General features: G+C 47.4%; 4 protein-coding genes across 4 annotated transcripts; all 4 read left to right on the forward strand.

Annotated features, from left to right (window-relative positions):
• Nucleotides 1-4470: 4470 nt before the first annotated feature.
• Nucleotides 4471-7556, forward strand: LOC136611057 (tripartite motif-containing protein 14-like). Its single transcript, XM_066590305.1, has one exon. It carries the CDS (start codon nt 4490-4492, stop codon nt 5945-5947), a length of 1458 nt encoding a protein of 485 aa, XP_066446402.1. The 5' UTR covers nt 4471-4489; the 3' UTR covers nt 5948-7556.
• A 38153-nt stretch (nt 7557-45709) lies between these two features.
• LOC136611060 (E3 ubiquitin/ISG15 ligase TRIM25-like) lies at nt 45710-52774 on the forward strand. The gene has a single exon (XM_066590307.1). The coding sequence runs from the start codon at nt 45716-45718 to the stop codon at nt 47480-47482; it is 1767 nt and encodes a 588-aa protein (XP_066446404.1). The 5' UTR covers nt 45710-45715; the 3' UTR covers nt 47483-52774.
• An 18739-nt stretch (nt 52775-71513) lies between these two features.
• LOC136611059 (cyclic AMP-responsive element-binding protein 3-like protein 2) lies at nt 71514-101106 on the forward strand. The gene is made up of 12 exons (XM_066590306.1): nt 71514-72848; nt 82525-82741; nt 85948-86123; nt 86699-86786; nt 86866-87053; nt 89913-90059; nt 94209-94267; nt 94708-94776; nt 94974-95073; nt 99069-99198; nt 99278-99491; nt 100198-101106. Exons 1-12 carry the CDS (start codon nt 71526-71528, stop codon nt 100271-100273), a joined length of 2787 nt encoding a protein of 928 aa, XP_066446403.1. The 5' UTR covers nt 71514-71525; the 3' UTR covers nt 100274-101106.
• A 10455-nt stretch (nt 101107-111561) lies between these two features.
• On the forward strand, nt 111562-113250 carry LOC136611062 (E3 ubiquitin-protein ligase TRIM11-like). Its single transcript, XM_066590309.1, has one exon. The coding sequence runs from the start codon at nt 111565-111567 to the stop codon at nt 113179-113181; it is 1617 nt and encodes a 538-aa protein (XP_066446406.1). The 5' UTR covers nt 111562-111564; the 3' UTR covers nt 113182-113250.
• The last annotated feature ends 30929 nt before the right edge of the window (nt 113251-144179 follow it).

Below are 144179 nucleotides of genomic sequence, written 5' to 3' on the forward strand. Positions count from 1 at the left end.
CCTTGAGATACCCTTGCCCACACTTGTTGAATGTAATCAGATACCATCCAATAGGGGAGAGATCCCTACACCAGAGGCCGCTTTCCATCATCCCCACCTAAGGGCTATAGCTAACGAAATACCAGCCCTTGACAAGAGCGCAGAGATTCTACTTCTGCTGGGTAGAGACATTCTTAGGGTGCACAAAATACGTCAGCAAATTAATGGACCTCATGATGCACCATTTGCCCAGCGCCTTGACTTAGGATGGGTCATCATAGGCAATGTCTGTATAGACAAGATGAAAAAGCCAACCAAGATTTCCTCATTTAAAACACACATCTTGCCAAATGGTCGCGGTACTTATTTTCATCCATGCCCACACCATTATCGGGTGAAGGAGAAACTGACTAACAGTAAGTGGCACCACGACCAACAAGACAGTACAAACACTTTCCTCTGGGATGACAGTCTTGGATCAACAGTGTTCAATACAACAAGTGACGATAACAAGTTGGCACCTGCTAGAGAAGACATTGAATTTCTCAAGGTCATGGAAAGGGAATTCACCCAAGATGACTCCAATAGCTGGGTAGCTCCCTTACCCTTCCGTTCTCCAAGAGTAAAGCTACCTAACAATAGGCAGCAAGCTACCACTAGATTCTCCTCTCTGAAACGCACTCTTGAGAGAAAACCAGTAATGAAAAAACATTTCGTAGACTTCATGCAGAAGGTATTCGATAGAGACCATGCAGAACCTGCGCCACCGGTAAGGGAAGGAGAAGAATGCTGGTACCTTCCGTCCTTTGGCGTGTATCACCCCCGCAAGCCTGAACAAATCAGAGTTGTGTTTGATTCCAGTGCTCAGCATGAAGGTGTCTCTCTCAACAACCTTCTCCTCACAGGCCCTAACCTAAACAACAGCCTCATGGGCGTTCTAATTCGCTTCAGACAAGAACCCGTTGCGGTTATGGCTGACATCCAGCAGATGTTCCATTGCTTCATCGTTAAGGAAGATGACAGAAACTATCTCAGGTTTCTATGGCACAAGGACAATGATGTCAGCAAAGAGGTCATAGATTACCGGATGAAGGTACATGTCTTTGGCAACAGTCCATCACCTGCTGTAGCAATCTATGGACTGAGGAGGACAGCCCAAGAAGGTGAGAAGGAGCACGGATCGGATGCTCGGCAATTCGTCGAGAAGAACTTCTACGTAGACGACGGACTTAAATCCTTACCCACAAGCGCAGAGGCGATTGATCTCCTCACCAGAACCAAGGAAATGCTGTCTGCCGCAAACCTTAGGCTTCACAAGATTACCTCCAACAGCAAGGAAGTAATGAAGGCCTTTCCATCTGACGATCATGCAATCAACTTGCGGGACCTTGACCTCAGCTCTGAGGTTCTTCCTATACAACGCAGCCTAGGATTGCTCTGGAATATCGAACAAGATACATTTATATTTCAAGTATTAGCTTGCAACAAACCTTTCACCAAGCGTGGAGTTTTATCGGTCGTGAACAGTTTTTATGATCCTCTCGAATTCATAGCCCCCATCACTATTCAGGGCAAGATACTTCTGAGACAGCTTACTACTGAGAATATGGATTGGGACGCTCCCTTACCTGTTGAGAAACAACAAAGGTGGGAAAAATGGAAAAGGTCCTTGAAAGTATTAGAACAACTCCAAGTACCGCGCTGTTATGCTCCCAGTTCTCTTTCAGCTGCTGTCAAAAGGGAAATACACATCTTCTCTGATGCATCAATGGAAGCCATAGCCGCAGTGGCCTATCTGAAGATCTCAGGAGCCAACAATGAGCTACACTGTGGATTCGTACTAGGTAAGGCCAAACTAACCCCAAAACCTGCGCATTCCATACCAAGACTTGAACTCTGTGCAGCCGTGCTAGCAGTAGAGATCGCCGAAGTGATAAGGGATGAAATGGACGTCGCATTTGATTCATTCACCTTTTACACAGACAGTAAGGTTGTTCTCGGTTATATACACAACCAAACAAAACAATTCTACGTGTATGTAGGACACCGAGTAGAAAGGATCAGAAGTTTCTCCACCCCTAACCAGTGGCATTACATCCCTACAGAACTTAATCCAGCCGACCGGGGAACAAGAGCCGCACCAACATCAGATCTGCTAGACCACATATGGTCTTCACCTCCAAGTTTTCTATACGAAGATCCTTGTTTGTTACCTACCAATGCCATCTATGATCTGGTGGACCCTGCGTCTGACAAGGAAATCAGAGCCCTAAGTTCTACACTTTACACTTCTGTAACTTCTAAGGTGAAGCTGAAGTCACATCGCTTTGAACGTTTCTCGACATGGAGATCTCTCGTGCAAGCTATTGGCAGACTAACTCACATTGCTCAGTGTTTTGCAAAGAACGCATCGTCAAAGTGTAGTGGTTGGCATATGTGTAAAGCACACCCTACAGTCACAGAATTTGAACTTGCTGAACAAATCATCATCCAGTGTACACAGCAAGAGGTGTATCACTCAGAGATAGACAATATCTCGAAGGGCATCAGTCCGCCCAAGAGCAGCGCACTCTATAAACTCAACCCAGTAGTTGACCACCACAAATTGCTCAGAGTGGGTGGTCGGATAGAGAAATCCGATCTATGCAATAAAGAACAGAACCCCATCATCATACCAGGTGGACATTATATCGCTACCTTGCTAATCCGACACCACCATGATCAAGTGCATCACCAAGGCAGACAGTTCACTGAAGGTGCCATCAGGTCAGCCGGTTTATGGATCGTAGGAATGAAGAGAAGCATTTCCTCCGTACTCCATAAATGTGTCAAGTGTCACAAGCTAAGGGGAAGACAACAACAACAGCAAATGGCGAACTTACCAGCAGATCGGTTAAGTACCGATCCCCCTTTTACTTACGTTGGTGTGGATGTCTTTGGTCCATGGTCCGTAGTCACACGAAGGACGCGTGGTGGCGCCGCAAATAGCAAAAGATGGGCTGTGCTGTTCACCTGTCTTAGCATTCGTGCAGTACATATTGAAGTGATTGAGTCTATGGATTCTTCCTGTTTCATCAATGCTCTTAGAAGATTCTTCTCCATTCGTGGACCAGTCAAACAGCTGAGGTCCGACTGTGGGACTAACTTCGTAGGAGCCTGCAAGGAACTACAACTAGGCAACTTCTTGCTCAACAATGGATGTACCTGGGTATTTAACCCTCCGCATTCATCTCATATGGGAGGAGCTTGGGAGCGCATGATTGGCGTTACAAGAAGAATACTTGATTCAATGTTAATGGATCACAAGTCGTCGATACTCACTCATGAAACATTGGTCACCCTTTTTGCTGAGGTTTCTGCTATCATCAACGCAAGACCACTAGTTCCGGTATCTTCAGACCCTGATTCTCCATTTATTCTTACTCCAGCCACGCTCCTCACCCAGAAAATTGGGACTGCTACTATTCCTCCAGGCAACTTTGACTGTAGTGACATTTACAGACGTCAGTGGAAACAAGTTCAACATCTCTCCAATGTGTTCTGGCACCGTTGGAAGATGGAGTATCTACACACCCTTCAAAGTCGTCAGAAGTGGCAGACTCCAAAACCCAATCTCCAGGTTGGTGATCTTGTTCTTCTGAAAGACAAAGAGGTTCACCGGAACGAATGGCCCATGGGTCTCGTCACCAAGGTCATCCCTAACGACGATGGGAAAATTCGAAAAGTGGAAGTCAAAGTGACAAAAGGAGGCACTGTAAGAGTTTTCTTCCGTCCAATCAGTGAACTAGTACTTCTTCTTCCAAGGCAGGAAGTCACCTAAGGAAGCTTGATTATACTACACAGCTCATGGCGGGGAGCATATCACCGCAGACTGCAACCGAGAGAATCTGAAGAAGTCCACCTGTGGATTACCTTTGCCACAACAGTTGATTTGTTCATTTATTATTGCTGTTGCATTTGTTTATTCGTTTTTAGGTTAAACAAGAATTTCTGGACTTTGAAGGACATTATGTCAAAACAGTATTCAGTGAAATCTAAAGATTTCAGACGGGGAGTGTCATGTCTCATCTACCTGACTCTATTCATTGACATGTATAACCTGTACTGTATCTGTAAGTGCTTGCCTTCTTTAGTTTGTCCCTCCTGGTTCTCTGTACCCCCCTGTGTTGCATAACCCCTCCCTTTCCTCCTGCTAGGGAGTTTCCTGTCTATAGCCTATGTCTTAGGTCTCTACTCTGTGCTCTGGCTAACCATCACTCTTTTTACCTACTGCTGAATGTGCATTATACAAGATTTCTACCTAAATAAACCCTGGAATCTTCTCACATGCCTCTGCAGTCGAGTTGGATGCTGTCTGACAACATATACCTGGTGTGAGTACTGGTCCATAACTACAAGAGAAGTTACTTCAGCCGATACGCTTACAGCCATGTTATTGAGTCAGAATAACGAGGCTGGAGTTTATTCCTGTCCTGAATGCAGAGAGGAGTCTCAGGAGCGTCCGGCACTGATGAGATGCTTAGCTCTGTGTAACATCATGGAGAACTTCCTGATTACTCCTCCGACACAGACGGAAGTCGAGATCTTCTGCACTTACTGTGTGGACTCTCCTGTAACGGCAACTAAATCCTGTCTGCTGTGTGAAGCTTCTCTGTGCGAGAAACACCTGAGAGTTCACAGCAAGTCAGCAGAACACGTCTTATGTGAGCCCAGAGCCAACCTGGGGAGCAGGAAATGTTCTGTCCATAAGAAGATCCTGGAATATTACTGCACTGAGGACGCCGCTTGTATCTGTGTGACCTGCAGTCTGGCTGGAGAACATCGGGGTCATCGGGTGGAGATGTTGGATGAGGCCTCTGAGAAGAAGAAGGAGAGACTGAGAAATGTTCTCCAGAAACTGACCACAAGGAGGAAGGAGACTGAGGAAAGAGTTCGAAGTCTGGAGGAACGCAGGAGGAAAGCTCAACAAAAAGCATCTGGAGAAGCGGAGAGAGTCACTGCCCTGTGTAGAGACATCAGGAGACGGCTGGACGACCTGGAGAAGAGGGTCCTGAGCGAGATCTCCAGGCAGGAGAAGGAAGAGTCACTCTCACTCTCTGCTGTGATGAAGAAGCTGGAAATACAGAAGGACGAGCTGTCCAGGAAGATGAGACACATGGAGGAGCTGTGTAACATGACTGATCCACTGACTGTCTTACAGGAACCAGACACCGGGGACTTGTGTGATCCTGAGGACACGGTGGGACATGATGGAGGTGATGGGGACACGGGAGGACATGATGGAGGTGATGGGGACACGGGGGGACATGGTGAACCGCTCCATGATGTAGATGGTCCGGATGTGGCTGTGATCTCAGACACATTACACACATTATGTGACATAATAAGAGATATAAGGAGGGGGATCTATGTGGGGGATCCTGCAGACATATTACTGGATGTAAACACAGCTGGTAATAATATCCGTATATCAGATGTCCTGAAAACTGCAACCAGCACACTACAGAACCAGAACCGTCCAGAAACAGCAGAGAGATTCCAGTATGATCAGGTGATGAGCAGGAGGGGATTCTCCTCAGGACGACATTACTGGGATGTGGATATCAGTAGATCAGGGGTGTGGAGGGTGGGGATGTGTTACCCCAGTATAGACATGAGGGGACAGCAGTCATACATTGGATATAATAACAAGTCCTGGTGTTTGTGGAGGTCTTATAGTAAGTACTCAGTGATACATGACAGTAAAGAGATCCAGTTCCCTCACATTACATCCTGTAATAGAGTCAGGATCTGTCTGGATTATGAGGCCGGGCGGCTGTCCTTCTATGAGCTGTGTGACCCCATCAGACACTTACACACCTTCACTGCCTCCTTCACCGAGCCGCTTCATGCTGTATTACATGTATATGGTGGTTCAATAACAATATTGGGAGAAGCAACAACTGGGAGAAACCATAATAGAAACTGACCAGAGACAGGACTGAAAGACAAACTGATTGGTAGATCAGACAGCCAATGGGATGAATGAGGTGGGGCTGCAGGTGATTATAACCAAAGCCAGGCCCACTTGACCATTTTCCCGGGGTAGGGGACTGCGTATCCCTGCGTATTGTCATGTTCTTACACGGTTATGCCTGCACATGTATAGGTATTTTACTCGCGCTGTCCTGCGCCGGCTGGCTGGTTTCTTCTTTTTTTCACTTTCCTTCTCCTGTCTCCTGGCAACATAAAACCGCCATACATATGTAATGTAATTGTGTAAGCGCTGTGTTGTGACCGCACCCATAGAGAACAATAGGGCTGTTATGTGCATTATATGCGGTAAAATAGAACATGCTGCGCTCTTTATTACGCACATAACATACGCAATAAAATATAGGCAAGCGTGAGCGGAACAGTGAAAGCAATGTCCTTTCATTGACACCTTTTGCGCGTATTATATGCGTGCGCTGTTAGTGCGATGGAATGCTACAGCTATATTCTTGTGCTCCGAATCCAGCGGGGTTCAGTTCGAGCTGCTTGAAGGATCATAGACTCGGTCACACAGCATTCTGTGTAATCAGCTGATTCTCCCTTTATTAGAAAAAAATAGAAATATTTATACGTTTTTTTAGACTCAGACATTGAAAACGAGCCGAACAACAGCCCTTATTTATAGAGAGCGAAGGGCAGGATGGCGCAGGAGAGACCATTGGGACTTCTCTCACAGTACATTGCGTGTGTTATACCCAATGCACATATGTTGGTGCCCGGCCTATCTGACCGCTGTCCTTATGACTAGATCACATGTGGGGGATCCGCTGTGATTGTATTCTGGGTGTGATCCCTGTGTCTCCTTATGGATAATCCTCCGTGTGTCATTGCTGTTTATCCCAATGATGTCTGATCTACTACATCACATGAACCAGCAGTCCCATTATACCAGGATTGTCCCCCAAAAGAGAGCGCTAATTGGGTGAAGTCCATGAAAATCTGAACGAGGCGGCCGGTGAGTGTCAAACACAACTTCCCGGACTCCCCGTTCTCTCACCTTCGAGCCCCGCAATGTAGTTTATAAGGCTGACAGGTGGTGAGCGGTTCCCTTTAACCCGACTGTGGGGCCAGAATATTACCGCAGATCCATCCCGTTTAGAACGCTGCCGGCCCGTCATACCAGGAGACTTAGTGTAACTCTACTTTCTAGCGATCGGTGGGGATCTCAGCAGTTGTACCTCCAGCAATCCAAACTTTTGACATGTCCTTATGTAAGGTGACCAGATTTTTCCAGGGTCAAAGCGGGACAGGGGTGTGGCCAGGGGCGGGGCTTATCACAACGTTTGATTTTACCTCCATCGTTATAAAATGTACAGGGCGGTTCAAAAAAAGAGACAAGGAGCAAAGTCCGCAGCATTTCTGCACCAGAGTCTGTACCATTTGTGTGGATTTTGACTGGAAATCAGCTGCGTATCCGTAGCTGATGTCACACTATTTGGCGCTCCCCCTCACTTCCTCCGAAGGCTTCCCACTGTCAGCGCTCCCCGGCTTCCGGTTCCCAGCGGACCTGTGGTGCCACACCTGACCAGGCCGCCGGGAACCGGAAGCTAGGGAGCGCTGACAGTGGGAAGCCTACGTAGGAGGTGAGGGGGAGCGCCGCTGCGTATCTCCAGCTGATTTCTGGTCAAAATCTGTACCAATGGTACAGACTCTGGCCTCGGTCAGGCAGGCTTTTTTTGCGCAATTTGAGAGTCGCATAAAGGAGGCGCATCTGCAAATCTCGTGACCGGGGCCGACAATTCGCTGAAAAATCAGCACCTAGCAGCGTTTTCAGCAAACGGGCCCAATCAAAGGAGCGCTGTCCGTTGTTCGCCCATTGAATTCAATGGAGATGGCAATACAGCTGGCTCCATTGAAAGCAATGGGCTGCCGGCGAGCGCGGGATGAATTTTCGGGAAGGGCTTAAAAATATAAGCCCTTCCCTGAAAAACAAATCTGAAATGTATAAAAATAAAAAAAAAAGTATACTCCCCCTTTTTCTGCAGCCGGAGTTCAGCCGCGGCCGGCCGGCAGCTCTCCTGAACAGCTCTGTGTAGTATTCAGCAGGCGGGGATTTCAATAAATATATTACTAATCAGAATGTCAGTAAATAGAACCCATTCTGTGAATTACCCGTAATCTGGTGTCTGATAATCCAGAGATTCTGATAATCCGGCCCTTGTTTCCAGCACAGAACCAGAAGACGGAGCATTATGTGACAGCAGCAGATTATGTATGAGCATTTCATCTTCCTTCAGCTTCTCTGCCAGAAAGTTTTATAAAGTTTTTTGCCAGTTCAGTAACTCAGAACATCTGATAATCCGGCATCAGAGCCTGTTAATGTCGGACTAAGGAAATGTAATTCTATATATTACTTTAATCTCCAGCAGTTTGGGTTTTAGGTTAATTTCCGCTTGTTCCTTGCTTACTATTGTTATAATGACCCAATCACATGAAATGCGCCTTATTTTTTCTCCACTTTGCATTATTTTGGGGTCACCAGATCTGTGTAGGTAACTGCTCCCACACTGTCCTCACATAGTGCTCCCACATAGTGCCCCCAAATAATACACCTACATAGTGCCCACACATAGTGCTCCCACAGTGCCCCCGCATTACATAGTGCCCCTACACAGTGCCCCCCCATGGGGCATCTACATAGTGTCCCCACATGATACTCCCACAGTGCCCCCAACTGACCCCACATAACACAGTGCCCCCACATAGTGCTCCTACATAGTGCTCTCACATAGTGCCCCCTCATGGTACTCCCACAATGCCCTCCCCCAGTGACTCCCCATAACATTGTGCTCCCACATAACAACATGCCCCCACATGGTACTGTGAGGGGTTAATTCTAGCCTTTCTCCTAGAACAAATTAAATAGAAGAGAATAAGCTTAATTTGTAATTGCAGCTGGTACTTTAATCGGACTTTCTCTATGTATATGACCCTGAGTTTGTTCCCGTGTATCTTATCAGTTCTTTCCCATGTCTTCCTGACGAGAAACTTATTTCTGAGAAGCTTATCCAAGGACATATTATGCTTTGATGCAGTTGTCACCGAGCGTTGATGTATTGTTCTTGTTTGAAATGTCTTTGAAAGAAGTATTACTAATTACAAAATCCAGCTGTCCAGCGCCCTTGGACATACACAGTAACTAAATCCTACGCAAGCAACCTTCTTCTATAAGATTCTCCACTCTGCAAATAATAAAACACGTCGCTATTGACAATCCCATGTTGCATGTGGCCGTCCATTCGCGTCGTCTGAGTACTCATATCTAAGACTAATTTGGAGGCAGACAGCATCAGCTGAACGGTCCGCCTGGACCCCCCTAACAGTACTCCCACAGTGCCCCCTCAGTTCCCCCACATAACGTAGTGCTCCCACATAACACAGTTCCTCCACATGGTGCTCCCACATTCCCTAACATTGTGCTCCCACATAGTGCACCTACATAGTGCTTCCACATACTGTCCCCTCCAGTGACCCCACATAACATAGTGATCCCACATAACACAGTGCCCCCACATAATATAGTGTCCCCACATGGTGCTCCCACAGTGCCGCCATATAACATAGTGCCCCCACATGGTGCTCTAACAGTGCCCACATAGTGCTCACACACACTGCCCCCACATAACATGGTGCTCCCACTTGCTGCCCCCACAGTGCGACCACACATAACATAGTGCGCCCCCATATAACATAGTGCCGCCACAGTGCCTCCTGAGTGCGCACACATAGTGACCACACAGACTGCTCCCACATGGTACTCCCACATGGCACTCCCACAGTGACAGCACATAACATAGTACACCCACATAACATAATGCCCACACATGGTGCTACCACAGTGTTCCCATATAACATAGTGCCCCACATAGCACGGTGCTCTGACATAGTGCCCCGACAGTGTGCCCCCACATAACATAGTGCTCCCACGTAACATAGTGCCCCCACAATAGTAGCCACAGCAGTAATCGTGCCCCCACAATAGTAGCCACAGCAGCATCAGTGCCCCAACAATTATAGCCACCGCAGCATCAGTGCTCCAACAATAATAGCTGCACCAGCAATAGTAGCCACAACAGTAATAGTGCCCCCACAATAGTTGCCCCAGCAGCATCAGTGCCCCAACAATTATAGCCGCACCAGCAATAGTGCCCCCACAATAGTAGCCCCAGCAGTAATAGTGCCCCCCACAATAGTAGCCTCAGCAGTAATAGTGCCCCCCACAATAGTAGCCTCAGCAGCATCAGTGCCCCAACAATTATAGCCACCGCAGCATCAGTGCCCCAACAATTATAGCCACCGCAGCATCAGTGCCCCAACAATTATAGCTACAGCAGTAATAGTGCCACAGCAGTGATAGTGCCCCCCACAATTATAGTCACAGCAGAAATAGTGACCCCCAGTAATTGCCCCAGCAGTGGTAGGAACCCTCAATAATTGCCCCAGCAGTGATAAATATTGGGAATCACTATCACTGCTGGGGCAGTTACCCTCTACAATTGCCGCAGTAGAAATAGTGCCCCCATTAGCTATGATACAGACGAGAAAGATGTTTGGCGAATTCTCTTAAAGAAGGTGGACACTGAAGTTCCAGTTTGGTCGGGTTCAGGTCGGACTCTGTGCAGCCGGTTCAATCGTGGAACATCCATATCCTCAAACCAACATAAAACAACGTTGGATTTGTGACAAGATTTTCCTCAGTGGTCCTCGTACAATCTCTGGAGCAAAGAAATGCCCCAGCTTGGCAAGGGTGACACCGTTGTGCAGACTCTCCTCCAGCTCCATATGGGGCCACAGCTCCTCATTGAGGCAGGACTCCATCCAGCTGCAGGGAAACCAGGAGTCACCATGATTACACAAGAGAACAGAGGAGACTCCAACCATCAGCCGTAGTCACATCTTCCTCACTGCATCTTTTGACAAAGTGGGGTCTCCTAGGAGGGGACCTCCAAAAGAAGTGCTTGTATAGAAAATTGAAAATATCTACATATATATATTTTACACTTCATCCTTATAAGGAGCGCGGGACTACTAGTTTTTTTCTGTCCCAGCAGTACTAGTAACCCCCAATAGTGGCCCCAGTGGTAATAGTGACATCAGCCGCCACCCTCCCTTTCCCTTGACACTGCCCCCAGTCGTGATAATGACACCCCTTTCCCTGCACGACAAGTACAATGACAGCACCCCCATCCCTCCCCACCCCCTGACAATTACGGTAGCACCCTCAACCTAGCCCTTCCAGGATAAGTACACTGACAGCAACCCCAACCCCCCCAGCGCCACAAGTGCCATGACAGCCCCCCCCCGACAAGTACACTAACAGCCCCCCCTCTGACAAGTACACTAACAACTCCCCCCCTGACAAGTACACTAACAGCTCCCCCCCGACAAGTACACTGACAGCACCCCACACGGTGCAACAAGTACACTAGCAACACTCCCATCAACCTCCCCACAAGTACAGTAACAGCAGCCCCCATCCACAAGTACTCTGACCTGACAGCACCCCTTCCCCCCCACAAGTAGACTTACAGCACCCCCAACTCACCCGACAAGTTCACCAACAGCACCCCTTACCTCCCTCCCCCCCCTGGCACGACAAGTACACTGACAGACTCCCCGCCCCCCCCCCCCCCGACAAGTACATTGATAGTACCCTCCCCCATGGTGCGATAAGTACACTGACAGCACCCCTTCCCCCCCACAAGTAGACTGACAGCACCCCCAACTCACCCGACAAGATCACCAAAAGCACCCCTTACCTCCCTCCCCCCCCTGGCACGACAAGTACACTGACAGACTCCCCCCCCCCCCCCCCCCGACAAGTACATTGACAGTACCCTCCCCCATGGTGCGATAAGTACAACGACAGCACTCTTCCCCCCCCCCTCCGGCAAATACACTGTCAGCACACCTTCCCCCCTCCCTCCCAGTATCAGTTACCATCTGCTGCTTGATAGTCCCCGCTGGACGCTTCTGATCCTCACCGCGGCTGTCCAGGAAAGAAGCACGATCACGGCCTGACAGCAGCTACTGTGCATTTGCAAACTGTACCAGGCTCGTCCACAGGCTTACAATCTCTACTGCACATGCCCGATGAGGGGAGGAGCCGGCTGCAGGAATTAGTTGGATCTAGGGACGGTGAGATCATCAACATGGGGGGGGGCACTCCTGTAGGTAAGTATATAGCTTTTGTATGGCTCATATTCAATGCACAAAGTATGATTCAAAGTGCATTGTAAGGCCCATACGGACAACCCCTTTAATTCATGAACCTCTCAGATGTCTGATTTCTTCATGAATTTGGATCTTGGTGAATCTCTTCTCTTATCTCTGCTGTAAACTCTTTATTTTCAGTAGATTTCTATTGAATTTCTTTTTAAAAAAGAGGAATAACAGAGGAATTTACTGCAAGTAACAACCCAACGCTTTATATGTGACCACAATGTAGGCCCCAAATATACAGCAGAAAGGATCTACCTCGTTTTCCCAAAAATAAGGCCTACTCTGAAAATAAGCCCTACCTAGGCCTAGGACATGGAGCAGTAGGACTTGCCTGCACAGAGCTCCCGCTGGACCCCGGCTAAAAAGACACTCTCATCGCTTCCACGGATGCAGCAAAGATCCCATGGGCCGTATAAAGAAGCAGGGAGACCGGGGGACTCCCGAAAACGAAGACACGGGACCGCTGGACGCATATTTGGCTCACCTGGCGAGACGGCCGCCCTGCACGGAGGAATCCAAGATGGCGCCGCCGCCCAGAGAAGGGGGGGGAGCCACACCACCGCTCGCAGCCGGATCCACACAGACCGCTCCCAGGTACTCACCAGCGGCGCTGAGCAGTCACATAAGCCCCCCAGACACCAAAGTGCAGAAGACTGCTTCCCCACAGCCCCAGAGGCAGCCCAGACAGGCCAAGAGCCTTCCGTGGCAGGCTCCGCCCACTATGTCCGGCGCCATCCCAAAGAAGGGGTCAGCAGCCCGGGCCCATAGAGGCTGATTCCCCAGACCCTCCAGCATGCAGAGACCCCGGAAAGGGGGAGAAAAGAAGCTCTTCCGCAGCACGCCGGTCCCAGGGAATGCAAACGCTGACCAGAGACACACAGAGCAGAGTGAGTAGGAGCCCAGGCTCCCATAGGGGGGAGGGGAGAACCAGCACATCCCTGACCTCAATAAGAGCAAGCCCTGCAACCCCCCCCCAGAACGCGGCGTCCCAGACAAGCAGCCCTATGGAGACCCGGGAAGCTCCCCCCTTCAGCCTCCGCATCACCAGTAAATGATGGAACCAGGCATCGGGTACACCCTAAACCCACCCTGCAGACAGACACGGATGACGACGACGCTGCCAGCGACAATGAATGGGACTGGAAAGCCCACCTAAAAAGCATCCGCACAAGAAATGAAGTGGATGCCCTACTGAAAATGGCGACTAGCTCACAAATGCAAGCCAATAAAGCTCTGCAAGCCGACATAAAACATATTGGCCACAGAGTTGCCGAATCAGAAGAGGTGCAAATCCAGCTGCAGTCACAACTCATCGAACACCACAGAATCTTGCAAGACCACTCCTCGCAAATCGCCAACATCCTAACCCACCTCGACGATATGGAGAACCGCAACATAAGAAATAACATCCGTATTAGAGGCTTAAGAGAGGAGGTAGAACCAGCTCAACTGGAGAACTGGGCATTAAAGAGCATCGGCGACATCCTCAACAGACCCGAAGATAACCCAATAGAGATCGACAGGATTCACAGAGCCTTGGGGCCTAAAAGCACTGACCCAGCAAGACCCTGAGATGTCATCTGCAGAATTCACTTCTACAGAGAAAAAGAAGAGCTCCTCAGAAGAATCCGGGAAACAGGTCCCCTAACTTACAAGGACATTAACCTGCTAGTGTTGCCGGACCTATCAAGGAGAACCCTCCAGCTCTGTAGAGCCCTGAAGCCCATCCTGACGGCGTTAAAAGAAAGAAACATCCCTTATCGCTGGGGATTTCCCTTCCAGCTGCATGCCGGAAGAGATGGGCGTTCAGCTACATTCAGGGGCCTAGGCGACCTTCCGAGATTCCTGGCCAAACTCGAACTTCCGATGATTGCTATCCCCAAATGGCCTAAAGTTGACGCGCCAGACCCGCTACCTCCGAGAGAAGAGTGGCATTTGGTTAGCTCAAACCGGAAGCGCTAGCTTGAAGAAGCAAGACACCCCCTTTCTTGCCCCCTTACTCCTGCTGCCTGGGCTTGTAGGCTATAGTCGGAGAACACCTTGTTAAAGTCTGTGGATGTCCTGAAACACACCCCCATGTGGATTCAACGTTGGACGCCGGGGTGTGGGGGGAACCGAAGCTTGGTGTCTGGGCTTAACTTCCCCCACTCTAGGCCAGCAGCACGAGTTGCTGCAACTTAGTTAAAAACTCTTTCTGCAGCCCTACCAGCTGCGTGCAACCATTGCCTGGGGGCGGGGTCTTCCCTGGCCTAAGACCTCATCTCAATATGTTTACTGTTCAATTTGTTTCCTCCCTCCCTCCTTTTCCCTCCCTTCCCTGGCTTCTCCCCTCTCTTAAACATTCACTCCCAAAGGTCCTGCACCAAACAACCACGAGGCTACCACCTCACCATTACAGGTGATGTCCCCAAGGAGGTAAGCAATGGCAACCGTGACAATAAGCTCATATAATGCGAGGGGCCTTAACAGCCCTGGAAAAAGGAATCAGATTTTATATAGCCTCCACAAAAAGAAAATCATGATTGCCTTCTTCCAAGAAACCCATTACACTACCTCAAGCATACCTGCATGCCAGAATAGATACTACCCGTATTGGTTTCATGCTCCCCACCCCAACCGCAAAGCTGGAGGAGTCTCCATAGCCTTCCACAAATCTCTTAAACCACAGATTTTAGCGGCAGAAAAAGAGGAAGAGGGGAGATATCTATTCCTGAAACTTAAGCTGTTAAATGAAACATATACCCTGGTTAACTTTTATTTCCCTAACAAGGGCCAGGTCCTATTTGGCTCCAGAGCTCTCCGGAAACTATCAGAGTTCGCTGGCAACACGACCATCATCGTCGTCGGCGACTTCAACATGGTTATGGACCCATACCTGGACGCTTCCTTGGGGCGCTCCTCGATCTCGTTCTCGGCCATACACAAACTCAAGAAATTACTGGTGAGTCTACACTTGGTCGACCTGTGAAGATCACTCCATCCGGACGTCAAGGACTATAGCTGCCACTCAAGACCACACAATGCGTACAGCAGAATCGACTATATTTTCATCTCCCACAAGTTGTTAGATGAGGACCCTAAATGTAGTATGGGGAACTTCCTATGGTCCGACCATGCCCCAGTACTAGGAGAGCTCAACCCGATAAAGCAGGACTATAGAAGATTTAACTGGAAATTAAACGACAATTTACTTAAAGACCCCACCTGCATGGCTGAGATAACTAAGACGATAACCACCTTCCTGGAGGCCCACACAGCCGACACAACCCCAGCGCCACTCAAATGGGAGGCATTAAAATGCACCCTGAGAGGAGTGTTCATCTCACATGGCTCCAGACTTAAAAAGGAACGTACATGTAGGCTTAAACAGCTGTTCCAGGATCTGGAGTCACGTGAGACAGCCAACAAGGCTCAGAGATCAGAGGCCCTACTAATGGAAATCACCAACATTAGACACGAGATTCTGGCCATACTTGACCAGAAAACCCTGAATATAAGGGATAGATTCTGAGCGGGGTACTACGAGTACGGCAATAAGAGCGGAAGGTGGCTGGCTAGGGCACTACGCCCCCAAACCTCACAAACGAACATCATGTCCATCTGCGACCAATCTGGGGCTGAGGTTCACGCTCCAAACGAGATCCTAGAAGCCTTTAGGGCTTACTATTCCAAACTCTATAATATACCCTGCCGGGAGAAGCCAGAAGAACCTATCCAGAGTGAGCTCACAGCCCAGTACCTGCTACAATATATACACAACACCATCTCGGGAGCTGACTCTGAAGCCCTAGAGAGCGATTTATCGCCCTCGGAATTCTCCCAGGTTTTGCGGGACCTGAAACTGGGGAAAAGTCCCGGCCCAGATGGGTTCACACCAAGGTTCTATAAATTGCTCGGTGATCAGTTATCAGAGCCTATGCTGGCCGCCTTTAACGCCGTCACTAAGGGATGCCCATTTCCTCCCCAGGCACTGCAGGCCAACATAGCGGTGATCCTGAAGCCCGGAGGGGACCCTCTCTGATGCAAAAGCTATAGATCTATCTCCCTCATCAATAGCGACCTGAAAATATTCTCAAAAATGTTTCCCAACAGACTAAACCCCCTTATCCCATCTCTTATCCACATCGACCAAGTTGGGTTTGTCCCGGGGAGGGAGGCCAGAGAAAATATGATCAAAACAATATCACTGATCAATAAAGCTCGTAGCACACACACTCCCCTATGCCTTCTCGCAGTCGACGCCAAGAAGGCCTTGGACAGGGTGAGATGGTCTTTCCTAGAGCAGATGATGAGGGAGGTAGGTCTAGGCTCGAGAGCCCTTTCTTGGATCATGGCCCTGTATAGCAACCCCTCTGTGCATATTAGAGTGAATGGCCTCCTATCAGAGCCCTTCCAGATACGGAATGGGACTAGACAGGGCTGCCCGCGCTCCTCGCTATTATATATCCTAGCGATGGAACCGCTGGCAGCAGCCCTGAGGGGAAACCCCGACATCCGGGGGTTGCCGGGCAGAGGAGGAGAACAAAAAAATTCTATCTTTGCAGATGACCTACTGCTCTATGTCACGAACCCCAACACGTCCCTCCCGGCAATCTTAGAGGGATTAACTAGCTATGGGAGACTCAACAATTTCAAGATAAACCCCCAAAAATCCGAAATACTCAACGTTTCTATACCAACAACGGAGGCCAACTTGTTAAGCAAGACCCTCCCCTTTATATGGAGAAAGGACTCCTTAAAATATTTAGGTATAAATATCCCAGCAAACCCGGGCGACAGCTTCGACCTTAACTTCAAACCCCTACTCTCCATATTCGAATCAGAATTGACAAGATGATCCAACCTCCAACTTTCATGGTTCGGTCGGATCAACTCCCTTAAAATGAATATCCTGCCCAGAATCCTCTACGTCTTTCAGACTGTACCACTAGATATCCCTAAGAGTTTCTTCACCCTTCTACAGAAGGCGCTGATGAGATTCGTATGGAGAAACTCCTCACCGAGAATTAGCTACAGGACCCTTACCCGACCGAGGTCAGCGGGTGGGGTAGACTTGCCAGACCTTGAACTCTACCACAAGGCAGCAATAGGGAAATGCATCTTAGACCTATACCACTACCCGGACAAGAAAACATGGGTGACATTAGAAACCCACCAGAATAACCTAAACCTGAGAGGCGCATTTTGAGTCCCGGTAAGGGTGGACTGGAGAGGGCAGGGGGCCTTCCCCCTCGCCTTAACCCTTCTGGGAGCTTGGAGCTGAGTAGTCAAGAGTAGAAAGCTAATAAATGTACTGGGCCCATTAACACCTCTCTCCGGAAACCCCCAACTCCCAGCCACTCTAACAGCAACAGAATTATCTATCCTACCAGACATATCAAAGCCACGAGCCCGGGTGGTCTGAGGACCAAGCGGTATGCGCCCACTATGCGAATTAGTAGGAGCCCGCAGAGCAAAACCGGGCGCCTGGATGCAATACTTCCAGGTGAGGGACTACCTAAGAGCGTTTGGCGACCCCGGACCACTGAGCTCAGAGCTTACCCCATTCGAGAGGCTCTGCGTCAGTCCTGACTCGCCCCTCACGCAATATCTCTGCTGTACGGATTGCTGGTCGAAGCGAGGTTGGGAACGTCACGTTTGCCATGGGAGACGAGATGGGAGGAAGCGCTGGGCAGGCAGATTCCCGGAGAGCTCTGGAGCAAATCATACCAGCTAACCCACAAATTGTCCATTTCAACAAGAGCCCAGGAACTCAACTACAAAATCATCACACAGTGGTACAGAACTCCGGACAGACTCCACAGAATCTTTCCGGAAGTCCCAAATGAATGCTGGAGATGCGGCTCTGAGGTAGGAGACATGCTACACATCTGGTGGTCATGCCCGCTAATTGCGCCCCTTTGGGGAGACATCGCCAAGGTCTATGAAAAGACCTGTAGGTCCTCGGTGTCCCTGAACCCCGAAATTGCCCTCCTTTCTATGCTCCCAGGCCCTATTTCTAGGACAAAAAAAAGCCTACTAAGTTATTTTATCATGGCCATGCACCACATCATCTCCTAACATTGAAGGCGAGGGGGAGGGATTCCGAGGACTACATGGGTGGAAGCAGTTGAAAACATCAAGTATATGGAGGATTTTCGGAATAGCGAGGCCACACCAAACCCTTCAATAGCTGACACACGGGACGTCTGGACGCCCTGGATAGATTTTAAAGGCTCCCCATTCTTTCCCAAATGGCTGGTTGACGGGTCCCTATAGATAACAATGAAAAACCCGCCTGTGTACTGACACGGCCTCTTCCCCAGCTGGCCCCACAATATCCCCCATCCCATTAACAACAGCTGCCTCACGAGATGAGGAGATAGCCAAATCCCCCCACCCCCTTTCCTTGCCCTTCTTCGCCTACTCTCCCCCCCCCCCCCCCCTCCTTCTTCTACCCCTAATGTTCCTTTTGTTGTACCCTGTTTTTCCTACTGTTCTAGATAGAAAATAGGTCTGCAATGCACAGTATTCAGTCTTTCGGGGAGAATGGAAACTCTACAGCTGTGAATTTTGTGGCGCGGGTGCATCCCCCTGGGGAGGGCCTTACCCGCATCTGCCCACAGCATTAGAAAATGCTCCCCCGCATGTTCAAATAACTACACACTTTTAATTCAATGTTTTGTTGCTGACTTGAAAATTCAATAAACATATTTTGAAAGAAAATAAGCCCTACCCAGATTTTTTGGGAAGACTTGAAATATATCCTGAAAATAAACCCCAGCTGCATTACATTAAAAAAAATGGAATACTTACCTAGCAAGATCGATCCAGGTCCTCCTGCTGCCGCCTATAGCTCAGCTGTGCGTCCTGCAGTTCTCGTTCACACACAGAAGATCATTTCTTGGTTATGGGATACATAAATCCCACCTCCAGGAAGCGATGGCTCCTATTGGTTCTCGAGCACTGCTCAGCCAATCCATGCAGCGCTCGATGAATCAATCATAGCCATCGTGTTGTGGAGGGGGGATTTATGAATTGGCCAATCAATGCCACGGCTCAGCATGTTGTAGGTCCAGAGAGCAGCGGGAAAGACCTGAACTGAGCCTGGTAGGTAAGTATAATTAGACATCCCCCGAAAATAAGACCCAGTGCCTGTTTTGTGACAAAAGTTAATATAATACAGGGTCTTATTTTCAGGGAAACAAGGTATCATTATGACAACTGTCCATTAACGGGTTAATAGTGACTGATCTTGTGCCGTGCAGCCCCGCCCTGTAGTCAACAGAAAAAAACCCGCCCATGGGTCTATGACGGTCAGGAAGTAGTAGTTTCATTTCTCTCTTCCTCCGTCAGCCATGGCGTCTGCTGCTGTGAGAGACGAGCTGCTCTGCTCCATCTGTCTGAGCACTTATACAGATCCTGTAATGCTGAGATGTGGACACAACTTCTGCCGGGTCTGTATTCATCGTGTGCTGGATACACAGGACGAGGATGGAGTTTATTCCTGTCCTGAATGCAGAGATGAGTCTCAGGAGCGGCCGGCATTGATGAGATGCTTAGCTCTGTGTAACATCATGGAGAACTTTCTGAATACTCCTCCGACACAGACGGAAGCCGAGATCTTCTGCACTTACTGTGTGGACTCTCCTGTACCGGCTGCTAAATTCTGTCTGATGTGTGAAGCTTCTCTGTGCAAGAAACACCTGAAAGTTCACAGCAAGTCAGCAGAACACGTCTTATGTGAGCCCAGAGCCAACCTGGGGAGCAGGAAATGTTCTGTCCATAAGAAGATCCTGGAATATTACTGCACTGAGGACGCCGCTTGTATCTGTGTGACCTGCAGTCTGGCCGGAGAACATCTGGAAATACAGAAGGACGAGCTGTCCAGGAAGATGAGACACATGGAGGAGCTGTGTAACATGACTGATCCACTGACTGTCTTACAGGAACCAGACACTGGGGACTTGTGTGATCCTGAGGACACAGGGGGACATGATGGAGGTGATGAAGACACAGGAGGACATGATGGAGGTGATGGGGACACGCGGGGACATGGTGAACCGCTTCATGATGTAGATGGTCCGGATGTGGCGGTGATCTCAGACACATTACACACATTATGTGACATAATAACAGATATAAGGAGGGGGATCTATGTGGAGGGTCCTGCAGACATATTACTGGATGTAAACACTGCTGGTGATAATATCCATATATCAGATGACCTGAAAACGGCAACCTGCACAGTACAGAACCAGAACCATCCAGAAACAGAAGAGAGATTCAAGTATCATCAGGTGATGAGCAGGAGGGGATTCTCCTCAGGACGATATTACTGGGATGTGGAGGGCAGTAGATCAGGGGGGTGGATGGTGGGGATGTGTTACCCCAGTATAGACAGGAGGGGGCAGCAGTCATACATTGGCTATAATAACAAGTCCTGGTGTTTGTGGAGGTCTTATAGTAAGTACTCAGTGATACATGACAGTAAAGAGATCCTGTTACCTCACATTATATCCAGTGATAGATTCAGGATCTGTCTGGATTATGGGGCCGGGCGGCTGTCCTTTTATGCGCTGTGTGACCCCATCAGACACTTACACACCTTCACTGCCTCCTTCACCGAGCTGCTTCATGCTGCATTATGTCTATTTAATGATTCAATAACAATATTGGGAGAAGCAACAACTGGGAGAAACCATAATAGAAACTGACCAGAGACAGAACTGAAAAACAAACTGATTGGTAGATCAGACAGCCAATGGGATGAATGAGGTGGGGCTGCAGGTGATTATAACCAAAGCCAGGCCCACTTGACCATTTTCCCGGAGTAGGGGTCTGCGTATCCCTGCGTATTGTCATGTTCTTACACGGTTATGCCTGCACATGTACACGTATTTTACTCACGCTGTCCTGCGCCGGCTGGCTGGTTTCTTCTTTTTTTCACTTTCCTTCTCCTGTCTCCTGGCGACATAAAACCGCCATACATATGTAATGTAATTGTGTAAGCGCTGTGTTGTGAACGCACCCATAGAGAACAATAGGGCTGTTATGTGCATTATATGCGGTAAAATAGAACATGCTGCGCTCTTTATTACGCACATAACATACGCAATAACATACAGGCAAGCGTGAGCGGAACAGTGAAAGCAATGTCCTTTCATTGACACCTTTTGCGCGTATTATATGCGTGCGCTGTTAGTGCGATGGAATGCTACAGCTATATTCTTGTGCTCCGAATCCAGCGGGGTTCAGTTCGATCTGCTTGAAGGATCATAGACTCGGTCACACAGCATTCTGGGTAATCAGCTGATTCTCCATTTATTAGAAAAAAATAGAAATATTTATACGTTTTTTTAGACTCAGATATTGAAAACGAGCCGAACAACAGCCCTTATTTATAGAGAGCGAAGTGCAGGATGGCGCAGGAGAGACCATTGGGACTTCTCTCACAGTACATTGTGGGTGTTATACCCAATGCACATATGTTGGTGCCCGGCCTATCTGACCGCTGTCCTTATGACTAGATCACATGTGGGGGATCCGCTGTGATTGTATTCTGGGTGTGATCCCTGTGTCTCCTTATGGATAATCCTCCGTGTGTCATTGCTGTTTATCCCAATGATGTCTGATCTACTACATCACATGAACCAGCACTCCCATTTTACCAGGATTGTCCCCCAAAAGAGAGCGCTAAGTGGGTGAAGTCCATGAAAATCTGCATAAAGGTGGCATCCTGATATGTTTGTGGGGTTCCTGGGTAGATCAGGTCGGGACTGAAATCTCGTGGAATGACCGCACGGAAATACTGCGAGATTTCTGCGAAAGAAATGCAGCTGCAAATCCCATGGCCTTTTGTCGCGGGTTTAGGAGCGGCTTCACCGCCTGCATTCCGCTGCGGCCATCTCTCCATAGAGAGGAGAGAATCCACTGCGGAAGCGGGGAAATAATTGATATGCCACGTCTTTGAGTTCCGTGTGGCTTGTCAATCTCAGTGCGGCTCGGTCGCAGCGTATGGATGAGATTTTTGCAAATCTCCTGCACTTTGCTGGCTCCATAAACTACATTATTGGGCTCAAAGGTGAGAGAACGGGGAGTCCAGGGAGCGGTGTACAATACTCACCGGGTGCCCCGCTCCAGCGCTGCGTCCCCGCGCACACATAGTGTGACTCTACAGCCGACTCTGTGCTCACGCTCTCCCAGACAGAGCGGGCTGAAAAGGGTTACGGCTGACACCCACTCGCTTTTTTTCCCTTTTAGCGCTGCATTTTTTTCAATGGGACTTTGTAACGTTAAAATAGCATCACACAAAAATGACAGAAGCAAAAACTTGCGATTTTAACATTAGAAAGTCCCATTGAAAAAAACGCAAAAACCACTAGTGGTAGAAGCCCTAAAGACGCTTCCACATGACAGATTTTAAGTTCAGTATTTTGTGAGCCACAACCAGCAGCGGGTCCAAAATATGGAAGGACGGCACCTCTCCCCATTATACTGGCTCTCCACTCCGGGTTTTGGCTCACAAAAAGCTGAACATAAAAACTGTCATGTGATCGCGCCTTACTGTGTGCGCACGGACTTCACGGAGACACAGCGCCGGAACGAGGCGCCCGGTGAGTGTCAAACACAACTTCCCGGACTCCCCGTTCTCTCACCTTCGAGCCCCGTAATGTAGTTTATAAGGCTGACAGGTGGTGACCGGTTCCCTTTAACCCGCCTGCAGTTTGAGGTATGCTGCCACGTGCAGAGTGGCCTCACTAGTAATAGTGTCTCCTATACCAGCCTCAGCAATAATAGTAGCATTCTCTGAGCAGTATAAATAATGTATTAAAGTCATTCTACAGGCCGGTACGATTATGCCAATACCAAATTAAAATTGTTTTTTTCTTTTTCGCAACTTTACACAGTTTAAAAAAAAAAAAAGAAAAGTAATGAAGCTTTAAATCTCCTCCTTCTGCCATATCTATAATAAAAAAATGTAAATCATAAAAGAAAAATACATATTTGGTATCGCTGCGTCTGTAAAAGTCCGATCTATCAAAGTAGTGCATTATTTACCCCGCTAGGTGAACGTAGTCTGAAAAAAAAAATAAAGAACGCCAGAAATGCACTTTTTCAGTCACCCTGTCTCCCAGAAAAAATGCAATAAAAGTAATCAAAAAGTCGTATGTATTCTGAATTAGTACTAACGTAAACTACCGGACATCCTGCAAAAAATGAGCCCCTGCTCAAGTACGGTGATGAAAAAATAAAAAAGTTATTGCGCGCAGAAGATGCAGCAGAAAATTAAATGTCTTTGAAAAACAATACAAGTACTACAGCAAAAAAACTGTTTGGTATCGCAGTAATCGTACTGACTAGAGATGAGCGAACGTACTCGTTAAGGGCGATTTCGTACTCGAGCATCGCTTTTTTCGAGTACCTGGCTACTTGGGTGAAAAGATTCGTGGAGCGCCGGGGGGGGGGCGGTGGTGGAGCGGGGGGTAGTAGTGGGGAACAGGGGGGAGCTCTCTCTCTCTCCCCCCCCCCCCCCCCCCGCAACCCCCCGCTCACCCCCGGCGCCCCCAAATCTTTTCACCCAAAGTAGGCAGCTACTCGAAAATAGCGATGCTCGAGTACGAAATCACCCTTAACAAGTACGTTCGTTCATCTCTAGTACTGACCTTTAGAATAAAGTTATCAGGTCATTTTTGTTGCAGTTTGTGCCCCGTAGAAACAAGATGCACTAAAAGATGGCGGAATGTCATTTTTTTTTTCATTTTACTCCACATAGAATTTTGTAAATGTTTTTCAGTACATTATATGGTACTTTAAATAAATAAAGGAGTTATGATTTTTTAAATGGAGGGACAGCCAAGCACCAGCTCCCCCTGCCACAGAGACCTTCGGCTGTCTTCTGACAAGCCGATGGTCTCTATGGCAACCTGTGAGCAAAGCAGTGCAGGACTTTGAAAATAGAAGCAGGAGATTGCCGGCAGATCAGCAATATCTTCCTGCTTCTGTTTTTCGAAGTCCTGCACTGCTCTGTGTGGGTCTGTGCAGGCAAAGCACACTGCCACAGCTTATGGCAATGTGCTCTGCAGCTCCTATAGTGATACATAGGCCGGACATCTTCTGGGCTATATCGCTATGGGCAGTGGAGCTCGTCCCGGAAAATTTCCGGGTGTGCCACTCAAGGGGTTAATGGTGACTAGACGTCACCAGAGAGTGGGACAAATGCTTGTCCCACTGGGGTCCTGGTGGAAGTCAGGACACAGGGTCCCAAAGTGGGACTGTCCCGCCTAAATCAGGATATATGGTCACCTTACCTTATGGTATGTTAAAAGCTTTTAGAAAGCTCAGTTACACGTTAACCTTTACTATTATCTAAGTATGTTCGATATTAGGGCAGTAAATATATTACTAATCAGAATGTCAGTGAATAGAACCCATTCTGTGAATTACCCGTAATCTGGTGTCTGATAATCCAGAGATTCTGATAATCCGGCCCTTGTTTCCAGCACAGAACCAGAAGACGGAGCATTATGTGACAGCAGCAGATTATGTATGAGCATTTCATCTTCCTTCAGCTTCTCTGCCAGAAAGTTTTATAAAGTTTTTTGCCAGTTCAGTAACTCAGAACATCTGATAATCCGGCATCAGAGCCTGTTAATGTCGGACTAAGGAAATGCAATTCTATATATTACTTTCATCTTCAGCAGTTTGGGTTTTAGGTTAATTTCCGCTTGTTCCTTGCTTACTATTGTTATAATGACCCAATCACATGAAATGCGCCTTATTTTTTCCCCACTTTGCATTATTTTGGGGTCACCAGATCTGTGTAGGTAACTGCTGGGCATTGTAAGGGTTAATAAAGATGTACCTGCATATAACTGATGGACGCCGGTGTCTTTACTTTAGTTTTTACCTCACTGTCACATTTAGTATTTCCTTCTTCCCCCGCTCTGACTTTATATGGTGGTCCGGTGACCCCCCAGCCTTGCGGGGGCATCTTGAGTTCATTGATGGATGTTCATGCAGTTCTCACCTCAGGAATGGCGCCCCACTGAGCATGTTTTGGTAAACACATAGGGGGGTATTTACAGAAGCTTTTACACCAGAATTATGGCATAAGGCCTCCTTCACACAGGCGGGTTTGCATCGCGACATCCGGAGTGGGATTCCAGCCCATAGCATGCTATGGCAATCCGCGATTTCCTGCCCATGAGCGAAATCGATTTTCTACTCAGGGGTGAAAAAAATTGCAGCATGCTACGATTTTGTGCGGGATACACACGTGTGGCTTCCGTTGAAGGCAATACAAGCGGTCTGTCCCGCGGCACTTCGCAGTGAGCCCTGCAGAAGTATCGAGGGATACGCTTCACTGCAGAACTCTGGCGGCTTCTGCGCATGTAGGACGGAGCGCCACCCGGCACATCCGCAGCGCTGTACAGAAGCCACCGGACAAGAACGCAGGGGTCACCAGCCGGGTGCCGGTCAAACTCCGCTGGTGAAAATCCGTGTGAAGGTGGCCTAAATAAATGTACATTTTTGTGCAAGTCACAGAAATTTGTGACTTTTTAGCTTTTTTTTTGTCACAAAAGGCCTCATCATCCATGTAGTCTATTATATAGTTGTAATGATGGATGATGAGGATGTAGTTTATAATATAGTAGTAATGATGGATGATGAGGATGTACTATATTATATAGTTGTAATGATGGATGATGAGGATGTAGTTTATAATATAGTAGTAATGGTCTTGTGTGGTGCAGAGGGTTAAGGAAGCAGAATGCAGTCCTAAGCTCTCGCTCATGATCTGAAGGTTGTGGGTTCAACCTTGATCCGGCTACCCGCATGGTTCAGGCAGCCAGCACAAGGTTGGCTCAGCCTTCTATCCTTCTGAGGTCAGTAAAATGAGCACCCAGCTTACCTGAAAGTCCAGCATCCGCGGAACAGGCCCAGAGCCGAGGAGAGAGCGGGGTAGATTGATGCCTTTTCACAGAGCTCTACCATCTCCTCCCTTGGGGGTGGCACGGCACCCGAACAAATTACTGCCGGAGGAGTTTCACAGGGTAAGCCAGTACGCGGTTTACCTTAAGTCCTTTTTGTCACTTGTGACGCCAGCGTTCCGTCCTCTGTGGTGAATCCAGTAGATGAAAGTAACGTAGTCCACACACAGAGAAAATGTTATGAGCAAAACCCGGAATGGTTGGTAGAGCTCATTTACTTGTAATAACGATTAACAGTCCATCAACTTTACATCAGCCAGCATATCACCGATGCACACAGATTAGTGGTGTCAGGGGGGATTCACAGGAGGTCAGACGAGTCCACAGTCTCAGTTATCTGTGGGGTTCTGCTCCCGGCCACTCTCCATCGGTCAACACCCACGTTTAGGGATAGCACTCAGCGCTGCAGGGCGATTCCTCTTTCTTTCTTACAGTCCTCCATATTAATAGCAAGGAGGCCCGGGTGAATAGGGCCAGGGCACACATCAGGCCATCACTCAGCCTCTTCCATCATAGGGCTCCTCGTAGGACAAAGCACAAGTTCTCCCACTCACTAGAAGTCTCTCAGCTCTCCAGATTTCTGCTAGACTGCACACTGACTTAGATCTTGCAAGACTCAGGGCTGACACCCACTGGCGATATTTTGTTTCTTGTGCTGTGAGAGCACGTGAAAACTCTCGCCTCACAACGCAAGAAAGATGCCAAAATAAGACATATCGCCAGTCTTTTCAATGGGGCCAGCCGCAGCAGCGCTAGCCCCATTGCAGAGATGCAGCATGCTATCCCAGTGCTTTCAATGGGATCGGCGCTGCTGCTGGTCCCATTGAAAGCAGTGGTTTGTAGCAAACCCTGCAGTATGATTTTCAAGGAAGGGCTTGAAATATAAGCCCTTCCCTGAAAAGCATCAATAAGTGGTAAAAAATAATTTAAAAAATTACTCACCTCTCCGCCGCTAAGACGCGTCCTCCTGCTGGCTCACCAACACTGCTGTCCAGCACTTTCAGCAGGCGGGGATTTAAAAATCCCCACCTCCTGAAAGTGCTGTGCTGATTGGCTGAGCGCTCAGCCAATAGCAGCTAGTGCTTAGCTATTTGCTGAGTGCTCAGCAAATTACAGATAGTCACAGAGGTGAGGGAAAAAACAAAGACAATAATGTGGAGGAGCAGATTGTTCTTGGCAGGCTAATATGTAGTCACCCACTCAACCCAGCCCAGATTGGGGAGGAGTGACTGCATATACTGCTCCCCCACATTATTGTCTGGCTGACTGCATATCTCCAGGGCTTACGGCCATTGCGCCTGCCCTACGGCGATTGTGCCGGTGGCGATTGTGCCTGCCTTATGGCGATCGTGCCTATGGCGACCGTGTCTGCTTTGCAGACCTTCAGGTAGTGTATTTTTGGCTTTTTCTGTGAATAAAGCAAATTACAGATAGTGCTTAGCTATTCATTCATGAATAGCTAAGATAGTGCTATTCATGAATGAATAGCTAAGCACTATCTGTAATTGGCTGAGCGCTCAGCCAATTAGCTAAGCACTAGCTCAGTGTCGGTGAGCCAGCAGGAGGACGCATCTTAGCGGCGGAGAGGTGAGTAATTTTTTAAATTATTTTTTTACCACTTATTGATGCTTTTCAGGGAAGGGCTTATATTTCAAGCCCTTCCCCGAAAAGCATGCTGCAGGGTTTGCTACAAGCCACTGCTTTCAATGGGACTGGCAGTAGCGCCGATCCCATTGAAAGCAATGGGATAGCATGCTGCACTTCTGCCACAGCTGTCACAGCTGTGGCAGAAGTCCACGGCATTCTCCATATCTTTTCAATTGGGCTAGCGCTGCTGCCGCTGGCCCCATTGAAAAGACTTGCAATATCCCGGTGTGATCCTGTTTTTTTTTCTCGCTCTGCACTGCAAGAATTTTCACTTACTCTCGCAGCGCAGTGGAGAGAAAAACGCAAGTGGGTGTTCGCCCTTAGGCTCAGGCTAAGACTGACTTGCACAGCATCCTTGCAAAAACACATATACATAGCATGATCACTTGACATACAACAACCCATTCAGTGCTGCAGAGGTGCAATACACATCAAATTAACACACACAGAAGACACTAACAATACAAATGCACAAGACAAAAGCATTCATACTTATGGAGGGGCCCCGCTAGCTCTGGGCCCCTACAATAGCGCAGCAGAATAAGTTAGTGCTATACAAATAACAAGTCTCTTCCCCTAGTAATGATGGATAATGAGGAAGTAGTATGCAATCTAGTACTAATGATGAGGATGTAGTATATAATATAGTAGTAATGGTGACTATTGAGGACATAACATTTAATATAGCAGTGAGGATGAGGAGGGGAGCTGAAAGTACTCCATTTGGGGAGTTCTCCATCATTTTGGCCACTCAAGGGCTCTACAAGTGGGCAATGGGGCCTAAAAACCTTCAGGCAAAATTTCTGTTCTGAAAGCCACCGGCTGCTGCTTTTGGTTTGGGCCCCGTTGTGCATACAGATATAGGATTAGGGCCACAACGGGTATGTTTCTGAACAAAGAGGGGGATCCATTTTGGGGTACAAATCTTCTTTTTCATGTTTACTATACAGAAAAAAACAGTCTTCAAAATGACATATTTGCAAAAATCTGACATTTTATTTTTTCTCTTCTAAATTGCATTGACTCCTGAAAAGAAACTGTGGGGTCAAAATCCTCCTGACCCCCTCAGTGAATACATTAAAGGGGTTCTGTCACTAAAAAAGAAAAATGTGCTACTTATCTATTCCTCCCCCAACAGTCTACTTACCAGATCTTCACCTCCCTTATCTTCTCCTGTCTCCTGCATTCCAGGGGGGTCACTTCACCTCCAGCTGCCTGATTCTGCTCCTTCCTGTGAGGTTACGTACATTAGGTTGGCAGTCTGCCAATGTACCTTATGTCATAGCTCACAGGTCAGCAGGAGGACTGCCTATCTTCTTCAGAGATTGCTCATGTGAGCTGTCTCTGAAATAGATTACAATTCCTTCCCAGGCAGTGAAGCTACAGCACAGGGATGTGACCTTCACTGACCCAGCAGGAAGGAGTTTGTGATAAAGCAGCCTTCATAACAAGCTGGGCCCAGCCTGCAGTGAGCTGATCTGGGGCAGTGGAGAAGCTCAACCAGGAGAAGATGTGATAAGGAGACAGACAGGGAAGGGATAGGTAAGTTTAGATTTTTTTTTTAATGACAAAACCCCTTTAAGGAACCCATAGGTGTGGTCAGGAAGTTGGATATAAGGGTACATTCCTGCTACACCCAGAGAGATGTTGGCTGAGAGAGCAAGAGAGGACCAGTGCAGCAGAGCTGAGGTGCTGCAGGCTGGTGGCCTAGCAAAGGCCAGAGGTGGATAGAGGTGACCTGACCACCCTAATCTCAATATCATGTGGCTGTGACTCAGGCTAGAAAGGGGGGCGGTCTGCAGGCAAGTGTACCCCAACATGGAGGATGCGCTGGCACAAGTCGGAGTGACAGCCACACGCAAAGAGACAGCTCAGGAGCGGTGCATTTCTTTATCTGGCTCTTGCCACCCTTTATTTACAGTACAAGCAATGTAAACAGAGTCCATATACACACCCCACCTGGTGTTGAGGTTAGGGTGGTATATACAGTCTATTCCCCTTTCTATGTATACACGTGTATATGGGTATTTTATGCAACGTATACATCTGGTAATAATGGTTTGATTAGTAATCGTTTGATAAGTATAAAATGACTGAGGAAACCTTTTCAGCGCTGCCCAGCCTATAAGGAATTGATAGATTTCCCTATATGAATTAGGGCGCATTCAGGTATACATATATACGGCGATATACGGCGTCCCTCTCTGCGGGGGGAGGAAGCTGGAAGAGCCGGGAGCAGGAACTGAGCTCCCGCCCCCTCTCCGCCCCTCACCACTATTTACAGAGAGAGCTGACAGCGGGAAGAATTACAGAGCAGCTTGTCACACCGCCGGGGAAACCATCGCGGCTACCGGCTGCAAGGTGAGTATTGCTGTTTGTTTTTACCGAACTCACTCTATAAGCTGAGAGGGGGGGGGGGGGTTCAGCATAAAAACATGTGCTGAAAAAGTCGGCTTATACTCGAGTATATACGGTATATCCATCCAGTTCAGCCTATTGAAATACACCTCTACCCCACCCCCTACCCTCAATGGGGTAGAAACCAATTTTTTCTAATGTAAGGAGAAAAATTCTTTCCTGACTGTAATTTGGCATTCGGAATAATCCCCGGATCACCGACCCTTCTGAAGTAATCAGTGATATAACATGTAATAATGTAACACTCAATAAAGGCATCCAGGCCCCTCTTATACTTTTTTTTATCTCATTCGCCATTACCACGCCCTCAGGCAGAGTGTTCCATAGTCTCACTGCTCTTACAGTAAGGCCGCCTGCACACGAGCGTTCCGGATTCTGCTAGCGATATGACAGCGCTAAAATACCCACTAGTGGTAGAAGCCCTGAGGGCGCGATCACATGACAGTTTGTATGTTCAGTATTTTGTGAGCCAAAACCAGCAGCGGGTCCAAAATATGGAAGGACGGCACCTCTCCCCATTATACTGGCTCTCCACTTCTGGTTTTGGCTCACAAAAAACTGAACATAAACTGTCATGTGATCGCGCCTTACTGTGTGCGCACGGACTTCACGGAGACACAGCGCCGGAACGAGGCGCCCGGTGAGTGTCAAACACAACTTCCCGGACTCCCTGTTCTCTCACCTTCGAGCCCCGTAATGTAGTTTATAAGGCTGACAGGTGGTGAGCGGTTCCCTTTAACCCGACTGTGGGGGAAGATCAAGAAAGCCAGAATATTACCGCAGATCCATCCCGTTTAGAACGCTGCCGGCCCGTCATACCAGGAGACTTAGTGTAACTGTACTTCCTAGCGATCGGTGGGATCTCAGCAGTTGTACCTCCAGCCATCCAAACTTTTGACATGTCCTTATGTAAGGTGACCAGATTTTTCCAGGGTCAATGCGGGACAGGGGTGTGGCCAGGGGCGGGGCTTATCACAACGTATGATTTTACCTCCATCGTTATAAAATGTACACGGCCGGTTCAAAAAAAGAGACAAGGAGCGAAGTCCGCAGCATTTCTGCCTCCAGAAAACAGAGTCTGTACCATTTGTGTGGATTTTGACAGGAAATCAGCTGCGCATCCGCAGCTGATGTCACACTATTTGGCGCTCCCCCTCACTTCCTCCGAAGGCTTCCCACTCTCAGCGCTCCCCGGCTTCCGGTTCCCAGCGGACCTGTGGTGCCACACCTGACCAGGCCGCCGGGAACCGGAAGCTAGGGAGGGCTGACAGTGGGAAGCCTACGTAGGAGGTGAGGGGGAGCGCCGCTGCGTATCTCCAGCTGATTTCTGGTCAAAATCTGTACCAATGGTACAGACTCTGGCCTCGGTCAAGCAGGCGTTTTTTTGCGCAATTTGCGAATCGCATAACGGATGCGCATCTGCAAATCTCGTGACCGGGGCCGACAATTCGCTGAAAAATCTGCACCTAGCAGCGTTTTCAGCAAACGGGCCCAATCAAAGGAGCGCTGTCCGCTGTTCGCCCATTGAATTCAATGGAGACGGCAATACAGCTGGCTCCATTGAAAGCAATGGGCTGCCGGCGAGCGTGGGATGAATTTTCGGGAAGGGCTTAAAAATATAAGCCCTTCCCTGAAAAACAAACCTGAAATGTATAAAAATTAAAAAAAAAGTATACTCCCCTTTTTTCTGCAGCCGGAGTTCAGCCGCGGGCGGCCGGCAGCTCTCCTGAACTGCTCTGTGTAGTATTCAGCAGGCGGGGATTTCAATAAATATATTACTAATCAGAATGTCAGTGAATAGAACCCATTCTGTGAATTACCCGTAATCTGGTGTCTGATAACCCAGAGATTCTGATAATCCGGCCCTTGTTTCCAGCACAGAACCAGAAGACGGAGCATTATGTGACAGCAGCAGATTATGTATGAGCATTTCATCTTCCTTCAGCTTCTCTGCCAGAAAGTTTTATAAAGTTTTTTGCCAGTTCAGTAACTCAGAACATCTGATAATCCGGCATCAGAGCCTGTTAATGTCGGACTAAGGAAATGTAATTCTATATATTACTTTAATCTTCAGCAGTTTGGGTTTTAGGTTAATTTCCGCTTGTTCCTTGCTCACTATTGTTATAATGACCCAATCACATGAAATGCGCCTTACTTTTTCCCCACTTTGCATTATTTTGGGGTCTCCAGATCTGTGTAGGTAACTGCTCCCACACTGTCCTCACACAGTGCTCCCACATAGTGCCCCCAAATAATACACCTACATAGTGCCCACACATAGTGCTCCCACAGTGCCCCCGCATAACATAGTGCCCCTACATAGTGCCCCCACATGATACTCCCACAGTGCCCCCAACTGACCCCACATAACACAGTGCCCCCACATAGTGCTCCTACATAGTGCTCTCACATAGTGCCCCCTCATGGTACTCCCACAATGCCCTCCCCCAGTGACTCCCCATAACATTGTGCTCCCACATAACAACATGCCCCCACATGGTACTCCCACAGTGCCCCCTCAGTTCCCCCACATAACATAGTGCTCCCACATAACACAGTTACTCTACATGGTGCTCCCACATTCCCTAACATTGTGCTCCCACATAGTGCACCTACATAGTGCTTCCACATACTGCCCCCTCCAGTGACCCCACATAACATAGTGATCCCACATAACACAGTGACCCCACATAATATAGTTTCCCCACATGGTGCTCCCACAGTGCCGCCATATAACATAGTGCCCCTACATGGTGCTCTAACAGTGCCCACATAGTGCTCACACACACTGCCCCCACATAACATGGTACTCCCACTTGCTGCCCCCACAGTGCGACCACACATAACATAGTGCACACCCATATAACATAGTGCCGCCACAGTGCCTCCTGAGTGCGCGCACATAGTGCCCACACAGACTGCTCCCACATGGCACTCCCACAGTGACAGCAAATAACATAGTACACCCACATAACACAGTGCCTCCACATAACATAATGCCCACACATGGTGCTACCACAGTGTTCCCATATAACATAGTGCCCCACATAGCACGGTGCTCTGACATAGTGCCCCGACAGTGTGCCCCTACATAACATAGTGCTCCCACGTAACATAGTGCCCCCACAATAGTAGCCACAGCAGTAATCGTGCCCCCACAATAGTAGCCCCAGCAGCATCAGTGCCCCAACAATTATAGCCACCGCAGCATCAGTGCTCCAACAATAATAGCTGCACCAGCAATAGTAGCCACAGCAGTAATAGTGCCCCCACAATAGTTGCCCCAGCAGCATCAGTGCCCCAACAATTATAGCCGCACCAGCAATAGTGCCCCCACAATAGTAGCCCCAGCAGTAATAGTGCCCCCCACAATAGTAGCCTCAGCAGCATCAGTGCCCCAACAATTATAGCTACAGCAGTAATAGTGCCACAGCAGTGATAGTGCCCCCCACAATTATAGTCACAGCAGAAATAGTGACCCCCAGTAATTGCCCCAGCAGTGGTAGGAACCCTCAATAATTGCCCCAGCAGTGATAAATATTGGGAATCACTATCACTGCTGGGGCAGTTACCCTCTACAATTACCGCAGTAGAAATAGTGCCCCCATTAGCTATGACACAGACGAGAAAGATGTTTGGCGAATTCTCTTAAAGAAGATGGACACTGACGTTCCAGTTTGGTCGGGTTCAGGTCGGACTCTGTGCAGCCGGTTCAATCGTGGAACATCCATATCCTCAAACCAACATAAAACAACGTTGGATTTGTGACAAGATTTTCCTCAGTGGTCCTTGTACAATCTCTGGAGCTAAGAAATGCCCCAGCTTGGCAAGGGTGACACCGGTGTGCAGACTCTCCTCCAGCTCCGTATGGGGCCACAGCTCCTCATTGAGGCAGGACTCCATCCAGCTGCAGGGAAACCAAGAGTCACCATGATTACACAAGAGAACAGAGGAGACTCCAACCATCAGCCGTAGTCGCATCTTCCTCACCGCTTCGTCTCCTCCAGATGACACAGTGTCTGCCATCTTGAGGATCTGTGGCTCTGATATCCCACCGGTGGAGACTTCTTAAGGCTCATCTTTCGACAAAGTGGGGTCTCCTAGGAGGGGACCTCCAAAAGAAGTAAGTGCTTGTATAGAAAATTGAAAATACCTATATATATATATTTTACACTTCATCCCTATAACGAGCGCGGGACTACTAGTTTTTTGGAGGGGTTTTCTGTCCCAGCAGTACTAGTAACCCCCAATAGTTTCCCCAGTGGTAATAGTGACACCAGCCGCCACCCTCCCCTCCCCTTGACACTGCCCCCAGTCGTGATAATGACACCCCTTTCCCTGCACGACAAGTACGCTGACAGCACCCCCAACCCCCCCAGCGCCACAAGTGCCATGACAGCCCCCCCCCGACAAGTACACTAACAGCCCCCCCTGTGACAAGTACACTAACAACTCCCCCCCTGACAAGTACACTAACAGCTCCCCCCCGACAAGTACACTGACAGCACCCCACACGGTGCAACAAGTACACTAGCAACACTCCCATCAACCTCCCCACAAGTACAGTAACAGCAGCCCCCATCCACAAGTACTCTGACCTGACAGCACCCCTTCCCCCCCACAAGTAGACTTACAGCACCCCCAACTCACCCGACAAGTTCACCAACAGCACCCCTTACCTCCCTCCCCCCCCTGGCACGACAAGTACACTGACAGACTCCCCCCCCCCGACAAGTACATTGATAGTACCCTCCCCCATGGTGCGATAAGTACACTGACAGCACCCCTTCCCCCCCACAAGTAGACTGACAGCACCCCCAACTCACCCGACAAGATCACCAAAAGCACCCCTTACCTCCCTCCCCCCCCTGGCACGACAAGTACACTGACAGACTCCCCCCCCCCCCCCCCCCCCCGACAAGTACATTGACAGTACCCTCCCCCATGGTGCGATAAGTACAACGACAGCACTCTCCCCCCCCCCCTCCGGCAAATACACTGTCAGCACACCTTCCCCCCTCCCTCCCAGTATCAGTTACCATCTGCTGCTTGATAGTCCCCGCTGGACGCTTCTGATCCTCACCGCGGCTGTCCAGGAAAGAAGCACGATCACGGCCTGACAGCAGCTACTGTGCATTTGCAAACTGTACCAGGCTCGTCCACAGACTTACAATCTCTACTGCACATGCCCGATGAGGGGAGGAGCCGGCTGCAGGAATTAGTTGGATCTAGGGACGGTGAGATCATCAACATGGGGGGGGGGGGGGGGGGGCACTCCTGTAGGTAAGTATATAACTTTTGTATGGCTCATATTCAATGCACAAAGTATGATTCAAAGTGCATTGTAAGGCCCATACGGACAACCCCTTTAATTCATGAACCTCTCAGATGTCTGATTTCTTCATGAATTTGGATCTTGGTGAATCTCTTCTCTTATCTCTGCTGTAAACTCTTTATTTTCAGTAGATTTCTATTGAATTTCTTTTTAAAAAAGAGGAATAACAGAGGAATTTACTGCAAGTAACAACCCAACGCTTTATATGTGACCACAATGTAGGCCCCAAATATACAGCAGAAAGGATCTACCTCGTTTTCCCAAAAATAAGGCCTACTCTGAAAATAAGCCCTACCTAGGCCTAGGACATGGAGCAGTAGGACTTGCCTGCACAGAGCTCCCGCTGGACCCCGGCTAAAAAGACACTCACATCGCTTCCACGGATGCAGCAAAGATCCCATGGGCCGTATAAAGAAGCAGGGAGACCGGGGGACTCCCGAAAACGAAGACACGGGACCGCTGGACGCATATTTGGCTCACCTGGTGAGACGGCCGCCCTGCACGGAGGAATCCAAGATGGCGCCGCCGCCCAGAGAAGGGGGGGGAGCCACACCACCGCTCGCAGCCGGATCCACACAGACCGCTCCCAGGTACTCACCAGCGGCGCTGAGCAGTCACATAAGCCCCCCCAGACACCAAAGTGCAGAAGACTGCTTCCCCACAGCCCCAGAGGCAGCCCAGACAGGCCAAGAGCCTTCCGTGGCAGGCTCCGCCCACTATGTCCGGCGCCATCCCAAAGAAGGGGTCAGCAGCCCGGGCCCATAGAGGCTGATTCCCCAGACCCTCCAGCATGCAGAGACCCCGGAAAGGGGGAGAAAAGAAGCTCTTCCGCAGCACCACGGTCCCAGGGAATGCAAACGCTGACCAGAGACACACAGAGCAGAGTGAGTAGGAGCCCAGGCTCCCATAGGGGGGAGGGGAGAACCAGCACATCCCTGACCTCAATAAGAGCAAGCCCTGCAACCCCCCTCCAGAACGCGGCGTCCCAGACAAGCAGCCCTATGGAGACCCGGGAAGCTCCCCCCTTCAGCCTCCGCATCACCAGTAAATGGAACCAGGCATCGGGTACACCCTAAACCCACCCTGCAGACAGACACGGATGACGACGACGCTGCCAGCGGCAATGAATGGGACTGGAAAGCCCACCTAAAAAGCATCCCCACAAGAAATGAAGTGGATGCCCTACTGAAAATGGCGACTAGCTCACAAATGCAAGCCAATAAAGCTCTGCAAGCCGACATAAAACATATTGGCCACAAAGTTGCCGAATCAGAGGAAGCGCAAATCCAGCTGCAGTCACAACTCACCGAACACCACAGAATCTTGCAAGACCACTCCTCGCAAATCACCAACATCCTAATCCACCTCGACGATATGGAGAACCGCACCATAAGAAATAACATCCGTATTAGAGGCTTAAGAGAGGAGGTAGAACCAGCTCAACTGGAGAACTGGGCATTAAAGAGCATCGGCGACATCCTCAACAGACCCGAAGATAACCCAATAGAGATCGACAGGATTCACAGAGCCTTGGGGCCTAAAAGCACTGACCCAGCAAGACCCCGAGATGTCATCTGCAGAATCCACTTCTACAGAGAAAAAGAAGAGCTCCTCAGAAGAATCCGGGAAACAGGTCCCCTAACTTACAAGGACATTAACCTGCTAGTGTTGCCGGACCTGTCAAGGAGAACCCTCCAGCTCTGTAGAGCCCTGGAGCCCATCCTGACGGCATTAAAAGAAAGAAACATCCCTTACCGCTGGGGATTTCCCTTCCAGCTGCACGCCGGAATAGATGGGCGTTCAGCCACATTCAGGGGCCTAGGCGACCTTCCGAGATTCCTGGCCAAACTCGAACTTCCGATGATTGCTATCCCCGAATGGCCTAAAGTTGACGCGCCAGACCCGCTACGAGAGAAGAGTGGCATCTGGTTAGCCCAAACCGGAAGCGCTAGCTTGAAGAAGCAAGACACCCCCTTTCTTGCCCCCTTACTCCTGCTGCCTGCGCTTGTAGGCTATAGTCAAAGAACACCTTGTTAAAGTCTGTGGATGTCCTGAAACACACCCCCATGTGGGTTCAACGTTGGACGCCGGTGTGTGGGGGGAACCGAAGCTTGGTGTCTGGGCTTAACTTCCCCCACTCTAGGCCAGCAGCACGAGTTGCTGCAACTTAGTTAAAATCTCTTTCCGCAGCCCTACCAGCTGCGTGCAACCATTGCCTGGGGGCGGGGTCTTCCCTGGCCTAAGACCTCATCTCAATATGTTTACTGTTCAATTTGTTTCCTCCCTCCCTCCTTTTCCCTCCCTTCCCTGGCTTCTCCCCTCTCTTAAACATTCACTCCCAAAGGTCCTGCACCAAACAACCACGAGGCTACCACCTCACCATTACAGGCCATGTCCCCAAGGAGGTAAGCAATGGCAACCATGACAATAAGCTCATATAATGCGAGGGGCCTTAACAGCCCCGGAAAAAGGAATCAGATTTTATATAGCCTCCACAAAAAGAAAATCATGATTGCCTTCTTCCAAGAAACCCATTACACTACCTCAAGCATACCTGCATGCCAGAATAGATACTACCCGTATTGGTTTCATGCTCCCCACCCCAACCGCAAAGCTGGAGGAGTCTCCATAGCCTTCCACAAATCTCTTAAACCAGAGGTCCCCAACTCCGGTCCTCAGAGACCACCAACAGGTCATGTTTTCAGGATTTCCTCAGTGCTGCACAGGTGATGTAATTATTGTCGGTGCCTCAGACATTGCCACAGGTGTTCTTACCATAGGATATCCTGAAAACATGACCTGTTGGTGGTCCCTGAGGACTGGAGTTGGGGACCTCTGTCTTAAACCACAGATTTTAGTGGCAGAAAAAGAGGAGGAGGGGAGATATCTATTCCTGAAACTTAAGCTGTTAAATGAAACATATACCCTGGCTAACTTTTATTTCCCTAACCAGGGCCAGGTCCTCTTTGGCTCCAGAGCTCTCCGGAAACTATCAGAGTTCGCTGGCAACACGACCATCATCGTTGTCGGCGACTTCAACATGGTTATGGACCACTGGCGTACATATAGGAGTCGCTGGGGTCACGATCGCGACCCGGCCCTCAAGCCAGGAGGGCCCAGAGGGCGCCCCTTCCACTCGCTGACTGACTGCAGAGTTACTTTCACTTGGCGCTCTGCGGCTTCTCCTGCACACCGGCGCCTGCTCACGGACCTCCGCTCAGTCTCCTCCCCTGTCTTGTTCTCCTCCACGATCACCAGAGGGGAGGAGTCTTAGCGGAGGTCCGGGGGGAAGTGTCTGCGTGCAGGAGAAGCTCCCCGCGGTGCACAGAGGGCCTAGTGATAGGCAGACCGAGGGCTCTACATCGTGCAGCTCTCCCCCGACTCCTACAGTCATCCTCAGCCAGCAGGGGAATGGAGGTGGAGCGGCCGACACACAGCGGGAGCAGCCTGACAGAAAGTGTAAGTACTGACTGCACATGTCTGTCTCAGTGGGGGAGGGGGGTCAGAGCAGCAGGCAGTGTGGGAGGGGGAAGGGAATTCAGGTAGGGGCATCCTGTGTCAGAAGGGGCAGAGACAGCCATGAAGGGGCATTAGATGTACCATGCTAGGGCATCCTGTGTCAGAAGGGGCAGAGACAGCCATGAAGGGGCATGGGATGTACCATGCTAGGGCATCCTGTGTGATGGGAGAGCCATAAGCCCGTTCTCCCACTGGCGCTGATTACTGCGGCTCTTTGAACGCCGCGGTAATCGCAGTAAAACACTCCCATTGTTTTCCATGCAGCCTTGCAGACATTTGCTCGATTTCAAGCACTGTTTGCTCTATTTTGCCAGTTTTAGCGCCCCTCATCAGTGATGTTGTGCGCTACACCCAGTATGGACCAAAAACGAAAGTAAAATCCAGCAAAACACCGCAATCAAAATGTCATAGTTTTGCCGAGCGCCTGTGTGAGAGCGGCCTGAAGCCACGGGCACACACACCATCAGTAAAACGCTGCATTTCAAAAGACGCGATTTTGAGTGGTGTTTAACCCCTTCCCTCCCTATGACGTAAGGGTACGTCATGGGAGCGAGGTGCTTCCCGCAAAATGACGTACCCTTACGTAATAGGGATAGCGCGAGATCATGACTGATCTCACACTATCCCACAGCGGGAGGCGGCTGTCAGTCATAGCCGGCCTCCTGCTGCAGCAGCGGGGGTGCATCGGAGATGCGCTCCCCGCTATTAACACCTTCCCTGCCGCGATCTATGTAGATCGCGGCATGGGAAGGGTTCACAGAGGGAGCGCGCTGCCTCTGTGAAGTTGCCGGGCTCTCGCGATATAATTGCAGAGAGCCTGGCTGGTTGCCATGGCAACAGGACGCCAGAGCTTATGATCGCTCTATAAGCGATAAGGCATGGCAGGACAGAAGTCCTGCCATACCTAATCACAGCGATCATCAGTGCTGTGCTGTAAGTTCCTCGGAGGGACACAAGTTGTGTAAAAAAAAGAAAATATAAATGTGAAAAAAAGAAAAATGTTAAAAAGCACCTTTTGTTTTACGCTTTTTCTCATATTGGCATAAAAAAGGTAAAAAAATAAAATGGCACATATTTGGTATCGACGCGTCCGTAACGACTTGTACAATCAGTTAAACACACTTTTAATTCTGCATAGCAAAAAGCATTAAAAAAACGCTAAAAAACAGAGGCAAAATGCTAATTTTTAGCATTTTGCCTCCCAAAAAATGCAATAAACTTGATCAAAAAAGCCGTATATTCCCCAAAATGGTACCAATAGAAACCACAGCTCGTCTCGCAAAAAATAAGCCCTCATAGAGCTCCGTACATAAAAAAATAACAAAGTTACAGGACTTTGAATGCAGCGATTTAGAAAAAAAAAAGGGTTTTCATTGTAGAAAAGTGGAAAAACCTAAAAAAAATATAAGAATTTTGATATCGTTGTAATCGTACCGTCGTGAGAAAAAATGGATTGTCTCATTTATGCTGCATGATTAACGCTGTAAAAAAATAATCTATCGCAGAATTGATGCGTTTTTTCTCCCTGTTATAAAAAAAAAAATAATAAAAGTTTTACAACATAGCCTATGTACCCAAAAATGGCACCATCAAAAACTACAGCTCGCCGCGCAAAAAACAAGCCCTTATACGGCCGCGTCGACGGAAAAGTAAAAAAGTTATGGCTTTTAAAAAATGGAGATGAAAATCCGCCAAAAATCGTTGCGTCCTTAAGCCCAAAATATGCCACGTCAGTAAGGGGTTAAGAACACATTGTACAGCTCTACACTGCGATTTATACGCACCCCATCATTATAATGGGCGATGAGGTGTGTTAAAAAGTGCTTCAACACATGAAAATAGAGCAGGCAGCTCTCGAAAGTCGCGGTGTTAGAAACGCCTCATCCGAACGTTAGTCTGCCAAGTTCCATTGAAATCAATAGAGACATTGTACAGCGGTTACTGTAGTGTTTGAAACGCCGCGGTAAACGCTGTAAAAAAGCGTTGAGTGTGAGAGTGGCCACAAGTACATAAAATGGCACAGATTGTCCGCAGCGGACAATTCACACCAAGTTCTGCATCAAAACCACATCAGAAAAAAATGTTTGATGCAAAATTTTGTGCGGTTTGTCCGACTGAAACAAGAGCTGTTTTCCACTATTTGGGCACAGACCCCAAGACCAGTCTCACTCGAAAAACTGCAATATTGCTGCAATTTTGCGATCACCCTTGTAAATCTAGCCTAAGGGCATGGGGAGGGGGGCCCAAGCTAAACTTCTGCACCCGGGCCCATGAGCCTCTAGTTACGCCCCTGTTATTGACCCATACCTGGACGCTTCCTCGGGGCGCTCCTCGATCTCGTTCTCGGCCATACGCAAACTCATGAAATTACTGGTGAGTCTACACTTGGTCGACCTGTGGAGATCACTCCATCCGGCCGTCAAGGACTATAGCTGCCACTCAAGACCACACAATACGTACAGCAGAATCGACTATATTTTCGTCTCCCACAAGTTGTTAGATGAGGACCCTAAATGTAGTATGGGGAACTTCCTATGGTCCGACCATGCCCCAGTACTAGGAGAGCTCAACCCGATAAAGCAGGACTATAGAGGATTTAACTGGAAATTAAACGACAATTTACTTAAAGACCCCACCTGCATGGCTGAGATAACTAAGACGATAACCACCTTCCTGGAGGCCCACACAGCCGACACAACCCCAGCGCCACTCAAATGGGAGGCATTAAAATGCACCCTGAGAGGAGTGTTCATCTCACATGGCTCCAGACTTAAAAAGGAACGTACACGTAGGCTTAAACAGCTGTTCCAGGATCTGGAGTCACGTGAGACAGCCAACAAGGCTCAGAGATCACAGGCCCTACTAATAGAAATCACCAACATTAGACACGAGATTCTGGCCATACTTGACCAGAAAACCCTGAATATAAGGGATAGATTCTGAGCGGGGTACTACGAGTACGGCAATAAGAGCGGAAGGTGGCTGGCTAGGGCACTACGCCCCCAAACCTCACAAACGAACATCATGTCCATCTGTGACCAATCTGGGGCTGAGGTTCACGCTCTGAGCGAGATCCTAGAAGCCTTTAGGGCTTACTATTCCAAACTCTATAATATACCCTGCCGGGAGAAGCCAGAAGAACCTATCCAGAGTGAGTCCACAGCCCAGTACCTGCAACAATATATACACAACACCATCTCGGGAGCTGACTCTGAAGCCCTAGAGAGCGATTTATCGCCCTCGGAATTCTCCCAGGTTTTGCGGGACCTGAAACTGGGGAAAAGTCCCGGCCCAGATGGGTTCACACCAAGGTTCTATAAATTGCTCGGTGATCAGTTATCGGAGCCTATGCCGCCTTTAACGCCGTCACTAAGGGATGCCCATTTCCTCCCCAGGCACTGCAGGCCAACATAGCGGTGATCCTGAAGCCCGGAGGGGACCCTCTCTCATGCAAAAGCTATAGACCTATCTCCCTCATCAATAGCGACCTGAAAATATTCTCAAAAATGCTGGCCAACAGACTAAACCCCCTTATCCCATCTCTTATCCACATCGACCAAGTTGGGTTTGTCCCGGGGAGGGAGGCCAGAGAAAATACGATCAAAACAATATCACTGATCAACAAAGCTCGTAGCACACACACTCCCCTATGCCTTCTCGCAGTCGACGCCGAGAAGGCCTTCGACAGGGTGAGATGGTCTTTCCTAGAGCAGGTGATGAGGGAGGTAGGTCTAGGCTTGAGAGCCCTTTCTTGGATCATGGCCCTGTATAGCAACCCCTCTGTGCGTATTAGAGTGAATGGCCTCCTATCAGAGCCCTTCCAGATACGGAATGGGACTAGACAGGGCTGCCCGCTCTCCTTGCTATTATATATCCTAGCGATGGAACCGCTGGCAGCAGCCCTGAGGGGAAACCCCGACATCCGGGGGTTGCCGGGCAGAGGAGGAGAACAAAAAAATTCTATCTTTGCAGACGACCTACTGCTCTATGTCACGAACCCCAACACATCCCTCCCGGCAATCTTAGAGGGATTAACTAGCTATGGGAGACTCAACAATTTCAAGATAAACCCCCAAAAATCCGAAATACTCAACGTTTCTATACCAACAACGGAGGCCAACTTGTTAAGCAAGACCCTCCCCTTTATATGGAGAAAGGACTCCTTAAAATTGTTAGGTATAAATATCCCAGCAAACCCGGGCGACACCTTCGACCTTAACTTCAGACCCCTACTCTCCATATTCGAATCAGAATTGACAGGATGGTCCAACCTCCAACTTTCGTGGTTCGGTCGGATCAACTCCCTTAAAATGAATATCCTGCCCAGAATCCTCTATGTCTTTCAGACTGTACCACTAGATATCCCTAAGAGTTTCTTCTGGAGTTGGACTGGAGAGGGCAGGGGGCCTTCCCCCTCGCCTTAACCCTTCTGGGAGCTTGGAGCCGAGTAGTCAAGAGTAGAAAGCTAATAAATGTACCGGGCCCATTAACACCTCTCTCCGGAAACCCCCAACTCCCAGCCACTCTAACAGCAACAGAATTATCTATCCTACCAGACATATCAAAGCCACGAGCACGGGAGGTCTGGGGACCAAGCGGTATGCGCCCACTATGCGAATTAGTAGGAGCCCGCAGAGCAAAACCGGGCGCCTGGATGCAATACTTCCAGGTGAGGGACTACCTAAGAGCGTTTGGCGACCCCGGACCACTGAGCTCAGAGCTTACCCCATTCGAGAGGCTCTGCGTCAGTCCTGACTCCCCCCTCATGCAATATCTCTGCTGTACGGATTGCTGGTCGAAGCGAGGTTGGGAACGTCACGTTTGCCATGGGAGACGAGATGGGAGGAAGCGCTGGGCAGGCAGATTCCCGGAGAGCTCTGGAGCAAATCATACCAGCTAACCCACAAATTGTCCATTTCAACAAGAGCCCAGGAACTCAACTACAAAATCATCACACAGTGGTACAGAACTCCGGACAGACTCCACAAAATCTTTCCGGAAGTCCCAAATGAATGCTGGAGATGCGGCTCTGAGGTAGGAGACATGCTACACATCTGGTGGTCATGCCCGCTAATTGCGCCCCTTTGGGGAGACATCGCCAAGGTCTATGAAAAGACCTGTAGGTCCTCGGTGTCCCTGAACCCCGAAATTGCCCTCCTTTCTATGCTCCCAGGCCCTATTTCTAGGACCAAAAAAAGCCTACTAAGTTATTTTATCATGGCCATGCGCCACATCATCTCCTAACATTGAAGGCAAGGGGGAGGGATTCCGAGGACTACATGGGTGGAAGCAGTTAAAAACATCATGTATATGGAGGATTTTCGGAATAGCGAGGTCACACCAAACCCTTCAATAGCTGACACACGGGACGTCTGGACGCCCTGGATAGATTTTAAAGGCTCCCCATTCTTTCCCAAATGGCTGGTTGACGGGTCCCTATAGATAACAATGAAAAACCCGCCTGTGTACTGACACTGCCTCTTCCCCAGCTGGCCCCACAATATCCCCCATCCCATTAACAACAGCTGCCTCACGAGATGAGGAGATATACAAATCCCCCCACCCCCTTTCCTTGCCCTTCTTCGCCTACTCTCCCCCCCCCCCCTCCTTCTTCTACCCCTAAAGTTCCTTTTGTTGTACCCTGTTTTTCCTACTGTTCTAGATAGAAAATAGGTCTGCAATGCACAGTATTCAGTCTTTCGGGGAGAATGGAAACTCTACAGCTGTGAATTTTGTGGCGCGGGTGCATCCCCCTGGGGAGGGCCTTACCCGCATCTGCCCACAGCATTAGAAAATGCTCCCCCGCATGTTCAAATAACTACACACTTTTAATTCAATGTTGTGTTGCTGACTTGAAAATTCAATAAACATATTTTGAAAGAAAATAAGCCCTACCCAGATTTTTTGGGAAGACTTGAAATATAAGCCCTATCCTGAAAATAAGCCCCAGCTGCATTACATTTAAAAAAATGGAATACTTACCTAGCAGGATCGATCCAGGTCCTCCTGCTGCCGCCTATAGCTCAGCTGTGTGTTCTGCAGTTCTCGTTCACACACAGAAGATCATTTCTTGGTTATGGGATACATAAATCCCACCTCCAGGAAGCGATGGCTCCTATTGGTTCTGGAGCACTGCTCAGCCAATCCATGCAGCGCTCGATGAACTAATGCGATGGCTGTGATTGGTTCATCGACTGCTGTTCAGCCAATAAACGCAGCGCTCGATAAACCAATCATAGCCATCGTGTTGTGGAGGGGGGATTTATGAATTGGCCAATCAATGCCACGGCTCAGCATGTTGTAGGTCCAGAGAGCAGCGGGAAAGACCTGGACTGAGCCTGGTAGGTAAGTATAATTAGACATCCCCCGAAAAGAAGACCCAGTGCCTGTTTTGTGACAAAAGTTAATATAATACAGGGTCTTATTTTCAGGGAAACATGGTATCATTATGACAACTGTCCATTAACGGGTTAATAGTGACTGATCTTGTGCCGTGCAGCCCCGCCCTGTAGTCAACAGAAAAAAACCCGCCCATGGGTCTATGTGCATCAGGAAGTAGTAGTTTCATTTCTCTCTTCCTTTGTCAGCCATGGCGTCTGCTGCTGTGAGAGACGAGCTGCTCTGCTCCATCTGTCTGAGCACTTATACAGATCCTGTAATGCTGAGATGTGGACACAACTTCTGCCGGGTCTGTATTCATCGTGTGCTGGATACACAGGACGAGGCTGGAGTTTATTCCTGTCCTGAATGCAGAGTGGAGTCTCAGGAGCGGCCGGCACTGATGAGATGCTTAGCTCTGCGTAACATCATAGAGAACTTCCTGACTACTCCTCCGACACAAACGGAAGCCGAGATCTTCTGCACTTACTGTGTGGACTCTCCTGTAGCGGCTGCTAAATCCTGTCTGCTGTGTGAAGCTTCTCTGTGCGAGAAACACCTGAAAGTTCACAGCAAGTCAGCAGAACACGTCTTATGTGAGCCCAGCGCCAACCTGGGGAGCAGGAAATGTTCTGTCCATAAGAAGATCCTGGAATATTACTGCACTGAGGATGCCATCTGTATCTGTGTGACCTGCAGTCTGGCCGGAGAACATCGGGGTCATCAGGTGGAGATGCTGGATGAGGCCTCTGAGAAGAAGAAGAGACTGAGAAATGTTCTCCAGAAACTGATCACAAGGAGAGAGGAGACTGAGGAAAGAGTCCGGAGTCTGGAGGAACGCAGGAGGAAAGCTCAAGAAAAAGCAGCTGGAGAAGCGAAGACAGTCACTGCCCTGTGTAGAGACATCAGGAGACGGCTGGATGATCTGGAGAAGAGGGTCCTGAGCGAGATCTCCAGGCAGGAGAAGGAAGAGTCACTCTCACTGTCTGCTCTGATGAAGAAGCTGGAAATACAGAAGGACGAGCTGTCCAGGAAGATGAGACACATGGAGGAGCTGTGTAACATGACTGATCCACTGACTGTCTTACAGGAACCAGACACCGGGGACTTGTATGATCCCGAGGACACAGGGGGACATGATGGAGGTGATGGGGACACGGTGGGACATGATGGAGGTGATGGGGACACGGTGGGACATGATGGAGGTGATGGGGACACGGTGGGACATGATGGAGGTGATGGGGACACGCGGGGACATGATGGAGGTGATGGGGACACGCGGGGACATGATGGAGGTGATGGGGACACGCGGGGACATGGTGAACCGCTTCATGATGTAGATGGTCCAGATGTGGCTGTGATCTCAGACACATTACACACATTATGTGACATAGTAACAGATATTAGGAGGGGGATTTATGTGGAGGATCCTGCAGACATATTACTGGATGTAAACACTGCTGGTGATAATATCCATATATCAGATGACCTGAAAACTGCAACCAGCACACAACAGAACCAGAACCGTCCAGAAACATTACAGAGATTCCAGTATGATCAGGTGATGAGCAGGAGGGGATTCTCCTCAGGACGATATTACTGGGATGTGGAGGGCAGTAGATCAGGGGGGTGGATGGTGGGGATGTGTTACCCCAGTATAGACAGGAGGGGGCAGCAGTCATACATTGGCTATAATAACAAGTCCTGGTGTTTGTGGAGGTCTTATAGTGAGTATTCAGTGAGACATGACAGTGAAGAGATCCTGTTACCTCACATTATATCCAGTAATAGATTCAGGATCTGTCTGGATTATGGGGCCGGGCGGCTGTCCTTTTATGAGCTGTGTGACCCCATCAGACACTTACACACCTTCACTGCCTCCTTCTCCGAGCCGCTTCATGCTGTATTATGGGTATTTAATGGTTCAATAACAATATTGGGAGAAGCAACAACTGGGAGAAACCATAATAGAAACTGACCAGAGACAGGACTGAAAGACAACCTGATTGGTAGATCAGACAGCCAATGGGATGAATAAGGTGGGGCTGCAGGGGATTATAACCAAAGCCAGGCCCACTTGACCATTTTCCCGGAGTAGGGGACTGCGTATCCCTGCGTATTGTCATGTTCTTACACGGTTATGCCTGCACATGTACACGTATTTTACTCACGCTGTCCTGCGCCGGCTGGCTGGTTTCTTCTTTTTTTCACTTTCCTTCTCCTGTCTCCTGGCAACATAAAACCGCCATACATATGTGATGTAATTGTGTAAGCGCTGTGTTGTGAACGCACCCATAGAGAACAATAGGGCTGTTATGCGCATTATATGCGGTAAAATAGAACATGCTGCACTCTTTATTACGCACATAACATACGCAATAAAATACAGGCAAGCGTGAGCGGAACAGTGAAAGCAATGTCCTTTTATTGACACCTTTTGCGCGTATTATATGCGTGCGCTGTTAGTGCGATGGAATGCTACAGCTATATTCTTGTGCTCCGAATCCAGCGGGGTTCAGTTCGAGCTGCTTGAAGGATCATAGACTCGGTCACACAGCATTCTGCGTAATCAGCTGATTCTCCCTTTATTAGAAAAACATAGAAATATTTATACGTTTTTTTAGACTCAGACATTGAAAACGAGCCGAACAACAGCCCTTATTTATAGAGAGCGAAGGGCAGGATGGCGCAGGAGAGACCATTGGGACTTCTCTCACAGCACATTGTGTGTGTTATACCCAATGCACATATGTTGGTGCCCGGCCTATCTGACCGCTGTCCTTATGACTAGATCACATGTGGGGGATCCGCTGTGATTGTATTCTGGGTGTGATCCCTGTGTCTCCTTATGGATAATCCTCCGTGTGTCATTGCTGTTTATCCCAATGATGTCTGATCTACTACATCACATGAACCAGCAGTCCCATTTTACCAGGATTGTCCCCCAAAAGAGAGCGCTAAGTGGGTGAAGTCCATGAATATCTGCATAAAGGTGGCATCCTGATATGTTTGTGGGGTTCCTGGGTAGATCAGGTTGGGTTCAAGACTGGGTTCACACGGGACTGAAATCTCGCGGAATGACCCCACGGAAATACTGCGAGATTTGTGCGAGAGAAATGCAGCTGCAAAACCCATGGCCTTTCGTCGCGGGTTTAGGAGCGGCTTCACCGCCTGCATTCCGCTGCGGCCATCTCTCCCCATAGAGAGGAGAGAAGCCACTGCGGAAGGGGGCGAAATAATTGATATGCCACATCTTTGAGTTCCGTGTGGCTTGTCAATCTCAGTGCGGCTCGGTCGCAGCGTATGGATGAGATTTTTGTAAATCTCCTGCACTTTGCTGGCTAATCCCAGGATTAAAGTCGCAGGCGGAATTTCTCTGCAGAAAGTCTGCACGGAAGGTTTGCGGCAATTCCGCCCCGTGTGAACGCAGCCTAAGTGTTGTGAATGACGCTTCATTAGGGTTAAATGCAAATAACGCTCCACATACACGGAGATCGCTGTGCGCAGCTCGTCCGTGGAGCCGTCCTACGGATGAGCGTGTGTAGAGCGCCGGACACTTCCTGTGTAGCACCCGGCCCTGGGATCTTGTCTTATGGACACATCAGATGTATTTGTTATGGTGACATTCTACCCAAAGGGGAACGCTGAAGTCACGCGGATGATTTACCGCAGTCTTACTGCTTATCACATGTAACGTCTTGTGACTGTGGACCCCGATCCCTACTGAATTACATCATCCCAGATGTTCGCAGCCGCCTTTATAGGGACCCGTCACCAGCTGTCAGCTCCGTAAACTACATTATTGGGCTCAAAGGTGAGAGAACGGGGAGTCCGGGGAGCGGTGTACAATACTCACCGGGTGCCCCGCTCCAGCGCTGCGTCCCCGCGCACACATAGTGTGACTCTACAGCCGACTCCGTGCTCACGCTCTCCCAGAGAGATGAATGGAAGAACATGCGCAGAGCGGGCTGAAAAGAGTTACGGCTGACACCCACTGGCTTTTTCTTTTTAATGCTGTGATATCGCTACGTTTTTTTTCAATGGGACAGAAGCACAAACTTGTGATTTTAACATTAGAAAGTCCCATTGAAAAAAATGCAGCGATATCGCAGCGCTAAATACCCCACTAGTGGTAGAAGCCCTGAGGGCGCGATCACATGACAGCTTTTATGTTCAGTTTTTTGTGAGCCAAAACCAGCAGCGGGTCCAAAATATGGAAGGACGGCACCTCTCCCCATTATACTGGCTCTCCACTCCGGGTTTTGGCTCCCAAAAAGCTGAACATAAGAACTGTCATGTGATCGCGCCTTACTGTGTGCGCACGGACTTCACGGAGACACAGCGCCGGAACGAGGCGCCCGGTGAGTGTCAAACACAACTTCCCGGACTGCCCGTTCTCTCACCTTCGAGCCCCGTAATGTAGTTTATAAGGCTGACAGGTGGTGACCGGTTCCCTTTAACCCGACTGTGGGGGTAGATTAAGAAAGCCAGAATATTACCGCAGATCCATCCCGTTTAGAACGCTGCCGGCCCGTCATACCAGGAGACTTAGAGTAACTGTACTTTCTAGCGATCGGTGGGGATCTCAGCAGTTGTACCTCCAGCCATCCAAACTTTTGACATGTCCTTATGTAAGGTGACCAGATTTTTCCAGGGTCAAAGCGGGACAGGGGTGTGGCCAGGGGCGGGGCTTATCACAACGTATGATTTTACCTCCATCGTTATAAAATGTACAGGGCCGGTTCAAAAAATGTAGAGATGGAGCAAAGTCCGCAGCATTTCTGCCTCCAAAAAACAGTCAAAATCTGTATCATTTGTGAGGATTTTGACTGGAAATCAGCTGGAGATACGCAGCGGCGCTCCCCCTCACCTCCTATGTAGGCTTCCCAACGATCCTCTCAGCGCTGCTGCTAGTGGGCGGAAGTGTGTGTGCAGCAGCGCCTCCTGCCCTCTGCTCTAGCGGAACCAAAGAGGAGAGTTTAGGGCAGGAGGATCCCAGATGGACACACTGCTATCAGTATGTGCATCAGGCTGCGGCGCTGCAGAATGATTATCGGGCAGGCAGCTGCGGCACCTCGCCCGGTAATCACTTTAACCCCTTGAGTGGCGGATTTCTACCCCCCTGTCAGACCCACCAGGGCAGGTTTTTTAAATGGTCTAATCATTTAATTTCAACCAATTTTGCAGTCGCGTTCCAAGAGCCATAACTTTTTCATTTCCCCACTGACACGGCCGTATGAGGGCTTGTTTTTTGTGGGACAAGTTGTACTTTTTGTTGGCATCATTTTTGGGTATAAATAATGTATTGCATAACTTTTGTAAAAAATTTGTAGGAAGATTGGGGGAAAAAAGAAATTCTGCAATTTCTTTTTTGGATTTCATTTATACGGCGTTCAGCGTGCGGAATAAACAGTGTGATAACGTTATTCTCTGAGTCACATGATCCCGGCGATACCGAGTTTATATAGTTGTTTTATGTTTTGCTATTTTTATACATTTAAAACATTTTTTTTTCTTAAAGGTTTGCTTTTGTGTCGCCGCATTCCAAGAGCCGTAGTAATGTTATTTCCCATTGCCAGCGCTCTAGAAGGCCGTGTTTTTTGCGGGATGAACTCCAGTCTTCATTTATCTAATTTTTAGGAACATGTAACATTTTGATCGCTTTTTATTCCATTTTTTCTAGGGGCAGATTAACAAAATCTGTAATTCTGGCAGGTTTTTCATCTTTATTTTTCACTGCATTCTCTGAGCAGTATAAATAATGTATTAAAGTCATTCTACAGGCCGGTACGATTATGCCAATACCAAATTGTAATTGTTGGGGGGTTTTTTCGCAACTTTTTCACAGTTAAAAAAAAAAAGAAGAAAAGTCATAAAAGTTTAAATTGCCCCCTTTTACCATAGTAAAAGAATGTAAATCATAAAAGAAAAATACATATTTGGTATCGCCGCGTCCATAAAAGTCCGATTTATCAAATTAGCGCATTATTTATCCCGCACGGTGAACGTAATCCGAAAAAAAAAAAATACAGAACGCCACAAATGTATTTTTTCAGTCACCCTGTCTCCCAGAAAAAATGCAATAAAAAGTGATCAAAAAGTTGTATGTATTCTGCATTAGAACTATCGGAAACAACAGAACATTCTGCAAAAAATGAGCCCTTGCTCAAGTACGTCGATGGAAAACATAAAAAAGTTATTGCGCGCAGAAGATGCAGAAAAAATTATTTTAAAAAATTCAATGTCTTTGAAAAACAATACAAGTACTACAGCAAAAAAAACCTCTACAAGTTTGGTATCGCAGTAATCGTACCGACCCTTAGAATAAAGGTATCAGGTCATCTTTGTTGCAGTTTGTGTACCGTAGAAACAAAACACACTGAAAGATGGCGGAATGTCATTTTTTTTCATTTTACTCCACTTAGAATTTTGTAAAAGTTTTTCAGCACATTATATGGTAATTTAAATAAATAAAGGAGTTATGATTTTTTAGTGTGCTCTGCAGCTCCCATAGTGATGTATAGCCCGGAGATCTTCCGGTCTATATCGCTATGGGCAGTGGATGGTGACTAGACGTCACCAGAGAGCCGGACAAATGTCCCGAAAGTGGGACAACTGCCTGTCCCACTGGGCCCCGGTGGAAGTCAGGACACAGGGTCCCAAAGCGGGACTGTCCCGCCTAAATCAGGATATATGGTCACCTTACCTTATGGTATGTCAAAAGCTTTTAGAAAGCTCAGTTACACATTAACCTTCACTATTATCTAAGTAATTTCGATATTAGGGCAATAAATATATTACTAATCAGAATGTCAGTGAATAGAACCCATTCTGTGAATTACCCGTAATCTGGTGTCTGATAATCCAGAGATTCTGATAATCCGGCCCTTGTTTCCAGCACAGAACCGGAAGACGGAGCATTATGTGACAGCAGCAGATTATGTATGAGCATTTCATCTTCCTTCAGCTTCTCTGCCAGAAAGTTTTGTAAAGTTTTCTGCCAGTTCAGTAACTCAGAACATCTGATAATCCGGCATCAGAGCCTGTTAATGTCGGACTAAGGAAATGTAATTCTATGTATTACTTTAATCTTCAGCAGTTTGGGTTTTAGGTTAATTTCTGCTTGTTTCTTGCTTACTATTGTTATAATGACCCAATCACATGAAATGCGTCTTATTTTCCCCCCAGTTTGCATTATTTTGGGGTCACCAGATCTGTGTAGGTAACTGCTGGGCATTGTAAGGGTTAATAAAGATGTATCTGCATATAACTGATGGGCGCCTGTGTCTTTACTTTAGTTTTTACCTCACTGTCACATTTAGTATTTCCTTCTTCCCCCGCTCTGACTTTATATGGTGGTCCGGTGACCCCCCAGCCTTGCTGAGGCATCTTGGGTTCATTGATGGATGTTCATGCAGTTCTCACCTCAGGAATGGCGCCCCACTGAGCATGTTTTGGTAAACACATAGGGGGGTATTTACAGAAGCTTTTACACCACAATTATGGCATAAGGCCTCCTTCACACAGGCGGGTTTGCATCGCGACATCCGGAGTGGGATTCCAGCCCATAGCATGCTATGGCAATCCGCGATTTCCTGCCCATGAGCGGAAATCGATTTTCTACTCAGGGGTGAAAAAAATTGCAGCTTGCTACGATTTTGTGCGGGATACGTATGTTTGGCTTCCGTTGAAGGCAATGCAAGCGGTCTGTCCCGCAGCACTTCGCAGTGAGCCCTGCAGAAGTATCGAGGGATACGCTTCACTGCAGAGCTCTGGCAGCTTCTGCCCATGTGTGACGGAGTGCCACCCGGCACATCCGCAGCACTGTACAGAAGCCACCGGACAAGAACGCAGGGGTCACCAGCCGGGTGCCGGTCGAACTCCGCTGTGGAAAATCCGTGTGAAGGTGGCCTAAATAAATGTAAATTTTTGTGTAAGTCTTAGAAATTTGTGACTTTTTAGCTTTTTTTCTCACGAAAAGTGGGTGAGGCCTCATCATCCATGTAGTATATTATATAGCTGTAATGATGGATGATGAGGATGTAGTATATAATATAGTAGTAATGGTCTTGTGTGGTGCAGAGAGTTAAAGGGGTTGTCCCGCGGCAGCAAGTGGGTCTATACACTTCTGTATGGCCATAATAATGCACTTTGTAATATACATTGTGCATTAATTATGAGCCATACAGAAGTTATAAAAAGTTTTTTACTTACCTGCTCCGTTGCTGGCGTCCTCGTCTCCATGGTGCCGACTAATTTTCGCCCTCCGATGGCCAAATTAGCCGCGCTTGCGCAGTCCGGGTCTTCTGCAATCTTCTATGGAGCCGCTCGTGCAGAATGCAGGCTCCGTGTAGCTCCGCCCCGTCACGTGCCGATTCCAGCCAATCAGGAGGCTGGAATCGGCAATGGACCGCACAGAAGAGCTGCGGTCCACGGAGGCAGAGGATCCCGGCGGCCATCTTCAGCGGTAAGTATTGAAGTCACCGGAGCGCGGGGATTAAGGTAAGCGCTCCGGTAAGCTTCCTTTACCTCCCTGCATCGGGGTTGTCTCGCGCCGACCGGGGGGGGGGGTTGAAAAAAAAAAAACCCGTTTCGGCGCGGGACAACCCCTTTAAGGAAGCAGAATGCAGTCCTAAGCTCTCGCTCACGATCTGAAGGTTGTGGGTTCAACCTTGATCCGACTACCCGCATGGTTCAGGCAGCCAGCACAAGGTTGACTCAGCCTTCTATCCTTCCGAGGTCAGTAAAATGAGCACCCAGCTTACCTGAAAGTCCAGCGTCCGCGGAGCAGGCCCAGAGCCGAGGAGAGAGCGGGGTAGATGGATGCCTTTTCACAGAGCTCTGCCATCTCCTCCCTTGGGGGTGGCACGGCACCCGAACAAATTACTGCTGGAGGAGTTTCACAGGGTAAGCCAGTACACGGTTTACCTTAAGTCCTTTTTGTCACTTGTGACGCCAGCGTTCCGTCCTCTGTGGTGAATCCAGTAGATGAAAGTAACGTAGTCCACACACAGAGCAAATGTTATGAGCAAAACCCGGAATGGTTGGTAGAGCTCGTTTACTTGTAATAACGATTAACAGTCCATCAACTTTACATCAGCCAGCATATCACCGATGCACACAGATTAGTGGTGTCAGGGGGGATTCACAGGAGGTCAGACGAGTCCACAGTCTCAGTTATCTGTGGGGTTCTGCTCCCGGCCATTCTCTCTCTGGGTCAACACTCACGTTTAGGGATAGCACTCAGCACTGCATGGCGATTCCTCTTTCTTTCTTACAGGCCTCCATATTAATAGCAGGGAGGCCCGGGTGAATAGGGCTAGGGCACACATCAGGCCATCGCTCAGCCTCTTCCATCCTAGGGCTCCTCGTAGGACAAAGCACAAGTTCTCCCACTCACTAGAAGTCTCTCAGCTCTCCAGATTTCTGCTAGACTGCACACTGACTTAGACTCTTGCAATACTCAGGCTCAGGCTAAGGCTAACTTGCACAGCATCCTTGCAAAAACACATATACATAGCATGATCACATGACATGCAACACGATACATTTTTTAGACATAACACAGATATTAACCCATTCAGTGCTGCAGAGGTGCAATACACATCAAATTAACACACATAGAAGACACTAACAATACAAATGCACAAGACAAACGCATTCATACTTATGGAGGGGCCCCGCTAGCTCTGGGCCCCTACAATAGCGCTGCAGAATAAGTTGGTGCTATACAAATAACAAGTCTCTTCCCCTAGTAATGATAGATAATGAGGAAGTAGTATGCAATCTAGTACTAATGATGAGGAAGTAGTATGCAATCTAGTACTAATGATGAGGATGTAGTATATAGTATAGTAGTAATAATGGATAATGAGGAAGTAGTATGCAATCTAGTACTAATGATGGGGATGTAGTATATAATATAGTACTAATGATGAGGATGTAGTATATAATATAGTACTAATGATGAGGATGTAGTATATAATATAGTACTAATGATGAGGATGTAGTATATAATATAGTACTAATGATGAGGATGTAGTATATAATATAGTACTAATGATGAGGATGTAGTATATAATATAGTACTAATGATGAGGATGTAGTATATAATATAGTACTAATGATGAGGATGTAGTATATAATATAGTACTAATGATGAGGATGTAGTATATAATATAGTACTAATGATGAGGATGTAGTATATAATATAGTAGTAATGATGGATGATGAGGATGTAGTATATAATATAGTAGTAATGATGGATGATGAGGATGTAGTATATAATATAGTAGTAATGATGGATGATGAGGATGTAGTATATAATATAGTACTAATGGTGACTATTGAGGACATAACATTTAATATAGCAGTGAGGATGAGGAGGGGAGCTGAAAGTACTCCATTTGGGGAGTTCTCCATCATTTTGGTTTGGGCCCCGCTGTGCATACAGATATAAGATTAGGGCCACAACGGGTGTGTTTCTGAAGAAACAGGGGGATCCATTTTGGGTACAAATCTTCTTTTTCATGTTCATTATAGAGAAAAAAACAGGCTTTAAAATGACATATATGCAAAAATATGACATTTTATTTTTTCTCCTCTAAATTGCATTAAGGCTGGGTTCACACAGGGCGGATTTGCCACGGTTTTGCCGCGGCCGCTAATCTCGGGATTAGCCAGCCATGTGGACGAGATTTCTCAGAAACCTCGTCCACACGGGACGGCTAATCCGCTGCGGTAAATCCGGCTGAAACCGCGGCGGTTCTCCCGGTGGAAATCTCGCGGTTTTTGCTGCGGCCAAACCGCAAGATTTCCGACAGGAATACGCCTCGTGTGAACCCAGCCTAACTCCTGAAAAGAAACTGTGGGGTCAAAATCCTCCTCACCCCCTCAGTGACTACATTAAGGGGTGTAGTTTTTTTAGAAATGGGGTCATTTGTGAGAGTATCTATCATTCTGACCCCTATGAGCCTTTGTGATCTTGGCTTGGTGCAGGAAAACAAAGTGTTCCTCAAAATGTTAATAATCAATGTTAAATTTGTACGTCTCCTAAATGGCTGAAAAACCCTAAAATTTTCCCAATGTGCATCCAGAATAAAGTAAACAGATGGAAATATATATCTTATCAAAAACTTGTACAGTATGTTTGCACTGTAGAGGTGCACTACAGAGAAGGCCTGTAGGGGGCAACAGACAGGCATTCTGGTGCCTGAGAAAAGGGAAAACGCCCATAGGTGTGGTCAGGAAGTTGGATATAAGGGTACATTCCTGCTACACCCAGGGAGATGTTGGCTGAGAGACCCAGAGGGGACCAGTGCAGCAGAGCTGACGTGCTGCAGGCTGGTGGCCTAGCAAAGGCCAGAGGTGGATAGGGATGACCTGACCACCCTAACCTCAACACCAGGTGGGGTGTGTATGTGGACTCTGTTTACATTGTTTGTACTGTAAATAAAGGCTGGCAGTATCCAGATAAAGAAATGCACCGCTCCTGAGCTGTCTCTCTGCGTGTGGCTGTCACTCAGGCTAGAAAGGTTGGCGGTAAGCAAGGCATGTAAGCAGTTGTGTGAGACCAGAGCTCCAAAGTAAAATACCTGCCAGACCATCCTGTAAGCAGGCTTACCTGGATAAAGCAGCAGCCCTAGGACTCTCTGTGTGCCTGGACAGCAGTGGGAAGCGCTGGGACAGCTGACTGCAGAGATGACCCGCAGAAAAGAGAAAGAAGGTAGCGGGGAGACAAGTGGCCGCCACCTCCAAGATGGCGCCGACACGTGTGGAGGGGACTCCACGTGGAGACCGGACCCCCGCACTGAACTGCACAAAGATACAGCGAGCAAGCTAGCTCGGTATACCAGAGGAGGCACGCTGCAGAGAGAAGAGCCAGCCAGCTACCAGCAGCCAGATGGGAGCCCTAAACCACGGGTGAGGGCCTCTAAACATGACAGCATGGGAGCCGGGAGGAGAGGCAAGCAAGGGGAGGAAGACTAAGCAAGAAATGTACAGAGGGGACATACATGAATGTAGCAGAGCCCAGAATGCAGCATACCTTTGGAGCTGTGGCCACAGCATCTGGTGCAGCAGAGGTCATAATGCAAAGCACCTCGGGAGCTGTTGATAAAGCTCTCAATGTAGCAGAGCCAACAATGCAGAGCACCTCTGGAGCTGCTGCTAAAGGTTCCAATGTAGCAGAGCCAACAATGCGAAACACCTGTGGAGCTGCTTCTAAAGCCCATAATGTGATAGAACCAGCAATACAGTATGCTCCTAGAGCGGCCCCCGGCACCACTGAAGTAGCAGAGCCCACGCTACATGAAATCCTTGGAGCTATTACGAAATGTTCCAATACAGTACAGATAGTCCCCGACTTGCGAACGGGTTCCGTTCCGGGAGCCCGTTCGCAAGTCCGTTTTGTTCGCAAGTCGAACAAACGGTAGTATGGAGGGGATCGCGGGTGGATCCCGCTCCATACAACGTCGGGTGCCGGCTGTTCTTACAGCGGGCACCCGGCGGCAGCAGTTTCGACGAGCCGTGGCGCTTGTCGGAACTGTTAACACTTTAAATACCGCTCTGACAGCGGTATTTAAAGTGTTAACAGTTCTGACGAGCGGCGCGGCTCATCAGAACTGCTGCCGCCGGGTGCCCACTGTAAGAAACAGCCTGCACCCGACGTTCAGAGGCCCGTACAGCGTCCCACGATGAGATCGCGGGACGCTGTGTGGTTGCTAGGCGCTCTGCATAGACAGCCCTAGGGCCTTTCAGAAGGCCCCCGGCTGCCTAGCAACCGCGATGTGACCGGACAGGCTTCTATCAGGCTTGATAGAAGCCTCTCCGGTCCCTGCACAGTATGATGTAATGCCATAGCATTACATCATACTGTGCTCTACAGATAGTTCGTATCTAGCGAAATTCGTAACTCGAATGTTCGCAAGTCGGGGACTATCTGTACAGGCGCTATATCAGCAGTTTGGCACTTTACAAGAACATATGGGGCTGCTTAGACAAGATATGCAGAAAACCTCAGAGACGATGACGGCGGCGGAAGGCAGAATAAGTGACATTGCGGATAAAATGCCACCTATGCAACGTGAAGTGAAAGGGAACACGCAGAATATAGCTTTTCTCCTCACCAAAATTGACGATTTAGAGAACCGCTCCCGCAGAAATAATGTGCGCCTCGTCGGACTGCCAGAAAGGATGGAAGGCAATAACCCATCTGAATATACTGAGAAGTGGATACTGGACCTGTTTGGTAGAGACTGCTGCGATAGAAAGAGCCCATCGAGTCCCTACACGGCCTCCTCCCCCAGGGACCCCTCCAAGACCGGTCCTTATGAAACTCCTACACTTCAAAGACCGGGAGGCCATACTACGCCGTGCCAGAGAGAAGGGCGATATAAGGAGCAATGGCTCCAGAATCTCCTTTTTTCCTGATTTCTCGGCAGAAAACCAAAAGAAAAGGGGAACTTTCATAGATGTGAAGAGGAGACTGCGTGACCTCCGTATTCCATATGCCATGCTATATCCTGCTAGACTGCGTGACCTCCGTATACCATATGCCATGCTATATCCTGCTGGACTGCGTGACCTCCGTATTCCATATGCCATGCTATATCCTGCTGGACTGCGTGACCTCCGTATTCCATATGCCATGCTATATCCTGCTAGACTGCGTGACCTCCGTATTCCATATGCCATGCTATATCCTGCTGGACTGCGTGACCTCCGTATTCCATATGCCATGCTATATCCTGCTGGACTGCGTGACCTCCGTATACCATATGCCATGCTATATCCTGCTAGACTGCGTGACCTCCGTATTCCATATGCCATGCTATATCCTGCTAGACTGCGTGACCTCCGTATTCTATATGCCATGCTATATCCTGCTAGACTGCGTGACCTCCGTATTCCATATGCCATGCTATATCCTGCTAGACTGCGTGACCTCCGTATTCTATATGCCATGCTATATCCTGCTAGACTGCGTGACCTCCGTATTCCATATGCCATGCTATATCCTGCTGGACTGCGTGACCTCCGTATTCCATATGCCATGCTATATCCTGCTGGACTGCGTGACCTCCGTATTCCATATGCCATGCTATATCCTGCTAGACTGCGTGACCTCCGTATTCCATATGCCATGCTATATCCTGCTGGACTGCGTGACCTCCGTATTCCATATGCCATGCTATATCCTGCTGGACTGCGTGACCTCCGTATACCATATGCCATGCTATATCCTGCTAGACTGCGTGACCTCCGTATTCCATATGCCATGCTATATCCTGCTAGACTGCGTGACCTCCGTATTCTATATGCCATGCTATATCCTGCTAGACTGCGTGACCTCCGTATTCCATATGCCATGCTATATCCTGCTAGACTGCGTGACCTCCGTATTCTATATGCCATGCTATATCCTGCTAGACTGCGTGACCTCCGTATTCCATATGCCATGCTATATCCTGCTAGACTGCGTGACCTCCGTATTCCATATGCCATGCTATATCCTGCTAGACTGCGTGACCTCCGTATTCCATATGCCATGCTATATCCTGCTGACTGCGTGACCTCCGTATTCCATATGCCATGCTATATCCTGCTGGACTGCGTGTCGTAGCAATGGGAGAGACACAGTTTTTGACAACCCAAGATCTGCGGCAGTTTGGCTAGAAAGAAACGAAGCTGCGATACGGGATGCGATCGCCGCGACGCTCTGCAGAGGCCAATAATAGACCCTGACAGAGGAGGAGCTGCATTACAGATGTTGCTTATCACCTGGGAGAATGATTGGAGCGAAACGTTGATAACAGGGAATAAAGAATGAGGAAGAGGATATCGGAGGAAGCAGGATGGATCTACTGCCTCTATTGGGTGTTTACAGCTTTATTTTCTCAAGCTTACAATGTTTTACATTCGCAACTGCGAACAAACCACCATTTTCCGTTGCTTGGTGGACTGACAACCTGATCTGTGCGGGTGAAAACAGACCAAAACATGTTATGTGGGAAGGGTCTGCACCTAGTTACATGTTATGTGGGAAGGGTCTACACCTAGTTACATGTGGGGAATGTTCACATTTGTTATGTTCTATCTCCCTTGTGCTACCAATAGCTGCTGTGCAGAGGCGCTATTCTGCTGGGGGCGGACGCTGAAACTCTGCGGTGCCGCTGGATTCTTGACTGGAGAGAAACCATCTGTTCATGCCTATCAGAAGCGAAATGGCTGACACATTTATGGTTATATCTTGGAACATAAGAGGTATGGGGGATGCGGTCAGGCGTCTAGCGGTGCTCCAGACAATTAAGGAGTACCACCCTGTGATTCTCTGCCTACAAGAGACACACCTTTCTCGAGACATGCTGCCCTTCTTTAAGGTGGGGTGGGTGGGGCATAGCTTCCACTCGGTATATTCTTCTTGTTCTAGAGGAGTTAGTATTCTTGTCCATCGGTCCATACCATTTGTGGTCTTCACACAGAGGACAGACGCAGAGGGCCGATTTGTTTGCTTCCATTGTAAAATATTTAATTATGTGAGTTTACTAATTTCAGTGAACCTTCCACCTCCCTATAGCAGTGCGGTAATGCAGCGGATCCTGGGCTTTGTAGCGGAAACACCAGATGTCCCCGTCTTGATGGTAGGAGACTTTAACTCGGTAATTGACCCCTACTGGGACAGGCAAAGATCGCAGGGACCACCGGACAGGGGGGGCCTGACACTGCTAGGTCGCCTATTGGAAGAAACACTCCTGCTGGACACATGGCGCACCAAAAATCCAAAAGTTAGAGATTATTCGTGCCACTCCAGTACGTTCCAGACTCTGTCGCGTATTGATCTGGCAATTGGCAACACATTGTTATACGGGAGAATACAATTGATCCGATATCTTCCTAGAGTGCGGTCTGACCGCTCCCCATTGCAAGTTGTGGTGCAGCACTCTGGAGGTGGTGCGCTCGTGCGTCCTTTATGGAGGTTCAACGCATACTGGCTAAATATAATAGGACATCAGGACCTGGGAGAAACCCTGAGAGAATACTTTGAATTAAATACGGGTTCTGCAACCATTAGTGTACAATGGGAAGCAATGAAGGCATATTTTAGAGGTATCCTCCTCCAGCGGGTGACGCAAATGAAGAGGAGACATAGAGAATGAGGGCAAAAGCTGAGAGAACAGTTGACAAATAGTGAAGCTAGATTTGTAGAATCGGGTACAGTGGAGGCGATAGAACAATGGGGGGCGGCCCAGGAGAACCTGACTTTGTACACGCTAGAGACTGCAGCACATAAAAGTACATTTAAAAAACAGGCCTACTATGAAGAGGGCGAGAAAGCTGGACATATGCTGGCGATGGTCTCTCAGGGACAGAGAAATTCTACCTACATTATAGAGCTGCGAAATGAACAAGGTACACTGGAAACAGACTCGGCGGCGGTAAGAGAGACGGTGCGGCGGTATTATGCTTCCTTATACTCCTCCAAGCTTCATAAGACGCAGGAACACATTGCTCAATATTTAGCAGACATAGAACTGCCGAGATTGACTGAAGAGCAAAGGGAGTTCTTGGATTCCCCCGTGGAGCTGGAGGAGTTGGGGGAAGCGCTAGAATCCATGCAAAACAATAAATCCCCAGGAGAGGACGGGCTCCCAGCTGAGCTGTATAAGCAATATGCGGGGGGGCTATTGCCTAAATTATTGGAGGTAGTTTTAGAAGTGGAAGGACAAGCGGAGCTGCCGCCATCCATGCGTAATGCAATAATAATAATTATCCCAAAGCCAGGGAAAGATCCACTCTTGCCGGACTCGTATAGACCTATTTCATTGCTTAATGTGGATGTGAAACTTTTAGCGACCGTCCTGGCTAATAGGCTCTCGCGGGGCTCGCGGCTCTCATCCATCCTGATCAGAGGGGATCTATTCCAGCCCGATCCACTGCGATCCACATACGCAGATTGTTCCTTAATCTCCAGTTACCAGCAGATAATATGGGCCGGAGGATAATATGTTCCCTGGACGCTGCTAAAGCGTTGGACAGTGTGGAATGGCCCTTTATGTGGGAAGTACTGAGCAGGATGGGATTTGGTCGGACATATGTGAGACTCATACGACTTTTGTATGCTAACGTGAGGGCATGTGTCACGGTGAATGGCGCTTGTTCTGAACCTTTTATGCTTAACAGAGGAACAAGGCAGGGCTGTCCGCTCTCGCCGCTCCTGTTTGCGCTAGTAATTGAGCCCCTAGCTAGCGTTTTAAGAGCTTGTCCAGAGGTAGTGGGGTTAAAGAGAGAACAGGTGGAAGAGAAAGTGGCATTATATGCTGATGATCTGTTGCTATTTCTGAGAGACGCTGGCGAATCCTTAGACGCGGCAATGTCACTGATCAAACGATACGGGGTATTCTCGGGCCTCACTATAAATTGGAGTAAATCGGACATACTGCCAATAGATGACCCTGGTCTCGCAGCAAGAGAAAATACAACGCCTATGCAGTGCAAGCCAGTAATCACATACCTGGGAGTCAGGGTCTCCAAGAATGCTTTGGATTACGGGAAGTTGAACCTAGACCCCCTATTGGTGAAATTTAAGGGAAAACATGACATTTGGTGTAAACTTCCCCTAACGATTATAGGAAGGGTGAACCTCATTAAAATGATCTGGATGCGGCAATTACTGCACCTACTCCATAATTCACCCCATTGGATTGCGCGGGGCTCCTTCAACAGGATTAATCAACTGTTTAGAAACTTGATATGGAGAGATAACGGACCTAGAATTAGGTTGGAGACGCTGTGCAACTCTAAGGGCGATGGAGGACTTGCGTTGCCTAATCCCATGTCATTTTTTCTAGCATCACAAATACAACATTTTAGAGGATGGGAATCGGAAAACACGCGAGATGGGAGTTTTCGTCTTCTACAAATTCATTTTCACGGTGCGCACCTGTTTGAGGCCCTGGAGAGCTTTAGGTTCCGCTGCAGTCCCCACAGTCTCCCAACTTTGGCCCTCATGCATAGGGTTTGGTGGAAGGTCAAAGAAATAATAGGGATTAAGAGCTTTACGCACTATACCCCTATCTGGGATAACCCAAGGCTGCGAGAGCTGGAGAAGTTGGAGGGCTTTCAGGAATGGAAGGATAGGGGGATCAGGCGTCTGGGTCAGATAGTGTCAGGAACCCATATTAAATCCTTTGAGCAATTGAGAAATGAATGCAGCCTGCCATATTCTCCATTCTTCAAATATTTGCAGCTCCGGCATGCCTTTCAAGCAGAGAGAGGCCTAGAAAATATAGAGATTGAGAGACTTCTGCCAGCAGAGATCGTAGGAGGTACAACTTATACTAAGGGGAAGATATCCTGTGTATACTCCAGTATACAGAGCCAGATAAATCTGCGCTATCCTCTAGCGATGAGGAGCAAGTGGGAGGAAGATATTGGCCCTATTGAAGAATCCTTGTGGGCAGAAGTATTACAGATGACCCCCAAACTGTCCTTGAGTGAGTCTCATAGACTATCACAAATCTATTTATTGCATAGGGTGTACCGCACTCCAGCGTTTCTATACAATATAGGCGTGAGGGATACCCCCTTGTGTAACAGATGCAAGACCCACACAGCAGACCTTATACACATGATGTGGCGTTGTAGAGATATTGGACCGAGGTGTGCAGTCTGATCCGCGCTGTGTATAACATTCAACTGGAATTTACACCCCTGGTATGTGTTTTAGGATAGGTGAATGATGTGCCCCTGCAAGAAAATGAAAAGCTAGCAGTAGCTAGGATACTATATCTAGCCAGGAAACTGATAGCACAGCATTGGCTGGACGAAGCCCCCCCGCTCTGGCTGAGCTAAGAAAAACAATCACTCAAATCATAATGTGGGAAAAAAGCATTTATTATAAAAGAAAAACACCACAAAAATACTGCAGTGTTTGGTTCAAATGGCTGCAAAATGACCGACTAGAGGATAAGGTCCGATGAGATAACGATGTCATGGAAATGCTAACCCTTACATTCTCGGTGACGCTGAGCTGTGTGGTCTGTGAAGTGCCCCTCAGTGATTGGGAAAACCCAAGGAACTTCATACAATGAGCTGAGACCCTGCAGGAGAGACTGTTGGGTCTTGTTTACCGGGGAGATTCGTTATTGTCTTTGTGTTTGTACTGTTTGTGGACCAAAAGGGTCTTGAGACACAAGAAAAATGTATTCAATAAAAAAGATTTGAATCAAAAAAGAAAGGTGGGCGGTCCGCAGGCAAGTGTACCCCAACGTGCCACACATGGTGGAGGATGCGCTGGCACTTGGACGACGTTCACCATGTGGGAAAAATAATGCATTACTTTGATCGGACTTTTACGGACGCGGCGATACCAAATATGTATTTTTATTTTATGATTTAGATATTTAATTATAGATATGACAAAAGGAGGGGGGGGGTTTAAACTTTTTTATAACTTTTTTTTGTACAATTAATAAAACTTTATTGCTCTTATTTTCACTTTTCCTGGGGGACGACAACATGCGATGCTTTGATGGCTCCTGCAGTATGATGTAATGATAGGCAGTCTGCTAAGGCAGCCCTGCATGGCTCCCCCGATCTCACCGCATGGAGGGAGGGGGTATGGGGATTTAAATGCCGCTGTCAGAATTGACAGCGGCATTTAACCCCTTAACGACCAATGACGTATAGGTAGGTCATGGAGCGGCGGGGTATGTATGAAGACAGGTTGCGTGGCAACCTCTCTTCATACAGTGCGGGAGTCAGCTGTTTATAACAGCTGACACCCGCGGGCAATAGCCACGAGTGGCCGCACGGCCGATCGCGGCCATTAACCATTTAAATGCCGCTGTCAATTCTGACAGCGGCATTTAAATCCTCGAACGATGTTCGGGGGTCCCGCGCGCCCCCCCCGTGGTGAGATCGGGGGACCCGTGCAGGTGTCATGGCAGCTGGGGGACTAATGAAAGGCCCCAGGGCTGCCTTAAAAGACTGCCTATCAAGCCATCCCCGTGGGGTGGCTTCATAGGCTGCCTGTCAAAAAGCAGTATGACGTAATGCTATAGCATTACGACATACTGCAGGAGCGATCAAAGCATCGCATATTAAAGTCCCCCAGGGGGACTTCAAAGCAATGTAAAAAAAAGAATCAATAAAGTTTTTTTTAATTGAAAAAAAAAAGTTGCAAAAGATTAAATCACCCCCCTTTTGCCATATCTATTATTAAAAAATCTAAATAATAAATTAAAAATATGTATGTGGTATCGCTGTGTCCGTAGAAGTCCGATCTATCAAAGTAGTGCATTATTTTTCCCGCACGGTGAACGTCGTCCGAAAATAAAAAATAAAGAACGCCAGAAATACACTTTTTTTAGTTACCCTGTCTCCCAGAAAAAACGCAATAAAAAGCGATCAAAAAGTCGTATGTACTCCAAACTATCAGAAACTACAGAACATCCGGCAAAAAACGAGCCCTTGCTGAACTATGTCGACTGAAAAATAAAACAGTTATTGCGCAAACAAAATGACGGCAGAAAATAATTGAAAAAAATTAAATGTCTTTGAAAAAAAAAAAGAGGAGTATAGTAAGAAAAAACCTATACAAGTTTGGTATCGGAGTAATCGTACCGACCAATAGAAAAAAGTTATCATGTCATTTTTTTTGCTGTTTGTGCGTCGTCGAAACAAGACGCACTAAAAGATGGAGAAATGTTGTTTTTTTTTTCATTTTACTCCACTTAGAATTTTTTAAAAGTTTTTCAGTACATTATATGGTACTTTGAATAGCACCATTGAAAAATACAACTCGTCCCGCAAAAAACAAGCCCTCATACAGCGACGTCGATGGATAAATAAAGGAGTTACGATTTTTTTAAAGGGGGGAGGAAAAAACGAAAATGGAATTAAAAAAAGGGCCGCGTCATTAAGGGGTTAAAGGGTTGATAGCCGCAATCGCCCGCGCTGTATGAAGAGAGGTTGCCCCGCGACCTCTCTTCATACATACCTCGACGCTTCAGGACGTACCCTCATGTCTTTGGCTGTTAAGGGGTTAAACATACATAACTCCCTGACATAAGTACAGGGGGAGGCAGACTGCTGCAACACCTCCATTTCTGCACACCTGCACACAGCTGGGTGCTCACCAGGAGGATCTGGATGGTGCAGAAGCAATTATAAGCACTCTCACCCCCGCAGCATACTATCATACATTACAAATAAAGCGGCCTGTTTGGGACTGTAAGGGCTGGAAGAGCAGGGGGGGATACACGGCCAAGAAACCACTTCTGGCTATACAAAAGGGCCGGATTCAGAGCATACCCAGTTCTATTCAAAGGCAGCAATCTCTCTCACTCATTTCTATTGCATACTGGCTTAACTCTGCTGACCTCAAACAAGTTGACAGCAGCACCACCTAGTGGCTGAAAACGACACACAAAGCAATCGACTGCAATAATTCTTTTTTAAAGCAGTAGTTCTCAATGTGGGCGTTATTTCCGCCTGGGGGGCATTTTTACTTCTCAAGGTGGTGGAAGGGGGGCGTTGGAACATACAGGGGGCGGTAGGGGGGCGTTCTGTGTTTGCTTTGTTGATTTTTTTTCATCTAGTAACTACATTTTTCTAAAAATTAGTAGTGATACCTCAGTTTTCGGCGATAATCTATACGAAAACAATCAGTGAAATCCGAAACTGATGAAAACCGAGGCAATTATTTCCATATGAATCACTTATAGCTGTGTGCAGCCTGTGCGCCTCTATCATATAATGTATGACTTCTATAACTCCATGACTCCGCTACAGATCAATCACACTTCATAACACTGGATAACCTACAGCACAACCTAACCCGCTGTATTCCATAATGCCGCTGATTGGCTGGAACCGCTTCAAACTTTCACTTGTGTGGGTCTCCGGGAGTTGTAGTCTAGTAGACGCCAAGTATCTTTTCAGACCACTGATATAAACTACAACTCCCAGAGACCCACACAATTAAAAATTCCAGCCAATCATCGGCATAATGGAATACAGCGGGTTAGGTTGTTCTTTAGGTTATCCAGTGTTATCCATTGATCTGTAGCGGAGTCATGGAGTTATAAATGTCAGACATCATTATATGATAGAGCGACATAGCCAGTGCATACTTGAAGCATACTTTATAGAAATGGCTGAGAAGAAGAAATGCCGTCAGTATTGAAATGAATACTTGAAATACGGATTCTTCCCTTCTACAAATGGACAGCTTCTCTTGTGCCTCGTTTGTGAAAAGGCATTTTCGAATGAAGCTAAGAAGCCTTTGAGACTGAGTGATCACCTTGCAAAAATGCATTCAGACAAAATGGGTAAGCCGATTTCATCTTACCAAGGTTTAAAGTCAAAGTTTGAGTCCCGCAGCACTGTAGGCAAGCTATTGGGAAAATCTGCTCTCAATCCTACCAAAGGCCTCCTTGCTTTCTATGAAGTCTCTTTATTAATTGCGCAATGTGGCAAATCACATACTATTGGGGAAACACTAGTGTTACCCACAGTTAAAGAGATTATCAGTGCTATGCTGGGGCCTGATGCGTGTGCCATGGTGAAATTGATTCCTTTGTGCAATGACACAATTTTAAGAAGAATTGACAAGATGGTTGCTGATGTGAAAGAAACGCTTTTAGACATGTTAAAGAACACAGAATTTGTAATGCAAATTGCCGAGTCAATGGTTAGAGACAATGAAGCATTGATGCTAGCTTAAGTTCCTTTCATTAATCGGAATGAAGAGGTAGTGGAGGAACTGTTGTTTACCAGAAATGTAACCACCCATATGAAAGGCTCCTCTATATACAAAAGAGTGGGAGAATTTTTCCAAGAAAAAAAATTTACCTTTAACAAATGTACCTGCTTGTGCAACCGACGGAGCTGCGTCCATGATTGGTCGATATCGCGGATTTATAGCCCATTTAAAATCTGGTATGCCGGGCATAATTGCAGTGTAATCCATCGGCAGCACCTTGTTGCTAAACATGTACGTGAGAGATTGCATGATTCTCTGCGCTATGTAGTTAATGCTGTTAAGAAGATTAGCGCACTCTTTTGAATAAACATTTTTCCGCTCTGTCTAGACCACAATGAAGAATCAAATGTCTACTACACACCGAAGTGAGGTGGCTGTCAAGAGGAAAGTGCTTACCACGCTTGTACAAACTGCATTACCTAGAGAAACATGGCATGGATATCATTTTATTTCAAGAAACGCATAAAAAAACACTACATTACACCCCTATTAACAAAATCAAAGTCTTCACTAAACGATTCAACGCTTCTACTCTATTAAGAAGGCATTAAAAGGCATTTCCTTATCTTCTCGTACAACGACCCACCTCCTTCATATGCGCAGAAGGGTGGGCCCCAACACCACCCCCTTGATAGAGACCAATGCAGAAGGTGCAGGAAACACAGTCACTAGAGTAGAGACTGCCCAATCACTTCCTCTGCTCATACAGGAAAAGAAGGAGGAAGGGGCCAGGCCCAAAATGGCCGTTACCAGAGACAAGCACATGGCAGAGCCACTCAGGTCCATCCTCACTGACCTCCATCTTGTTATGCTCCTATTGTTCCGCTGTACGAAGATAATTCCAAATAACAATGACCAGGTTCCTATCTGCTGGGCCCGCAGGAACCTATGGTCAGAGTAAAGGTCATTCTGTGAACTTTATGGTTGATACCGGAGCTGAACATTCAATTACAACCCAACAACTAGCACCTCTTTCACAGAATGCCCAGATTGTGGGAGCTACTGGACAAGGTGTGAAGCATCACTTTATAGTACCACCACAATGCACCTCGGGAGAAACTCATCAATTTTTGTATCTGCCAGACTGTCCAAAACCACTGCTGGAACAGGATGTGTTGACAAAACTACAGGCCCAAGTGTTCTTTCAGCCGGATGGACAGATGACTTTACAACTTGGAGAAGATGTTCCAATTCCTGCCCACATCTTCTCACTCACAGTTCCTGTCATTCATGAGCCAGATCACTCAGGCCCCACCCTGGACCAAGTAATGAAAATACCAGGAGTAGGGCGGAAGATAATCCACCAGGACTCGCTCAGAATATACCCCCAGTCGCAGTTCAGCTGAAACCAGGGGCACAACCGATGTCCATGAAGCAATAGCGTACGCCATCTGCTGCCTGCCATGGCATTACACTGCATCTGGAGAAGTTTGCAAAGTATGTGCAGCATCCGAGGAGCAGGCCCTCAGCCGAGGAAAAAGCGGGGTAGAGTCTTAACCTTGTCAAGGGGCAAGGCTACCGTCTCCTCCCTAAGAGTAGCTCGGAACCTGACCTCTTACTACTAGGGGGAGATCACAGGGATAGTAACCAAGGTTGCCTGTAATCTAACTTGTCACTCGTGATGCCAACGTTCCATGCTTTTTGGTGGATCCCACCGATGTCAATTCTGGGAAATAAAGTAGTCCACGCACAAGCTACACTTTTCTGAACAGGAACCAGTAACATTCAGTTCTGCTCGTTGACTTAAGTCTCTTTAGACAAACAACAATACAACAGACTTAACTAGTAAACACTGTGAGAACAGTGCTGGATCAGGGAGGACCCTCGGGCATTACTCAACCACAGTCCCAATGATCTGTCAGTTCTGTCTCTCCCGGCAACTCTCTCTCTCTGTCTCCTGCCAGTCACTTACATTTCTCTAATGGTTCCTCTCTCCCTCTCCAGACTCATGCGGTTTCTACTCATTTCTTCCAATCCGGGTACATTCGCTTCTTTCTAGAGATAGAAGCTAAGGGGAGTTCCTCTACAAGGCTAGGCCCAGGCGGGAACAACGGACCCCCTTTCGGACTCTTCCATTTTCTAATCATCCGGTTCTCTTACTTAGGCAGACTGAGTCCTACATCGACTCGCTCTCTTTCTCTCTCTGGCCTGGACAACAGCAACAGCCGCAGCAGACTGACAGACTGAACATGACTGCCCAAACAGAAAGCTAGACAGGGGCAGCCTTACCACGCATCACATGACTATACTTTTATACCACACCAGACAAAATGATACACTTTCCAGACATTAACCCTTTCATGGCTGCAGCCATCCAATACACATAAACCTGCTGCATTCTACAAACAAGATAATTCATGAACCTCTCAGATGTCTGATTTCTTCATGAATTTGGATCTTGGTGAATCTCTTCTATTATCTCTGCTGTAAATTCTTTATTTTCAGTAGATTTCGATTGAATTTCTTTTTAAAAGACAGGAATAACAGAGGAATTTACTGCAAGTAACAACCCAACGCTTTATATGTAACCACAATGTAGGCCCTAAATATACAGCAGAAAGAATCTACCTCGTTTTCCTGAAAATAAGCCATACCCAGAAAATAAGCCCTAGCTGCATTACATAAAAAAAAAAAAATTTGAATACTTACCTAGCAGGATTGTTCCAGGTCCTCCTGCTGCCACATGGAGCTCCGCCGTGCGTCCTGCAGTTCTCGTTCACACACAGAAGATCATTTCTTAGTTATGGGATTCATAAATCCCACCTCCAGGAAGCGATGGCTCCTATTGGTTCTCGAGCACTGCTCAGCCAATCCATGCAGCGCTCGATGAACTAATGCGATGGCTGTGATTGGTTCATCGACTGCTGCTCAGCCAATAAACGCAGCGCTCGATGAACCAATCACAGCTATCGCCTTGTGGAGGCAGGATTTATAAATTGGCCAAACAATGCCACGGCTCAGCATGTTATAGGTCCAGAGAGCAGCGGGAGAGACCTGGACTGAGCCTGGTAGGTAAGTATAATAAGACATCCCTCAAAAATAAGACCCAGTGCCTGTTTTGTGACAAAAATTAATATAAGACAGGGTCTTATTTTCAGGGAAACATGGTATCATTATGACAACTGTCCATTAACAGGTTAATAGTGATCTTGTGCCGTGCAGCCCCGCCCTGTAGTCAACAGGAAAAAAACTTGCTCATAGGTCTATGAGGGTCAGGAAGTAGTAGTTTCGTTTCTCTCTTCCTCTGTCAGCCATGGCGTCTGCTGCTGTGAGAGACGAGCTGCTCTGCTCCATCTGTCTGAGCACTTATACAGATCCTGTAATGCTGAGATGTGGACACAACTTCTGCCGGGTCTGTATTCATCGTGTGCTGGATACACAGGACGAGGCTGGAGTTTATTCCTGTCCTGAATGCAGAGAGGAGTCTCAGGAGCGGCCGGCACTGATGAGATGCTTAGCTCTGTGTAACATCATAGAGGGCTTCCTGACTACTCCTCTGACACAGACGGAAACCGGGATCTTCTGCACTTACTGTGTGGACTCTTCTGTACCGGCTGCTAAATCCTGTCTACTGTGTGAAGCTTCTCTGTGCGAGAAACACATGAGAGTTCACAGCAAGTCAGCAGAACACGTCTTATGTGAGCCCAGAGCCAACCTGGAGGACAGGAAATGTTCTGTCCATAAGAAGATCCTGGAATATTACTGCACTGAGGACGCCGCTTGTATCTGTGTGTCCTGCAGTTTGGCCGGAGAACATCGGGGTCATCGGGTGGAGATGCTGGATGAGGCCTCTGAGAAGAAGAAGGAGAAACTGAGAAATGTTCTCCAGAAACTGACCACAAGGAGGGAGGAGACTGAGGAAAGAGTCCGGAGTCTAGAGGAGAGTAAGAGAAAAGCTCAAGAAAAAGCAGCTGGAGAAGCGGAGAGAGTCACTGCCCTGTGTAGAGACATCAGGAGACAGCTGGACGACCTGGAGAAGAGGGTCCTGAGCGAGATCTCCAGGCAGGAGAAGGAAGAGTCACTCTCACTCTCTGCTGTGATGAAGAAGCTGGAAATACAGAAGGACGAGCTGTCCAGGAAGATGAGACACATGGAGGAGCTGTGTAACATGACTGATCCACTGACTGTCTTACAGGAACCAGACACCGGGGACTTGTGTGATCCTGAGGACACAGGGGGACATGATGGAGGTGATGGGGACACGGGGGGACATGATGGAGGTGATGGGGACACGGGGGGACATGATGGAGGTGATAGGGACACGGGGGGACATGATGGAGGTGAGGAGGACACGGGGGGACATGATGGAGGTGATGGGGACACGGGGGGACATGATAAACTGCTCCATGATGTAGATGGTCCGGATGTGGCTGTGATCTCAGACACATTACACACATTATGTGACATAGTAACAGATATTAGGAGGGGGATCTATGTGGAGGATCCTGCAGACATATTACTGGATGTAAATACTGCTGCTAATGATATCCGTATATCAGATGACCTGAAAACTGCAACCTGGATACGAAAGAAGCAGAACCGTCCAGAAACAGCAGAGAGATTCCAGTATAATCAGGTGATGAGCAGGAGGGGATTCTCCGCAGGACGACATTACTGGGATGTGGATATCAGTAGTTCAGGGGGGTGGGGGGTGGGGATGTGTTACCCCAGTATAGACAGGAGGGGGCAGCAGTCATACATTGGAGTTAATAACAAGTCCTGGTGTTTGTGGAGGTCTTATAATAATCAGTACTCAGTGATGCATGATAGTACAGAGATCCTGTTACCTCACATTACATCCAGTAATAGATTCAGGATCTGCCTGGATTATGGGGCCGGGCGGCTGTCCTTTTATGAGCTGTGTGACCCCATCAGACACTTACACACCTTCACTGCCTCCTTCACCGAGCCGCTTCATGCGGTATTATGGGTATTTGATGGTTCAATAATAGAGATGATCGAACGTGTCCGTAACGGACACTTACGCACCCGAACACCGGCTTTCCCGAACACTTCAGTGTTCGGGCGTAAAGGTTCGGGGGCCGCCGGGGGGCGGCGGTCGCCGTGGCAGCGCGGGCGGCAGCAGCGGGGAACAGGGGGGAGCCCTCTCTCTCTCCCTCTCTCCCCCACTCCCCGCCGCACCCCCCCGCGCTGCCACGGCGACCGCCGAACATTTTTCGCCCGAACACGGAAGTACTCGCAAAGTTCGGTGTTCGGGCGAAAAGGGGCGGGGCCGAACATGTTCGATCATCTCTATTCAATAACAATATTGGGAGAAGCAACAACTGGGAGAAACCATAATAGAAACTGACCAGAGACAGGACTGAAAGACAAACTGATTGGTAGATCAGACAGCCAATGGGATGAATGAGGTGGGGCTGCAGGTGATTATAACCAAAGCCAGGCCCACTTGACCATTTTCCCGGAGTAGGGGACTGCGTATCCCTGCGTATTGTCATGTTCTTACACGGTTATGCCTGCACATGTACACGTATTTTACTCCCGCTGTCCTGCGCCGGCTGGCTGGTTTCTTCTTTTTTTCACTTTCCTTCTCCTGTCTCCTGGCAACATAAAACCGCCATACATATGTGATGTAATTGTGTAAGCGCTGTGTTGTGAACGCACCCATAGAGAACAATAGGGCTGTTATGTGCATTATATGCGGTAAAATAGAACATGCTGCGCTCTTTATTACGCACATAACATACGCAATAAAATATAGGCAAGCGTGAGCGGAACAGTGAAAGCAATGTCCTTTCATTGTCACCTTTTGCGCGTATTATATGCGTGCGCTGTTAGTGCGATGGAATGCTACAGCTATATTCTTGTGCTCCGAATCCAACGGGGTTCAGTTCGAGCTGCTTGAAGGATCATAGACTCGGTCACACAGCATTCTGCGTAATCAGCTGATTCTCCCTTTATTAGAAAAAAATAGAAATATTTATACGATTTTTAGGCTCAGACATTGAAAACGAGCCGAACAACAGCCCTTATTTATAGAGAGCGAAGGGCAGGATGGCGCAGGAGAGACCATTGGGACTTCTCTCACAGTACATTGTGTGTGTTATACCCAATGCACATATGTTGGTGCCCGGCCTATCTGACCGCTGTCCTTATGACTAGATCACATGTGGGGGATCCGCTGTGATTGTATTCTGGGTGTGATCCCTGTGTCTCCTTATGGATAATCCTCCGTGTGTCATTGCTGTTTATCCCAATGATGTCTGATCTACTATATCACATGAACCAGCACTCCCATTTTACCAGGATTGTCCCCCAAAAGAGAGCGCTAAGTGGGTGAAGTCCATGAAAATCTGCATAAAGGTGGCATCCTGATATGTTTGTGGGGTTCCTGGGTAGATCAGGTCGGGTTCAAGACTGGGTTCACACGGGACTGAAATCTCGCGGAATGACCGCACGGAAATACTGCGAGATTTCTGCGAGAGAAATGCAGCTTCAAAACCCATGGCCTTTCGTCGCGGGTTTAGGAGCGGCTTCACCGCCTGCATTCCGCTGCGGCCATCTCTCCCCATAGAGAGGAGAGAATCCACTGCGGAAGCGGGGAAATAATTGATATGCCACGTCTTTGAGTTCCGTGTGGCTTGTCAATCTCAGTGCGGCTCGGTCGCAGCGGATGGATGAGATTTTTGTAAATCTCCTGCACTTTGCTGGCTAATCCCAGGATTAAAGTCGCAGGTGGAATTTCTCTGCAGAAAGTCTGCACGGAAGGTTTGCGGCAATTCCGCCCCGTGTGAACGCAGCCTAAGTGTTTTGAATGACGCTTCATTAGGGTTAAATGTAAATAACGCTCCACATACACGGAGATCGCTGTGCGCAGCTCGTCCGTGGAGCCGTCCTACGGATGAGCGTGTGTAGAGCGCCGGACACTTCCTGTGTAGCACCCGGCCCTGGGATCTTGTCTTATGGACACATCAGATGTATTTATTATGGTGACATTCTACCCAAAGGGGAACGCTGAAGTCAGGCAGATGATTTACCGCAGTCTTACTGCTTATCACATGTAACGTCTTGTGACTGTGGACCCCGATCCCTACTGAATTGCATCGTCCCAGATGTTCGCAGCCGCCTTTATAGGGACCCGTCACCAGCTTTCAGCTCCATAAACTACATTATTGGGCTCAAAGGTGAGAGAACGGGGAGTCCGGGGAGCTGTGTACAATACTCACCGGGTGCCCCGCTCCAGCGCTGCGTCCCCGCGCACATAGTGTGACTTTACAGCCGACTCCATGCTCACGCTCTCCCAGAGGGATGAATGGAAGAACATGCGCAGAGCGGGCTGCAAAGAGTTACGGCTGACACCCACTGGCTCTTTCTTTTTAATGCTGTGATATCGCTGCGTTTTTATCAATGGGACAGAAGCGCAAACTTGCCATTTTAATATTAGAAAGTCCCATTGAAAAAAACGCAGCGATATCGCAGCGCTAAATACCCCACTAGTGGTAGAAGCCCTGAGGGCGCGATCACAGGACAGTTTTTGTGTTCAGTTTTTTTTTAGACCAGAACCAGCAGCGGGTCCAAAATCTGGAAGGACGGCACCTCTCCCCATTATACTGGCTCTCCACTCCTGATTTTGGCTCACAAAAAACTGAACATAAAAACTGTCATGTGATCGCGCCTTACTGTGTGCGCACGGACTTCACGGAGACACAGCGCCGGAACGAGGCGCCCGGTGACTGTCAAAAAATGAGCCCTCGCTCAAGTACGTTGGCGGAAAAATAAAAAAGTTATTGCGCGCAGAAGATGCAGCACAAAATAATTTAAAAAAATTAAATGTCTTTGAAAAACAATACAAGTAGTAAAGCAAAAAAACTGTTTGGTATCGCAGTAATCGTACTGACTAGAGATGAGCGAACGTACTCGTTTAGGGCGATTTCGTACTCGAGCATCGCTTTTTTCGAGTACCTGGCTACTCGGGTGAAAAGATTCGGGGAGCACCGGGGGGCGGCGTGGTGGAGCGGGGGGAAGTAGTGGGGAACAGGGGGGAGCTCTCTCTCTCCCCCCCTGCAACCCCCCGGCGCCCCTGAATCTTTTCACCCGAGTAGTCAGGTACCCGAAAAATAGCGATGCTCGAGCATGAAATCGCCCTTAACAAGTACGTTCCTTCATCTCTAGTACTGACCTTTAGAATAAAGTTATCAGGTCATTTTTGTTGCAGTTTGTGCCCCGTGGAAACAAGACGCACTAAAAGATGGCCGAATGTCTTTTTTTTTTTTTCATTTTACTCCACATAGAATTTTGTAAAAGTTTTTCAGTACATTATATGGTACTTTAAATAAATAAAGGAGTTATGATTTTTTAAACGGAGGGACAGCCAAGCACCAGCTCTCCCTGCCACAGAGACCTTCGGCTGTCTTCTGACAAGCCGAAGGTCTCTATGGCAACCTGTAAACAAAGCAGTGCAGGACTTTTAAAATAGAAGCAGGAGATTACCGGCTGATCGGCAATATCTTCCTGCTTCTGTTTTTCAAAGTCCTGCAGTGTTCTCTGTGGGTCTGTGCAGGCAGAGCACACTGCCACAGCTTATGGCAGTGTGCTCTGCAGGTCCCATAGTGAAACATAGCCCGGAAATCTTCTGGGCTACATCGCTATGGGCAGTTCCGGAAAATTTACGGGCATGCCACTCAAGGGGTTAATGGTGACTGGACGTCACCAGAGAGCGGGACAAGTGTCCCGAAAATGGGACATATGCCTGTTCCGCTGGGGTCCCGGTGGAAATCTGGACACAGGGTCCCAAAGTGGGACTGTCCTGCCTAAATCAGGATATATGGTCACCTTACCTTATGGTATGTTTAAAGCTTTTAGAAAGCTCAGTTACACGTTAACCTTTACTATTATCTAAGTATTTTCGATATTAGGGCAATAAATATATTACTAATCAGAATGTCAGTAAATAGAACCCATTCTGTGAATTACCCGTAATCTGGTGTCTGATAATCCAGAGATTCTGATAATCCGACCCTTGTTTCCAGCACAGAACCAGAAGACGGTGAAGATTATTTTGGGGTCACCAGATCTGTGTAGGTAACTGCTGGGCATTGTAAGGGTTAATAAAGATGTATCTGCATATAACTGATGGGCGCCGGTGTCTTTACTTTAGTTTTTAGCTCCCTGTCACATTTAGTATTTCCTCCTTCCCCCGCTCTGACTTTATATGGTGGTCCGGTGACCCCCCAGCCTTGCTGAGGCATCTTGAGTTCATTGATGGATGTTCATGCAGTTCTCACCTCAGGAATGGCGCCCCACTGAGCATGTTTTGGTAAACACATAGGGGGTATTTACAGAAGCTTTTACACCACAATTATGGCATAAGGCCTCCTTCACACAGGCGGGTTTGCATCGCGGAATCCGGAGTGGGATTCCAGCCCATAGCATGTTATGGCAATCCGCGATTTCCTGCCCATGAGCGGAAATCGATTTTCTACTCAGGGGTGAAAAAAATTGCAGCTTGCTACGATTTTGTGCGGGATACGCACGTTTGGCTTCCGTTGAAGGCAATGCAAGCGGTCTGTCCCGCGGCACTCCACAGTGAGCCCTGCAGAAGTATCGAGGGATACGCGTCACTGCAGAGCTCTGGCGGCTTCTGCGCATGTATGACGGAGCGCCACCCGGCACATCCGCAGCGCTGTACGGAAGCCACCGGACAAGAACGCAGGGGTCACCAGCCGGGTGCCGGGTCGAACTCCGCTGGGGAAAATCTGTGTGAAGGTGGCCTAAATAAATGTAAATTTTTGTGCAAGTCACAGAAATTTGTGACTTTTTAGCTTTTTTTCTCACAAAAAGTGGGTGCGGCCTCATCATCCATGTAGTCTATTATATAGTTGTAATGATGGATGATGAGGATGTAGTATATAATATAGTAGTAATGGTCTTGTGTGGCGCAGAGGGTTAAGGAAGCAGAATGCAGTCCTAAGCTCTCGCTCACGATCTGAAGGTTGTGGGTTCAACCTTGATCCGGCTACCCGCATGGTTCAGGCAGCCAGCACAAGGTTGGCTCAGCCTTCTATCCTTCCGAGGTCAGTAAAATGAGCACCCAGCTTACCTGAACGTCCAGCGTCCGTGGAGCAGGCCCAGAGCCGAGGAGAGAGCGGGGTAGACTGATGCCTTTTCACAGAGCTCTACCATCTCCTCCCTTGGGGGTGGCACGGCACCCGGACAAATTACTGCTGGAGGAGTTTCACAGGGTAAGCCAGTCCGCGGTTTACCTTAAGTCCTTTTTGTCACTTGTGACGCCAGCGTTCCGTCCTCTGTGGTGAATCCAGTAGATGAAAGTAACGTAGTCCACACACAGAGAAAATGTTATGAGCAAAACCCGGAATGGTTGGTAGAGCTCGTTTACTTGTAATAACGATTAACAGTCCATCAACTTTACATCAGCCAGCATATCACCGATGCACACAGATTAGTGGTGTCAGGGGGGATTCACAGGAGGTCAGACGGGTCCACAGTCTCAGTTATCTGTGGGGTTCTGCTCCCGGCCTCTCTCCATCGGTCAACACTCACATTTAGGGATAGCACTCAGCGCTGCAGGGCGATTCCTCTTTCTTTCTTACAGTCCTCCATATTAATAGCAGGGGGGCCCGGGTGAATAGGGCCAGGGCACACATCAGGCCATCGCTCAGCCTTTTCCATCCTAGGGCTCCACATAGCACAAGTTCTCCCACTCACTAGAAGTCTCTCAGCTCTCCAGATTTATGCTAGACTGCACACTGACTTAGATCTTGCAAGACTCAGGCTCAGGCTAAGGGTGCGTAGGTATTTTTACGTTCGCACGAGCGCAGCGTATAATCGCTGGAAAGAACGTTTTTCGCCGAACACGACCAGCGCTAGAAAGCGTATTTTCGTTTGTTCCTACTTTTCAAACGGTCTTTTCGGCCAGCGAATATTCACCGGCACGTATTTCGGTCGCGTATGTCCGTTTTTCCGCGGGTTGACATTTTTCCGCGCCGTAAAATCGCCCATGTGAACGAATACATTCGAAACCATTGCCTCAGATGGTCACGTATATACGTTTGGTCGCAAAAACGCGCCGTTTATGCGCTCGTGTGAACGCACCCTAAGACTGACTTGCACAGCATCCTTGTAAAAACACATATACATAGCATGATCACATGACATACAACAAGATACATTTTTCAGACATAACACAGACATTAACCCATTCAGTGCTGCAGATGTGCAATACACATCAAATTAACACACATAGAAGACACTGACAATACAAATGCACAAGACAAAAGCATTCATACTTATGGAGGGGCCCCGCTAGCTCTGGGCCCCTACAATAGCGCTGCAGAATAAGTTGGTGCTATACAAATAACAAGTCTCTTCCCCTAGTAATGATGGATAATGAGGAAGTAGTATGCAATCTAGTACTAATGATGAGGATGTAGTATATAATATACCACGTTTCCCTGAAAATAAGACGTAGCATGATTTTCCAGAATTTTTGAGGATGCAAAATGATTTTTCAGGCTTTTTGAGGATGCTTGAAATATAAGCCCTACTCCAAAATTAAGCCCTGCTAACAGTTAATTAAAAAAGTCAATTTAAATAGTGTCCAGGCAGCTATACATGTAAAAAAGTTAAACCTTTTTGAGCAAAAATTAATATAAGACACTGTCTTATTTTCGGGGAAACACGGTAGTAGTAATGATGGATGATGAGGATGTAGTATATAATATAGTAGTAATGGTGACTGTTGAGGACATAACATTTAATATCGCAGTGAGGATGAGGAGGGGAGCTGAAAGTACTCCATTTGGGGAGTTCTCCATCATTTTGGCCGCTCAAGCGCTCTACAAGTGGGCAATGGGGCCTAAAACCTTCAAGCAACATTTCTGTTCTGAAAGCCACCGGCTGCTGCTTTTGGTTTGGGCCCCGTTGTGCATACAGATATAGGATTAGGGCCACAACGGGTATGTTTCTGAACAAACAGGGGGATCCATTTTGGGGTACAAATCTTCTTTTTCATGTTCACTATAGAGAAAAAAACAGGCTTTAAAATGACATATATGCAAAAATATGACATTTTATTTTTTCTCTTCTAAATTGCATTGACTCCTGAAAAGAAACTGTGGGGTCAAAATCCTCCTGACCCCCTCAGTGAGTACATTATTGGGTGTAGTTTTTTAGAAATGGGGTCATTTGTGTATCTATCATTCTGACCCCTATGTGACTGAGCCCTAACTGTAACTACTCCTCACCATGGCACTATGATGGGGTTTCTCCCCTTCCACCTCTCTAGCACAGAGCTTCCTACCTTGGCGGGGGGCCGGGGTGCCCGGGTAGGGCTGGCAGAGCTGAGCCACCATCTGTGAGCTGTTGGACAGAGCGGTGTGGATGTGCGCCGGAGCTCGGAATCCAAGATGGTACCCGCTCCCTGTGCCTCCGCCATGCCCTCTGCCAAGCATTGGCTGTGACTTCTGAGGATAGTGGAGAGTCGGTCCTTCTGCGGGCCACGTAAGGGGACGCGGTGGGCCGCTTTGGCCCGCGGGCCTTGAGTTTAAGTAGTCATTAAGTAGGACGCAGGGTACTCTGGTGACTGGTCTGCTCATCCAGGGGTCTCCCGCTTTTTTGAGGAGCTCTCTGAACATTTCGGGACACTTGCCCCTTCGGCCCATCGGTATACCTGCAGCATAACGACTGCATTGCACGAGTTTCTGAATTGTCGCATTCACTACCGGTTAGAAAAATGTGATCTTTTTCCATTCCACACCCCAGAGGCTGATGGGAGCGCCCCCCCCCAACCCCCCATTTCCTTATCCCTCCCCCCCATAAGAACTTTGCACATATGTGTTTGCTGAGGCTGTTCACACGATGGGCGGCTGTTCATGATGGGTCACACGTCTGTGTGCTGAACACACAATGGGGCATCATAAAATGTACTCAGCGGGGAGACGGCTGTTTACCCTGGAGGGAGGGTGGCATCCTGTCCTGCCCTCCAGTGACTGCACACCAAAAATGGCGCAGTACAGTCATGCACTAGTTCCATCCATTCCTGGGAAAGCCGAGTGATGATCAGTTAGGCAGCAGATGTAACTCTTACGGACGCTTAACTAGTAATGGCGGACATATTGCTTGTAACCAGCTTTACTTGAAGGCAAAAGAGCATGGAGGAATCAAATTCCCTGCGGCGCCCCCTAATGCAATCAGGAACCTCCTAGCAGCAATGTAATGCAGATGGTGTCGGGGGAGCAATATCTATATGTTGGAGAATTACTAATAGTGCAATTCCCTCCTGCCATTGAAAAATCCCCAAAGATGGAGCTTCACTGCTGTCCACCATATCGCAGGAACTAGAGGGACTTTCAGGAAGTTGGGCTGTCAGCCGCTCTGTTTTCTGAACGTGACTCGGTGGACTTATAGGGGAACTCCAAAAAAGAAAGACTGAAAGGGATTGTCCAGGTCTGAACGGTGATGATCAATTGTGGATCGGCGAGCTCCGCTGCTTCAGAACACCCTACAATCAACTGATATGCAGCCCACTATCAGCTGACGGCTCCATACACACTGCAGTGGCCCAGGTAGGTGTTACATTAAATTCAATAGGAGCTGTACCTGCAGTACCAACCTTGGGCCACTGCAGCATGTACGGCGCTGTCCGCTTCTGGCTCTGTACACACCATGACAGTGGGGCAGCTAATCCTTAGGGATCCTGAGTAGCTGACCTCAACCGTTCAACAGTTGATGACCTATCCTGTGGATAGTTCATCAGTTGTTCAGACTGAACAGCCCCTTTAATTTTTCATCATGGACTATTTAATTTTTTTTAGGGACACGGCCTGATGTCCCAATGAACCATCCGCCTGGCTCATCTTTATCCTCATGGCTACCTGTCCGCCAGAACTGAGGGCATAGTTCGACTCCAAATCATCATCCACATCCTAATTACCATTGGGACATTGATGTGCGTGGTGACTTACTTCCATAGTGTGTGCTGATGGACGAGGCTGGGTGACTAGAGCACAAGACAGGAAGGGTTATCATGGGGAGAAGTGAGAAAAAGTGCAGTAAAGGGGGGTTTGTGCCGATCAGGCTGATTCATGTCTTCGGTTTTGCATATATGGACCCTTTAGGAGGTTTTGCCGAGAGCCTTCTCCTTCCCTCGCTGGGTGCAGCAGTGATGGTGGTTTACAGCATTTCTTAGCGGGTAGTCGTCCTGGGTGCGACTGTTCTCTCTCTGACCGAGTCCTGAAAAGTAAGACTAAATCTCCTCTCTCGTCTTTCCCCAGCCCTTCTCGGAGCTCCTCGATGACAACGCCCTGCTGGACGCCCTTGGACAACTCATCGGAGACCCGTTCCTCACCGAGAAATATGAAATGATGGAAGTGGAGAATCCGAGTTCACCGTCGCCCATGATTAAGGCGGAGCATAGCTACTCGCTGTGTGGAGACTCGCGGCCGCAGTCGCCCTTCACTCACGGATCCACAGATGACAACTTCAGCGATGGTATAAATAATGTGTTTTTCGTATGGGGTGATGATGACGTCATCATTTTGATTGTTGTAATAGGTATATAGGCACCTTGTGACCACTAGGCGGCCCTCGAGCAGGAAAAGGTGGGCCACAATGACCGCTAAAGTGGCCACACACTTGATTACTGCTGACTGAACCTACCGCTTACAGGAGGCATCAGATGTGTGTGGCGCTATACCAACAATGCCCAAATGGTAGAAGTTGAGAAAAAGTAGCAGTGGACTGTTGGAGGTCAACATGCCGGATCCTTTGGTTCTGTTTTTCAGGACAACATTCTGTCCTGTGACCCGACCGGGGGGGGTTCTTCTCAGCAGCCCTGATTTTGACTGTCCGGGGTGACTGTAACAAGCCTCAGACTACCCAATCCTCATAGTGCAGGGGCGTAACTATAGAGGGTGCAGGTGATGCGGTTGCACCCGGGCCCAGGAGCCTTAGGGGGCCCATAAGGCCTCTCTTCTCCATAAAGGGAGCCCAGTACTATGAATAAAGCATTATAGTTGGGGGCCCTGTTACAGGTTTTGCATTGGGGCCCAGGAGCTTCAAGTTATGTCCCTGTGCAGCATGGTTTAGGTATGGGTACAGGTACAGATACAGATAGAGGGGGGGCCCAGCTCACGTTTTGCATCAGGGCCCCTGAGCCTTTAGTTACGCCCCTGCCATAGTGCATTGGTAGCGTTAGACTACCAAGGCATTGTACCTGCTTTCTAATTGGGCAGCATTGGTCACATGAGTAGCTCTGGCCAATCAGAGAGTCGTGTATATTAGGTAGATAGAAAATTGCGAAAACCATCCTGGACAGCCGGAAATTGGACCTGAAATCGGTGGATTGGAGAGACGACGGAGAACAACTGCAGTAATCTACCCTCTTACCCCTCCGGTCCCAAGAAAGAAGTTCATCCTGAAACCGTAGGGTTGCTATGAAGCTGCGCGCACATGTAGTGGAAACGCACAGACCTACGGCAAAACCCGCAGCACTTCCATCAGAAAACGTCCCACAATCCACGTTGGTGCGGCTTTTGACTGGCATTTTGCTGCGCAGCCTAAGCCGATTTGAACCTGCAATGCCGCTCCTCATACCAACTCCTCACTGCGGCGCACACCCCTCACCCGGCCACCGCTGTAAAGCAATGTTGCCGTTGGTCAGGTGATGCGCCCACTGCGGCGGCTGCGACTAGTAGTGAGGGGTGTGCGCCGCAGTGAGGACTTGGTATGAGGAGCGGCATTGCAGGTTCAAATCGGCTAGGGGTCTACAGAGGAATGCCAGCCTAAACCCCATACCAACGTTGCGGATTTTGGCACGGTTTTTGATGCGATAATGTAGCAGAATTTGCAGCCGATCTGCAACATTTCCGCTACATGTGACCCTAAGGGGTGTCCAAGTTACTGAAAAATTAGGGAGAGGGCAGGAAATGACTCAAAATGAAGTTTTGCTTCTCACTCCCATCCAGCGCTGCCGCTCCTGTCCTCTTCGCTGGACTTTGTATACGGATACCACCGCAGTTTGTAAAGTAAGTCCACGAGCGGCAGCGCTGGACCGGTGGCCGTCGGAGCAGCGAGCACAACCTAGTTTAGTTTTCACCATTTTCTGACCTCTCCAATTTTTTAATAACTCAGGAAAACCCCTTTAAGGGATGTAAAGCTGCTGCCAGAGGTGCCCGTCAGCGACTGGGTGAGCATGCGTATGCATGGGGTTGTCAAGGCAATGGGCACACAGATGCCTAATGTGTAGGCCAGGCTAAAGACCCCAAAAAACAGTCCGCCAATTATGGTGGTTTCGGGATTGGAATGGAAGGAGGATCGCTGATGTTGTTGCAGCGCCCCATCCTTCCCGGAGCGGCGAGGATCTGCGGGTGTAACTGGGCTGCGTTGGTTGGATAAGCTGACGCTCGCATTGTGAAACCAGATAGATGCTGACATCAGTGTGTGTATAGAAGTGCGGACAGGCAAAGTCCAGGCGAGGGTTAAAGTCTCAACACACAAGACACCCGGAAGCCATAAGGTGTTGCGTTCTCCCGCTGACGTCAGGGCAAATGTCTAATTCCTTCCTTGCTGGCCGGCTGACAGGTCCGCAGCGCTTTGTCCTGGATGTGGGTCGCTCCCGTATTTCACAATATCGCCCCATTGTTCGTCATATGAGGATGTAACATCCATTGTCGGTCCGTAAACACTGCCTGCTCTGTGTCCGCCGCTTGTCCTCGTTCGCGGGGACCGTCCCCTGATGGAAGCGCGATGCGTTTTCTCTCCTGATGCGCCTGTTTTTAGTTAAAGCAATTCTCCGGTCCCGGCGCCAAAGTTTGTCCCAGGACCAGAGGTGGGGTGATGATACCGGTCAGCCTTCGTTTTTGCCACGGATCCGCCGGGGCCCCTCACTGGTCGTCCAAGATGGCTGCAGAGCCCCTCCCGCTACTGTGCATTGGTAGTCTGAGACACTCCGCGTGGCTTTCGGATTAAGCAGCGCTGCCGTCTGGCCGCTCCTGTATTGTCTTAGACGGCCAATGAACTGCAACTGTACAGCGTGCGTCACGTAGACGAGGTCAGGCTGCAGCCATCTTGTCAGATCTGAGGGGCCCCAAGCAATGGTGTGTTAGGGACACAAAAGGAGGACAACACATAATATTCTATTCTGTGCCGGGGTCGGGGGGTCTCTGTAAGGTGGGGGGGGGGTCCTCCGGGACTCCTGCTATTCCTTAGGTGAATTCAATCAGAGTTGTGCCTGAGCACCAAACTGGGCCGCTGCGATGCACACTGCGCTGACCACATTGACAGCGGACCTGGGAATCGGCTGATCGGCGAGGATCCTGAGCGGAGGACCACCCCGACGATCAACTATTGAGGGCCTGTCCTTTAATAGTTGAAGTCCTGCACAACCCCTTTAACTGAAACGGGACAGCAGTGACCGGTCCTCTACAAGAATCACTTGGAAGTCCCCGAGCTGGCCTCTAGTGTGAATGGGGACATGGGTGACAACCACCAGTGGCTGCCATTACAGTGGCTATAGGGGTGCCACTCTACTTGCCCCAAACCCAAAGTGGCATATAAACCTACATGGTGGCATGGGTCACAATGACAATTGTAGTGCCTGCCCAGTCGCCCAGCGACCTCCACATTGTTGTGTTCTCCTTTTGCTATCATCTTAAGTCCTCTCGTCCTGTTCTTAGTGTGTACCCTTCCCTCTGCAGGGGATCTCACCGGTGAGGACTGGTGCCTTGGGGGGCAGCTCACTCCTACCAAAATTAAGATGGAAGTCCCCGTTGAAGAAGGCCCAGGCTTGGCTCCTTCGGTTACACTTACCACCAACCCGGTGACGGCACCTCTTCAGGTGGAAGCGCTGCCACAGCTGCCGGAGCCCGACCAGGTAAGTGCCACATCAGTCCGTTGTACCCTCTTACGCCGCCCACAGTAGCCATCAGCTGTGTGATGAACAGCCATCTCCCCCTTTAAAGGTCTGTTCTCACGTAGCAGAAATGATGCCGCGTTTCTGCATCGAAAACCCCGTCAAAGTCCGCATCATCGGTTGCTTCTTGACTCGAAATCAGGGCAGATCTGCGCTTGATTTCAGCCCGCGCCGCGTCGCTCTCACCCCCGATACTGCAGTATCCAGAATGCTGCGCAGACCGGCAACTGCTGCTGAGCGCCCCTGCCGCCGGTCATGTGATGCCACTTCCACATCACATGATCGGTAGCAGCGGTGCTCGGTTGCCGGTGTGTGCGGAGCCCCGGCTGTAGTGTTGGGAGATGAGAGCGGCGCTGCAGCTGAGTTCGAGTCAAAATCTGCACCAATGCTGCGGGTTTTTTTGATGCCTACAGCATACCCCACGGGCTCGTTCTCACCGCTGGCCATGGGGGGGTCTGTGTTCCTGTTCCGCCATGGGATCCAGAAAATGGAATCCTTGCTCATTGTCTTACATATCCCCCTTTATCTCCTTGCAGCACAAACCTCTGAGCCCAAAGTCGCTGCCGCAGATTAAACTGGAGCCCCACGAGGTGGATCAGTTCCTGAACCTGTGTCCTAAAGAAGGTGGGGTCCTCGCCGCGTCCCGGACCAGACGCAAGTTGTGCCATCTTTACTTTACTTAACTTTTCCTCCCTTTTTGCAGCTGCCTCATCCGACAGTCTGCAGCTGCCCCCGACGCCCCCCAGCAGTCACGGGAGCGATTCTGAAGGAGGCCAGAGCCCCAGCCGATCCCTCCCGCCCTCCAGCCCTGTCCAATCACAGTCCGGGAACAAAGGCGCCGCTCGCAGTCCATCAGCACTCTCGAATTCTCCTCTCCTGACCGCTCCCCATGTAAGTTTATTGCAGTGCAGGAGCTGCAGATGTAGCAGAGCTCAATCTGTCCCTTTAAACCAGTTCTTTCATGATCTGCTATCTATAGGTGTTCTCACTAAGGACTATAGTTATCATTGGGTTCAAAGTCTCCTCTGAAGACGTGCTAGTCACAAGGTAGATAACGCCAGCCAATAGGATCAGCGCCAAGATGTAGCTTGAAATCTGATGCTACTTTGTGCCGCGAGTTCCAGTATTTGTTGTGGCGCCTCACTTTAAGTGAATGTCGCATTTTAACATATAAAAGGGTTATCGAACCAGAAACCTTTATCATCTATCCAGAGGGTAGGCCCCGAATGTGTGATCGCTGCGGCCCCCAGGGATCATTAAAGCGGAGCATCGCAAATAGTGGATGGAGTGGCGGTGCGCAGGTATTAGTGTACCTTGACGCCACCGGAAGCTAGGGGTTTGACGGGGAATGCCCCTGTCACACTCCCAGCTCCTGATAGGGTGAAGGCACCAAGTTCCTAGCTGCACACTGCACACATTGCTTAATGGTTGGCCGGCATTCATAGCCTCACGGTTACTTCGGTTCTTAGACGTACATTATGAGCTGTCAATGCTGGCATGTAACCGCAGTTACATGGCAGCATTAACATGCTGTAATGTACACCGAACCGAAGTAACCATGAGGCTGCGGCCCAGCCATAAAGCAATGTGCAGTGATAACTCTACGCGTACCGCCTGGTCCTGCCTCCCGGGTGGCCCCCGACTCACTGCTGCATTAACCGGCAGCATTTGCTGAGTCTGTGCTGGGTGATGGGCGCTCCCCTGCTCACCCCGATGTTGTAGCTGGGCCCGCATTCGTTGTCTGGCTCCCTCGGGACAGCCTGCTGGCCAGCGCCTCTCTGTTCCCCCACGGCCGCTCCCCCGCTCAGCGCTCGCAATTAGGTCAGCCGCAGTGAGAGCTGGGCAGCCGGCGCTTGTGTCAGCTGTCTCGCTCCTGTTCGATTTCTTCTGGCCGATGCCTTGGTGGGGATGAGCGCTCACCGCTCTTAAGTCACCGGCACTCCACAGCTGGCCTCATATTTCTTCTGGGTGGTGCCTCGGTGCTCGTGAGCACTCACCACTGCTAAGGCACTGGGGCTCAGCAGAGCGCTGCCAACGGGGCAGCAGGAGCAGGGAGCAGAGGCCCGTGGACGCTACACAAGGACCGCCGAGCACAGCACAGCGGCACCGAGAACACAACAGCTGCTGCCAGATGAGGGGCAGAAATGGAACAGCAGGAGCACCGAGCACTGGGAATGAGCGGGGAGCCAGGACACTACAGTTACACTGGCCTGCAAGGACCTGTAGGCAAGTCTTATTTTGCAGCCAATCAGCTGCAAGGGGCGTCACCCCCCCCCCCCCCCCCCTGTCACTCCTGACTCCACCAGGACTTCCTGGTGGCGTCAAGATACACTAATACGCGGTGCGCATGTGTGACCAGGGCTCCATTCGTTTCTATGGGAGTGAGGAAGATGACTGAGCACATTGCTCAGCTACCTCCATAGACAGTGAATGGAACGGTGGTCCTGCATGTGCAGCGCCGATCCATTGGCCACGTGGACCCAGGGTGCACCATTTATAGGATCCCTGGGTGGCTCAGCGGTCCTACATTCATCACCCAATCTGTGGATAGTCTAAAAGTTCTATGTTTTATTTATTTCCAAATATATCTTTTCTGACCCGGAGCACCAAATCCTCTGCTTCTGCTTACAGAACCTTACAGGTACCTGATACATTTGTGGCTTTCTCCAGTCTCCTTTAGGGGAAGCTGCTGCATATAGATTTATTATTGAATTCAATCTGTGTGTAGTGAACTCCCCCTAGTGGTGACTAGAGGAGCCAGAATATTATATATCTGTCTATGCATAGAAGTGGAGCTTTGACTTTTTTATATTGCCACTTTATTAGAGACCCCATCTAGTAGCGCACTGGACCTCTTTTGGCCTTCAGAACTGCAGCAATTTGTCGTGGCGTCCATCCACAGGTATAGGAGCACCCGCTTCACCTCCCCAAGCCTGACGGGAAGGGTTAATAAGTTTGTGCTGCTTACGCTAAAGTTTGACCTCCCATCAGCATGGTGCAACAGTTATCTGGATTCATCTGACCAGGAGATGTTTTTCCACTGGTCATTGCTCCTATTTTTGCGGGGTTTCTTTGCCCACAAGTTTTGTCTTTCTGTCGTCCGCTGCTATAGCCCATCCGTGTTTAGGAACGGCGAGTTGTGCGTTCGGGTTAGTTGGAGCACCAACATTGTATTTGGCTGCTCTTGATTGTGCAGTGCCTGTTCATCAGCACGATTCCTGACATCCTCCTCTGACCCCTTTCGGTGGCGGGCTGTTTCCATCCACAGAATTCCCTTTAGCTGGATGTTTTTCCTCGATCACACTGTTCTTGGTTACACAAGAAACCCCCACGGTTGGCAGTGACATCCTGACCCAGGCTAGTCTAGCACTGATGACCTAGTTGGAAGTCGCTCAGACCGCCGGATTCACACTGAAGCCGATCCATGAAAACTTGTCACATGACTTCTGTGCTACTCTCCGGGGTCACAGTTCTAATTTCCACACAGGGAAATGCGAGTTGAGCGAGGAATGGGGGTCTATAAAGGGGCGGTCAGTGTATATAGACAATATAGCCATGACTTCAGAAGCCGGCGCACAAAGGGTGCATATATGCAAGCTGTCCAATATGTAAACATTTCCTATAGACTTCTGTTTTATAGTAGATACACACTGCCATCTAGAGGTAATTCTTAGGTATTGCATAGTTTTTATTTAGGGAGTTTCAGTCGATTTGCCTATCCTTGGGGTTGAAACAAGGTTTTCTTTGCAGAAGCTGCAGGGCACCGGACCCCTCATGCTCACGGAGGAAGAGAAAAGGACCCTGGTGGCTGAAGGATACCCCATCCCCACTAAGCTGCCGCTCACAAAGGCCGAAGAGAAGGCGCTAAAGAAAATCCGCCGGAAGATAAAAAACAAGGTACAGGGCTTTCATGTTATATACTGGTGGATCTCCAGCGGCGTCTTCTAGTACTGAGACTATATACTGTATATACAGACCTGTGCTGCTACAGCCTTGATCCCTATATAATGTATATACAGACCTGTGCTGCTACAGCCTTGATCCCTATATAATGTATATACGGACCTGCGCTACTGCTACGGCCTTGATCCCTATATAATGTATATACGGACCTGCGCTGCTACAGCCTTGATCCCTATATAATGTCTATACAGACCTGTGCTGCTACAGCCTTGATCCCTATATAATGTATATACGGACCTGCGCTACTGCTACGGCCTTGATCCCTATATAATGTATATACGGACCTGCGCTGCTGCTACGGCCTTGATCCCTATATAATGTATATACGGACCTGCGCTACTGCTACAGTCTTGATCCCTATATACTGTATATACAGACCTGTGCTGCTACGGCCTTGATCCCTATATAATGTATATACGGACCTGCGCTACTGCTACAGTCTTGATCCCTATATACTGTATATACAGACCTGTGCTGCTACGGCCTTGATCCCTATATAATGTATATACGGACCTGCGCTGCTGCTACAGCCTTGATCCCTATATAATGTATATACAGACATGCGCTGCTGCTACGGTCTTGATCCCTATATAATGTATATACGGACCTGTGCTACTGCTACAGTCTTGATCCCTATATACTGTATATACAGACCTGTGCTGCTACGGCCTTGATCCCTATATACTGTATATACAAACCTGCGCTGCTGCTACGGCCTTGATCCCTATATACTGTATATACAGACCTGTGCTGCTACAGCCTTGATCCCTATATAATCTATATACAGACCTGCGCTGCTGCTACGGCCTTGATCCCTATAGAATGTATATACGGACCTGCGCTGCCGCTACGGCCTTGATCCCTATAGAATGTATATACGGACCTGTGCTGCTGCTACGGCCTTGATCCCTATAGAATGTATATACGCACCTGCGCTGCTTCTACGGCCTCGATCCCTATAGAACGTATATACGGACCTGCGCTGCTGCTACGGCCTCGATCCCTATAAAATGCATATACGGACCTGTGCTGCTTCTACGGCCTCGATCCCTATAGAATGTATATACGGACCTGCGTTGCTGTTACGGCCTCGATCCCTATAGAATGCATATACAGACCTGCGCTGCTGCTACGGCCTCGATCCCTATAGAATGTATATACGGACCTGCGCTGCTGCTACGGCCTCGATCCCTATAGAATGTATATACGGACCTGCGCTGCTGCTACGGCCTCGATCCCTATAGAATGTATATACGGACCTGCGCTGCTGCTGCGGCCTTGCATTGATCCCTGTTGGCACCTATGTTGGGTATATACTGAGGTTTCAGCCTCCATAGTGTAAGATGAAGTAGTAGTAAAGTACCTGCGATGGGCACGTATATATGATGAGTGTATGATGGGAATGCCCACTGCTAGCTTTCCGTACAGAAGCCCCCTCTCTACAGTAAACCTCGACTATCAGGTAATTTACATTTAAAGGGCTTGTACTAGAATTACAGGTTATTCCCAATCGAGGGGATAGGGGACTATTTGCTGATTGGTGGGAGTTTCAGCTGTGAAGACCCCCCACCGTACCTGAGAAGAGGCGATAACTTGTGATTCCAGCACAACCCTTCAGGGCCCGTTCACATTTGCATTAGAAGTTCCATTTCGAACCTCCATCGTTGAATTCCCATTAACCCCTTAATGACACGGCCTATTTTGGCGTTGAGGACCAAGCGATTTTTGGTATTTTTCCATCTCCATTTTTCAAAAGCCATAACTTTTTTATATTTCCGTCGACGCGGCCGTATAAGGGCTTGTTTTTTGCGTGGCGAGCTGTAGTTTTTATCGGTGCCACTTTTGGGTACATGGACTATATCGTAAAACTTTTATTATTTTTTTTTATGTTAACTGAGAGAAAACGCATCAATTCTGCCATAGATTTTTTTTTTTACAGCGTTACTCATGCAGCATAAATGACACACTAAATTTTTTCTGCGGGTCGGTACGGTTACAACGATACCAAAATTCTTATATATATATTTTTTTTTAGGTTTTTACACTTTTTTGCAATAAAAAAAACCCTTTTTTTTTGGAAATCTTTTTTTTTTTTTCTCTATCGCTGCATTCAAAGTCCTGTAATCTTTTTTTATTTTTCTATGTACGGAGCTCTGTGAGGGCTTATTTTTTGCGGGACGAGCTGCAGTTTTTATTGGTACCATTTTTTTGATCACTTTTATTGCATTTTTTTGGGGGGCAAAATGCTAAAAATTTGCATTTTGCCTCTGTTTTTTAGCGTTTTGTTTTACGCTTTTTGCCGTACAAAATAAAAAGCGTTTACACGTCGTTACGGACGCATCAATACCAAATATGTGGGGTTTAATTTTTTTTTACCCTTTTTTTATGCTAATATTAGAAAAAGCACAAAAAAAGGGTTTTTTAAACATTTTTTTTTTACATTTTTATTTTTATTTATTTATTTATTTTTTTACACTATTTGAGTCCCTCTGAGGGACTTAGAGCACAGCACTGATGATTGCTGTGATAAGGCATGGCAGAGCTACTGCCCTGCCATATCTTATCGCTTATACAGCGATCATAGGCATTGGCACTACAGGACGCCATGGCTCCAGGCCGGGCTCTCGGGATAACATCGCGCTCCCTCTGTGAACTCTTTCCCTGCTGCGATCTCCGATGCCCCCCCACTGTTGCAGCGGGACACCAGCTGTGACTGACAGCGGGATAGTGCTGCGGGATAGTGTGAGGTCAGTCATGATCTCGCGCTATCCTGATGACGTAAGGGTACGTCATTTTGCGCGAAGTACCAGCCTGCAATGATGTACCCCTACGTCATTGGGCAGGACGGGGTTAAATACGGGATGGAATGTCATCCTGTAACGTTCTGACCCCATTCTAGTCAGCGGGGTCCGTTCAGTGCTGTCATAAGAACAATCCGTTTGGCCAATGGAAGCCCCTTGCCTGCTCCATAACAGAACCCACGAGATGTGAGCTAGCCTTTAGGGCTCATTCACACGGACGTATATACACTGCATATTACATGCCTTATATGGAGAGCTGAAGCCCCATCGATTTTCATTGGGATATTCAGATGTGTTTATCCCGTGCGTGGGAATAAAACCGCAGCTTGTCCTGTTTACATCCATATCGCAGCCCACAATGGTGAATGGTATCGTGTAAACACACAGTGAATGCGCATGATATATATCTAGTTATTGCATGTTTATGGATGACATCAGCGGGTCCTTAAAGTGGGGAATATGCACAGTTTTGGTCCGTGAAAAGCCTATTTTAAGGACTGAAACTCTAAACTCTTGGGTTCTTTCTGAACCTTTTGAGCTCCAGACTAAATGATTTTTCTTCTTTCTTCTCCCCTGAACTCCACCTCCTGGACCCCCCTCCCTTATCCCACCAAATGAAGTTCTCCCCTATCCACTGGATCTAATGGAGGGGTGGGGTATCCGGATGCTGGAACCTCCCAATAGCGAGGGGCCAGAATGTCCCCAAATTAATGGAACGGTGTTAAAGCTGCTCCATTCATGTCAATGAGCCTGCCGGAGATGGGAACGCGCTCGTACTCTGCTCTCCGCAGCGGGGAGAGTATATATCAAAACATCTGAAACAGAATGGCAAAGCCGTTCCCATACTGCAATGTAAAGCTAATGATAAAAAAACTAAAGAACTAGACATTTTTTTAAAACCTTTTTTTTTTTTTACTTTTTATACACATTACCCCTAATAAATAAAAAAAAAAACTGTTGAACAAAGGTAATAATAATCAGTCCTTTATGTGAAAACATGCAGCAAAATAATTTTGGCAGGCCAGGAAAAAAACCCCAAATGGATAGGGCCATAAAACCGCCACATGGGCAAAACCGCCAAGTGTCTGGTCCTTTGGTGCCGAAACACTCTGGTCTTTAATAGGTTAATTTGAGAACCTTTGGGGCGCCAGTTCTCAGGTTTGCTGGGGGTCCCAGCGGTAAGACCCAAATAGATAATCTGGTTCTGATAACTTAATTTGATGCGACGACCCCTTTAACAGCGCCAGTCTCAGTAATGTCTACGGATATCATGTCTCTTCAGATCTCTGCCCAGGAAAGTCGCAGAAAAAAGAAAGAATACATGGACAGCCTGGAGAAAAGGTAAGTGCGCATCGTCCGTCCACCCGCAGGATCTCCGCCAGTAGTAGCGTTTCTAGGAAAGCTGAGTGGCCAATATGGCCGGTGTTGTAGAAGTTCCTGAACAAGAAATGCCTAGCTACATGGATGGGGATGGAGATAGTACAATACATAACTAGACTTTTACCAATCACTCACATATGCTGCCAGACTTGTCATCCAGCTTTCTGAGACCCCTGAACGGTAACCCTGCTGAGTGATGCGTCCTCTGCTCACACGTTGCTAGAGAACTGCGGAGTCTGGTGAGATGCCCCATAGGCTCTGTAATGGCGCCTATATTGGGGGTCACTCGGCTTTCTATTTTAGGTGGAGTCGCCCTTTAGTCGCCCCAACCAGATCTCAACCCTCCGTTTCTTAGGTCCTAAGGAGTCCTCTTCTCTGATGTTGACTTTTTCTTCCGATAGGGTTGAGAACTGTTCCTCCGAAAACAGCGACCTGCGCAAGAAGGTGGAGGTCCTGGAAACCACTAACCGGTGAGACGATCACACAAAATTAGTTGTTTTTTTCTGTAATTTGCCCCGTTCTGTAGACTTCACAATTGGCTTACATTATAGGGGCAAACCCTTTACAAAACACCCCTTTAAGTCGAAGATCTTAGCTGAATCCAAGAGCTTCCCCTTTAATAGAGGCGGCACATGCTGAACTCCTTCCCTTGTGATTTATTCCTCAGGACCCTCTTACAACAGCTGCAGCGTCTACAGGCAATGGTGGCCGGAAAAGTGTCGCGCTCATATAAAGCCGCCAGCACCCAAACAAGTACCTGCCTCATGGTGAGTGAACGGCTGACCTACCTGGCTTCGCCCGAGTTAAGTTGGTACAGGTGTTTACCCGTTAGTCACACGGAACAGTTTATGACATTGTGGTTACTTAAGAGGAACCGAGGGATACAATGTTCACCGTTTTGCTTGGGTCTTTGCGCTATCCAGGAAACACGCGGCGCTGACCATGTGGCGGTTGTAGATTTTCACGCTTTAAATTGAATAACCAAGTTGCGCCCCCCCCCCCTGCCCCCCCCCTCTCCCCTTACCATTTCAATTTAGGAGCTAAAGAGTGTTCATGGGAAAATGTCAAGTTTTGTACAATGACAGAAAGTTAGAGAATTAGTGATGAGTCAGTCAGTGGGTGAGTGGGTGACGGCTTTCATGCTTATGTATACTTTAATATATACAGATAGATACGTTAGATTCTCCTCAGTATATAAACAGAGGTGAGGTAGATTCTCCTCAGTATATACACATAGAGGTGAGGTAGATTCTCCTCAGTATATACACACATAGAGCTGAGGTAGATTCTCCTCAGTATATACACATAGAGGTGAGGTAGATTCTCCTCAGTATATATACATAGAGGTGAGGTAGATTCTCCTCAGTATATACACATAGAGGTGAGGTAGATTCTCCTCAGTATATACATATAGATGTGAGGTAGATTCTCCTCAGTATATACACATAGAGGTGAGGTAGATTCTCCTCAGTATATATACATAGAGGTGAGGTAGATTCTCCTCAGTATATACACATAGAGGTGAGGTAGATTCTCCTCAGTATATACATATAGATGTGAGGCAGATTCTCCTCAGTATATACACACAGAGGTGAGGCAGATTCTCCTCAGTATATACACACAGAGGTGAGGTAGATTCTCCTCAGTATATACACACAGAGGTGAGGCAGATTCTCCTCAGTATATACACACAGAGGTGAGGCAGATTCTCCTCAGTATATACACACAGAGGTGAGGCAGATTCTCCTCAGTATATACACACAGAGGTGAGGTAGATTCTCCTCAGTATATACACACAGAGGTGAGGCAGATTCTCCTCAGTATATACACATAGAGATGGGGTAGATTCTCCTCAGTATATACACACAGAGGTGAGGTAGATTCTCCTCAGTATATACACATAGAGGTGAGGCAGATTCTCCTCAGTATATACACATAGAGGTGAGGTAGATTCTCCTCAGTATATACATATAGAAGTGAGGGAGATTCTCCTTAGTATATGCATACAGAGGAGATGTAGATTCTCCTCAGTATATACAGATAGAGTTGAGGGAGATTCTCCTTAGTATATACACATAGAGGTGAGGTAGATTCTCCTCAGTATACACATATAGAGGTGAGGGAGATTCTCCTTAGTATATACACACAGAGGTGAGGTAGATTCTCCTTAGTATATACACACAGAGGAGCGGTAGATTCTCCTCAGTATATACATATAGAGGTGAGGTAGATTCTCCTCAGTATATACACATAGAGGTGAGGTAGATTCTCCTCAGTATATACACACAGAGGTGAGGTAGATTCTCCTCAGTATATACACATAGAGGGGAGGTAGATTCTCCTCAGTATATACACATAGAGGTGAGGTAGATTCTCCTCAGTATATACACATAGAGGGGAGGTAGATTCTCCTCAGTATATACACATAGAGGGGAGGTAGATTCTCCTCAGTATATACACATAGAGGGGAGGTAGATTCTCCTCAGTATATACACATAGAGGGGAGGTAGATTCTCCTCAGTATATACACATAGAGGTGAGGTAGATTCTCCTCAGTATATACATATAGAAGTGAGGGAGATTCTCCTTAGTATATGCATACAGAGGAGATGTAGATTCTCCTCAGTATATACAGATAGAGGTGAGGGAGATTCTCCTTAGTATATACACATAGAGGTGAGGTAGATTCTCCTCAGTATATACATATAGAGGTGAGGGAGATTCTCCTTAGTATATACACACAGGTGAGGTAGATTCTCCTCAGTATATACACATAGAGGTGAGGTAGATTCTCCTCAGTATATACACATAGAGGTGAGGTAGATTCTCCTCAGTATATACACATAGAGGTGAGGTAGATTCTCCTCAGTATATACACATAGAGGTGAGGTAGATTCTCCTCAGTATATACACATAGAGGGGAGGTAGATTCTCCTCAGTATATACACATAGAGGGGAGGTAGATTCTCCTCAGTATATACATATAGAAGTGAGGGAGATTCTCCTTAGTATATGCATACAGAGGAGATGTAGATTCTCCTCAGTATATACAGATAGAGGTGAGGGAGATTCTCCTTAGTATATACACATAGAGGTGAGGTAGATTCTCCTCAGTATATACATATAGAGGTGAGGGAGATTCTCCTTAGTATATACACACAGGTGAGGTAGATTCTCCTCAGTATATACACATAGAGGTGAGGTAGATTCTCCTCAGTATATACACATAGAGGTGAGGTAGATTCTCCTCAGTATATACACATAGAGGTGAGGTAGATTCTCCTCAGTATATACACATAGAGGTGAGGTAGATTCTCCTCAGTATATACACATAGAGGTGAGGTAGATTCTCCTCAGTATATACACATAGAGGTGAGATAGATTCTCCTCAGTATATACATATAGAAGTGAGGGAGATTCTCCTTAGTATATGCATACAGAGGAGATGTAGATTCTCCTCAGTATATACAGATAGAGGTGAGGGAGATTCTCCTTAGTATATACACATAGAGGTGAGGTAGATTCTCCTCAGTATATACATATAGAGGTGAGGGAGATTCTCCTTAGTATATACACACAGGTGAGGTAGATTCTCCTCAGTATATACACATAGAGGTGAGGTAGATTCTCCTCAGTATATATACAGTGAGAGGTGAGCTAGATTCTCCTCAGTATATACACATAGAGGTGAGGTAGATTCTCCTCAGTATATACACATAGAGGTGAGGTAGATTCTCCTCAGTATATACACATAGAGGTGAGGTAGATTCTCCTCAGTATATACACACAGAGGTGAGGTAGATTCTCCTCAGTATATACACATAGAGGTGAGGTAGATTCTCCTCAGTATATACACACAGAGGTGAGGTAGATTCTCCTCAGTATATACACACAGAGGAGCGGTAGATTCTCCTCAGTATATACACAGAGAGGTGACGTAGTTAATGAAGTTGCGACCCCTTTACCTTTCCTATTTACATACACCATTTTTAAGTGTCACGTTTTGATTGCAAATTATTGTGGTTGGTCAGTGAAGTTCCCTAAGGCCTGCGTATTACGCCTCCACGACCTGCTGATGTGCCGGTCTTGTAACATCAAGGACTATGCCGATGACGTCATGAATGTCCTGACGTGAGGACACAACTGGACCGTTTACCTGTGGCTGTGGACTTGGACCAGCAGGGGCACTTAGCCGGGTTCTCTAGTACTGTCTGGGCGTTGTAGAGAGCACATCCACTTAAAGGCTAACGTTCCATCTGACACCACTAGAGGCGCTCTCTATATTGGGATTTTTTTATTCTAATTGGCGCAGTTCTCACAACCTCCATCAGCTACACCATGCAGTGCCTCATCCCGACCCTTCTGCAGGTGAAGGCTACGCTGCTCCACCGGGAAGTTTTTAGTATAAGATGACTGGAGCCAAACAAACCGCGTCTCTGTGGTTTAACCCTTCTTGGGATATGTATTAGATCATGGGGGTCTATCTGACTCTAGCCTTGTTGATTGCAGTTCTGCACTTTTGATCTGTTAACCCTTGTGTGTCTTGACTTTGGCTTGAAGGAATGCTGCCTTTCACTAGGTGGCACTGTGGAGGATTTATTCCATCTCCCTTATTTGCATATTACCCAGAGGAGCGTGCATGGCCATTTGAGTCTCCTTACCTAGTTTATAGTTGCTCTCCCTAAGGAGAAAAGATAGTGTTTCTGACCCACTTCTCCATCTGATATCCATGTCATTGCCTGAGCCTCTCTGTCTCCCTCAGGTGGTCGTCCTGTGCTTTGCAGTAATTTTTGGCAGTTTCACACAAACCTTTGACCCCTACCCATCAGCCACCAAGACATTACCAGAACCAAGTGTGCACTCGGTGCCGGAGTCGTACGCAGCATCGATAGGTGAGTGCCGTTATTCAGATGTATTGAAGACTCCTTTACTTCTGCAGCCATCAATGACCATGAATGGTCTCTCTTGTAGTGAGGTCTAGAAGCATCCTTTCCTTCGAGGAGCATCATGCCTGGGAAGAGTTATACAGCTCCGCAGTCACAGTGGATTCTCCGGACTCCTGGGAGAGGAGCAAAGAGATCATCTCTCAGCATCACACAGCCATACTAGAGGAGTTCCGCCTGTCACAGGAGAAGCCTAACGTACTGTTTAATGACAGCAGCCGGGACCCAGAAGTACGGCACAGGTGAGCGCAGAAGATTGGGGTTCACCAGTAGAAGTTATGAGAAGCCGGGGACACTAGCAGAATAGAGGAGAGCAGTAGAGCGGGGATCAAGCATGTGGGGGGCAGTATTGCAGAGATGGGGGTGCTGGGGGAAATACAGCAGAGATGATGGGTGCGGATGGCAATATGGCAAAGATGGTGGGGTGCAGGTTGCCCAACTTATAGCAGAATAGTAGATAGCAGTGCAGCAAAGATGGAGGGTGCAGGGGGCCAAATATATAGCAAAATAGAGTAGAGCAGTACGGCAGAAAAGTATAGGGAGCCAAATATATAGCAAAAAAGGGGCCAATACAGTAGAATTGAGGGGTGCAGGGGGCCAAATATATAACTGAACAGAGGGTAGCAGCGTGGCAGAGATACGGGGTACAGAGGGCATATTGTAGAACAGAGGGGAGCAGTACAGCAGAGATGAGGGGTGCAAGCGGCGGTATGGCAGAGATGGGTTGTGGGTGGCAATATGACAATATATTGCAGAATGGAGGAGAACGGAACGACTGATGAGAGGTCCAGGGAACACCTTACATTGAGGAGTAGTGAGGTGCAGTATGGCAGAGGTGAGGGGTTCAGGTTACATATTACACAGAAGAATAGTGGGGCGCATCGTGAACATGGAGGGGACTGATGGAACTTTCTTCCTGCTGACGATTGCTTCTCTCTCACTTTTCAGGTTCCATTCGGATTTTGGACAAACTGAAATGACGAAAATAATAGAACTGGAGAGAAGAGTAAACACCACGTCCTAATATCCGCCTCCTTCCTCCTTCTCTTCTTCAACCCTCTACTTCCAACCGGCGCAGCCGCCCCTCAAGTTCCCACACTGAGCCGCCCTTCGGACTCTATGCCTGTCTAGTCAGGTGGAGGAGGCTGGGACTCTAGACTTGACACTGGCGGATCATAAAAACAAGTCCTGAAAGGAACACCCCAATTTCCTGGATGTCCGAACATACAACTTGTAAAGCGGAAGGTTGCAGGATAATTACGAATTGAGACGTGAAGGAAACCTTTTCCGCAGTCCATCGCCAAATGGCTAATAAGATGGGAGTTTTTATTTATACCATGAAATAATTAAAGGGGTCGTCCAGGACTAGAAACACATGGCTGCTCTCTCCCCAAAAAACAGCCCTTTGAATGGGAGGTAAGCTGCAATACCAGCCACAACCCAAAGACAAGGGTGGCGCTGTGTTTGGAAGAAAGCAGCCATGTTTTTCTAAGCTTGGACTACCCTTTACTCTTTCTAATCCAAGATGTTACATTAATATTTGGTGGATAAGATCTTGCTTGGCGGAGAAGATCGAGAGGAATACATTCCATAACAGACATCAGCCCACCCAATATGTTCAGCTCTAGTAGGCACTGCCAATAAGACCCTTGCTGGGACTTATAGTTCCACTCAAGCTGGGTGCTATAAACTGCCTAACATTCCCATAATCCCATGTCCCTTCCTCGGATTGTCCTGTATCAGTCAGTGCCTTATATACCGGGATTATATTCGGAACCCTTTGCCTATAACCCCATCACTGAGGCTCTCCACTGCTCCGTGTGTACTGAGACTTCCCCTGGGATTTTCTCTCTCTAGTCCGTTGAATTGAGCTGTCCCTCCTGCTGTTGTAAATAGTATTTATTAGTTTTATTTGCTACTTCATCATTGTTAACCCAAAAGAGGGCGCTGCCCCCCCCTCGCCCAATGATGATGATTAACGCCCAATAATCAACACAATGCCCCATTGACAATCCACTGAGTGAGATGCAGGACCTTGACATTGCAGTTAGCAATTGCCCTACCAAGAAAACTATCTCCGCCCCTTATGGTTCCCAGGATTCTTTGCAGATCAGCGGTCGGATAATCCTACAATTGAGGGTTTATCCAGAAGATGTTTTAGTAATACAGATATCTGATATTAGGGCTCTTCTATCTCCCCTTAAACCATCAGGTCTCTACTGGATTCTTCTACCTCGCTGATGCCACCATGCAGCTGTAGGATGGAGTGGAGGACCAGTTGTTACTACAGTGTCATCATCAGAGGGGGCTGTAATGGAGAAACCCTTTAAGCTCAGTTGTTGATCGGTCAGCTACCCATGATTTGTTCCTTACTATCCTGTCTTGGTACATAAGATGGAGTGGGCATCTTACACATGGCACTAAGGGGTGGATACATTTCTGTTCCTTGTTTTATTTTATGCTTCTTTTTTGGTATAATAATTTTTTATAAAATGAGAAAACTCAATAAAAAGTAGCAGCATATAAAATGGTGTGTGGTTGTTTGATCGGGGAGGGGCACGTACTACAAATGCAAGATCCTTGGGTTACATCCTGTGTTGTTCTTCAGAGCTGCACTCACTGTTCTGCTGGTGGAGTCACTGTGTACATACATTACTTATCCTGTACGGCTCCTGAGTTACATCCTGTATTGAGCACTTCAGATTACCCCTTACATATAGTCTCTGTGAAAGTAATGCCAAGTCACAAAACTTCAAGGGGACCTGGTTGTATTCATAACCCTCCCTCCAGGTCCTCACTTGGGTAGTCTTTGAACGCCAGGAGCTTCTGGAAATGGGTCCACAGGACTCTCATCGAGGAGCCTTCTCGTCAGACTACAGATCTTCGTCTATATCCTGAGACTCCACCGCTGTATCCCCTTCAGAGCCTAGGTAGCGTAAGTCAGGAGATATCTGTGCTGCAGGTGAAGGTCCTTCACTCGTCGTCCTGTCTCCCATTCCTGGAACAAGGGCCAAAACCATTCCTGGCAGGAGTAAACCCACGGAGGAGCCCTCTCTTGCCAGATTTTACCTATGTTGGGAAAAAAAATTTTTTTACAAGAAACACCACAGGGTTGACCATAGATAACTTCCCCCAAGTCATCTTGTGCGGTACGTAACATCTTCCCCGATTAGGTTCAATCTATTTCCCCACGACTTTAGAAAGAACAGGTTGTAGACCCGGGTCCAGTGAGGCTCTGGCAAAATTCATATGCTGCTCAGGTAGATTAATAAAAAGATCAGGTATGTTTTGATCAGACTCTTTCCTGAAGGGTCAAAGACCAACCCTTCCACTGATTCACTTTCTGAGTGGCTACCTAATTTTGTAATCTCCCTGGCCAAATTTGATGCCGAGGACTTTTGCTGAAGTCTGGGGCACATGAAGGGTGTCCGGGAGATTAAATGTAAGATTCCCCTCCCTTCCTAACCAGAGACTCTCACACTTATCTCATTTGACCAAGTAGTGGTCTGTCTCCGAGTAGCGGTCCCCCTCCAACCCCACAAACTCCACCTCCCCTCTCGTGGACACGAAGAACGTGAGATGCCCTGAGTATGCTACTGCTTTCAGAGTGGGCCCCGTCATCGCCCAATCTATCCTGACCATGATCAACCCTTCTAAGGAAGGGATCTATTGAAAACACATACAACACGGGACTTAGAGGACAGCCCTGACAGATGCCAGACCCAACCACAAAAGGTCGACTAAGTCAACCATTAACCAGTGGGAAAGCCCATGCATACAATGTTCGAAACAAATCGACAAACTCTGATACAATGGCTGTATCTCAGAAAGACTAACCAGAGGTACTCATGATTAATCTGATCAAACGCTTTTGCTTGATCCAGGGACGAGCCCTACCCTGCTTCATTGCCTCCCGGTCACCAGCCGATTAAGCAGCTCTTTTTGCCAGAACCTTCCTGTCTGTGTTGAGAAGCGCTATGGGACACAAATTCTCAATATGCCTTGAATATTTACCTTCTCACTATGCTTCGCTCCATCTGCCTAAAGGACACTGCGCTCTCCTCGTTCTCCTCCTACCTTTCTGACTACTCCTTCAGAGTCTCCTTTGCTGGCTCTATCTCCTCTCTGCTCCCCCTCGATGTTGGGGTCCCCCAGGGCTCGGTCCTCGGCCCCCTCTTCTTCTTTATCTACACAACTCTAATTGGACAAACCTTCCGCAAATTCAGCCTCCAATACCACCTGTATGCTGACGACACCCAGCTTATACACCTCTTCCCGTGACATCTCTGCACGATTGCTCCTAAATCTCACCGACTGTATGCGGTCTTGACACCTTGTTCTTCCTTTTTCTCAAACTGAACTCCTCGTCTTTTTGCCCGCAACCAGCCGACCTCCCCCCAAGATCACCATATCCATATCTGGCACCACCATAACCTCCAGACAGCATGCCTGCTGCTTTAGAGGAACTCTGTACTCTGACCTTTCCTTTACCCCCCACATCCAATCTCTGGCCCGGACATATCACCTGCACCTCAGCAATATTGCTAAAATCCGTCCATTCCTCACCATGGTCACACTTAAGACTCACGTTTTAGCCTCTATTCACTCCCCACAGGACTACTGCAACTCGCTGTTCTTTGGCCTTCCCCGCCCCAGACTTTCTCCTCTTCGATCCATACTAACTAGGCTCATTTTTCTATCCAGCCGCTTCTCAGATGCCTCTGCACTATGACTTTCATTGCATTGGCTGCCCATCCACTGCTGAACTAAATTTAAACTCTTCACCCTTGCCCACAAAGCTCTCCATGGCGCCTCGGCCACTGTACATAGCTTTGCTCCTGTCCGTACACCACCCAGCTCACACACTGCAATTTGCTAACACACTCAGACTAAACCCTCTAACACGAACCTCACATGCTCGCCTCCAGGACTTCACCAGAGCAGCACCCATCCTCTGGAACGCTCTACCCCAAGGTATCTGGGTAATCCCTGATGCACAAACTTCAGATGCGCCATTAAAATGCACCTCTCCAGTGAGGCATACCAATTCTCCTGACCTAGTCCTCCTGCCCCTCGCTGCGGCTTCCCGCACCTTCCACCCTGCCTATCGCATATGACCTCCACCACTGCACCTCCTTACCGCCCCACCCCGTTTGCCTCCTCCTAACTGATGTCCACATGTAATTCCCGTACTGCCGATGTTCCCCCGTGCCTCATTCCCCACTCCTTGTACCTCCTATAATCACCCCCACCCCGTTTGTTTCAAACTGATTGTATATTACATGTAATTGTTATATTGCCTGAGTTCTCCCACGCTTGAAAGCGCTGCGGAATAAGTTGGCGCTATACAAATAAAGATTATTATTATTTGTAGCATTCACTATATACTAAATACACGTCTTTGTGAGAAAAGTCCAGTCTACTTGGCTGATCTTTCACCGACCTCCCTAAGAGAGCCTTAAGGCCCGTTTACACACAACAAATTTCGTCCAAAACCCCTAAAGTTAGTGATCATCTTTACATGTAAACGGGCAGCGGGCTGACTTTTCACTCATCGTTGATGTTCAGACCAAAAAAAGTTTTCTTTTAGAAAATCGTTTTTGCGCGGTTGAATTCACAATCGTTTCGACGTTCAGCTATTTGTTGTGATTGGTTTTCGTTAGGCGGGGCGTTCTTGCAGAGGAACAGAGGTTGGCTGCCGGGACAAAAAGGCAAAGCTTCTTTTTACAAGCCCGCCTACTGCTCAGCCCTTGGCTATGAAAATCATATATAATAAGAGATATTGGGGAATGTGACTTGGCAGGCTCAGAGAGAGGACGCATGCTGCTGAGCTCCGCCACTGTGACCTGCCTTTTTGCCCAAACCCAGGCACATAAACTGAAAAAGGACACCGCTCTGCCACTGGTGACCGCTAGACATCCTGCCTTACTCCTGTGGGGCACCTTGAAGGTTCTCCGCCACTGCATGAAGGGTGAGGGGGCCGGGCTCAGCACAGCTGCATACATCCCCGGCCTGGAGTGCTGGGATCTCCGCCCAGAGGTGTCCGACGCAGTCACCTTGCAGGGTCCACACAAGTCAGAATCGGCATCAGGTATTCCCCCCCCCCCATTCCCCCGCCTGAAGGTCAGGTTGTAGAGCTCTGTGGAGCCCCGGGGCCGCGTCTCCTGTCATACACGCAGCCAGCCTGTGGCTCAGCACATACCCCTCTGAGGTCCTGCCTTCCACCTGTCAGGACCTCTGGTGCCAGCTCTCTCCGTGCTGCCCTCCAGAGCAACAGGGTGCTATAAACGGAAGAGCTCCTCAGGATCAGCAGCGACTCCCACTCTCCTGCAGGGTAACTGCCATCTGGGCTACCAGAGGAGTGTGGGGCTCACAGTGCTGCCCTGGAGCAGAGAGTGTGAGGGAGCAAAGAAGAGCTGCATTTATCTCTTAATGACGCGGCCCTTTTTTTTTTCCATTTTTGTTTAATCCATCAAAGTTGTTGTATGAAGGCTTGTTTTTTGCGGAACGAGTTGTATTTTTAAATAGTGCTATTTACTGTACCGTATAATGCACTGAAAAACTTTTAAAAAATTCTAAGTGGAGTAAAATGAGAAAAAAAACAAACGACATTCTGCCATCTTTCGGTGCGTCTGGTTTCTACGGCGCACAAACTGCAACTAAAACAACACGATAACTTTATTCTACGGGTCGGTACGATTACTGCGATACCAAACTTGTATAGGTTTTTTTTTTCACTGTACTATTTTTTTTTTTCATACATTTATTTTTTTTCAATTATTTTCTGCCGCCATCTTCTGCGCACAATAACTTTTTTATTTTTCGTTTGTCGTACTTGTGTGAGGTTGCAGGATGTCCTGTAGTTTACGTTAGTACCAATTTGGAATATATCCGACTTTTTGATTGCTTTTTTCTAGGAGACGGGGACTGAAAAAGTGCATTTCTGGCGTTCTTTTTTTTCTCTTTCAGCTGACGTTCACCGTGCGGGGAAAATAATACGCTACTTTGATAGATGGTACTTTTATGGACGCGGCGATACCAAATATGTATTTTTATTTTATGATTTAGATTTTTTAATTATAGATATGACAAAAGGACAGGGGGGGGGGGTATTAAAACTTTTTTGTAACTTTTTTTCCCTTACAATTAATAAAACTTTATTGCTCTTATTTTCACTTTTCTTTTACAACATGTGATGCTTTGATGGCTCCTGCAGTATGACATAATGCTATAGCTTTACGTCGTACTGTGATTTGACAGTCTATCAAGCCAAGCCACGGGGCATTCTGCTAAGGCAGCCCTGGGGCCTTTCAGAAGGCTACCCGATCTCACCGCGCATACGGGGGATTTAAATGCCGCTGTCAGAATTGACAGCAGCATTTAAAGGGTTAACAGCCGCAATCGCCCGCGCTGTATAAAGAGAGGTCGCCCCGCTCCAGGACGTACCCTCATGTCCTTGGTCGTTAAGGGGTTAAACATACATAACTTCCTGACATAAGTACAGGGGGAGGGAGACTGCTGCAACACCTCCATTTCTGCACACCTGCACACAGCTGGGTGCTCACCAGGAGGATCTGGATGATGCAGAAGCAATTATAAGCACTCTCACCCCCGCAGCATACTATCATACATTACAAATAAAGCGGCCTGTTTAGGACTGTAAGGGCTGGAAGAGCAGGGGGGGATACACGGCCAAGAAACCACTTCTGGCTACACAAAAGGGCCGGATTCAGAGCATACCCAGTTCTATTCAAAGTTGACAGCAGCACCACCTAGTGGCTGAAAACGACACACAAAGCAATTGACTGCAGTAATTATTTTTTAGAGCAGTAGTTCTCAATTTGGGCATTATTGCCGGCTGGGGGGCGTTTTTACTTCTCAAGTGGGTGGCAGGGGGGTGTTGGAACATACAGGGGGCGGTAGGGGGGGCGTTCTGTGTTTGCTTTGTTGATTTTTTTTCGTCTAGTAACTACATTATTCTAAAAATTAGTAGTGATACCTTGATTTTCATCGATTATTTGGGAAATCCGAAACTGATGAAAACCGAGGCGATTATTTCCATATGAATCACTTATAGTTGTGTGCAGCCTGTGCGCCTCTATCATATAATGTATGACTTCTATAACTCCATGACTCCGCTACAGATCAATCACTCTTCATAACACTGGATAACCTACAGCACAACCTAACCCGCTGTATTCCATAATGCCGCTGATTGCCTGGAACCGCTTCACACTTTCACTCGTGTGGGTCTCTGGGAGTTGTAGTGTTAGTGGACGCCAAGTGTCTTTTCAGACCACTGATATAAACTACAACTCCCAGAGACCCACACAATTAAAAGTTCCAGCCAATCAGCTGCATTATGGAATACAGCAGGTTAGGTTGTTCTTTAGGTTATCCAGTGTGATTGATCTGTAGCGGAGTCATGGAGTTATAAATGTCATACATCATTATATGATAGAGTGACATAAGCAGTGCATTTTTGAAGCAGACTTTATAAAAATGGCTGAGAAGAAGAAACGTCATCAGTATTCAAATGAATACTTGAAATACGGATTCTTCCCTTCTACAATCGGACAGCTTCCCTTGTGCCTCGTTTGTGAAAAGGCATTTTCGAATGAAGCTACGAAGAGTGATAACCTTGCAAAAATGCATTCAGACAAAGTAGGTAAGCCAATTTCATTTTACCAAAGTTTAAAGTCGAAGTTTGAGAGATGCAGCACTGTAGGCAAGCTATTTGGAAAATCTGCTCTCAATCCTACCAAAGGCCTCCTTGCTTCCTATAAAGTCTCTATTAATAGCGTAATGTGGTAAATAACATACTATTGGGGAAACACTAGTGTTACCCACAGTTAAAGAGATTGTCAGTACTATGCTGGGACCTGATGCGTGTGCCATGGTGAAATCGATTCCTTTGTGTAATGACACTGTTTCAAGAAGAATTGACAAGATGGCTGCTGATGTGAAAGAAACGCTTTTAGACGTGTTAAAGAACACAGAATTTGTAATGCAAATTGCCGAGTCAACGGTTAGAGACAATGAAGCATTGCTGCTAGCCGACGTTCCTTTCATTAATCAGAATGAAGAGGTAGTGGAGGAACTGTTGTTTACCAGAAATGTAACCACCAACACGAAAGGCTCCTCTATATACAAAAGAGTGGGAGAATTTTTCCAAGAAAAAAAACATCCTTTTAACAAATGTACTTGCTTGTGCAACCGACGGAGCTGCGTCCATGATTGGTGGATATCGCGGATTTATAGCCCATTTTAAATCTGGTATGCCTGGCATAATGGCAGTCCGCTGTCTTATCCATCGGCAGCACCTTGTTGCTAAACATGTATGTGACAGATTGTATGATTCTCTGCGCTATGTAGTTAATGCTGTTAACAAGATCAGCACTCTCTTTTGAATAAACGTCTTTTCCGCTTTTGTCAAGACCACGATGAAGAATCAAATGTCTACTCCTACACACCGAAGTGAGGTGGCTGTCAAGAGGGAAGTGCTTACCACGCTTGTACAAACTGCATTACCTAGAGAAACATGGCATGAATATCATTTTATTTTAAGAAACGCATTAAAAAAACACTACACCCCTATTAACAAAAATAAAGTCTTCACTAAATGATTCAATGCTTTTACACCATTAAAAAGGCATTTCCTTATCTTCTCGTACAACGACCCACCTCCTTCATATGTACAGAAGGGCAGGCCCCAACACCACCCTCTTGATAGAGACCAATGCAGAAGGTGCAGGAAGCACAGTCACTGAAGTAGAGACTGCCCCATCACTTCCTCTGCTCATACAGGAAGAGAAGGAGGAAGGGGCCAGGCCCAAAATGGCCGTTACCAGAGACAAACACATGGCAGAGCCACTCAGGTCCATCCTCACTGACCTCCATCTTGTTATGCTCCTATTGCTCCGCTGTACGAAGATAATTCCAAATAACAATGACCAGGTTCCTATCTGCTGGGCCCGAAGGAACCCATGGTCAGAGTAAAGGTAGGAGGTCATTCTGTGAACTTTCTGGTTGATACCGGAGCTGAACATTCAGTTACAACCCAACAACTAGCACCTCTTTCACACAGAATGCCCAGATTGTGGGAGCTACTGGACAAGGCGGGAAGCATCACTTTATTGTACCACCGCAATGCACCTCGGGAGACACTCATCAATTTTTGTATCTACCAGACTGTCCAAAACCACTGCTGGAACAGGATGTGTTGACAAAACTACAGGCCCAAGTGTCCTTTCAACCGGACAGACAGATGACTTTACAACTTGGAGAAGATGTTCCAATTCCTGCCCACAACTTCTCACTCACAGTTCCTGTCATTCATGAGCCAGATCCCTCAGGCCCCCCCTTGGACCAAGTAATGAAAATACCAGGAGTAGGGCGGAAGATAATCCACCAGGACTCGCTCAGAATATACCCCCCAGTCGCAGTACATCTGAAACCAGGGGCGCAACCGATGTCCATGAAGCAACAGCGTACGCCATCTGCTGCCTGCCATGGCATTGCACTGCATCTGCAGAAGTTTGCAAAGTATGTGTAGCATCCGAGGAGCAGGCCCTCAGCCGAGGAAACAGCGGGGTAGAGTCTTAACATTGTCAAGGGGCAAGGCTACCATCTCCTCCCTAAGAGTAGCTCGGAACCTGACCTCTTACTACTAGGGGGAGATCACAGGGATATTAACCAAGGTTGCCTGTAATCTAACTTGTCACTCGTGGTGCCAACGTTCCATGCTTTTTGGTGGATCCCACCGATGTCAATTCCGGGAAATAAAGTAGTCCACGCACAAGGTACACTTTTCTGAACGGGAACCAGTAACATTCAGTTCTGCTCGTTGACTTAAGTCTCTTTAGACAAACAACAATACAACAGACTTAACTAGTAAACACTCTGTGAGAACAGTGCTGGATCAGGGAGGACCCTCGGGCATTACTCAACCACAGTCCCAATGATCTGTCAGTTCTGTCTCTCCCGGCAACTCTCTCTCTGTCTCCTGCCAGTCACTTACATTTCTCTCGCTTGCTAATGGTTCCTCTCTCCCTCTCCAGACTCATGCGGTTTCTAGTCGTTTCTTCCAGTCCTGGTACATTCGCTTTTTCTAGAGATAGAAGCTAACGGGAGTTCCTCTACAAGGCTAGGCCCAGGCGGGAACAACGGATCACCTCTCGGACTCTTCCATTTTCTAATCATCCGCTTCTCTTACTCAGGCAGACTGAGTCCTACATCGACTCGCTCTCTTTTTCTCTCTGGCCTAGACAACAGCAACAGCCGCAGCAGACCGACAGACTGAAGATGACTGCCGAAACAGAAAGCTAGACAGGGGCAGCCTTACCACGCGTCACATGACTAGATAATTCATGAACCTCTCAGATGTCTGATTTCTTCATGAATTTGGATCTTGGTGAATCTCTTCTCTTATCTCTGCTGTAAACTCTTTATTTTCAGTAGATTTCGATTGAATTTCTTTTTAAAAGAGAGGGATAACAGAGGGAATTTACTGTCTGTAACAACCCAACGCTTTATATGTGACCACAATGTAGGCCCTAAATATACAGCAGAAAGAATCTACTGCGTTTTCCCAAAAATAAAACCTACCCTGAAAATAAGCCCTACCCAGATTTTTCGGGAAGGCTTGAAATATAAGCACCACCCTAAAAATAAGCCCTAGCTGCATTACATTTAAAAAAAAATTAAAAATTGAATACTGACCTAGCAGGATCGATCCAGGTCCTCCTGCTGCTGCCTGCAGCTCCGCCGTGCGTCCTGTAGTTCTCGTTCACACACAGAAGATCACTTCTTGGTTATGGGATTCACAAATCCCACCTCCAGGAAGCGATGGCTCCTATTGGTTCTCGAGCACTGCTTAGCCAATCCATGCAGCGCTCGATGAACTAATGCGATGGCTGTGATTGGTTCATCGACTGCTGCTCAGCCAATAAACGCAGCGCTCGATGAACCTGTCACAGCTATCGCGCTGTGGAGGCGGGATTTATGAATTGGCAAATCAATGCCACGGCTCAGCGTGTTATAGGTCCAGAGAGCAGCGGGAGGGACCTGGGCCTATGAAGTATAATAAGACATCCCCCGAAAATAAGACCCAGTGCCTGTTTTGTGACAAAAATTAATATAAGACAGGGTCTAATTTTGAGGGAAACATGGTATCATTATGACAACTGTCCATTAACAGGTTAATAGTGATCTTGTGCCGTGCAGCCCCGCCCTGTAGTCAACAGAAAAAAACTTGCTCATAGGTCTATGAGAGTCAGGAAGTAGTAGTTTCGTTTCTCTCTTTCTCTGTCAGCCATGGCGTCTGCTGCTGTGAGAGACGAGCTGCTCTGCTCCATCTGTCTGAGCACTTATACAGATCCTGTAATGCTGAGATGTGGACACACCTTCTGCCGGGTCTGTATTCATCGTGTGCTGGATACACAGGACGAGGCTGGAGTTTATTCCTGTCCTGAATGCAGAGAGGAGTCTCAGGAGCGGCCGGCACTGATGAGGAACTTGGCTCTGCGTAACATCATGGAGAACTTCCTGATTACTCCTCCGACACAGACGGAAGCCGGGATCTTCTGCACTTACTGTGTGGACTCTCCTGTACCGGCCGCTAAATCCTGTCTGATGTGTGAAGCTTCTCTGTGCGAGAAACACCTGAGAGTTCACAGCAAGTCAGCAGAACACGTCTTATGTGAGCCCAGCGCCAACCTGGGGAGCAGGAAATGTTCTGTCCATAAGGAACTTGTAAAGTACTTCTGTACTAAGGACGCTATCTGTATCTGTGTGTCCTGCAGTTTGGCCGGAGAACATTGGGGTCATCGGGTGGAGATGCTGGATGAGGCTTCTGAGAAGAAGAAGGAGAGACTGAGAAATGTTCTCCAGAAACTGATCACAAGGAGGGAGGAGACTGAGGAAAGAGTCCGGAGTCTGGAGGAGTGCAGGAGGAAAACTCAAGAAAAAGCATCTGGAGAAGCGGAGAGAGTCACTGCCCTGTGTAGAGACATCAGGAGACAGCTGGACGATCTGGAGAAGAGGGTCCTGAGCGAGATCTCCAGGCAGGAGAAGGAAGAGTCACTCTCACTCTCTGCTGTGATGAAGAAGCTGGAAATACAGAAGGACGAGCTGTCCAGGAAGATGAGACACATGGAGGAGCTGTGTAACATGACTGATCCACTGACTGTCTTACAGGAACCAGACACCGGGGACTTGTGTGATCCTGAGGACATGGGGGGACATGATGGAGGTGATGGGAACACGGGGGGACATGGTGAACCGCTCCATGATGTAGATGGTCCAGATGTGGCTGTGATCTCAGACACATTACGCACATTATGTGACATAATAAGAGGTATAAGGAGGGGGATCTATGTGGAGGATCCTGTAGACATATTACTGGATGTAAACACAGCTGGTAATTATATCCGTATATCAGATGACCAGAAAACTGCAACCTGGACACAAAAGAAGCAGAACCGTCCAGAAACAGCAGAGAGATTCCAGTGTAATCAGGTGATGAGCAGGAGGGGATTCTCCTCAGGACAACATTATTGGGATGTGGATGTCAGTAGATCAGTGTGGTGGTGGGTGGGGATGTGTTACCCCAGTATAGACAGGAGGGGGCAGTCATACATTGGAGATAATAACAAGTCCTGGTGTTTGTGGATGTATAATAATCAGTACTCAGTGATACATGACAGTAAAGAGATCCTGTTACCTCACATTATATCCAGTGATAGTTTCAGGATCTGCCTGGATTATGGGGCCGGGCGGCTGTCCTTCTATGAGCTGTGTGACCCCATCAGACACTTACACACCTTCACTGCCTCCTTCACCGAGCCGCTTCATGCTGTATTATGTGTTAATGCCGGTTCAATAACAATATTGGGAGAAGCAACAACTGGGAGAAACCATAATAGAAACTGACCAGAGACAGGACTGAAAGACAAACTGATTGGTAGATCAGACAGCCAATGGGATGAATGAGGTGGGGCTGCAGGGGATTATAACCAAAGCCAGGCCCACTTGACCATTTTCCCGGAGTAGGGGACTGCTTATCCCTGCGTATTGTCATGTTCTTACACGGTTATGCCTGCACATGTACACGTATTTTACTCACGCTGTCCTGCGCCGGCTGGCTGGTTTCTTCTTTTTTTCACTTTTCTTCTCCTGTCTCCTGGCAACATAAAACCGCCATACATATGTGATGTAATTGTGTAAGCGCTGTGTTGTGAACGCACCCATAGAGAACAATAGGGCTGTTATGTGCATTATATGCGGTAAAATAGAACATGCCGCGCTCTTTATTACGCACATAACATACGCAATAAAATACAGGCAAGCGTGAGTGGAACAGTGAAAGCAATGTCCTTTCATTGACACCTTTTGCGCGTATTATATGCGTGCGCTGTTAGCGCGATGGAATGCTACAGCTATATTCTTGTGCTCCGAATCCAGCGGGGTTCAGTTCGAGCTGCTTGAAGGATCATAGACTCGGTCACACAGCATTCTGCGTAATCAGCTGATTCTCCCTTTATTAGAAAAAAATAGAAATATTTATACGTTTTTTTAGACTCAGACATTGAAAACGAGCCGAACAACAGCCCTTATTTATAGAGAGCGAAGGGCAGGATGGCGCAGGAGAGACCATTGGGACTTCTCTCACAGTACATTGTGTGTGTTATACCCAATGCACATATGTTGGTGCCCGGCCTATCTGACCGCTGTCCTTATGACTAGATCACATGTGGGGGATCCGCTGTGATTGTATTCTGGGTGTGATCCCTGTGTCTCCTTATGGATAATCCTCCGTGTGTCATTGCTGTTTATCCCAATGATGTCTGATCTACTACATCACATGAACCAGCACTCCCATTTTACCAGGATTGTCCCCCAAAAGAGAGCGCTAAGTGGGTGAAGTCCATGAAAATCTGCATAAAGGTGGCATCCTGATATGTTTGTGGGGTTCCCGGGTAGATCAGGTCGGCTTCAAGACTGGGTTCACACGGGACTGAAATCTCACGGAATGACCGCACGGAAATACTGCGAGATTTCTGCGAGAGAAATGCAGCTGCAAATCCCATGGCCTTTTGTCGCGGGTTTAGGAGCGGCTTCACCGCCTGCATTCCACTGCGGTCATCTCTCCCCATAGAGAGGAGAGAATCCACTGCGGAAGCGGGGAAATAATTGATATGCCACGTCTTTGAGTTGCGTGTGGCTTGTCAATCTCAGTGCGGCTCGGTCGCAGCGTATGGATGGGATTTTTGTAAATCTCCTGCACTTTGGTGGCTCCATAAACTACATTATTGGGCTCAAAGGTGAGAGAGCGGGGAGTCCGGGGAGCGGTGTACAATACTCACCGGGTGCCCCGCTCCAGCGCTGCGTCCCCGCGCACACATAGTGTGACTCTACAGCCGACTCTGCGCTCACGCTCTCCCAGACAGAGCGGGCTGAAAAGAGTTACAGCTGACACCCACTCGCTTTTCTTCCCTTTTAGCGCTGCATTTTTTTCAATGGGACTTTCTAAGGTTAAAATTGCATCACACAAAAATGACAGAAGCAAAAACTTGCGATTTTAACATTAGAAAGTCCCATTGAAAAAAACGCAAACCCCACTAGTGGTAGAAGCCCTGAGGGCGCGATCACATGACAGTTTTTATGTTCAGTTTTTTGTGAGCCAAAACCAGCAGCGGGTCCAAAATCTGGAAGGACGGCACCTCTCCCCATTATATCGGCTCTCCACTCCTGGTTTTGGCTCACAAAAAGCTGAACATAAAAACTGTCATGTGATCGCGCCGTACTGTGTGCGCACGGACTTCACCGAGACACAGCGCCGGAACAAGGCGCCCGGTGAGTGTCAAACACAACTTCCCGGACTCCCCGTTCTCTCACCTTTGAACCCCGTAATGTAGTTTATAAGGCTGACAGGTGGTGACCGGTTCCCTTTAACCCGACTGCAGTTTGAGGTATGCTGCCACGTGCAGAGTGGCCTCACTAGTAATAGTGTCTCCTATACCAGCCTCAGCAATAATAGTAGCATTCTCTGAGCAGTATAAATAATGTATTAAAGTCATTCTACCGGCCGGTACGATTATGCCAATACCAAATTGAAATTGTTTTTTTCTTTTTTGCAACTTTTTCAGTTTAAAAAAAAAAAAGTAATAAAGCTTTAAATCGCCTCCTATTGCCATATCTATAATAAAAAATTTAAATCATAAAAGAAAAATACATATTTAGTATCGCCGCGTCTGTAAAAGTCCGATCTTTAAAATTAGTGCATTATTTTCCCTGCACAGTGAACGTAGTCCGAAAAAAAAAATAAAGAACGCCAGAAATGCAATTTTTCAGTCACCCTGTCTCCCGGAAAAAATGCAAAGAAGTAATCAAAAAGTCTTCTGTATTCTGAATTAGCGCTAACGTAAACTACCGGACATGCTGCAAAAAATGAGCCCTTGCTCAACTACGTTGACGGACAAATAAAAAAGTTATTGCGCGCAGAAGATGCAGCAGAAGATAATTTAAAAAAAATAAATGTCTTTGAAAAACAATACAAGTACTAAAGCAAAAAAACTGTTTGGTATCGCAGTAATCGTACTGACTAGAGATGAGCGAACGTACTCGTTAAGGGCGATTTCGTACTCGAGCATCGCTTTTTTCGAGTACCTGGCTACTCGGGTGAAAAGATTCGGGGAGCACCGGGGGGCAGCGTGGTGGAGCGGGGGGTAGTAGTGGGGAACAGGAGGGAGCTCTCTCTCTCTCTTCCCCCCCCCCCCTGCAACCCCCCGCTCACCCCCGGCGCCCCCGAATCTTTTCACCCAAAGTAGGCAGGTACTCGAAAATGGTGATGCTCGAGTACGAAATCGCCCTTAACAAGTACGTTATCAGGTCATTTTTGTTGCAGTTTGTGCCTCGTAGAAACAAGACGCACTAAAAGATGGCGGAATGTCATTTTTTTTTTTTTTATTTTACTCCACATAGAATTTTGTAAATGTTTTTCAGTACATTATATGGTACTTTAAATAAATAAAGGAGTTATGATTTTTTAAACGGAGGGACAGCCAAGCACCAGCTCTCCCTGCCACAGAGACCTCCGGCTGTCTTCTGACAAGCTGATGGTCTCCATGACAACCTGTGAACAAAGCAGTGCAGGACTTTGAAAATAGAAGCAGGAGATTGCCAGCAGATCAGCAATATCTTCCTGCTTCTGTTTTCAAAGTCCTGCACCGCTCTGTGTGGGTCTGTGCAGGCGGAGCACACTGCCACAGCTTATAGCAATGTGCTCTGCAGCTCCCATAGTGATACATAGCCCGGACATCTTCTGGGCTATATCGCTATGGGCAGTGGAGCTCGTCCCGGAAAATTTCCGGGCGTGCAACTCAAGGGGTTAATGGTGACTAGACGTCACCAGAGAGGGGGACAAATGCCTGTCCCACTGGGGTCCTGGTGGAAGTCAGGACACAGGGTCCCAAAGTGGGACTGTCCCGCCTAAATCAGGATACATGGTCACCTTACCTTATGGTATGTTAAAAGCTTTTAGAAAGCTCAGTCACACGTTAACCTTTACTATTATCTAAGTATTTTCGATATTAGGGCAATAAATATATTACTAATCAGAATGTCAGTGAATAGAACCCATTCTGTGAATTACCCGTAATGGTGTCTGATAATCCAGAGATTCTGATAATCCGGCCCTGGTTTCCAGCACAGAACCAGAAGACGGAGCATTATGTGACAGCAGCAGATTATGTATGAGCATTTCATCTTCCTTCAGCTTCTCTGCCAGAAAGTTTTATAAAGTTTGTTGCCAGTTCAGTAACTCAGAACATCTGATAATCCGGCATCAGAGCCTGTTAATGTCGGACTAAGGAAATGTAATTCTATATATTACTTTAATCTTCAGCAGTTTGGGTTTTAGGTTAATTTCCGCTTGTTTCTTGCTTACTATTGTTATAATGACCCAATCACATGAAATGCGCCTTATTTTTTCCCAGTTTGCATTATTTTGGGGTCACCAGATCTGTGTAGGTAACTGCTGGGCATTGTAAGGGTTAATAAAGATGTATCTGCATATAACTGATGGGCGCCTGTGTCTTTACTTTAGTTTTTACCTCACTGTCACATTTAGTATTTCCTCCTTCCCCCGCTCTGACTTTATATGGTGGTCCGGTGACCCCCCAGCCTTGCTGAGGCATCTTGAGTTCATTGATGGATGTTCATGCAGTTCTCACCCCAGGAATGGCGCCCCACTGAGCATGTTTTGGTAAACACATAGGGGGGTATTTACAAAAGCTTTTACACCACAATTATGGCATAAGGCCTCCTTCACACAGGCGGGTTTGCATCGCGGAATCCGGAGTGGGATTCCAGCCCATAGCATGCTATGGCAATCCGCGATTTCCTGCCCATGAGCGGAAATCGATTTTCTACTCAGGGGTGAAAAAAATTGCAGCATGCTGTGATTTTGTGCGGGATACGCATGTTTGGCTTCCGTTGAAGGCAATGCGAGCGGTCTGTCCCGCGGCACTAAAACAGTGAGCCCTGCAGAAGTATCGAGGGATACGCTTCACTGCAGAGCTCTGGCGCCTTCTGCGCATGTGTGATGGAGCGCCACCTGGCACATCCGCAGCGCTGTACAGAACCCACCGGACAAGAACACAGGGGTCACCAGCCGGGTGCCGGGTCAAACTCCGCTGGTGAAAATCCGTGTGAAGGTGGCCTAAATAAATGTAAATTTTTGTGCAAGTCACAGAAATTTGTGACTTTTTAGCTTCTTTTCTCGCAAAAAGTGGGTGCGGCCTCATCATCCATGTAGTCTATTATATAGTTGTAATGATGGATGATGAGGATGTAGTTTATAATATAGTAGTAATGGTCTTGTGTGGCGCAGAGAGTTACAGAAGCAGAATGCAGTCCTAAGATCTCGCTCACGATCTGAAGGTTGTGGGTTCAACCTTGATCCGGCTACCCGCATGGTTCAGGCAGCCAGCACAAGGTTGACTCAGCCTTCTATCCTTCCGAGGTCAGTAAAATGACCACCCAGCTTACCTGATAGTCCAGCGTCCGCGGAGCAGGCCCAGAGCCAAGGAGAGAGCTGGGTAGATTGATGCCTTTTCACAGGGCTCTACCATCTCCTCCCTTGGGGGTGGCACGGCACCAGAACAGATTACTGCTGGAGGAGTTTCACAGGGTAAGCCAGTACGCGGTTTACCTTAAGTCCTTTTTGTCACTTGTGACGCCAGCGTTCCGTCCTCTGTGGTGAATCCAGTAGATGAAAGTAACGTAGTCCACACACAGAGAAAATGTTATGAGCAAAACCCGGAATGGTTGGTAGAGCTCGTTTACTTGTAATAACGATTAACAGTCCATCAACTTTACATCAGCCAGCATATGAGCGATGCACACAGATTAGTGGTGTCAGGGGGGATTCACAGGAGGTCAGACGAGTCCACAGTCTCAGTTATCTGTGGGGTTCTGCTCCCGGCCACTCTCCATCGGTCAACACTCACGTTTAGGGATAGCACTCAGCGCTGCAGGGCGATTCCTCTTTCTCTCTTTCAGGCCTCCATATTAATAGCAGGAAGGCCCGGGTGAATAGGGCCAGGGCACACATCAGGCCATCGCTCAGCCTTTTTCATCCTAGGGCTCCTCGTAGGGCAAAGCACAAGTTCTCCCACTCACTAGAAGTCTCTCAGCTCTCCAGATTTCTGCTAGACTGCACACTGACTTAGATCTTGCAAGACTCAGGCTCAGGCTAAGACTGACTTGCACAGCATCCTTGCAAAAACACATATACATAGCATGATCACATGACATACAACAAGATACATTTTTCAGACATAACACAGATATTAACCCATTCAGTGCTGCAGAGGTGCAATACACATCAAATTAACACACATAGAAGACACTAACAATACAAATGCACAAGACAAAAGCATTCATACTTATGGAGGGGCCCCGCTAGCTCTGGGCCCCTACAATAGCGCTGTAGAATAAGTTGGTGCTATACAAATAACAAGTCTCTTCCCCTAGTAATGATGGATGATGAGGATGTAGTATGCAATCTAGTACTAATGATGAGGATGTAGTATGCAATCTAGTACTAATGGTGAGGATGTAGTATATAATATAGTAGTAATAATGGATGATGAGGATGTAGTATATAATATAGTAGTAATGATGGATGATGAGGATGTAGTATAAAATATAGTACTAATGGTGACTGTTGAGGACTTAACATTTAATATAGCAGTGAGGATGAGGAGGGGAGCTGAAAGTACTCCGTTTGGGGAGTTCTCCATCATTTTGGCCGCTCAAGGGCTCTACAAGTGGGCATTGGGGCCTAAAACCTCCCGGCAACATTTCTGTTCTGAAAGCCACCGGCTGCTCCTTTTGGTTTGGGCCCCGTTGTGCATACAGATATAGGATTAGGGACACAGCGGGTATGTTTCTGAACAAACAGGGGGATCCATTTTGGGGTACAAATCTTCTTTTTCATGTTCACTATAGAGAAAAAACAGTCTTTAAAATGACATATTTGCAAAAATATTACATTTTATTTTTTCTCCTCTAAATTGCATTGACTCCTGAAAAGAAACTGTGGGGTAAAAATCCTCCTGACCCCCTCAGTGACTACATTATTGGGTGTAGTTTTTTAGAAATGGGGTCATTTGTGAGAGTATCTATCATTCTGACCCCTATGAGCCTTTGTGATCTTGGCTTGGTGCAGGAAAACAAAGTGTTCCTCAAAATGTTAATAATCAATGTTAAATTTGTACATCTCCTAAATGGTTGAAAAACCCTAAAATTTTCCCAATGTGCATCCAGAATAAAGTAAACAGATGAAAATATATATCTTATCAAAAGTTTGTATGGTATGTTTGCACTGTAGAGGTGCACTACAGAGAACGGCCTGTAGGGGGCAACAGACAGGCATTCTGGTGCCTGAGAAAAGGGAAAACGCCCATGGGTGTGGTCAGGAAGTTGGATATAAGGGTACATTCCTGCTACACCCAGGGAGATGTTGGCTGAGAGAGCCAGAGGGGACCAGTGCAGCAGAGCTAAGGTGCTGCAGGCTGGTGGCCTAGCAAAGGCCAGAGGTGGATAGGGGTGACCTGACCACCCTAACCTCAACACCAGGTGGGGTGTGTATATGGACTCTGTTTACATTGTTTGTACTGTAAATAAAGGCTGGCAGGAGCCAGATAAAGAAATGCACGGCTCCTGAGCTGTCTCTCTGCGTGTGGCTGTCACTCAGGCTAAAAAGGTGGGCGGTAAGCAAGGCATGTAAGCAGTTGTGTGAGACCAGAGCTCCACAGTAAAATACCTGCCAGACCATCCTGTAACCAGGCTTACCTGGATAAAGCAGCAGCCCTAGGACTCTCTGTGTGCCTGGACAGCAGTGGGAAGCGCTGGGACAGCTGACTGCAGAGATGACCCGCAGAAAAGAGAAAGAAGGTAGCGGGGAGACAAGTGGCCGGCACCTCCAAGATGGCGCCGACACATGTGTGGAGGGGACTCCATGTGGAGACCGGACCCCCCGCACTGAACTGCACAAAGATACAGCGAGCAAGCTAGCTCGGTATACCAGAGGAGGCACGCTGCAGAGAGAAGAGCCAGCCAGCTGCCAGCAGCCAGATGGGAGCCCTAAACCACGGGTGAGTGCCTCCAAACATGACAGCATGGGAGCCGGGAGGAGAGGCAAGCAAGGGGAGGAAGACTAAGCAAGAAATGTACAGAGGGGACATACATGAATGTAGCAGAGCCCAGAATGCAGCATACCTTTGGAGCTGTGGCCACGGCATCTGGTGCAGCAGAGGTCATAATACAGAGCACCTCGGGAGCTGTTGATAAAGCTCTCAATGTAGCAGAGCCAACAATGCAGAGCACCTCTGGAGCTGCTGCTAAAGGTTCCAATGTAGCAGAGCCAGCAATGCGAAACACCTGTGGAGCTGCTTCTAAAACCCATAATGTGATAGAACCAGCAATACAGTATGCTCCTAGAGCGGCCCCCGGCACCACTGAAGTAGCAGAGCCCACGCTACATGAAATCCTTGGAGCTATTACGAAATGTTCCAATACAGTACAGGCACTATATCAGCAATTTGGCTCTTTACAAGAACATATGGGGCTGCTTAGACAAGATATGCAGAAAACCTCAGAGACATAGAACTGCCGAGATTGACTGAAGAGCAAAGGGAGTTCTTGGATTCCCCCGTGGAGCTGGAGGAGTTGGGGGAAGCGCTAGAATCCATGCAAAACAATAAATCACCGGGAGACGACGGGCTCCCAGCTGAGCTGTATAAGCAATATGCGGGGGGGCTATTGCCTAAATTATTGGAGGTAGTTTTAGAAGTGGAAGGACAAGCGGAGCTGCCGCCATCCATGCGTAATGCAATAATAACAATTATCCCAAAGCCAGGGAGAGATCCACTCTTGCCGGACTCGTATAGACCTATTTCATTGCTTAATGTGGATGTGAAACTTTTAGCGACAGTCCTGGCTAATAGGCTCTCGCGGGGCTCGCGGCTCTCATCCATCCTGATCAGAGGGGATCTATTCCAGCCCGATCCACTGCGATCCACATACGCAGATTGTTCCCTAATCTCCAGTTACCAGCAGATAATATGGGGCGGAGGATAATATGTTCCCTGGACGCTGCTAAAGCGTTGGACACTGTGGAATGGCCCTTTATGTGGGAAGTACTGAGCAGGATGGGATTTGGTCGGACATATGTGAGACTCATACGACTTTTGTATACTAACGTGAGGGCGTGTGTCACGGTGAATGGCGCTTGTTCTGAACCTTTTATGCTTAACAGAGGAACAAGACAGGGCTGTCCGCTCTCGCCGCTCCTGTTTGCGCTAGTAATTGAGCCCCTAGCTAGCGTTTTAAGAGCTTGTCCAGAGGTAGTGGGGTTAAAGAGAGAACAGGTGGAAGAGAAAGTGGCATTATATGCTGATGATCTGTTGCTATTTCTGAGAGATGCTGGCGAATCCTTAGACGCGGCAATGTCACTGATCAAACGATACGGGGTATTCTCGGGCCTCACTATAAATTGGAGTAAATCGGACATACTGCCAATAGATGACCCTGGTCTCGCAGCAAGAGAAAGTACAACGCCTATGCAGTGCAAGCCAGTAATCACATACCTGGGAGTCAGGGTCTCCAAGAATGCTTTGGATTACGGGAAGTTGAACCTAGACCCCCTATTGGTGAAATTTAAGGGAAAACATGACATTTGGTGTAAACTTCCCCTAACGATTATAGGAAGGGTGAACCTCATTAAAATGATCTGGATGCCGCAATTACTGTACCTACTCCATAATTCACCCCATTGGATTGCGCAAGGCTCCTTTAACAGGATTAATCAACTGTTTAGAAACTTGATATGGAAATGATAACGGACCTAGAATTAGGTTGGAGACGCTGTGCAACTCTAAGGGGGATGGAGGACTTGCGTTGCCTGATCCCATGTCATTTTTTCTAGCATCACAAATACAACAATTTAGAGGATGGGAATCGGAAAACACGCGAGATGGGAGTTTTCGTCTTCTAAAAATTCATTTTCACGGTGCGCACCTGTTTGAGGCCTGGAGAGCTTTAGGTTCCGCTGCAGTCCCCACAGTCTCCCAACTTTGGCCCTCATGCATAGGGTTTGGTGGAAGGTCAAAGAAATAATAGGGATTAAGAGCTTTACGCATTATACCCCTATCTGGGATAACCCAAGGCTGCGAGAGCTAGAGAAGTTGGAGGGCTTTCAGGAATGGAAGGATAGGGGGATCAGGCGTCTGGGTCAGATAGTGTCAGGAACCCATATTAAATCCTTTGAGCAATTGAGAAATGGATGCGGCCTGCCACATTCTCAATTCTTCAAATATTTGCAGCTCCGGCATGCCTTTCAAACAGAGAGAGGCCTAGAAAATATAGAGATTGAGAGACTTCTGCCAGCAGAGATCGTAGGAGGTACAACTAATACTAAGGGGAAGATATCCTGTGTATACTCCAGTATACAGAGCCAGATAAATCTGCGCTATCCTCTAGCGATGAGGAGCAAGTGGGAGGAAGATATTGGCCCTATTGAAGAGTCCTTGTGGGCAGAAGTATTACAGATGACCCCCAAACTGTCCTTGAGTGAGTCTCATAGACTATCAAAAATCTATTTATTGCATAGGGTGTACCGCACTCCAGCGTTTCTATACAATATAGGCGTGAGGGATACCCCCTTGTGTAACAGATGCAAGACCCACACAGCAGACCTTATACACATGATGTGGCATTGTAGAGATATTGGACCGAGGTGTGCAGTCTGATCCACACTGTGTATAACATTCAACTGGAATTTACACCCCTGGTATGTGTTTTAGGATAGGTGAATGATGTGCCCCTGCAAGAAAATGAAAAGCTAGCAGTAGCTAGGATACTATATCTAGCCAGGAAACTGATAGCACAGCATTGGCTGGACGAAGCCCCCCCCCCCCCCCCCCCCCCCCCCGCTCTGGCTGAGCTAAGAAAAACAATCACTCAAATCATAATGTGGGAAAAAAGCATTTATTATAAAAGAAAAACACCACAAAAATACTGCAGTGTTTGGTTCAAATGGCTGCAAAATGACCGACTAGAGGATAAGGTCCGATGAGATAACAATGTCATGGAAATGCTAACCCTTACATTCCCGGTGACGCTGAGCTGTGTGGTCTGTGAAGTGCCCCTCAGTGATTGGGAAAACCCAAGGAACTTCATACAATGAGCTGAGACCCTGCAGGAGAGACTGTTGGGTCTTGTTTACCGGGGAGATTCGTTATTGTCTGTGTGTTTGTACTGTTTGTGGACCAAAAGGGTCTTGAGACACAAGAAAAATGTATTCAATAAAAAAGAATCAAAAAAGAAAGGGGGGCGGTCCGCAGGCAAGTGTACCCCAACGTGCCACACATGGTGGAGGATGCGCTGGCACTTGGACGACGTTCATCGTGTGGGGAAAATAATGCATTACTTTGATCGGACTTTTACGGACGCGGCGATACCAAATATGTATTTTTATTTTATGATTTAGATTTTTTAATTATAGATATGGCAAAAGGGGGGGGGGATTTAAACTTTTTTATAACTTTTTTTTGTACAATTAATAAAACTTTATTGCTCTTATTTTCATTTTTCCTGGGGGACAACAACATGCGATGCTTTGATGGCTCCTGCAGTATGATGTAATGATAGGCAGTCTGCTTAGGCAGCCCTGCATGGCTCCCCTGATCTCACCGCGCGGAGGGGGGGGGGGGTATGGGGATTTAAATGCCGCTGGCAGAATTGACAGTGGCATTTAAAGGGTTGATAGCCGCAATCGCCCGCGCTGTATAAGAGAGGTTGCCCCGTGACCTCTCTTCATACATACCTCGACGCTCCAGGACGTACTCGCATGTCCTTGGTCGTTAAGGGGTTAAACATACATAACTCCCTGACATATGTACAGGGGGAGGGAGACTGCTGCAACACCTCCATTTCTGCACATCTGCACACAGCTGGGTGCTCACCAGGAGGATCTGGATGGTGCAGAAGCAATTATAAGCACTCTCACCCCCGCAGCATACTATCATACATTACAAATAAAGCGGCCTGTTTAGGACTGTAAGGGCTGGAAGAGCAGGGGGGGATACACGGCCAAGAAACCACTTTGGGCTATACAAAAAGGGCCGGATTCATAGCATACCCAGTTCTATTCAAAGGCAGCAATCTCTCTCACCCATTTCTATTGCATACTGGCTTAACTCTGCTGACCTCAAACAAGTTGACAGCAGCACCACCTAGTGGCTGAAAACGACACACAAAGCATTTGACTGCAATAATTCTTTTTTAGAGCAGTTGTTCTCAATGTGGGCGTTATTTCCGCCTGGGGGGCGATTTTACTTCTCAAGGGCGTGGCAGGGTGGCGTTGGAACATAAAGGGGGTGGTAGGGGGACGTAGTGTTTGCTTTGTTGATTTTTTTTCATCTAGTAACTACATTTTTCTAAAAATTAGTAGTGATACCTCAGTTTTCGGCGATAATCCATACGAAAACAATCAGTGAAATCCGAAACTGACGAAAACCGAGGCAATTATTTCCATATGAATCACTTATAGTTGTGTGCAGCCTGTGCGCCTCTATCATATAATGTATGACTTCTATAACTCCATGACTCTGCTACAGATCAATCACACTTCATAACACTGTATAACCTACAGCACAACCTAACCCGCTGTATTCTATAATACCGCTCACTGATTGGCTGGAACCGCTTCAAACTTTCACTTGTGTGGGTCTCTGGGAGTTGTAGTCTTAGTGGACGCCAAGTGTCTTTTCAGACCACTGATATATACTACAACTCCCAGAGACCCACACAATTAAAAATTCCAGCCAATCATCGGCATAATGGAACACAGCAGGTTAGGTTGTTCTTTAGGTTATCCAGTGCGATTGATCTGTAGCGGAGTCATGGAGTTATAAATGTCATACATCATTATATGATAGAGCGACATAAGCAGTGCATTATTGAAGCATACTTTATAGAAATAGCTGAGAAGAAGAAAAGCCATCAATATTCAAATGAATACTTGAAATATGGATTCTTCCCTTCTACAAACGGACAGCTTCTCTTGTGCTTTGTTTGTGAAAAGGTATTTTCGAAAGAAGCTATAAAGCCTTTGAGACTGAGTGATCACCTTGCAAAAATGCATTCAGACAAAATGGGTAAGCCGATTTTATTTTACAAGGTTTAAAGTCAAAGTTAGAGTCCCGCAGCACTGTAGGCAAGCCATTTGAAAAATCTACTCTCAATCCTACCAAAGGCCTCCTTGCTTCCTATAAAGTCTCTTTATTAATTGCGCAATGTGGTAAATAACATACTATTGGGGAAACACTTGTGTTACCCACAGTTAAAGAGATTGTCAGTACTATGCTGGGGCCTAATGCGTGTGCCATGGTGAAATCGATTCCTTTGTGTAATGACACTGTTTCAAGAAGAATTGACAAGATGGCTGCTGATGTGGAAGAAAAGCTTTTAGACGTGTTAAAGAACACAGAATTTGTAATGCAAATTGACGAGTCAATGGTTAGAGACAATGAAGCATTGCTGCTAGCTGACGTTCCTTTCATTAATCAGAATGAAGAGGCAGTGGAGGAACTGTTGTTTACCAGAAATGTAACCACCGACACGAAAGGCTCCTCTATATACAAAAGAGTGGGAGAAAAAAACATCCTTTTAACAAATGTACCTGCTTGTGCAACCGACGGAGCTGCGTCCATGATTGGTGGATATCGCGGATTTATAGCCCATTTAAAACTTGCTATACCTGGCATAATTGCAGACCACTGTGTGATCCATCGGCAGCACCTTGTTGCTAAACATGTATGTGACAGATTCCATGATTCTCTGCGCTATGTAGTTAATGCTGTTAACAAGATTAGCGCACTCTTTTGAATAAACGTCTTTTCCGCTCTGTCAAGACCAAGAAGAAGAATCAAATGTCTACTCCTACACACCGAAGTGAGGCGGCTGTCAAGAGGGAAGTGCTTACCACGCTTGTACGAACTGCATTACCTAGAGAAACATGGCATGGATATGATTTTATTTCAAGAAAGGCATAAAAAAAACACTACACCCCTATTAACAAAATCAAAGTCTTCACTAAATGATTCAACGCTTCTACGCCATTAAAAAGGCATTTCCTTATCTTCTCGTACAACGACCCACCTCCTTCATATGCACAGAAGGGCAGGCCCCAACACCGCCCCCTTGATAGAGACCAATGCAGAAGGTGCAGGAAGCACAGTCACTAGAGTAGAGACTGCCCCATCACTTCCTCTGCTCATACAGGAAGAGAAGGAGGAAGGGGCCAGGCCCAAAATGGCCGTTACCAGAGACAGGCACATGGCAGAGCCACTCAGGTCCATCCTCACTGACCTCCATCTTGTTATGCTCCTATTGTTCCGCTGTCCAAAGATAATTCCAAATAAGGATGACTAGGTTCCTATCTGCTGGGCCCGCAGGAACCTATGGTCAGAGTAAAGGTAGGGGGTCATTCTGTGAACTTTATGGTTGATACCGGAGCTGAACATTGTTACAACCCAACAGCTAGCACCTCTTTCACACAGAATGCCCAGATTGTGGGAGCTACTGGACAAGGCGGGAAGCATCACTTTATTGTACCACCGTAATGCACCTCGGGAGACACTCATCAATTTTTGTATCTACCAGACTGTCCAAAACCACTGTTGGAATGGGATATGTTGACAAAACGACAGGCTCAAGTGTCCTTTCAGCCGGACGGACAGATGACTTTACAACTTGGAGAAGATGTTCCAATTCCTGCCCGCATCTTCTCACTCACAGTTCCTGTCATTCATGAGCCAGATCACTCAGGCCCCACCCTGGACCAAGTAATGAAAATACCAGGAGTAGGGCGGAAGATAATCCACCAGGACTCGCTCAGAATATACCCCCAGTCACAGTACAGCTGAAACCAAGGGCACAACCGATGTCCATGAAGCAATAGCGTACGCCATTTGCTGCCTGTCATGGCATTGCACTGTATCTGGAGAAGTTTGCAAAGTTTGTGCAGTATCCAAGGAGAAGGCCCTCAGCCGAGGAGACAGCTGGGTAGAGATCTTAACCTTGTCAAGAGGCAAGGCTACCATCTCTTCCCTAAGAGTTATTCGGGACCTGACCCCTTACTGCTAGGGGAGATCATGGGGATAGTAACCATGGTTACCTGTAATCTAACTTGTCACTCGTGATCCCAACGTTCCTTCCTTTTTGGTGGATCCCACCGATGTCAATTCCGGGAAATAAAGTAGTCCACGCACAAGGGACACTTTTTTGAACAGGAACCAATAACATTCAGTTCTGCTCGTTGACTTAAGTCTCTTTAGACAAACAACAATACAACAGACTTAACTAGTAAACACTCTGTGAGAACAGTGCTGGACCAGGGAGGACCCTCGGGCATTACTCAACCACAGTCCCAATGATCTGTCAGTTCTGTCTCTCCCGGCAACTCTCTCTCTCTGTCTCCTGCCAGTCACTTACATTTCTCTCGCTTGCTAGCAGTTCCTTCCTCCCTCTCCAGACTCATGCGGTTTCTACCCATTTCTTTCAGTCCGGGTACATTCGCTTCTTTCTAGAGATAGAAGCTAAGGGGAGTTCCTCTACAAGGCTAGACCCAGGCGGGAACAACGGACCCCCTTTTGGACTCTTCCATTTTCTAATCATCCGGTTCTCTTACTCAGGCAGACTGAGTCCTACATCGACTCGCTCTCTTTTTCTCTCTGGACTGGACAACAGCAACAGCCGCATCAGACCGACAGACTGAAGATGACTGCCCAAACAGAAAGCTAGACAGGGGCAGCCTTACCACGCATCACATGACTATACTTTTATACCACACCAGACAAAATGATACACTTTCCAGACATTAACCCTTTCATGCCTGCAGCCATCCAATACACATAAACCTGATGCATTCTACAAACAAGACAGTGCAGTAGACAAACATAGAACATTCTGGAGGGGACCTCATTAACTCTGGGCCACTACATATGGTATCCTGAGGAGATGTCAATCACCCTGGAACACCTGCCTCTTGCCTGTACAGAAGCCTGTAACAACAGAGTACCATCCGGGTTAGGATCTCAGAGCGGTAAATCAAGCTGTGGTTACTTTGCATCAGACAGTGCCCAAGCCATACACTTTGCTTAAACTGATACAGGGAGCAGCAACTCACTATACTGTGCTGGATTGGAAAGACTCTTTCTTCACATCAGGGTAACAGAGGACAATGAGCTCATCTTTGCCTTCCGATGGGAGGACCCAAGAACTGGAGAAAAGTACCAGCTTACTTGGACCTGTTTGTGCCAAGGGTTCAAGAACTCTTCCACGCTCTTGCTACTTGCTACTGAGCTAGGGAAACTCTTTATCCCTTCCCAGCCAGGTACTGTATTGCTATAGTTTGTGGATGACCTCCTCATAACCGAATCTACCTCTCAGTGATATCTGCAGAACACTGAGACAGTACTTTGTCATCTTTATGAAGCCAGATAAAAAGTGTCAAAGAAGGAGGCACAGATCTGCCAAGCAACTGTCAAAAATACCTGGGATTTCACATCTCACAAGGGAAGAGACAACTGGGAGTTGAAAGAAAACAGGCCATCTGCAATATCCCTGTACCAGCCACCTGAAGAGAAGCCAGAGAAATCCTTAGAGTTGCCATATTCGGCAGAATATGCATACCTGGTTTTGCTGAAATGGCCAAACCCCTTTTTGACGTGACAAAGGGAGGTAAAGATGCCCTCTTCTGCTGGGAGCAGGAACACACAAGGGCCTATGACAACATCAAGCAAGCTCTACTAAAAGCACCCACACTGGCCTTGCCTAATCTGGAGAAACCATTTATTGTGTATGTTCATGAGAAGAAGGGACTGACAATCAGTGTTCTCACCCAGATGATGGGATCATGGCATGAACTTGTAGCCCATCTCTCCAAACAACTTGACAATGTGGCCAAGGGATGGCCTCCCAACCTTGGTTATGGAGGCTGACAAGCTAACCCTGGGTCAAGATCTTACAGTACGGGTGCCACATTTTGTCCTAACTCTGATGGATGCCAAAGATCACCACTGGCTGACAAAATTAATTTTGTTACTACTGGTACTATTGGCAGAACTGTCAGATCAGCCAATAGTACCATTAGTAATAAAATGAATTTAAAGAACAAAAAAAACTGTAGAAATTGTATGACCACAAATGCAAGAAGTCTGATCAGTAAAGTGAGTGAGCTTAAAGCGAAAATGACGGATAAAAACTATGATATAGTTGGAATAACGGAAACATGGCTTAATGATAAGTGCGATTGGGCGGTGAATTTACAGGGTTACAATCTCTTTAGAAGAGACCAGAAAGGGGGAGGGGTATGTCTGTATGTTAAATCGTACTTAACGCTGAAGCTACGGGAGGATATAAGGGCAGGACGTGAACACGTAGAATCTCTATGGGTAGATATACAGGGAGAAAAAAATAACAAAATCCTGATAGGGGTTTTCTATAGACCACCAAAAGCAACAGAAGAAATTGAAACCTTACTACTAAGGCAGATAGAAGAGGTGTCAAACCGCAATGAAGTAATTATCATGGGGGACATTAATTATCTGGATATAATATGGGAAAACGAAACCTGCAATTCTCATAGGGGTGATAAATTATTGAGAGCAATTAAAGGTAACTAGCTTACCCAAATGGTGCGGGAACCAACGAGAGGGAGGGCCACTCTGGACTTAGTATTAACTAACAAACCGGACCGAATAAAGGGGGTACAGGTTGAGGGGCATTTGGGGAACAGTGACCACAATATAATTAACTTCCAGCTGTAATTCAATAAGAAGCCTTATCAGGGAGCGACAAATAAACTAAACTTTAGTAAAGCAAAATTTGATCAGCTCAGAATTACTATCAGTAACATTAATTGGGACAACATCCTCAAAAATATCAGTACAGAGGACAAATGGGAAAAGTTTAAAAGGATCCTAATCTCCTCATGTGAGCAGTTCATTCCCTTTAAAAATAAAAGAACTTCAAGTAAAAGGAAACCAATGTGGCTCGACAAGACGGTAAGAGAGGCAATAAACGAAAAAAGGAAAGTGTTCAAACTACAAAAGCAAGAAGGCAGTGAAGAAGCGCTAAAATCATACAGGGAAACAAACAAAATATGTAAAGATAAGATAAAAATTGCTAAGGAGGAGGCAGAAAGACTGATCGCCAAAGAGAGCAAAAACAACCCGAAACTATTCTTCAACTATATTAACAGCAAAAGGATTTGCACCGAGAGCACTGGCCCTTTAACAAATAATACAGGAGAAATCATTGAAGATGATGGAGGGAAGGCAAATCTATTAAATAGTTTCTTTTCAAGCATATTCATGAACGAAAAGGAAATGCCACACGAGATGCAGGGGAATAAAATGAACCCCTCACAAAATATGTCATACCTAACGCAGGTGGAAGTGCGGAATCTGTTAAAGAAGATTAAAATCGATAAATCGCCAGGCCCAGATGGAATACACCCAAGGGTACTAAAGGAACTAAGTGATGTGATGTACCGTTGGATTGGCGCATTGCCAACGCGGTTCCAATTTACAAAAAGGGGTCAAAAAGTGAGCCTAGTAACTGGAAAAATATTCGAGGGGTTTCTGAGAGACGCCATCGAAGAATACCTCAAGGAGAACAATGGAATAACTCCTTACCATACTCTGATTGAGCCACCATTGCTAGTGGGGGCCACAGGGTTCAGTATTTTGCCCCATTCTGTTCAATATATTTATCAACGACCTGAGAGAGGGGCTGCACAGTAAAATATCAATATTTGCAGATGACACAAAATTATACAATATAAGGCCCCACATGGAATACTGTGCACAGTTCTGGTCACTGGTGCTCAGGATTGTTAATCCGGGTATACAGGCAGGTAGGAACTATTAGAGGTTGATCCAGGGATTAGTCTGATTGCCATTAGGGAGTCGGGAAAGAATTTTCCCCCAAAAAGGCTAATTGGCTCCTGCCTCTTGTTTTTTTGCCTTGCTCTGGATCAACAACATAGGAGGATAAACAGGCTGAACTAGATGGACATTGTCTTCATTTGGCCTTACATACTATGTTACTATGTTAAATGCTCGCATGACCAAGTACCAAGGCTTCCTATATGAAAACCCAAGACTGAAGTTGGAAGTGTGCACCACTCTAAATCCAGCGACCCTGTTGCTGACTAGAACTGGAACCCCTGACCATAACTGCTGTGAGGTAAAGGATGAAGTTTTTCGCAGCCATCCTGATCTACAGGACACAACTCTTGAAACTCCTGATGCTGAATATTACACAGATGGCAGCAGCTTCGTGGATAAAGGTATGCACTATGCTGGATATGCAATGGTCACCTTACAGACTACTATAGAAGCAGAACTTCAGCTCAAAAGGCAGAACGTATTGCACTTATCAGAACTCTACAGCTGGTAGCTGGGCTGAAAGTCAACATCTTCACTAACTCAAAGTATGTTTTCCTCATTCTCCATGTTTATGGGGCCCTGTACCAAGAAAAGTGTCTGATCATTTCAGCGGGTCAAGAAGTGAAGCATGCCCCTGTTAGTGAAATGAATATGACTCCATGTTATATGATTAGAACATTCCAAGGACCTAGATTGAATGTCTCAGGTCTTTGCGCCCTGTTCTCCTGTCTCTCTCTAAACAATTATTGTATCTTTGTATTCTGAGAAATTAATCATGTAGGATTCTACTGCGTCTGCGCTGCTTTTCCTTTAGCTGTGTGATTTAATGTTAAGGCCAATTTACACACACAGATATCTTTCAAAAGATTGAAAGATCAGCTATGGTTTTGCATAAAGTACTAATAGGCACTAATTACTATTAGTTCCTTTTTAGCTTCATTTGCATGCAAATGGGCTTCTGGGAGCTGTTACATAACTCAGCAGGAGGTCTGAGCTCTGTAAGTAGCTCTATTGTTCAGCCACGGGCTCCCCGTGGGGAATTCAGAACCATGGACAGCAGACTCAGCTTGGGGTCCTACTTATCAGCTGTTCTGCTGGGGGATCTGACAGCTGTAAAAATGTTATCAGCTATAATCAGCTCTCCATGAGCAGAGCACAGCATGTGGTCCTGCTTATCAGCTATTCTGCTGAATGAAATTTTTCAAGCAGAACTGAAAACCTTCGTTTGATCAAACAGTGAAAAATGGGCACATTTAAACCCAACAAATATCACTCAAAAGACAGCTTTTGAGTGATAATCGTTATGTCTAAATAGGCCTTTAGTCTCACTTTACCTCTAATAATTGAATTTGGACCCCAACAGAATATTGTATAGTGCAAACCCATATTTGCTAACACTCTTCTCATTCTGGAACTCTTACAAGATGTGTGGGCCTCTACTCAAGTAGAAGTCATTCACTGTAAAGGAAATCAGAAGAGAGACTCGCTCATTGCACAGGGAAACAGAAAAGCAGATGCCGCTGGCAAGCGAGCTGCCGCTCTCCTAAATGCTGAAATTCCTGTCAAGCTACAAACCCTTTTCCCGGTTCCCCTTAGTAACTGCTACAATCAGAGGAACAGGAATGGCTAAAGACGGAAGGTGAAAAATACACACCTGAGGGTTGATTCATCTTTTTGGATGGATGAATCGTGGGTTGACAGCACTAGCAATGAAGATTGTCAAGAAAATGCATGAGGACACACACTATGGGTCCATCACTAAGGAAAATTTAATCCAAGATGTGCTGTACATCCCAAGACTTACCAGTCGATCACCAGAAAATGTGTAATTTTTGCTAAAAACAAATCCCATAAAAGGTCCTCTGAAGACTCCAGTAATATGATCTTATGGAGCAGCTCCCTTCCAAGATGTACTATTGGACTCTACTCATATTCCTGCAGTTGATGGATGGAAGGATCTCCTGGTCTCTGTCTGCACTTACATAGGGTGGGTGGCCTACCCCACTAGGACTGAAAGATCAACCGAAGTAGCCAGCTGCCTCAAGATCAGATGGAAATTGTACTCTGCCTGCAGACCTCAGGAAAGGGTGAACAAATGAATCAGACTTTAAAACTTGCTTTAGGGAAGCTTTGTCAGGAGACTCACCTAAAATGGCTGGAAGTCCTATCCATTGCTTTGCTTAGAATCAGGTCTTCCCCCACTACAAGAGCTGGTTAATCTCCATTTGAGATGATGTATGGTAGTCCAAGTCCGGTAATATTGGAAATTAGAGCAAACAACAAAATAGTGGGAGAGATGATAAATCACCAGTAGATGCTTGCCCTGGCTAAGACCATGAAAACCATCACCAAAAGAGCAGGAGAAAGGTTACCTATATGTTTGAATATTGCTGTGCAAAAGTTATCTATATGTCTGGATACTGCTGTGTACTTCTTTTTCCTTCCAGGGAAAAAAGTCTGGGTGAAAGATTGGCACTAGAGACCTCTCAAGCCTAGGTGGAAGGGTTCATACACCATTATTCTAGCTACCCCGACTGCTGTTTAGGTTGCTGAGATGGGACCTTGAATCCACCATACCAGAGACAACATGGCCTACACTGACCGTGCCTGCTTACCAAACCCAACAGATTCCCTGAAACTCACTATAAAAACCTCCAGAAGTGCCTTGGACCAGACAAAGACCCTGCCCCCTACTGGAAGTCTGGACAGTGGGGAGGCACCTGCTGACAGTGTTTTACTCTACAGAGACATTGCTTTTCCCTCGAACACCTAGGAGAGGGGAGAGTTACAGCTGCAAGACAACAAGAAAAATAAAAGAACCCACTAAAGACTGTGATGGGGAGGATTACGCTCTATAGGAAATTTGGATTTATGACAATAATTCTTTTAAATTATATGCAAGAAGCTGGAATGGGTACACACATCACAGGAGCATTAGTATACAATACTTACTACATGGGTAAGGGGAGACAAATAGGGGGTTGCACATACAATAAGACCACTTACTGCATGTCTGAACAAGATTCACTGATCCTATGCTATAATCCAGTATATCCTCCTTCTAAAGCATGGCTAGACACTGATGGAACACGGGATACACAGGCTATACTGCAGTCTATGGAAGTATAAACCCCTTAAATTATGATGATAGGTTATAAGCAAGTGATAGCTATCAAAAGGAGAAAAATGTGGTACGAGGACTTATAAGCGATTGTTTCTCAGTTATCAGCCCGAAGGCTGAAGCATATTATACTGTTACTATTTACTACATATGTATCTACCAAATGGAATGTAGCTACTATATACGAACTTTACTTTTTATTAACTTTCCTTGTTATAAATGTAGTTGACTAAAAGATGTTTTTCTCTCTAACAAAAGTAGATACATTCTGCTTTGCTATGTATCTAATTCTCATCTATGTGATACTAACTGTAGCTGAGATACTGTCGCGGCTTGTTGGTTGCGACAATGTCGTGGCATGGAGGCCTCAACACGGGTTGTTAAGCAGGTCATGGGTTAATGCACCATGTGCAAAGTCTGCTGGTGCCATCTGTCTTTGCTGCATGGATGCATGCTAGATTAGTCATGCCTGGGAGTAGGGTGGAGGTATGGTTTTCTATTCACTCTGTCAGTTTTCAGGTGCAGAGTGGCTATATATTCTCACCCCTCCTGGTGATCAGTGCTGCTTATTCTGTTGCATAGTACAGATCTTGGAGTTTGGAGCTCTGCTATGCTGAGTGTTTTTTTTACTTGCAGATAAGTAGCTGCAGGTTCCTTTTCAGTTATAGTGTTGCTTTTCATTTCTGTTTTGCTTTGCTGTTCAGTTCATCTCTCCAGGGGTCCCTTCAGGGACAGCCAGGGCTCAGGATGAAGACCGTGGGACCGTTTCTATCTAAATGAATACTCCACTTCTAGGCAGGCACTCTTCACCTCCTCTGCTAGGTTAGGGCCAGGCTTCCTTCTCCTTGGAGGGATGCTACCATGCAGCATAGCTTGCTGTGCATCTATTTTCTATCATGTGTACATTCCCTGTCACCACGCTGAGTGTTGTACTCTGGTGTCACACGGGCCTTACATCTGGGTTATGTACTTCTGTTGTGGTGTGAACTGTTCTTCAGTGCAATAGTCTTTCAGCTACTGTAGTTGTTATCCTCACCCTGTGTCCTTGGTGAGTGTGGCGCTCGTGCTGCACGGACATGACAGATACACTGTGTAACCAGATACCAGGAATTTAGCAACAGTTGGAATTTACCCACTAACCACCTTTCCTTCCCTCACACACACTCTCTCTCTCTCTCTCTCTCTCTCTCTCTCCCTCCCTTTCCTAAACTTGTAAGTGAAAGTAAAATATACTTCCTGCTTTCTTTGTCTCAAGTTAAAGATAATATAAATAATAATCTTTATTTGTATAGCGCCAACTTATTCCGCAGCGCTTTCAGGCCTGGATAAATGCAAAACAATACAACAATTGCAACAATTACAATGTGAGATACATTGGGTTAGACACAAATGGGTTGAGGGTGGTACAGGAGGTGCAGGGGGTGGGGAACACAGGCAGTAGGAAATTTTATGTACATATCATTTATCAGAAGGCAGACAGGGTGGAGCACCATAGTGAGGGGCAGGGGACTAGGTCAGGAGATTTGGTATGCTTCCCTGAAGAGGTGCGTTTTTAAGGCACGTCTGAAATTTCGTGCATCGGGAATTGTCCGGATGCCTTGGGGTAGAGCGTTCCAGAGGATGGGTGCTGCTCTAGTGAAGTCCTGTAGGCGGGCATGAGAGGTTCGTATTACAGGGGTGTTTAGTCTGAGGGTATTATCTGATCGGAGAAAGCGCGCTGGGTGGTATACTGACAATAGGGAGGCGATGTATGGTGGCGCAGCGCCATGTAGAGCTTTGTGAGTGAGGTATAGCAGTTTAAACTTAGTTCTGCAGTGGATGGGCAGCCAATGCAGCGACTGGCATAGTGCAGAGGCGTCTGAATAACGACTGGATAGAAAAATGAGTCTAGCTGCTGCATTTAGTATGGATTGGAGTGGAGCGAGTCTAGTGCGGGGGAGGCCGATGAGTAGTGAGTTGCAGTAGTCAAGCCGGGAGTGGATGAGGGCAACCACGAGCGTCTTTAGCGTGTCCGTGGTTAGGAACGGACGTATTTTAGCAATATTTCTGAGGTGCATGTGGCATGTTTGGGCCAGAGATTGGATATGGGGGGCAAAGGAGAGGTCAGAGTCCAGTGTGACCCCAAGGCATCGGGCATGCTGTCTGGGGGTTATAATGGTGCCAGACACTGGAATGGAGATGTTGAGGGGAGGTCGGTTAGAAGGTGGAAAGACAAGGAGGTCAGTTTTAGAGAGGTTTAGTTTGAGAAAAAGGGAGGACATAGTGTTAGAGACAGCGGACAGACAGTCGGTGATATTTTGGAGGAATGGTCCAGAGATCTCACGAGAGGAGGTGTATAGTTGGGTGTCGTCAGCATAGAGATGGTATTGGAGGCCGAATCTGTGGATGGTTTGTCCAATTGGGGCAGTATAGATAGAGAAAAGAAGGGGACCAAGGACCGAGCCCTGGGGTACCCCGACAGCGAGAGGAAGTGGAGCAGAGATAGAACCAGCAAAGGAAACACTGAAAGAGCGGTCAGAGAGGTAGGAAGAGAACCAGGAGAGAGCAGTATCCTTTAGACCAATAGAGCGGAGCATAGTGAGAAGGAGATTATGGTCGACAGTGTCAAATGCAGCAGACAGGTCAAGGAGGATTAGTAGGGAGTAATCACCTCTCGACTTTGCAGTCATCAGGTCATTTGTTACTTTTGTAAGGGCAGTTTCGGTCGAGTGTAGAGAGCGGAAACCAGACTGGAGGGGGTCGAGGAGCGAGTTGTCAGAGAGAAAGCAAGTAAGGCGGGAGTAGACCAGGCGTTCCAGTAATTTGGAGATAAAGGGGAGGTTTGAGACGGGTCGGTAGTTGGCAGCATTAGTCGGGTCAAGGGTTGGTTTTTTAAGCAGAGGGGATATAATGGAGTGTTTGAATGAGGAGGGAAAAGTGCCAGAGGTTAGGGAGAGGTTGCAGATTGTGGTAAGGTGAGTAATGAGAGCTGGGGAAAGGGAGCAGAGGAGGTGAGAGGGGAGAGGGTCGCTAGCGCAGGTGGTGGGGCGGGCAGCGGAAAGGAGCCTGGAGACTTCTTCCTCTGTCGTTGGTTCTAGCGTAGATAGTGAGTAGGTGCTGGATGCAGTGCTGATGAAACTGGGATCAGGGCTAACCATGCAGCTTTCAGAGATTTCTTTTTTTTCAAATGTGGTCGATCTTTTCTTTGAAATAGGCAGCTAGTTCTCCGGCAGTCAGGTCTGTCGCAGGGGCCTGTTCCTTGGGGCTGAGGAGGGAGTGAAAGGTCTCAAAGAGTTGTTTAGGGTTGTGGGATAGTGAGGAGACAAGGGAGGTGAAATAAACATGTTTGGCATGGTGATGGGCTAGGTTATACGTTTTAAGCATGAATTTGAAGTGGAGGAAGTCTGCCGGCAGCTTTGACTTTCTCCACAGCCGATCGGCGCACCTAGAGCACCGCCGGATGAAGCGTGTTTGGGACGTGAGCCAGGGTTGCCGTGGTCTGCGTTTGACGGCTCGCGTCACAGGCGGTGCCACTTCATCCAGGGCACGGCTGAGGGTGGTGTGGTAATATTCGGCTGCCAGGTTAGGGCAGGGGAGGCGAGAGATAGGCGATAGGGAGGACTGAATAGTTTCGGCAAACTGTTTAGTGCGGATAGACTGGAGGTTCCTAGAGGTGCGATAGATGGGAGGGTCAGGAGATATGCTAGGGTGCCTGATGGAGAAAGAGAGAAGGTTGTGATCTGAGAGTGGAAGGGGGGAGTTAGTAAAGTGAGAAGCAGAGCAGATGTTAGTAGGAATGTTGAAATCACCAAGGATGAGGGTTGGGATTTCACAGGATAGGAAGTGGGGGAGCCAGGCAGCAAAGTGGTCTAGGAACAGGCGGGCAGGACCTGGGGGGCGGTAAATAACTGCGACACGCAGAGGCAGTGGGCGGAAGAGTCGCAGGGTGTGGACTTCAAAGGAGTGGAAGGTAAGCGAGGGAGCTGAGGGAATGACCTGGAAGGTACAGTTTGGGGAGAGGATGATGCCTACTCCTCCACCGCGTCTGTCATCCGATCTGGGGGTGTGGGAGAACTGCAGGCCATCATAGGACAATGCAGCGGGGGAGGTAGAATCGGACTGCTGTATCCAGGTTTCCGTGAGGGCGAGCAAGTTCAAGCGTTTACTGGTGAAAAGGTCATGGATAGTTGGGAGTTTGTTACACGCAGATTGGGAGTTCCATAGGGCGCATTTGAATGGGGCAGGGGGGGCATTTTGGTAGAGAACAGTACGGGGTGGGCCTGGGTTGGGGGAGATGTCCCCTGCAGCTAGGAGTAGCAGAGTAGCAAGGGTAAGCAAATGGCTAGGGGATTTGTGTGGGTGGCTAAGGTGTTTCTTTGCAGTATTGGGGGGTTGAAGGCGTCTTAGGAAGTTGAACAGTGCATGGGAGCTATACATAGGTGAGGAGAGGAGGGAGGGGCTGATGTGGATGGAGTGTGTTGGGGCTGGGCGTTGGAAGAAAGAGTGAAGGCTTGAAAAGAGGATAGTGAAGGAGATTAGTGCAAAGAGGAGAGTATTTCCCTTCAGGCTTGGGACAGTTGTGGATGTTACCTGTCTCCTGCTCTGTCGAACTGCGCTGTATAACTGCATCATTCAACAGCATCAAACACTTGTTGCTGGACACTTAGTGCTAGACACATCAGGTGAGGCATGGAGGATAGAACTGACTTTAAAGTTCTGGCTACAGGACTTCAGCTAAGATGAAGCAATAAGTGTTAGCTTTTAATAAGCCTGCCTACCCAATATATAAACCCATGTATACAATATAATAGCCACTCAGAGATTTGGGATCATATTGTCCCTCTAAGTGAGTGACGACACAGGAATAAATCCATTTCCTACGTGACCCGGGTGTTTTGGTAGATGTTGGATCTTACATCACTTTCATAGGCTTTCCAAGGCGAAGGTTTTACATGGTAGGTCACCAGGTCTTTCCCAACCCTCCCCATTTATCTGGGCTTGGGACCGGCGTATATGGATGACTCCTACATGGTTGGGTTATAATTATTGTAGAGCTGCGCGATTCTGCCTCAGACGTATATGCTTATTTTCTGGGCAGAGTTAGGCACTTTCAGCTGGGTGGTTATGGTCATGATTACCACAATGGCTATCGGGCCGCTATGTTATCGCCTCTAGAATAAGACCTATCATAGCTGCGCTCTGCTTGTCATGCAGGGCATCGTAGTGTAAGATGCCCCCATTAGCCCCCTCCTTCTGAGGTGCAAATATCGTGCTGCTAGACTCCATGTCTGAACAGACACATGGCTTTCCAGTATCTGGCATCTTTGTTTTTGTACACGCAGCGGTTAAGTAACTTCATTGCCTCTTCTAGGCTAAGAACAGCACTGCTGCCCGGCTCTAGATCTGACATGTTTAAGCAATGATTGTCATCGCTGGCGGCTCCATTTCCCCTTATTCAAACAGCAGGAATAAGTAGAACTGGTGGCCTCTAGATACACCATGTGGACAAATTGGGCACTGCATGTTTCTCAGAAAAAGTGCTTTATTATTCTCTGTAGTAACGTGTCGGCCCTCCTTTTGTTGGTATTACAGCGGCCGCACGTCGAGGCGTACTTCCCACAAGGTCTCTGTAAGACTGGGCAGGAATAGCCGCCATTCTTCGTACGAGGCTGTGAGAAGAGATTCTTGTGAGGATGGGCGTGGGCGGCAGTGTCGCACCCGTCGCTCCAGTTCGTCCCACAAGTGCTCGATCGGATGAATGAATGGTTATTACAAAATGAGCAGCTTTTTATTTTACCCATGCCCTTCCCAGCATGCCGTTCGGCAAACTCAGTATTTGCATATTTGCTGATTTTCCGCCGTGTCCAAATACTTTTAGCCCATATAGTGTATTATGTGTGATGATTGCAGCATCAATCACTCACATTACTACTATTTTCTGTCCTGGAGGTTGACTGTCACATTGCACCCCTACACAAAGCTGTAACTCTACTACACTCTGGCTTGGTATCTACGGGAAGATTAACGGTGTTCCTACTACGTTCTACATGGCGCCCCTCTACAATCCCAGGAGCTTCAAGTTGCATCATCATTTTCCATAAACCATTGTTGTATGACGCGGCATTATCTAACAATGGTCATATCGAACCCCACATATCAGCCAGCCAGTATCTTCAAAACCACACTGTTATGACTGCTGCCGGTTTCTCCAAGCCAATCCATCTTACAGCATCCTTAGATTCTCGCAGAAGGCAGTATTTTGGTTGCAATTTATCTAGTTTTCGGCAATACTTCAAGTATCTACCTTTTACTTTCCATGGATGGAACAATTCCGGATTGTTAACGGGCTGCAGCAGCCTGTGACGTCCTGTAAATAGTCTAGTACAGCTTGTAAGCATTACATCAGCGAGAGGACTCGGACCGCTCCGCGGGGGAGGGGCATGAGCTGGTTTATTAATTGTAAGCATGAGGAACACAAATATAAAAGAAACCTTTAAGTCAGACACACTGAATGGAAGGAAAACAACTATCTGCGCTCCAAGGAAAACGGGGCTCCGATACAGGATAATACGTCCTTCTTTATTAATAATCCATCTCAAATTTCGCGAGCAACGCGTTTCGGTAAATACAATACCTTTTTCAAGCTCTATACATTTACAATCGCGTGGATATGTGAGTGCCTATTTATGTCTGTAAATCTTTTGTAAATGTATAGAGCTTGAAAAAGGTATTGTATTTACCGAAACGCGTTGCTCGCGAAATTTGAGATGGATTATTAATAAAGAAGGACGTATTATCCTGTATCGGAGCCCCGTTTTCCTTGGAGCGCAGATAGTTGTTTTCCTTCCATTCAGTGTATTTGTATTAAGCCCCGGTCATCCGGTGTAGCTTATTGGAACTGTCCTGCGGCTCTCCGATTAAGGTCGGATGGAATAAAGGCTTATCTACAAGCGAACTTGGATCACGGTGTCAGCGAGGTGCCTTTTGAAAGGTATCCTCGTCTGACACCAGGTGAGTTAACACTCATTTTCTGTCATTTCTTGTTATATTTATATAACACTAGCTGATATACCCGGCTTCGCCCGAGTTAATTTGGTACTGGTGTTTATCTGGTGTTCACACTGAAAATCTTATGAAGTCGTGGTTACTTTAGAGATACTGAGGAAAAACATATGTTCACCATTTTGCATAGTTCTCTGCGTTACCCAGAAAACACCACGTGTAGGTAACCATGCGACGTTTCTTTATATAAAATGACATCAGGAAATGAGAGAATTAGATTACGTACATAAAATTTGGACACTAATTCTTTTGTGCTTAGAATGGAATAATTGACTTGGGACCCATTAGCTTTTCATAGTTATGACACAATCAATGCTTGTGCCAAATTTCCCGTTTCTATGACACCGGGAAGTGAGAGATTTAGAATATGTACGTAAAATTTGGACGCTAATTCTTTTGCATATAGAATTAAATAATGGAGTTGGGACCCATTAACTTTTCCTATTTATGACATAATCAATGCTCGTGCCAAATTTCCCGTTTCTATGACACCGGAAAGTGAGAAAATTACATTCCGCACATAAAATTTGGACGCTAATTCTTTTGCGCATAGAATTGAATAATCGAGTTGGGACCCATTAGCTTTTCCTATATATGACATAATCAATGCTCGTGCCAAATTTCACGTTTCTATGACAGCAGAATGTGAGAAAATTAGATTCCGTACGTAAAATTTGGACGCTAATTCTTTTACGCATAGAATTGAATAATCGAGTTGGGACCCATTAGCTTTTCCTATTTCTGACATAATCAATGCTCCTGCCAAATTTCCTGTTTCTATGACACCGGAAAGTGAAGAAATTACATTCCGCACGTAATATTTTGACGCCAATTCTTTTGCACTAGAATTGAATAATGGAGTTGGGACCAATTAGCTTTCCCTATTTATGACATAATCAATGCTTGTGCCAAATTTCCCGTTTCTATGACACCGGAAAGTGAGAAAATTAGATTCCGTACGTAAAATTTGGACGCTAATTCTTTTGCGCATAGAATTAAATAATGGAGTTGGGCCCCATAAGCGTTTCCTATTTATGACATAATCAATGCTCGTGCCAAATTTCCCGTTTCTATGACATTGGGAAGTGAGTGATTTAGATTATGTACGTTAAATTTCGACGCCAATTCTTTTGCGCTAGAATTGAATAATCGAGTTTGGACCCAATTTCTTTTCCTATTTTGGAGATAATCTATGCTTGCGCCAAATTTCATGTTTCTACGACATTGGGAAGTTGGAGAACTTTTGGCGAGTCAGTCAGTGAGTCAGTCAGTGAGTCAGTGAGTCAGTGAGGGCTTTCAGCTTTATATATATAGATACTTCGAGGCGCCCCCTTATAACATATTTGCTTTAAGTCAGACAACCCCTTTAATCTGCGTTACAAATTCCCTTTGGAGCCTCCATCAAAGATTCCATCAATTCTACTGTAAACAATGCAGCGTTATTACCACTGGTAACATGAAGAGTAATGGCTACTATGTCCATCATGTGACACATCGGGCCGTCCGTCATGGTTGGCTTTCTGTTCCTATGATGGCACAGAGGAGGATAAATGTTTAGCTCAGATGTAAACCTGGCCTTGTGCTGTGCTGATAATGTATTCATATATTTAGGATTCTGGTTTCACCCAAGAACATCAAGGCCCCCCCCCACCGGCTGGCAGGATGCCGATTGTCTAACTGGCAGACACAAATGGGATATGCAAAATCTCTGGGCTGTAAATGGGGCCAGAATCGTGCCGCAGCATCTTATTACATGCCGATGTGTCCCGCATCACATGTCCATCAGTGTGAATATAAAATGCTGATAACTTATTTTCCCTCTCGTTTCTTTGCCACGTTTTCTCCTTAAAGGGGTTGTCCGGCCGCCCAAAGGGATGTTATTTCCATTAATGCCCTGTAGAGTAAAAGCATCCCACAATACAGCATTACACATAAAAAACGGGATTCTGCTAACCTTTCTATTCATTAGTAGAGATGAGCGAGCATTGCCTTTAGCGAGTATCTCCCCGATCGAGACGGAAGGTTCGGGTGTCGGCAGCGGGCAGGGAGCTACGAGGGAGAGCGGGGCGGAACGGAGGGGAGATCTCTCTCTCCCTCTCCCCCCCCCCCGCCCGCTCCCTCCTGCTGACTGCCGCTACTCACCGCTCCCCTTCTCCGGCACCCGAACCTTCCGTCTCGAGCGGGGAGATACTCGCTAAAGGCAATGCTCACTCAAGCAGTTGTCTTTAGCGAGTATACCCGCT

This window comes from Eleutherodactylus coqui, chromosome 2 (genome assembly GCF_035609145.1).
Source record: "Eleutherodactylus coqui strain aEleCoq1 chromosome 2, aEleCoq1.hap1, whole genome shotgun sequence".
In the NCBI taxonomy this organism is placed as follows: Eukaryota; Metazoa; Chordata; class Amphibia; order Anura; family Eleutherodactylidae; genus Eleutherodactylus; species Eleutherodactylus coqui.

Excerpts from the sequence above, each read along its gene's own strand:
- LOC136611057 (XM_066590305.1), top strand. The coding sequence starts at position 4,490 with ATGAGATGCTTAGCTCTGTGTAACATCATGGAGAACTTCCTGATTACT.
- LOC136611060 (XM_066590307.1), top strand. The coding sequence starts at position 45,716 with ATGGCGTCTGCTGCTGTGAGAGACGAGCTGCTCTGCTCCATCTGTCTG.
- LOC136611059 (XM_066590306.1), top strand. The coding sequence starts at position 71,526 with ATGGCGTCTGCTGCTGTGAGAGACGAGCTGCTCTGCTCCATCTGTCTG. Across the intron at positions 86,787-86,865 it reads GAACCTGTGTCCTAAAGAAG|CTGCCTCATCCGACAGTCTG; the intron begins GTGGGGTCCTCG and ends CCCTTTTTGCAG. Across the intron at positions 94,777-94,973 it reads GTCCTGGAAACCACTAACCG|GACCCTCTTACAACAGCTGC; the intron begins GTGAGACGATCA and ends TTTATTCCTCAG.
- LOC136611062 (XM_066590309.1), top strand. The coding sequence starts at position 111,565 with ATGGCGTCTGCTGCTGTGAGAGACGAGCTGCTCTGCTCCATCTGTCTG.